Source organism: Chlorocebus sabaeus, chromosome 25, assembly GCF_047675955.1.
Source record: "Chlorocebus sabaeus isolate Y175 chromosome 25, mChlSab1.0.hap1, whole genome shotgun sequence".
Lineage (NCBI taxonomy): Eukaryota > Metazoa > Chordata > Mammalia > Primates > Cercopithecidae > Chlorocebus > Chlorocebus sabaeus.
This window is the reverse complement of record NC_132928.1, coordinates 62663043-62771480: the sequence shown is the minus strand read 5'-3', so window position 1 is coordinate 62771480 and position 108438 is coordinate 62663043. Positions and strand designations below refer to the sequence as shown.

Genomic DNA, 108438 nt, shown 5'->3' with positions numbered 1-108438 from the left:
TTTTAAACTTAAGGATTTGTCTGTAGTATTATGTTGTCTTTATAATAATTTTAATGATAACATATTAAATACCCCCACAGATAGAAAGTACACAATAACTTGTTTCCCAATTGTTAGACTGATTCCATTTTTTTTTTCTGTTAAAAGCAATACTGTAATACTGCTTTCGAAGCATATAGCATAATGAAGCAAAACTTCTTTATGCATAAAACTTTTCCTCCTTTAGGATTATTACCTTAGCATAGAGTCCAACAAATAGAATTACTGGATCAAATGACAGGAATATTTATAAATGCCTTGGTGTATATTGTCAAATTGCCTCCCAAAGATTTTAAAATAATCCTAGATAGCTTTTAAATCTTGTGCGATTTCTACAAAGAAGTCCCCTTAAGTTCATTCATTCAACTTCCTCACTGCCCAACCTAAACCCACAAGCCCTGTCCTGGCTGCAGTGCCAGCAGGGCACCTTCTCTTCACTTGAATTCATACAGTGAGCTCCTATTATGTGTCTGGAACTCTTTGGGTACTGGAGATGTACAGATGAAAGGAGATACAAACATCAGGCAAAGTTTCCTCTCTGTGTGAAAACTCCGGGTAAATTTTGACACATTTTAAAAATATCCACTTAAGTTTTCCATGGCTCCCCACGCTCTGCTGAACAAATTCCAGACTCCAGCATTCAAATGTTCTCACGAACTGAACTCACCCTACCTGTGTACCTCACACACCACTGGCCTTCCCTCTTAACCCCCACACTTGCACTCAGCATTCTAATTAACTTGACTTTAACAAATCACATAGCTCTGTCCCTTTACACGTATCTCCTCTCTGCTGGTTTTGAGACACCATCTTTAAGAACTGTAACACTCACCGCAAGGGTCCGCGGCTTCATTCTTGAAGTCAACGAGACCAAGAACCCGCCGGAAGGAACCAATTCTGGACACAATATTATAAATGAATACCAAGCGGGGGGTGGTGTCACATGCCTGTAGTCCCACCTACTGGGGAGGCTGAAGTGAGAGGATTGCTTGGGCCCAGGAGTTCAAGTCTGCAGTGAGCTATGAGCGCACCACTGCACTCCAGCTTAGGCAACAGAGTGAGACCTGGACTTTAAAAAACAAATTCTTTTGAAAGGAAATGAATATTAAAACCACTTGTCATTTGGAAGGTTACTTTAAAGAAACTAATTCTAAACCTTTGACTTATAGCAATATTTGTACAATGCCTAGTGCAGCGAATAAATAGCTTCAGAGAATGTGTGTCAAAATGCTTTATAAAGAGCCAGGAACTTGACAAGTGTTTAGTCTAGTTTTTTTTTCCCTTCTATTTTTTGGGTGATCCAGCTGGCTACAAGCTGGTTTGAGAGTAACTAGTAGAGTTAACTCAATAGGTTGCTGAGAACAGACATCTGAGGATCCAAACTTACCTAACATCTAAGTATTTATGAATATTTCTCCAAGTATATGGATTATGTGTACAAATATTTACATATGTAGTCTCCACTTACATAAAATAAAGTTTCCTTTATCTTATCCATATCTTTTTTCCATTTCATTAGATAGATAACTGAAGGTTGGTGGTATTATTCATATATACTGCCTGTTTCTCTACAACTTTTTTCCTTCATAAATATAATTGTGTACAAAGGAAAACCCTCTAAACGGTGTATTCTCATAGATAGTTTACTTACATATGTATGAGAGCCTGGCCTGTACCTCCTTAATTTTTCCCATTCTTATTCTGTATTTTATTAAGCACTGGTCTTTTAACAGTAGGATTTCTTTTTTTATTGTGGTGAGAACACATAACACATGATCTTCCCATTTAACCTTTTTTTTTTTTTTTTTTTTTTTTTGAGACAGAATCTTGCTCTGTCGCCCAAGCTGGAGTGCAATGGCGCGATCTCGGCTCATTACAACCTCTGCCTCCTGGGTTCAAGAGATTCTTCTGCCTCAGCCTCCCGAGTAGCTGAGATTACAGGCACGTGTCACCACGCCCAGCTAACTTTTTTTGTATTTTCAGTAGAGACGGGGTTTCACCGTATTAGCTAGGATGGTCTTGATCTGTTGACCTCATGATCTGCCCACCTCGGCCTCCCAAATTGCTGGGATTACAGGCGTGAGCCCCCATGACAAGCCCCCCTTTTAACAAATTTTTAAGTGCACAATACATTATTATTGACTACAGGTACTGTGTTGCACAGCAGATCTCTAGAGTCTATTCATGTTGCTTGACTAAAAGTTTATGATTAGCGACTCCTCATTTCCCCTCTCTACAGTCTCTGGTAACCACCATCCCACTCTTTGAGTCTATAAATTCGACTATTTTAGATACCCCCATAAGTGGAGTCATACAGCAGTATTTGTCTTTCTGTGACTAGCTTATTTCATTTAACATAATGTTCTCAAGGTTCATCCATGTTGTCACATATTGCAGAATTTCCTTCCTTTTTAAGGCTAATAGTATTCCATTGTGTACACACACACCCCCCACATTTTCTTTATCCATTCATCTGTCAATGAACATTTTGGTTATTTCCACATCTTGGCTATTGTGAATAGTGCTGCAATGAACATAGGAATGCTAATATTTCTTTGAGATCCTCATTTTAATTCTTTTTGATAAATGCCTAGAAGTGGGATTGCTAGATCAGATGGTAATTCTATTTTTAATTTTTTGAGGAACCTCTACAGTGTTTTCTATAGTGGCTGCACCATTTCGCATTTCTGCCAACAGTGTACAAGGATTTCAATTTCTCTCCATCGTTGCCAACACTTGTCTTTTGGATTGACATTAGAATTTGATGTTGAAGGAGTTCTGAAATGTTCCAGCTCTGGAGATTATATAGTTATTATTCTGTCTTTATCCAATATATGATATTTAGATTTAGTTTATTTAGCCTTTTAAATAAATCATAGACTCCTTCTTTACATGGCCAGGGCCTAGCATAGCAAAAATATTTGATTGACTTTCTTACTCCACTTACCCATTACCATTGACTCATTAGCCTTCTCTAAGCACTGTCAGCAAATGTATGAGTTATTTCCATTTCAGACATCAGCAGCTCTGCTTTCCTAGAAAGACTCTTACAGTTCAGCTTTAAAATATTATTAATCATATATTCAATTTTCTTGTTGAACTTATAACATTTGCTGTAGTTTGTAATACTTATATGTATGCTATGCTGTGGTACATAAGGTACATGCATATGGTAACTATACATATGGTACCTATACATATGGTTATACTATGGTACATGGTGGCTCAAACTCAACATAAATGTTTGTTGGAATTAAATATTTTAGAAAATTCTATGTAATGTTTTCCTCCTCTATATCTGCATCAGTCTACAGATTTTAATATAGTTAAAGGTTATAAACATGGGATATATTAGGTCCTAGTAAAATTTATGGTAGAAAATAAGTTGAGAGTCATCTTGTCCTGATACCATATCTATTTATTTTATGCCTGATGGAAGGAGGTAAAGAGGTTCTTAATCCTTTTTCTTTCAATGCCATGGGATCTCACTGCCAGTCCGGTGATGCCTTTGGAGTCCTTCTAAGAATAATGTTTTAATGCATAAATAACATAGCATTACATTTAAAACAATTTTATTGAACACAGTTCTATCATGGGCCTTTTTGGGGCCCATGGGCCCCAGCTTAAGACACTCTTAAGTTTTATAGGTACTTGTCTTAATCCATTCAGACATCTACAACAAAATACCACAGTCTAGGTGGCTTAAACAATTGAAACATTATCTCACAGTTGTGGAGGCTGAAAGTTTCATGTTTGGAAAGGTTTGGAAAAGAATCCCTTCAGACTTCTGTAACCACGTAGCCAAATAAAATTTGGAAATTTTGAAGCCTTTGACGACTACTCAGAATGTGGATAAGAGCTTCTCCACAGTGCTAAAAAATATGTTTGTATAGTGATGAAGGTAAAGCATTGGAGAGATCTTTGGCACTCTGGGCAGGTAGAGATTCTAAACTGATGCACTGTCACTGAAGTTGCTACTAACATAGCAAGATTATGCTCGATGAAGACTAGGCTACTGACATCACCCTCTGGAAGGAGGAAAAGCCACAAATGCTGATCCAGAAAGATGAATTGCTGTCTGGTGTTGCCCTGAAAAATCTGATCCCAGGGAAGGAAGTTGATACGTGAATTTCAGAAGATTTGGCCAGGTTTGTTGGTGGAAATGTAGGAGGTGGTTCACTGTCTGGAGTTACAGTCACAATTATACCAAACAGCGTTCTCTATCCTTGAGAGCCAGGACTTTCCCCAAAGTAACGCGTTCAGTCTTGCATCTTTTGTGAGCTTTATGCCTAATTTCTTTTACAAATGTTGTTCTCGTGAAGACATTTTTTTTTTAAAGACAAAGTTTAGCTCTGTCATCCAGGTTGGAATGCAGTAACGCAGTCTCAGCTCACTGCAACCTCCTTCTCCCAGGCTCGAGTGATCCTCCCACTTCAGCCTCCATCCAGCATAGCTGGGACTACAGGTGTGCACCAACGTGCTTAGCCAATTTTTAAATTATTTTGTTGAGATGAGGTTTCCCTATACTGCCCAGGATAGTCTTGAACTCCTGGGCTCAAACGATCCTCCCACCTCGGACTCCCTAAGTGGTGGGATTACAGGCATAAGCCACAATGCCCAGCTTCCTATTATGCTGTCTAATTTGGTTTGTTGGGACTTCGGAATGCAATGGAGGCAAAATAGCATACTGTTAAAGTGCAAACTACAGAGCTAGTTTGCCTGAGGTTTGAATCCTGGCTTCTTCTAATTTAGCTGTGTGACTCTGAGCCAGTTACTTAATCACTCTGCCTCAGTTTCCACATCTGCAGTGTAGGAACAGTAATGCTACTTACTTCAGGGTTCTTATAAAAATTAAATTATTGTAACATGTAAGAGTACATGAAAGCCTTGGCACAGTGCCAGATGTATAATAACAGTCAATATTTCATAGCTATTATTATGCCTATCTTGTGTATACTGACATTGCTAAACTCCTTTATTATTTCTAATAGTTTACCTGCAGATTTTTTTTTAGATATTCTATGTGGATAATCATATTGTCTACAGATTAGGAAAACCTTGCTTTTTTCTTTCCAACCCTTAGGTCTCTTTTTTCGTTTTTTGGTTTTTCTGTTGGCTAGACCAGCTTTGTCCAATAGAACTTTCTACAATGATAGAAATGTCATAGAGCTGGGTTCTCCAATACGGCAGCCATGTATGGCTATTTAGCACTTGAGATACAGTTAGTGAGACTCAGGAAGTGAATTTTTAATTACATTTAAATTTAAATAACCACCTGTGGCTAGTGGCAACAGTATTAAACAGCTCAAGACTAGAATTTCCATTGCAGTGCAGAGCACTGGTACTCACGGTGGGCCTCTTCGTGGAGCACCTGGCTTTCATGGCACTCCTTCTCACATTTCACCAGGAAGTATGATATTTGTTGTACATTTGGAAAGACACCCTTTATTCCCAGTTTGCCAAGAAACAGAACCAATAGAAAAAAATGTATGTGTGTGTGTGTTTATTATCGCTCATGTGATTATGGAAGCGAAGAAGTCCCACCATCTGCCATCTGCAAGCTAGAGAACCAGGAAAGCTGGTGGTATAATTCAGTCCTAGTCCAAAGGCCCAAGGAATGGAGGAGATTGCGCGGAGGTGAAGACACCGATGTAAGTTCTGCACTCCTAAGGCTAAGGAGCACGAAGCCCCAAACCATGGGCAGTGGGCAGAAGCAGACGATGTCTCAGCTCAAGAGAGAGAATTGGCCTTTCCTCTTTCTTTTTGTTCTATTCAAGCCCTCAACAGATTGGATAATGCCCACTCACACTGGACAGGAAGGACATCGCGCACTTTCAGGCCGGCTGGTTCGGTCGTGGCCTCGTTGACTTAAGCTGACTCTCAATTGAGGGCCATCACCCAGGCACCTGCCCAGGTGCGTCCTAGGCTCTCTCAAGTTCAAGAACTCACCTGCTCTGGCGGCGCTTGTCCCTCAGGAAGGACTTTACCTGCAGTCACCCAACTCTAGGCGCTCACGGCCTCTCAGCTTGAAAACCCTGCCTCCTGCAGAAAGCGGGTGTAAGAGGGTTAGTTGGCTTTACACTTACTCTAGTGTAAGTGCCCCTGTTCAAGCGGGCGGCACGGTGCTGCACTGAGCACTAAAGCGGCTGTTGGCCGAGAAACGAAGCGAGAATGCAGAGCTGGCCCCCCCGGCGCGAGCGAAACGTCCCTGCAACAGCACCGCTTGCCTTCGCTGGAGGAAAAAGAGACAACCCGGCGCGCAGCACCACCTCGGCCGTTGGAGTCTGCCCGGCTGCCACCAGGGGGTGATGCGCCCTCACCTTTCCTTCAGGATGCCGGGGATGCCAAGGAGGGCAGTGGGTCTCCACGTCCCAGCCTGGAGCCTCGGCCCGGGATGATACCCTTGGCCACCAGCAGCAGGTCTCTGGTGGCCACCTGACGCTTGCGCATTCCTTCCCTGGGAAAGTCCTGCCCCCTTGGACTCATAAAACATCTTGGTTGTCCAAAGGTGCGACTTTCAGACCCTCCAATAATGGCAGGGATGGACTCAAAATCATTGCCATATTACAGGCAGGGTTGTTACCTACAGGAAGAAATTGACGAATTGTCACATTTGGGGACAGCCTGGGAGCTGCAGACCAAAGGGGCCTGAGAGTAGTTGAGTGTAAAGGCAGGACTTACAGAGGCCACCTGTAGAGTTTACCCTCTCTCCCGCCCCACCCCCGACCTCGGGTCCTGAATGAGGAAGAGAGTAGAGTGTAACCCATTGTGAGCTCTTTCTGATCAGACTCTAGGAAATAACAACAGCTGAAATGTACGAACTACCTGCTAGGAAGTGGGTCTACTACATTACCTCCTTTAGCCCAAACCATAGTCCAATGAGGTTTGAATTGCTGCTATCCCCAGGCCATAAGTGAGGGAGCTGAGACTCTGGAAAGTTCAGTTGCCCTAGGTTACACAGGAAGTGGCAGAGTTAAGACTGGAACCTAGATCTCACTGACACCAGAGTCCATTTTGCCACAATAATCACAAAAATATGTTAACTCCAGTGAGCACTTACTGTCTGCCAAGCATTGTACTGAATATGTTTTCTGGCAGTGCTTTAAAATCCTCGCCACACCCCTCACAAGGTAAGTACTATTATTGTTATTCCCATTTTACAGGGAGATAAACTAAGTCAGAGAGAGTTAAGAAACTTGCTCACAGGTTACACATCTAGTAAACTTGCCCACAGTTACACATCTAGTAACATCTAGTAGAATTGGATATAAGCCCAGAAAGCCCCATTCCAGAACTCATATGGTAGCCACCATGTTCTACTGCTTAAGTGCCCCTGTCCATTTCTTCCCAGAGATTTCATCTGAGACAAGCTGGAATGGACTGAAAACTCCTTGATGCCCTCCAACCAATGTAGCTGATGCCATCCTGTCAACCATCCACATTGTACTACACCTCCCTGTAGCTCCATGATTTCTGCACACTGTGGGGATGGGGTTCATGCATGCCCTGCACCCACATTTTGAGAGACCCTCCCCTCTACAGGCTGCACTGTCCTCATGAGATGCACATCAGATAGATAAGAGATTTAGGCAGAATAATCTTTTTTGTTTTCTTTCTCTTCCTCCCTCTCCTTCCCCTCCTCCTCCTCTCCTTGCTCTGTCACCTGGTTAATTTTATTTTTTATAGAGATGATTTTTTTTTTGGGAGACAGGGTCTTGCTCTGTTGCCCAGGCTGGAGTACAATAGAACAATCATGGCTCACTGCATCCGTCTACCTCCCAGACTCAAGTGATCCTCTCACCTCAGCCTCCCAAGCAGCTGAGACTACAGGTGTGTACCACCATGCCCAGTTCTTTTTTTTTTTTTTTTTTTTTAAGAGATGAGGGGACTTTCTATGTTGCCTAGGATAGTCTTGAACTCCTAGGCTCAAGCAATTGGCCAACCTCAGCCTCCCAAAGCGCTGGGATTATGGGTGTAAGCCACTGTGCCCAGCCCTTTCTTTTTAAATTAAAAATATATGACATCTGAGTTTATTGCTTTCCCCAAGTTACCAATTGTTTTGTAGAGTACAAACCTAGAAAATAGTATCTGAATGGTTGACCCCAGTTCAGGAAGATGAGGCAGGTCTCACCCAGGCTTCTTTCACATGAAACTAGGACTACTGCAATTTCCATATGTTATTTAAAATGGACTTTGTGGAACTGTACCTTTATGGTAGATCCTAACCCAGATGGCTTTGTTCTGTTTCCTAGTAGGACTTCAGGGCTTGCAACTTCAAACAAAAAATTCCAGAAGTGTGCCCTTTGCTACTTCTGCATTATTACAATCTGTTGGAAGCCTGTGATGTTCCATTTGCCTGCGAAGAGGGTGATGGCTGGTGTAAACCAGGATCTTGAAATTGGCTGCTTCCATGGCAGTGATTTCAACCTGAGGGATGCCTAGCCAATACAAAACAGTAAATGATGGTCACTGCTAGATATAATGGACTGCTGGGTAGCCTCAAACCTCAAAGTAGTTGTATTACTTTAGGCCTGCATGACAGGTTTTTGCAGAATGCCGATAATAGGAGCCTCAACATTTCCCACTACGTGCAGAAAAGAGGACACTGGAAAGAAGGAACTGTCTGTGTATGTTCTAATGCCCAGCAGAGCCAGCTTCTGACCAGATAATAATGTTAGGAAACATTTATGAAATACTTAACATGTCCACATAAATTAATGTCTAGTCTATTCCAACAATTTCCATGTCATGTAGGGGATAGCGTGGAACCAACCAGGCCAGGACAATGGAATCCATTCCATCTGGTTGCTATGGAAAGCCCAAGGGGGACTACAGAAAACATGCAGTGTCACCCATAATTTCTGGAGCCTGATATAACCAAAGGAGATTACTGGACTTTGCTTGCTTGAACAGATTATTTCTATTTAATTCACCCTACAATAGCTTTCATGAGAGCAGTGGTTCTCGACTTTGGTGTTAGAATCACTTGGGAGAATTTTTAGAAACTCCATACCCTGGCTATTCCCCAGAAAGATTAAATTAGAATGTCTGGGGGAATGGAATCCAGGTGTCAGTATTTTTCAAAGCCCTCCAGAGATTCCAATGTGCAACCATTCCTCATAGTTTTCCCCCTAAACCCTATTTAATAAGGGATAGGGCACCTATGTGATAGGCTTATAGGTGCAGGGCACCTACCACATCAGCCAGGGCAGAGGACCCCTGTGGGCTGGGAACCCCAAACATTCCTGGAGAGCCCAAATGTTAAGTATGCTGAATTAAAGGAGGCAAATTCCAAGATGTTTGCTATGGCTCAAAGCAAGAAACCAATTTTACAGAATCATTTTATAAAAAGTTATAGATTCTTGTTGAGGGCATTCCAGGATGGAGGTAAACTGGCCTCAGTCACATGGAGGTGGTTGAGCCTGGGCCTTGTTCCCCAAAGCAGTCTCATCTGGTAACCAGCTATAAGTTTCCCTTTGGCTATCCTGAAGCTTTAAGAAAATTCACACCTGGCTGGGCGCGGTGGCTCACACCTGTAATCCCAGCACTTTGGGAGGCTGAGTTGGGTGGATCACAAGCTCAAGTGTTTGAGACCAACTTGACCAGCATGTCAAAATCCCATCTCTACTAAAAAAAAAAAAGAGAAATACAAAAATTAGCTGGGCGTGGTGGCGCACACCTGTAATCACAGCTACTCAGGAGGCTGAGTCAGGTGAATTGCTTGAACCAGGGAGGCAGAGGTTGCAGTGAGCCGAGATCGCGCCACTGCACTCTAGCCTGGGTGACAGAGTGAGACTCCGTCTCAAAAAAAAAAAAAAAGGAAAAACAAAAAGAAAATTCACACCTAATGTGACAGTCTACTTTGAGCTGTGCGTGGGGGATTAGGGAAGAGTCTAAAGGTGAACAGATAAAAGAGAAGCAGTCACCTTGTTTAGGCCTAGGCCTACATGGTGGCTGGACACTGCAGGACGGGGTTGGCAGTGGCGTGAGCAGTGACCAGAGCCAGGCAGTGGCAGAAACACAGTGCTGTTACAGACTGACTTAAAGCCTGTGTGAACCCCTTCAGCTGCCAGGACCGCCGAAGTTCCCAGTGCCCCTGAAAGTGAGGCTGGAAGTTCTGTGTGCAGAGGGAGGGGCGAAGAGACATTATTATTTGGACATAATGATGAATGTGACCTTAGCTGTACTCATAAGCAAGTCACGTTTGCCACATATTGTCAGTAATCAAATAATTCAATCCCTAATCAAATTTGCCATTAAAACCAAGTCTCACTCCCAAATACATGTGTTTCTCTTGAGCCGTGTTGGACAGAGGTCTTCATGGTTGGTGCAGGGAAGAAATGTATGAGTAGTCTCTCCAAACAACCAAGCAGCCTGGGGATCAGAGGTCCAGGACACTGGGCCATATATGTAATGTGTGTTATATAGGATGCTAACGTCTTTCAGTGAAAGGCTGTTCCCTGTCTGGTGCAGTCATGAGCAGAAATGACCAAATAAAGCTTGTGCTTGTCTTAATCTATGTTATTTATGAATTATTTTGTCTCCAGTCTCCCCAAACAGAACAGTGGGAAAAGGCAAGACACTAACCTCGATTTGGCAAGTAATAGTGTCATTTTGAAACATCTGTAACATACCTGTTTACCTTTTTCAAAATTTTCACTGACAAAATCACACTATCCCTCTAGTCATAATCTGAAGCACTGCGTCTCCATAGTGATGATTCAGGCTCCTGTTGCCATGGTGATCATCTATGGGCTAAAACACTTCCATCAGTTCTTCCCCTCATTCTCATTACCATTGTCAGTTTCTCAATCCAGGCCTTTATTATGTCTTTGGGATCTAGCACTGGGCCTGACAAATAATAGGTGGTCAATGTATTGAATGAATAGCCCAACCAAGATAATTAAAATACGTCCTACCTCGTCTTTCTGTCTCTAGGCTTCGTCCTGTGGGTTATTATGCCTTATCTTTTCATTTCATTTCATTCATCTGTTTTCATTTACTGGCACTTTTACAGAAGGAACACTTGCTCATTCTAGAAAATTCAAACAATTTTAGATACCTACAAAGTTAAAAGTAAACATTCCTCTCCACCAAAATAAATTCCAGCTGGATCAATGATTTAAACATAAAAAAAAAAATGATAAAAGTTCCAAAAGAATGTATAATCTGTGGTGAGAAAGGCTGCTCTAAATAAGAACAAAATCCGGAAGCCAAAAAGAAACAAAATTAACATGTTCAACCATATAAACATTTCAAAACGCTGTATGAGAAAAAAATGCCATAAACAGTCAAAAGATTAATAACAAACTGGAAAATGTGTTTGCCGAACAAATGGTAAAAAGTTAAACTTCCTCAATTACCAAAGAACTTTTACAAGTCAGTATGAAAAAGATGACCAACCCAGGAGGAAAATGGTCAAAGGTTACTAATGTTTGCAGAAAAAGGAATACAACCGGTCAGAAAACAAATAACAAATTCATGTCTCACAATTAAATAAATACAAATAAACAACAATGAATAAATAAGATTTTTTTTCACCTCTCTGGCAAATATAGATGTTTAATGACACCTAGTGCTGCAAACCTAAAGGGAAAATGAACACTTTCCTAAGTCATTGGTGGAAATGTGCATTGGTGCGTTCTTTCTGGAGGACAATTTGACAATATCAGAATTTAAAATGCACATCTCCTTTCACTGGTAATCCCTCTGCCAGAAATTTACACAACAGATATAGTTGCAAATGTTTAGCAAAATATATGTACAAGAATATTTATTGCTAATTGTTTTGCAACAGCAAAAGACTGGAAACACCCAGTATTCATAAGTGGGGGCAAGTTAACTAAATAGCAGTAAACCTGTATGATGGAATAAGGATGCTTCTGTGAAAAGACTGAGGTAGTTCTGTGACCTCAAGAGTCAAAGGAATAAGTTGTAGTACAACATGCAACATTTTTATAAGAACAGACAGATGCATATATGGTGTGAACATATGCATTAAGAGTTTTTAGAATAAATTACAGAATTAGATATCTGTGGTATGGAGACTGGTATGAAGATAAGGAAAAAACCTTTTACCTTCATTTTGTATCTTTTGCTCATTAAATTTTTCATCTTACAGGGAGCCAAGTTATGAGGATGCAAACGCACAAGAATGATACAATGGACTTTGGGGACTTGGGGTTGGGAAGAGGGGAGGTGGGTGAGGGATAAAAGATCACACTTTGGGTACAGTGTATACTGTTAGGGTGATGGGTGCAGCAAAATCTCAGAAAATCTCACTAAAGAACTTATTCATGTAACCAAACACCACCTGTTCCCCAAAAACCTATTGAAATAAAAAATTTATTTTTCATCTGATACATGTTTCATGTATGACATTTAAAAGAGCTGTCACCAGGGGTCTCCTTTACTTCCCTCAACTGCAATGCCCAAAGATATATTTTACATTCAGTTTTTTCTATATGTATATAAGAAAGATGCAAATATGTATCTTTGAATATGCATAATTATCATCTTTGTTGTTAAAAAATGGGGATTATATATAGTTCTGAAATTTGCTTTTCCAAATTTTTGTATTATTCACATCTTTCCATTTAAGGATATACTGCATAAAATTCTACAGTAAGAATATGCTGTAACTTATTTACCCATTCTTATATTATAATGTTATTTCTTTTTTTTGTGACCTTTACAATTAATTCTGCAATGACCATAATTTTACATAATTAATTTTTGTATGCATGTATTTTTGTAGAACTGATTCCCTAAAGTGGAATTCTAAGTAAAAACAGAGATGACTGAAGCACAGGAGGTCACAAGAAACCTCCTGCATGCAGGTCATTTAAAATCTCTGCTATTATCATGTCTCTTAACCTTCCATTGGACAACACGAGTCACGTAGGTGGTGAATTACGCTCTGCCCACAATGTAGCAACAGCAAGGACAGAGACAGAAGGAAGATTTGGGGATATATAATAAAGTTTGCCATATTGCCAGGATGTGTGTATTTTTGGTTTTGTCTTTTTCTTTAATGACATTAATTTCTTGAGCAGATGCTGCCAATGTCCCACTTATATCCCCCTCACATTCACCTCTGCAAGCCAATGCTGTCACGATGAATATCCAAAAGTTCTGCCTGAGGACTTTTCTTCAGCCTGGCAAAAACGATAAGCCAGAAGTTCTGGAGAGTCATGCCCTCAGAAGCAGTTCTCAACCGAAGATGGGCAAGGAGTTGAGGAATAACTAGTCCAGACTCCTCACTTCTCAACTCAGGCGAAGGAGGCGTTCCTATATAGCCTCCCATATTCACCCATCTGGATTGAGCTCCAGTTGCAGGAAATGATAACTGCCTTAACGATGTATTCTTTTTTGTGTGTGTGTGACGGAGTCTCGCTCTGTCTCCCAGGCTGGAGTGCAGTGGCCGGATCTCGGCTCACTGCAAGCTCTGCCTCCCGGGTTCACGCCATTCTCCTGCCTCAGCCTCCCGAGTAGCTGGGACTACAGGCGCCCGCCACCGCGCCCGGCTAGTTTTTTGTATTTTTTAGTAGAGACGGGATTTCACCGTGTTAGCCAGGATGGTCTCTATCTCCTGACCTCGTGATCCGCCCATCTCGGCCTCCCAACGTGCTGGGATTACAGGCTTGAGCCACCGCGCCCGGCCAACGATGTATTCTTTATTGACGTCCTTTCTTTCCCTGTCTCACTTTCCCAGGACCAGCCCTCTCCAATAAACTACTTTCCTCAAATCCTTATTTCAGGGTATGCCTTTTGGGGACCCCAAACCAAGACTGTCTTACTCCAAATATTCATAAATTAATCCTTTTGTGTGTTAAGAGTTTGGTGTAAAGATATGTAGAACATATCTATGGATTCTAATTTAGTATATCAACATGAAAGCACAAAATCAATAGCTTTTTTAAAAATCCTAGATAATTCTTACATATATGACCTAGATTTTTTTTTGATATGACATTAAATTCAGAGTCTTTACCTCACAATGACTGTTACTTCTTATTTTCCCACTAAATTCTAACAAGTGAACTCTGAGAAATGCTCAGAAAAAGTGAATCAATTATAAGATGATGATTCTTCAAAGAAAAATACAAAAATCACTCTATCTTCCTGCCTAGCTTGCATCTTTATGAACTCCATATCCAGGCTCACTTTCACTTCTTCTCAGTCATTTTCCAGGAACACAAATTTATTCTTATGCTATTATTGTTATTATTATCATTTCTGAGATGGAGTCTCGCTCTGTCACCCAGGCTGGAGTGCAATGGCGCGATCTCGGCTCACCGCAACCTCTGCCTCCCAGGTTCGAGTGATTCTCCTGCCTCAGGCTCCTGAGTAGCTGGGATTACAGGCATGCACCACCATGCCTAGCTAATTTTTGTATTTTTAGTAGAGATGGGGTTTCACCATGTTGGTCAGGCTGATCTCAAACTCCTGACCTCAGGTGATTCACCGCCTTGGCCTCCCAAATTGCTGGGATTACAGGCATGAGCCACTGCACCCAGCCTATTATTTTTGACTACAAGCATACTTAATAATTTCATCTCTTGTCACATGGTCTCTGTGACACTCAGAGTCTAGCTAATAAAGGGAAACTATTCCTATTCCTAGGGCAAAAAGGACAAAGAGAGGAGTGTTACTCATGAGAATTGAATTATGGAAGAGATACCACTCCTCTAGATGTCTCTGCTTTTATCAGAGATATGACATCAGGACAGATGTAGTGGGTTAAATTGTGGCCCCCAAAAGATATGTCCAAGTCCTTACCCTTGGTACCTGTAAATTTGACCTTATTTGGAAATAGGGTCTTTGCAAATGTATTTAAGCATCTCAAGATGAGATCATCCTGGATTTAGAATGGGCTTAACGGGTCATCCTGCATTTAAGGTGGACACCAACTACTGGTGTCCTTATAAGAGAAAGGAGGAGATTTGAGACACAGAAACATATAAGGTAAAAAGTCATGTGAACATAAAGGCAGAGATTGGGGTGATGTGCCTACAAACTAAGGAATGCCAAGGATCGCCAGCAGTCATGAGAAGCTAGAGGAGAGGCGTGGAAGGGATGGTCTCTAAGAGCCTTCAAGAGGAGCCAGCCCTGTTGGCACCTTGATTTTGGACTTCTGGTCTTCAAAACTGTGTGAGACAATAAATTTCAGTTACTTTAAGCTACCCAGTTTGTGGCAATTTGTTATGACAGCCCTAGGAAACTAGTACAGCAGGGAAGGTAGGAGAAGAAATACCCTGGCCTCTTTCTCCCCCTGCCCACTGATCTCCTTCCAGCGCTTTCCACTGGCCAAACTGAAATGGAAAGGGAGCACAAAAGAGGCAGTCTGCAGAGCACAGCATGCAGTAGATCTAGAGAGGAGCAACTGAGAATCCCAGCACCATAACGAAATAAAAATTATTGTAAACAATAACTATTTTAAACAAGGTAATAAATGAAAGTATATGAGAAACAACTGCTGAATTGCTTCACCTAGACAACCAAGGCTAAAAATAATTTGTTTGCTAAGGGGCTTTGTTAAATAACAAAAGTAAAAGAGAGCATTGAGATCATCCAACCCAAGTCCTTGTCATTCTGTTCATCAAAAACAGGCTTGCAGAAATTGGTGACTTGTGTACCTTCACTCAGTCGGTAAGGAAAGGAGTTGGGCCTGAAACAAGATCTGCCCAAATCTCCATTGGTTTCCCCTTGGCTGATATGTTATTTTCCTCATCTAGAGAGATTTCTTTCCATCAAGAACTCCATCCTAGCATTTTTACTTTCTCCATTTTTATGCTATTTACAGAAACAGAAACTGTCCTTTTCAGATGGGCTTTCAAGCAGAGTCCAACATACTACAGGAAGAAATTGTCCCATCTTCCCTGGAGAAAATGCCAATTGCAGCACCAGGCACCACTGATTTCCTGCAGAACTGTACTGTGAGGTGTCCAGAGGTATGGATGGAGTCAGCATGCTTTAGGACAGCTAACTAGCTTTTCACACCCTGATTCGCTGTTTGAGCACATGTGCATTAATAGGTGCCAGGCCTTGCACCAGACAATGAAGGTGCAGCACTGAAACCAAACACAGTCCTTGCCCTCAAGGGGCTCACAGTCTAGCAGAGAAGATGAATGAACAAATGTGTGAACTGGGGGTTGGCAGGTGCAGGGAGTACCTACCTCACCCATCTTGGGATTCAGGGAGGCTTCTGAGCCACGGAGAGTGTAGGAAACTACTTTTTCCTCAAGCACCACAGAAGCTCATGAACAGGTGTTTCCTCATTCGATGGTGTTGATTTTTTAAATACAATTTATTTTTAGAACAATTTGGGGTTCACAGCAAAATTGGGCAGAAAGTATAGCGATTTCACACTTATCCCCTTCCCCCTTGATAAGCTCCCTATCAACATCCCCTGTCAGAGTGGTTCGTTGTTACAGTGAACGTACGCTGATGTATCATTATCACCCAAAGTTCACAGTTTACATTAGGCTTCCCTCTTGATGTTCGTTCTATGAGTTTTGACAAATGTATAATGACATGTATTCACCATTAAAGTATAATACAGGATACTTTCACTGCCCTAAACATCCTCTGTGTTCCACCTATCACCCCTTCCTCCCCACTAACCCCTGGCAACCACTGGTCTTTTTCCTGTCTCCATAGTTTTACCTTTTCCAGAATGTCAAATAGTTGGGAACCTACAGTATATAGCCCTTTTCAGATTGGCTTCTTTCACTTAGTAATATGCATTTAAATTTCCTGCACATCTTTCCATGACTTGATAACTAATTTGTTTTTAGCATTGAGTAATATTCCATTGTCTGGATATCCCACAATTTATCCATTTACCTACTGAAGGGACTTTTTTACTTCAAAATTTTGGCAATAAGGTTTCTATAAACATTCATGTGCAGATTTTTGTGTGGACACGTTTTCAATTCATTTGGGTAAATGCCAAAGAATGTGATTGCTAGATCATATGGTAAGAGTATGCTTAGTCTTGTAGGAAACCGCCAAACTGCCTCCAAAGTAGCTTACTATGGTCTCTTTCCGAAATGACTTAATCTTGTACCCAACAGTACCTGGGTATACACGAGGTATGCTTTCAGCAACTCCAACAAAAAACCTCCCTGCTGGCCAGGTTCTTCCTTCTAGTTGTAAGATGCCTCTCCCTCTGTCCTTTATATGTCCTTCTTAGTCTAAGTCAGAATGTAAACCCCTATACAACTGGTAACAGTTTTTATTGTCATCGATTATGTATACCTTGAATAGGAACAAACATTCTAGGAATGTTTTAATAAAGCAAAATGCAGTGAAGGTTAAGGGAAAGAAGAAGCAGCGTACACAGTTGATCTATGAACTTCCTGTCCCAGGAGTATTTGCTGTATGCAGGGGGAGAGATTTGTCCTGTTTAATCTAATAAGTGGGGAAGGAGCTAACAGCCACCAGGCATTGAACTAGAACTGGGGATACAGAGGCGAGAAACTGTGTCCTTGAGAGGCTTGCCACTCAGGCATGTACAAACACAATTTCAATATCATATGATAAGTACTATAATTGCAAAAACCATTTTTCCTTTATTTTCAATAGTCTACCTAGTTGTCAGTAGAGGTGTCAAATCATGTGTTGCAATCTTTGATGCAGAAAATATAGTTTACTCCAAAAGAGGTATTAAAGCACCACAGAAGTGCAGAGGCTTAGAGGAACCTCAGTCTGGAGTGCCTGAGATATCTTCACTGAGGAGGCAAAATCAGGGCTTAACACTGTAGGGGATGAAAGAATATATTTTCTTCCCATCTTAGGTTTATGGCCAAGGCCCCTATAATGAAAGACAGGTTTACAAGAGAAAAGCATATACATTTATTTAATATATTTAGGGACATGGGAAGCTTTGGAAATGAAGACCCAAAGAAACAGGTAGACTTGTGTATTATTATGTTTAGGTTTGATAAATCATGGACAGTCATAGAAAAATACAATGGCAGGACAAAAGAGTATAATATAATGCCAATAAACTGCAGGGAACTTAGCAAGCCCTGTTTGTTCAGATTCTTCTCTGTGTTCCCATGTCTTCAGAGATAAGAATGTTCCTTTATCTTCAGAAATAAGGAAGGGCACCTCTCGAATGAGGGTCTTATGTCCTGCTTCAGGGCAGAAGAGTGATGGGGAGGTGAGGGTAGCTTCTGCTTCTGCTGTTTTCTGAAATGCCAAGATGCCATATTTTCAGGTAGCATGTCCTGAACTCCATCAGTGTTCAACAATGTATGTCACTTTTTCTGCCTCTGTTACTGAGAGAAAGAACTTTTAAGGCAGACAAGTCAGCATGGACAAAGGTGTAGAAGTGGGAAATAGAATAGTCTGTTTTGAGGAAGAGCAGATGGTTTGGTGTGGCCAGAGAAGAAGGTGCTGGTGCTGCTGCTCTTGGCAGGAGGGATGGGATGGCAGGAGATGGGACACAGGTGGACAGGAGTCAGCATGTGAAGGAGTTGGATGCCACAAGCTGGAAATTTTCTTTGTACTGTAGGCTTGTGCTGTTGAACAAGACAGTCAGTGGCTCTCAAGTAGGTAAAATGTGGCTTCTACAACTAAGCGGAAGAATTTTAATTTTATTTAATTCTATTCATGTAAAGTTAAAAATGGAAATATATATATATCATGTTGAAATATTTTAGAAATTTTGGATCAAATAAATTATATTACTAAAATTAACTTCGTCTACTTTTTTTTTTTTTTTTTTTTTGAGATGGAGTCTCACTCTTGTTGCTCAGGCTGGAGTGCAATGGCACGATCTCAGCTCACTGCAACCTCTGCCTTCTGGGTTCAAGTGGTTCTCCTGTCTCAGCCTCCTGAGTAGCTGGGATTACAGGCACATGCCACCACGCCCAGCTAACTTTTTATTTTTAATAGAGATGGGGTTTCACTATGTTGGCCAGGCTGGTCTCGAACTCCTGACCTCAGGCTGTCCACCCGCCTCAGTCTCCCAAAGTGCTGGGATTACAGGCATGAGCCACCATGCCCAGCCTACTTTTTTCACTTTAAAAAATTTAGGCTCCCAGAAACTTTGAAATTACATATGCAGCTTACATTATGTTTCTATTGGACATTGCTGCTATAGGCAATTGGGAACCATTGAGAGTTTTTGTGCAGGACAAGAATATGATCATGTTGGGGCTTTAGAATAACAACTCTGATAGCAGAGTAAAGGATGACTTGGTGGGAAGGTACAACTAGCAGTAAGGTGACCAGTTAAGAGGCTATTGCTGTAGTCCACATTAGAGCTAATATAGACCTACACAGTGGCAGTAGGGATAGAACAGAGGAGCTGTATTTAAAAGATATTTAGGAGGGAAATTGGCATGGTTTGGTAATGGGTTGGCTGTGGGTGTGTGTTGTATATTAAAGAATTTGGCTGGTCTTTATCTCTGGTTCCTGGGAGGTAACCTCTAAACTTTGGGATTTCTTGAGTAACAGGAGTGTCTTTATTATTTATTCTGGGCTTCCTGGACCACCCCTAATTTATGCTAATAAGGTGATTCATGGTGTGCCACTAGATGATTTCAGGATGGGGGCTGGCCATGCCAGAAAGATTAACTATGTGATTGAAAGGTTGGAGTTTTGAGCCAAGTAAAACCGACTGGACCTCCCAACCTTAGGGAGGGGAGGAGTGGGGACTTGGAGATCAAGTTCAATCACATGGACAATGGTTCAATCAATCATGCCTATTTAATGACACCCCAATAAAAACTCTGGAAAACAGTGCTCAGGTGAGCCTCCTCATTGGTAATATACATCAATGTCCTGAGAGAGTGACACATTCTGAGGACAGAGAAACTTCACATTTGGGACCTCCTCAGACTTTGTCCTATGCATCTTTCTTTTGGCTAGCCCTGATTTGTACCTTGATAATAAAATTGTAATTGGAAGCATAATGTTTTCCTGAGTTCCGTAAGTTGTTCTAGTAAAGTATCAAACCTGAAGTCATCATGGGAAACTCCAAAATTTGTAGCCAGTTGGTCAAAAGTGCAGGTGGCCTGGGAACCCTTGAGCTTGCAGCTGGCATCTGAGGTAAGGGCAGTCTTGTGGTGGAATGTGCCCTTAACCTGTGACATTTGAACTCATTCTGGGTAGCTAGCATCAGGGTTGCAGTGCACAATGAAAGAAAACAAGTTAACAATGACTCCATAGTTTCTAGATTAAACAGTGTAAGACACCCATAGGACATGAAGTCTAGTTGGGGCATGAATTTGGTGTTATGCCTGTTGATTTTGAAGAGTCTATTGTCTTCAGGATTGAGATGTCTAGAAAGCAGTGCAGGTGGAATTCAGGAGAGAGTCCAGGCTGGAGACAAAGATTTAGAAGTGTTCCATATACAGGATGTTGAAATAGAAATATTTCTGCCTCAGGGTTCCCTAAAGCCCCTTGTTCCCCACATCCACTTTCCTCCGACTCTGCAGATCATTCTGTGTCTTTGTCTTTTCTACCAAAACTCCACCCCAAAGCTATTCTTTTCTCTTCGTGGTCTTTCTACCCTGGCCCAAAGTAGCTCCCAGAACTCTTCCCATCTGTGTCCAGCCAAAGGTCCAGAATGGCTGGATAACCAGGTGACTCAAAGCACACCCTCCCTACCTGGTGTGTAATGTATCTTCTGCTCTCACCAGTTTTTCATCTGACAATCTTTCCACCTCTTCTGGATAAGGAGGACACACTCTGAAACTTTGCATGCTATTTCTCTTATCACGTGTACATGATATAACATAATGAGATCATTTACTTTTCTTAATGCCAAAGACATTCATTTTTTTTTTCCTAACAAATATTTGGGTCTCTAGTATGTACTTAGTGTTAAGGATACAAAGACAAAAAGGAGGCCAGATGCAGTAGCTGACACTTGTAATCTCAGCACTTTGGGAGGCCAAGGCAGGTAGATTGCTTGAAGCCAGGAGCTCAAAGACTAGTCTGTACAACATAGGGAGATCCCATTAAAAAAAAAAAAATTAGCCAGACATGGGGGCACATACCTGTAGTCCCAACAACTTGGGAGGCTGAGGTGGTAGAATCCCTTGAGCCTGGGAGGTCAAGTCTGCAGTGAGCCATGATTGCCCCACTGCATTTCAGCCTGGGTGACAGAGCAAGACCCTGTCTCAAAAAACCAATAATTATGATAATAACAAAAAGATAAAAAAGACATGATTGGCTGGGTGCAATGGCTCACACCTGTAATCCCAGCACTTTGGGAGGCCGAGGCAGGCAGATCACCTGAGGTCTAGGAGTTCGAGACCAGTCTGACCAATATGGTGAAACCCCATCTCTACTAAAAATACAAAAATTGGCCAGGTATGGTGGCGGGCACCTGTAGTCCCAGCTACTCAGAAGGCTGAGACAGGAGAATTGCTTGAACCTGGGAGGCAGAGGTTTCAGTGAGCCAAGATCATGCCACTGCACTCCAGCCTGGGTGACAGAATGAGACTCTGTCTCAAAAAAAAAAAAAAAAAAAAAAAAAAAAGAAAGAAAGAAAGAAAGAAAAAAGAAAAGAAAAAGAAAAAGACATGATTGCTATCCTCAAGGAGTTACAATCTGGGGGAATTTGAGCATGCACATGCTAACCACATTCTTTTGATTATGTGATTGTGTAAGTTGTAATTGAGGAGCTAACCTATTTCACTTTACAAGCTGACAGGAGTTAGCAGATTCAAGATGAGCCATGGACCTTTTTGCTGTCCTCTCAAGAACTTGTTCATAGAAAAAGCTGGATTTCAGAAAATCAAATATTTCTTCATGTTTTACGGCTAAGTTGACATCAAACATTCAAGCATTTAGATCTGCTTTTAAAATCACTTCAAAATATGTATATATTAGCTTTTTTCAATACAACCCCTCTTCTACTTGCTCTGGTACTTATGTGAATATCCACAAGAGGGTAGGGGAAGAGGAAGAATTATTCTGGGACAAGCTCCATGAGAGCAGAATGCAAACAGATCTGTGAGAGTTCCAAAGATGGCTACATAGGTCAAAGGACAATGCAAGGATTGGCTCTACTCTCTTGATGCTTTGAATCATTTAAAATCCAGTACAATTGACATCATTTGGGAGGCTGTTAGAAATGCAGAATCTCAGGCCCCTCCCAAATTGTGCTGAATCCTAATTTGCATTTTCAATAAGACACCCAGGTCATTCGAATGTCAGTATACATCTCTCTCCAAAGTTCCACACTCAGGTCAGCCTCCCAGTCTCTCCTCTTTCTATTGCTACCCTTTCATGCTCCCCATGGCAGCCTCCTTCTCTCTATTGCTCTCCTTTCATGCACTCCACGGCAGCCTCCTTCTCTCTATTGCTACCCTTTCATGCCCACTATGGCAGCCTCCTTCTCTCTATTGCCATCTTTCATGCCCTTCACCCCAGGGCTGCCTTACCCATAATGCTCTTCAAAAACTCTGAGTTGTTAATGTCTGCCCCTTTTCCATTTCCCACTATTCTTTTGCTCTCTGATTTCTTTTCTCCAAGCATCCTGCCCCCACAAATAAAACCTTTCATCTCATTGCACACACTTTGAGATTGCCATAGATAACAAATACAACAGATACTGAAAAGGTAAAATCAACAGGACTCAGTAAGTGCTTGGATAATTATAATATTCTCTAATATTTGTTTCTTTTTATGAAGCAGATAGGGTTGTTATCCATATTCAAAGATGGGTAAACTACAGCTCAGAAAGGTTACATAACTTGTTTAATTCATAGACCCGGAAAGTGGCAAAGATGGGATTTGAATTCAGGCGGTCTGACCCTGGGACCGGGACATTTGACTCCTGTACTGGGGTGAGAAAGTAAGAGAAGTCTGTGATGATTCCTAGGACTTGTATTAATTAACTGCAGTTGATGAGGCCACCAACAGAAGTAGAAAAAAATAGATGAAAGGGTGGACCTTTTGTTTTGTGGGGTGGTATGGGTAGTTCTAAGTTACTGTTACTTTTAGGTTAAAACTCCAGTTTATTTCTAAGGTTAAATGAAAAATTGCTTGCTTTGGATTTTCCCACCTTCTTCATTCTACCTTTGTAACTATTTACTGTGATGTTTGAAATCCCTAGACCAAGCTCTTCCTGAAGGAATACGAGATGATTGGTGGAGCACACCAAATGCACACTCAAAAGCAGCAGCAGAGCCCCAATAGCTTTATAGCCTTGTCTGGTCTCTTTGGTCACCTTCCATTTTTAGCAATCAGTTGGTGGCCTGGAAGTACAGTCCGGGGCTACAAGGGGCTCACACTCTGTATATCTAACGCAAACTAATTGAGCAGTGCCCCAAATGCTCCACATTCCCCGAGTTTCTCAGGTTCTTGGCAGCAACGCCGATGATTGAAAATAAACTCTGCTCCCTTCCTCTTGGGGGAAAACAGATGGCCGGATCCACATCAACCTTCAAATCACTGGGTGCCTCAGGGTTATTACAAACGTTAACTAAGAACTTCTACAGCTCGTCTCCATGGCCAACTATGAACAGCTTTTGAACAAGTTTCTTATGCATAGAATGACAACCAAGAAAGTCCCCCAACCAGAGAATCTGTCTGCCTGGAGAGCAGGTGAGGCTTTGACACCAAGGCATTATTCTTGCTGGTCCTCTCCTCTTCCCTCCCTCATCCCGAACCAAGGCTCCTTTTGCCCTCAATGGCACTGTCCCAATTTGTTTTTTTAGATTCAAGGCCTGATTTTTCAAATGGTATAGACGTGACTTATAAAAGGGAGACAGTTTTAGAATCCTCTGTGATCACTCTGTCACAGGCCAAAAGACTGGATTTCTAAAACACAAAAACCAGGGCCAGCAGGGTTTTATTTTGCTGCCTTCTTCCCCAGTTCCCCACAGGGCTGCTTAGACTCATTGGTTGTAGACAGTTATCTGTGTTAACAAAATACAGCCACTGACATTCACATTACCTCATCCATGCAGCCGTTTTGTCATATGGATCCCTTTGATATTAGGAGTGATCTTCCTCCTTGGTGCCAGAGAGATTTTAGCGGGAGTGCAGTGGCGTGATCTCAGCTCACTACAACCTCCGCCTCCCAGGTTCAGGGGATTCTCTCGTCTCAGCCTCCCAAGTAGCAGGGATTACAGGCATGTGCCACCACACCCAGCCAATTTTTTATTTTTAGTAGATATGAGGTTTCTCCATGTTGGTTAGGCCGGTCTCAAACTCTCGACCTCAGGTGATTCACCTGCCTTGGCCTCCCAAAATGCTGGGATTACAGGCATGAGCCACCAGGCCCAGCCAGTTTCTTTCTTTTGACAGATGCAAAAATCCCTCTTTTTCTGTGAGATCCTGGACCTCCTCTGTCTGCCAAGGCTGCACATATCTCTCTCCCCACTTTACAGATTAGGAAGAAGAAACAAAGAACTAAAGTGCATAACATAAACTCTGAATCAATCCTTCTTCCAGTCCTTCCCAACAGAACCTGAATTTGCCTGGGTGTCGTATACTGTCCGCTATGCATCAGCTATGACTCAGAGTGCAGTAACTCCAAGCCTACTCCTTATTCATCTAAGCCAATCAGAGGGCAGTAACTCCAAGTCTATTCCCTATTCATCTAAGCCAATCAGAACATGACAAGCTAAGTGAGAAAGTTCAGGCTACAAAGACTTGTATTATATAATTAGAGAAATGACTTCTCTCTTCCTTGTTGGAGGTGAGTGAGAAAACACGTTGTCTCAGTCACCGACCACAAGAGGAACCAGCTTTAGAATGAAGCTTAAACTTGGATGGCAAAGAGTAGAGTTAAAAAGAAGACGTTGGTAACATATTTAAATTTTCGAACAACCAATTATTGTAGCCTGTTCTACATTTTGTAGGCTAATAAATGTCCTTATTGTTTTTGCCAGTTTATGTCAAGTTTTCTGAGGTTTGTTTGTTTTGTAGTCAAAGCATCCTATCCTACCCTGCACTTCAGTTTTGTCCACCTCAAGAAATTCCACTGCTGTTTCATTAGTTATTCAAGTCAGAGACCTAGGAATCATGTTTTTTTTTTTTCCTTTTCCTTCACTGTCTCCAAAATTGAATAAATCAACCATTCTATTTGCTCTACCTCCAAAATACATTCATAATCTATCCTGTATATCCTTCTCCACTGCTATCGTCTTATTCCACTGTCCCTCACATAAAATCTGCATTCGCCCTCCAACAGTTCTCATTTCTTTCACTCTCGTCTTCCTGTAATCTGTTCTCCACACAGAAGTCAGAATGATCTTTTTCGAACGTAGGTCACGTCATTCATCTGTTTGAAACTTTCTAATGGTTTCCAACTTAGAAAAAAGTCCACATTTCTCATTGATTTAATTACAGTAAAGACTATATCACTATAATAAAGACCTCAAAATAGAGTGGCTTAAATAAGAGAGAAGTATATTTCTCTTTCACTTAGTCCAGCCAGGCAGGCCAGTTCTCCACGAGCTCATCTGGGAGCCAGGTTCCTCCCATCTTGTTGCTCCACCATGCCTAAGGCCAGTACTTTGTCCTTATTTGCATGGTTGGTCACTCAAGGGAAGGAAGTTAAAGGCAAGTAATTTCCCCACAGTCAAGTAAGGTGGGTGTTGCACATATCTCTTCTGTTCACATTCCTTTGGCAATAACTCTAGTCACATGGCCACAATTCACAATACGGAAGGCAGGGAAATTTAGTCTCTGGTTAGCTATCCAGATAAGAGTCTTTTTCCAAGGATGAAAAAGAGAAGAGATTTGGGGAGGATGCCTAGCAGTCTGGCATCTTTATAATGGCCTTCTCAGCCTAAATGATCTAGATGATGTTGGGGGCTCCTGTAGCCTCTCACACAACAGCTCCTACGTCCTTCCTTGTTCACTGATTTTGAACCACGACGGCTTCCCTTCTGTTCCTCAGACATTCTGAAATCATGCCTCTCTCAAGCAATGTTCACTTGTTCTCCCTTTTCTTGGAACTCTGCCCGATGGTCCTCTCAATCTCGGTTTTTTTCTTATCCTTCAAGTAACAGTTTGAAAATGTCCCATCCTTTGAGACGCCTTCTCTGACCACCCTTCTAATAGTTTCCTCCTCTTAACAGCCAATGTCCATGATCCTGAGTTATTTTCAACACTGATCATTTTATGAAATCATTTGATTATTTGTGTATTGCCTGTCTCCCTCGCTGGAGTTTGAGCTCCATAAGGGTAGGCGGTCTTACTTGTCTTAATCTTATTCACTGCTGTAAGCTCAATGCCAAACCATTGTATAGACATGATTAGCACCCAACAAATACTTTTAAAAATAAGTTGAATAAAAGGATAAGAGTGTCCTAAGCAATGTCTCCCCATCTTGTCCTTGTGCAATTATCTTTCAGATCAAAATGTGAGATTTTGCATTTATCCCTTCTCATTTCATCTTGTTAGATCTGGCCCATTGCCCTGGTCTACAGATCTCTCTTGGGTGTGACTCTGAACCTGCCCTCTGCCAGTGGATCTGCAGGCCCTTCTCACCACTACATGTTAGTAAGCAGGCAGCCACATTGCTTGCACTGTATCAATTGACACTCAGAGTCCCACACTTCTTTAATCCATACTTCCTGTTCATTGCACCCCCTTTTCATATGAGCTTCTACAATCTCCATAGTTGTTTACAAAGCAAGAACTGAGTGCCATGGGGAATAATGAACAAGGATTCAGAAGATCTGGATGCTAGCTCCAATTCCACTGCTGTTTGTTGTTGTTTTCTAAACCACCTGAGAAGTCATTCTCCTCTTTGTGGTCTTGACTATTCCCTTTGTAAAACAGAGAAAATCATGCCTGTTTTGCTTTACTCAGAGGATCAGATAACAATGTATATAAATATGCTGTGGAACAATTTAAAATTCTGTTGGAGTAGAGGGTAGTATTCCAGGACAGCCAGGGCCAGATCACAAGAGTCAGAGAGAGTCTGTGCAACATGGGGAGATTGTGGGGGTCCAGAGGCCGTTCTCTGGAGCACATCTTCCAAAACCCCACTTCATTGTACACAGCAGGGCATCTTGTATTTTCTTCCCCTGGTTTTAATGCCAAGCATGGAGACACCTCCTCAAAAAAAACTGCAAAAGAAAAAAATCCCTTTGTGCTAGGTAACAAGATAAAGGCCTTACTCAGAAGGGAGACTTTTAAATATTGTTATAACCACTTTAACCTATGACCCTATATTGCACATACTAAAGTCTCTCAAAAATCCCAAAGGGGATTGTATTTGTAATAAAAATTTAAAAACTTTAAAAGCTTCTTTTTATCTCTCTCTCAAAATCTCATATAAATACTGGCTATACCCAAAATCTACTTTTTTTCCTCTCCAAACTCTCCTAGCCCATCCTGGCCATGATCTCTTTTATCCTGTTCTCTCCCATGGTCAGCTGGTTCCATGTAAATCAATTGAGCTGAGCCAGGTTCCACTGGATTCTTTCCTTGTGAACCCATTATATCATTTAATACCACAAAATTGCAGAAGCTGAACCAGCTGTTCAGCATTTGATGTGCACTGAAGGAGGAAGAGTTTGAGGAGTGCCCATAATATTTACATTTTCTACCTATCACATTGATTTGTTACCTTTTAAACTAAATGAAACTGAGGCTCTGATATGGTGGAGAGGGAGCAGACCCAGGGTCTACCCGAGATTAAGTAGCTTTCTCTAGTAGTTCAGTGACTTACCCTCCTCTCTACCTCGACAGGATGTTTTCCAGGCCCCCCTGAGTTGTCCAACCCTGATGTCTCTAACTTACACACATAGCTTATACTTTTTTGTGGTTCTCTAGAGCTTGGGAATAGTAATTGTGTGTGCTGATAAAAACACACACAAACAGCTTTTGAACTGGTTGCCTCCTTCATGTCCCAGCCACAGCATCATTTAGAACCTCTAGAGCTACAAATAAATCATCAGTTGGAGTGAGCAGCCAAGGCTGGAAACTGATAGAGGGCCTCTGGTGTTTGTACTTCCAAAATCTGTGGCCGTACTATCTCAGAATCTCTTTTGCCCATGGCTTACAAGTGAAAACCATCCTCATCGCCTGCCTTCCTCACTCCTCTAGGTTTTTACTTGAAAGAAATCAGTTTTTTGGCAAGTCCCTTTGAAAAGTTTTCAAACCTCTGTTCTAGGGGATGGCTAAGCTGAAAGCCTTAAAGTGACTGAGATCATTTGTACTGGCCAAGATGTGACCTGGATGTAAAAGTGTTTGCGCTATTCAACCTGCACGGGAGTGCCTGCTCTGTAGCCTTCCTGAGGTCAGAGCTCTCAGGATATCATTAAATGATCTCATTTTGGTTTAGTTAAGCTCACACTACAAGACCTACTGCGTGCCACATACCACAGTAGTATGAAGGATACCAAAAAAAAAAAAAAAAAAAAAAAAAAACTTTCAAAGAACTTGCATTCCAGTGGGTAACCAGACACAAAAACAGATCATTTTGTGTCGTGCATTGAACATGGTGACAGGGCGAACACTGCAGAGGAAGCATGGACCTGGGGCTCTTAGCTCAGCCTGGTGGGAGTGGGGCTTCCTAAAAGATGCAACATCCAAGCTGAATCTTAAAATGTATGTAAGAAAGCGCTCAGAGAGGGAGAGGAAGGTATTCTGGAATAAAGGAACAGAGGCACAGAACAACACAGTGTAGTCAAGCTCTACAAATGTTTCTGCACATTACAGCACAGCAAAGAAGTAGAAAAGAAGAGAAGTAGAGGCAGAGACTGGCAATGAAGCTGTGATGGCAGAAAGGGGTGGGATCATAAAGAGCTTTGTGTGTTCTAAGGCACCTGACACTATGTGAAAAAGACTATGGAGAGCCAGAAGGGTTTTAAGCAGAAAGTGGCAAAGTCAGTCTTGCCAGGTATCTTAATTTCAACGGAACCACTTGCTATTTGAGTTTTCTGCTTAGGAAACATTTGGAGGTCTGGAATTTCGTGACTGAGAGTCCTTATCAAGATATGACGCGCTATATGTGAGAGTTCAGGTGTATCCTCAGGCTCACCCTCACGAATGAACTGTGTGATGCGCTAGTGTTTTGCCTGGACCTAGGGGGCCCAGCCACCCATCAGTTCAGGGCCTCCATGGTATGCAGCCCAGTGCCCATTTCTCCTGTCCTCTGTGCAGGTCAGCACTGCCCACTGCCAGACTGCCCTCTACCAAAAACCAGGGTTAGGTAGCTCCCTTTCACCACTTACAATTCTTACAGCGCAAGTCTTTAGGTCAATTTTTTCTTTCTGATACTGTGAGGATAATTTGGCAGCATTATCAAAGCTGCTGGTCTCCTTAAGTCAAGAATTTAAATCATTCCAGTTAGTTCTGAACTTCCTTGAGAGAAAGAGAGAGAAAAAAAAAATGTGTTGATGAGTTCCTTAGAATGAGAAATATATTTGCTGTGATGAACAGCTGTTTGCCAGTTCTTGAAGACGTTTCTCTCTGAAGCACTGAAAATGTACACAAGAGCCCTCAAGTGTCTGGAGAAGAGGTTTCCTTTAGAAAATTCCCCACGGCCTACTGTGAGTAACCTGAGTTTGGATTACTGTGAAAATCCACCTCCATGTGATAGAGTTATTTATATCTCAAGAATCACCATGGAACAATGAGCACTCTCCAAGTTCTCTTCATGGAAGCCTGTTGTTCATTTCTTTTGAGGGAACATCTCTTAATAAATGGAGTCTCCCCACTCCAGAATCTGTTGCTCTAAATTTGCTAAAACATTTTCAATATTTTGTCGAATTCCTGTATTAAATTCTGGAATGGAAAGAAAGTTTAATATCATGGGTAATCAGTAATCAGAGGAATGTGAGATATTGGTTGTTTGGAAGCAATTAGTAAGTGTTTTCAAGAAAATGTATTTAAAAGTCATATAATCTAATGTAAAAATTATATATATTTCGAGTGACACAGTCCTATTTTTCCATGACCAATGCTGTACATACATAAAGGCTACGAGTTAAATGGGAGCTCACCAAAGAACAACCAACTCCCAAAATGCAGGGTTTCTGATAACCATGTTAGAGAAGGCTGCTTTGGTCTGAAGCTGAGATGCAAAGAAAGGACTCTGCCCAAGTCACATGTTCTCCTTCACATGAGAGAAGGAAACACAAACATCCTGGCCATCCCTGAGAACAGGAAGTGAAAGGTGTAGGACCAGAAAAGAGAATGTGGGGTGCGTAAACACTTACTTTACACTGTGAAATGTGGCATGATGAACTTCAGACACTCAAGGAATCCAGGTATTCTCCTTTCCTGCTTATACAGAAAAGAAGGAAGAGGTGGACAGTTGTCTTAGTCACTTTAGGCTGCTGTAACAAAAATACCATAGACTAGGTGGCTTAAACATCAGAAATTTATTTCTCACAGTTCTAGAATCTGGGAAGTCCAAGCTCAATGCACCAATACATTCAGTTCGTGGTGAAGGTCTTTTTCCTGGTTTGCAGACAGATGTCTTGCTGTATCCTCACATGGCAGAGAAAGAGAGGAAGTATTCTCTCTCCTGTCTCTTCTTATAAGGACACTAATTCCATCGTAAGAGCTCCACCCTCCTGACTTAATCACCTCCCAAAGGCCTCATACCCAAATACCATCACATTTGGGATTAGGGTTTTGACATAAAAATTTGGGGAAGACACAAACACTCAGTCCATAGCAACAGAGAAGCAAAATGTCCCGTTCTATGGAACTTACAGAGGAAGGCAGAAGCACCTTGCCCAGCATCAAGTATTTTTCTTGAAACTGTCTAGAACCTCTAACAAAAAAAGTAGAAGGTGAATAATTAGGAGACAACAGGAAGTAGGAGAGAAGAAATGAGGGTACCAGAAGAATACAGGGAGATGACAGATTCTAATGAAGGCAATGACACAGAGATGGCTTTCTAAATTCAGAATGAGACAAGTATAACCAAGGATATTCACTGATGTGTGGAAGGCTCTGGTAGGATTTGTCACTGAACTGTGGTGAAAACAGCCTCCCTGAAGCCTTGAGTAGGAATAATATGTGTGAGGGAATTGGCAACAAAAGGAAGCCAGAAAGGCTGGTTGTTCAGGGCTCTGTGGCTGCAGATAAAGAATCTTTCTGGATGCAGTAGCAGATAGCTGTTGGTGTTGTGTATGTGTTTTGTCTACCCAGCATTGCTATTCCCACTTCTTCTGTTAATAACACCTCTCTTCTCTGTTTGGAGAAATCTTCCTATCTCACTATCCAGTCCATCGCAGTCTCACCTTCCTGGTCATAAACAGACTTGCCACATCTCTGGCCACATGATTAGCTCAGATATGGGCACATGACTCAATATGAGTTGACCATAGTCTTTCTCCAGGATTGTTCTCATGAGTAAAGTCTTTTGCCTGCTTGGTCAAATGAGCTGGAAAGTTGTGACTCTCAGACTGCTAGTGGCTATATTCCTGCCTTTTGGAGTAAGTCTATCCTCACTGAGAAAATGTATTGATGTAAAAATACCAGTAGGTGTGGATGATGGACAGGGAATCTTACTACATTGAGACCCAGGTTTGTTCTCAGTTCCTACAGCTCTTCTTCCAGCCTGTGAGCTACTCCAGGATCTCCCTAATAGATGAGCTCCATTTCTCCTTTTCTTGTTCTTAAGCTAGTCTGAGTCATCTTCCTATCATTTGCAACCAAACATTTTAGGTGCCTAAGTCATACCAGCAACACGAAGAGGCTGGGAGGGTGGTGTTGGGTATTAATGTCCATTATAATTTAACTACATTCAGTTGAACAAAGGGTTTTTCTAAAAACAATGTTAATAGAAAGTGACATATATATGTGTGTGTATACATATATATGTGTGTGTGTGTGTGTGTGTGTATCCCTCTAGCTTTGCTCTACTGGACATTAACATCTCAGGGAAAGAAAAAGAACCAGAAAAAGACCACTGTGGCTATGCTTCTACACAAAATTTGTAACAAAACATGAGAAAATATCTCCAGAGAGCAAGGATTGTTTTTTTAAAAAAAGTAAAGTGTTTTCACATAAGACTCTGGAATTTTCTCCTCTGCTTGTTTTTTAGAGACAGTGAGAGAACAAGAGACAGAGAGATTGATTCATCTCTGTACAGCTGAAGACTAGGGAATGGACTATTTAGGTCCTTTGGTTGTACAGTTTGATGACATAGTTTTTGCTTGTTAAACAGAAACTGACTTCACCATAATTCTGCAGAATCAGCGTCTTGACCTGACTTCAGAAAGCAATTGTAATTCAATGGTGTTAAAAGCACACTTTAAAATAGCTTTAAATTACAAAAGGCATGTACCTGAATCTCACTTGATCCCAAGCAAAAACCTCATAGTTTCCCCCACATTATACCCACAGAAGCCTGCCTCAAAAACATAATATGGCAAGTTCTAAACTTGCAAAGTGTAAGAAAAACATATCACTTTTAAAGAAAGAACTCCTAATTCACTTAATTTGTTTTTCAAAAAACAAATTCATATATAAAAATTCCTATATAGCATTAAAATAAGCTATATAAATTCATATGTAGCTTTTCAAAAACACATCCCTTAACTAATGTCAGGCACACCTCCACCCAATACTGGAAGGTTAGCAATAGTCATTCTCTTGGACGTGTGCCACTAGATGGCGTGTCAGACTAACTCACTCACCTCTGAGCAACTTCCTAGCTACTTCTACACCTCATGCCGTTTTTGGTGAGTCATCTTAGGCCACCTGATAAGCATTCAGGAAATGCTTATAACCAATTCAGCAGAAAATATAATTTTCACCTAAGTGGTATGATGAGTATGATTAGGATGTCTCTGCCAAGATTTTCTAAGAGAACCTGAAATTAGCCTACTTCTTATTTCTTGAAATTAAAACGTATAAAAATTGGATTAGAATTAGATAATCATAGGGAAAAATGAATTATTTGTTTTGCCTAATTTTAATCCATCCTATGAGTCTAGTCCTTCCTTGCTTTTTTATTTTGCCTTTTTAAATTTTTACCTTTGTGTGGAGGATGGGGTCTTGCTATACTGCCCAGGCAGGTCTTGAACTCCTGACTCAAGCTATCCTCCCACCTTTGTCTCCCTAACTGTTGGGATTTCAGGTGTGAGCCACAGTGCCCAGCGTTCCTTGCCTCTTGAATGAAATCTGTATCTATAATTTATTTGGCCACTCTTAACAATTAAGAGCCTTCTGTTCACTTTTAAACCCTAAAATAGTCTATGTCTATAATTAAGACAGCTATTCTCTTATATTATCAAACTCTAAAGAATATGTAAAGTTAAAGCCTCTTGCCCTCCCCATCTTAAGTTTTTGTTTGCAGTCTAGAGGTTGCATTAGAAAGAAATGCATGTATGTGTGCCTTTTTCATTTTTTCCCATTTAGCACACTTAATTCTCCTTTACTCAATCATTCATTTTTCCTGGGTCCCCCAGGGTTGTTGTGTATCTATAGAGTCATCATGGAGAAACGGAAGGCAGATAAGGAGCAAGAAAGGTTTTTCTTGACGGCACAATGTGATATGGCATTGCACCACACATGAGCTTACAATAAAAAACTATAAAACCCATAAAGAAACAAAAAACTGTGAATTAAAGTTAGCAGAAGTAACAAACTCTTAAATTAGACCCATAAAGACTGTAGATATTGGAATTACTGGATGTAAAATTTTAAGTTAGTATCTTTAAGATATTCAAATAAGGGGCATTGTAAAAAAAAAAAAAAAAAAAAAAAAAAAAAGAGTAAGCCACAGACACTATCAGCAGGGACTATGCAGATTTGAAAAAGAACTAAACTCCTAGAAATGAAATATATATTAATTAAAATTAAAACTCAAAGAAAGGAGATTAGAGGTAGCTGAAAAGAAAATTAGTGAGCTGGAAGATAAACCTGAAGAAATTTACCTGAATAGGGAACAGAAGACACAAAGAAAGGAAATACAAAATATAGATTAAACAATATGGGGAATAGAATGAAAAAAAATCTAACAATTAGAATTCTCAAGAGAGAGTTTAAAAAGAAGGGGAAATATTTGAGGTGTTAATAGCTGAGAGTTCTCCATATTTAATGGGAAGTCCAATCCACGGATTTAGGAAACACCACAAATCCTAATCTGGATAAATAAAAAGAAATCCACACCTGGTCACATGTTAATTAAACCAAAGAACACTAGAGACAAAAAAAAAAATTTAAAACAGCCAGAGAGATAAGACAGATTAGGAAGGATAATTAAACTGGTAATTAATTGACTTCTCAAAAGCAAAACTAAAAGTCAGAAGGGAGTGTAATAATAACTTCAATATCCTGAAAGAAAATAACTATCAATCTAGAATCATAACCAGTGAAATTATCTTTCAATAACAAGAATGAAATAAAGACTTTTAAATCAACAAAGACTGATAAGTATCCTACCAACAAATCATTACTGAAGTAAACTTCCTTCAGAAAGAAAATATTTCAAAAGGAAGATCTGAAATATAGGGGGAAAAAATGTGCAGAAAAAACATGTGGGTGATTCTAAACAAATACTTTATAAATAAAAACAAAAATATTTTATAAAGCTGAAAAACCAAGATGGAATTAAAACATTAGACAAAATAATACAAAATCCAGAGGAGGTAATCAGACTTAAACTGTTTCAGAGTCTGTCTGTAAGTTAAATCTACATGTTAACATTTTTAAGTTAACTACTTAAAGAAAAAAATTGAGCCCAGATGCTTCAAGCAAAAACAGATTTTCTGCTTGACAAGGCCCCTAAAATCTGGAATTCCCTTGACAGGGCTTAGCCATCCAAAACAGGATTAGTAGTTCTCTGAGATATTTATCAATTATTTTGCTAACAAAGGTTTTTAATTACCTCCTCTTAATTATGGTGCTGTGGAATTTCTCAAATCTTTACAGAACTTAAAATGTCCTCCCATGAATAGCTTCCTTCCTGCCTTCCCCAAGTGTAATTTCTAGCAGGCACATGCTTGTGCCCATCTTGGAAATGAGCTAGGTACCATCACCTTGGTTATCCAACCACCTTTCCTACTCCTCATCTCCTTCTGAATGTTACACAGTCTGTGGAGAGCAGTGACAACAGAATTTATCTAGCTTATTATAATCTATAAAAACATACCTTTTGCTCTGTCAGTACCAGCCCCCTCTGTAACCTCACAATATGTATTCCTCTTTACCGTACTTACAACAGAGGACATGTATCATATGATTCTTTCTCTTGCTGAGGCCATTGAATGTCAGATCATGATTAACTATAGTTGTGTTAATTATGAGTTCTTGGTAACAAATGTAGGTAAGAATTCTTTATTTAGTTTAAAACATTACAACCAAATTCAATTTGTATGTCTGACACACACAAAAAAAGGTCATGGACAACAGTAATACAAAATTTCAGTTTTGATGTCACAAGGCACAAAAACAACTGACAGGTGGCCCTCACGAAGCTAATTACTCACCCTTCTCTTTCCCACCCTTCTATTCCCTTGTTCTTTATTCTCACAAAGCAAATTTCTTATGCAGTGGTGTCTAATACTTTCATTAATAAAATGGCTTTTCCTTAAAGCCAAGGTAAAAGAGAAGCTATTTGTGTCTCTTTTAGCCTTCCCAGAAGAAATGAGTCAGACTAGTTACTACATGTCCAGCCCTACCAAGAAACTCTAAGAAAAATTTAGCTAAACTACTATATCTTTTTCCTTCTCACATTCCTTATCTCTCTATATCTGATCCCTCTTAGTTCTACCTAAAATCTTAAAATGTAGTGAAGATGCCAGATTTTTGTTGTTAAGCAGCTTCTGCCCGGAATTCTGAATCCAGATGAATCTGTGGTTTCACTTAGAAACTTCTCTGCAAGGATTCCCCAGAAAACCTAAAGCACATATTACCCCTCATAGCACAGCTAATGAAAATGAGGCTCTCAGCTTGGTTCAGTGGCTCATGTCTGCAATACCAGCACTTTAGGCAGCCAAGGTGGGAGGATCACTTGAGGCCAGGAGTTTGAGACAAGCCTGGGAAACATAGCTAGACCCCATCTCTACAAACAAAAAAATTAGCTGGACATGGTGGCACATACCTGTAGTCCTACCTACTTGGGAGGCTGAGGGAGGAGGATTGCTTGAGCCCAGGAGTTTGAGACTGCAGTGAGCTGATACCACCACTGCACTGCACTGTAGCATGGGCCACAGAGCAAGACCCTGTCTCAAAAAAAAAAAAAAAGAAAGAAAGAAAAGAAAAAGAAAATGAAACTCTCCTTGAGTGAAGCCACAACTCCCTCTCAGATTAGCATTTGAGGAATGTATGGTGCTTAGCTGGATGAAGCAGCAACAGTGTCTGTCTTCATACAGCTTCACCACATCCATGACATATGAACAAGCATCAAGTCTACGACTCTTCTCACCGGATGTCTGGCTGTGAAGAGAAACTGGAATCTGGAATATCCAGATTCCAGTCCCATGGGTATTTAAGGAATTGCAAAGATCCCTAGACAAGACAGTCAGAAAGCCTGGCTTTATAATTTTAAAAACCATTTGACTACGGACAAGTCACTTAGTATTTTTCAACCTCAGTTTTACATTCTGTGTAATGAGACCACAACATCTGCCCTGCCTCTATCACAGAAGTTGATGCTGGGATGAAATGAAAGTGTTCTGTAAACAGTAATATACCATAAAAATAACACAAATATTATTAGTATTAACCTTCTCCCCTTCAAATAGTGCTAAAGCTCAGGCTGCTGCTTAAAGCAGCGCAACATTGCCCTTGTGCCACTCTGATGTTAAAAGCCCCTTCTTCAAGCTTCACAGATCAGTTTACCAGATGACTAGGAGGTAGGATACTGGCAGCAAAAAGCCAGGCACTTTTTCCTTCTAGGACTTTAAGTAACTGCCCCCTATTTTAGTGAATTTGAATTTCTACATCCTATCAATCAATTTCAGACTTCCATTAACATGCTGGAGGCATTTAAATCTGATTTTGGAAGGATATATAATGAGGACTTTTATTATTCTTGTCCACCCAACTTTGGGTAAGACCAAAGTGGAAGTGCTATTGGCCAGTCATCCTTATACTTTGTATGCTTTATAAAATGATTGAGTTTTTCCATTTCCCTAATGGCATCTTTTCTTTCTATTCATGATTTAAGTTTTGCTAAAAATATATCAAGGGAATGAGAAAATTACCTGTAATTCTTGTTGTCTGTTCTGAGACTGTCAAAATAGATCACTATTCTGGGAATGGAAATATCTACAACAGGCTCCCTGGGAGTGCTCCTGACACTCCTTTCTCTCTGCCTGTTTTCCCACTACCACCACCATACTCTGGTGAGCCCATCCACGTCACAGCCAGACTTCTGAGAGACTCACCACAGCCAGCCCCAAAGGAGTGAGAGGGACCTCACCAGGACATTTGAAGGAAAAAAATTTAAGGCCCAAGGAAGCCTCAGGACTAGCTGTTTGGAGTACACCAGAGGTATGACTTAGTGCAACAATTTCCAAATGCATCTGATCTCAGGAGTCTCCTGGAATGCATATTAAAAATATGAAGTCTGGCTCTAGACCCACCCAGTCAATCTCCAAGGCAGGGTCCAACAATACTTTTTTAACAGCAGCAATCAAGTTAATTCTTATGGTTAGGCAATTTTGGGAAACATTGATCAGCAGAAAAGATCCAGAGGTTGGGAGTCTAAAGACCTAATAGGTTTGTGACTTCATTAATGGCAGTGATGGTTTCTTCACCTATTAAAAAAAAATTGGGTGGGGGGGGGGTAGTAAATTACAACAATATCTGTGACTTCAGCTTCCCTCAGAGGCAAGATCTAATCAGATTACCTATGGAGAAATTTTGTGGACTATTCACAAATATTTACAGATGTGGTCAGGTGCCTTGGGTTTGGGTGGCAGCCTTTTCCCATCTTCAGTATGCCTAATCCTATGTCAAGTGCACAGTGAGGATAATGAGAAGGGGGATGAGAGACCTAGCATCTCTGTGAGACCTGCCCTGTGTTGGCAAAGATGGAACCTGAGCCCCAGGAGCAGCTGACGCTGAGCTCCCCTGTGAGCATGCTCGGATGGAATAGCTGACATGCGCCAAGTCCATGGCCATTGTCTCCAACTTCCTAATGAATCCATGCATGGCCTAGAGAAGCAGCTCATCTACCAGGGGACACCTCCTTGCCACCTGCATCCACACTCCCTCCTCCAGCATGTTCCTGACTCAGTAGTGACTCATAGGCAAGTACAGCAGCTTATGCATCATCCCTCTGGGACCCCTGCTGCTCACCCTTTCCTGATCCTAATTCACCTCTTTTCAGTTCAGACTTTTGAATATTGGCTTTTCAGATCACCGAGCATATATTTAAATAGGATGATGGACAAACACATACAACACTTTAATATCAAGGTATTCCCATTTAAGTTTTTTAAAAAACTAAATCTCTGGGTTTATTATAATTTATCCATAGCACTATTTCATACTCTATGTATAAAATCTCCTTTCTTGAGCATGTCTTATTTCCCCTATTAAATTACAGGGTCCTAGTGGACAGAGATTACGTCTTACACAAGATTTACTTTGTACCCCAATAAAACCTAGGAAAGAAGCTAACAAATATAACTATTTCCTATGCAGGACACACTATTCAAGGGAGAAGAAACAAAAGGACACATAGAGGAACGTCAGGGGTGCTGAGGACAGCAAGCTTTGATTTGTCAACTCAGCCTTAACTCCTGTCCATATACCCAGAAACAACTGCCTTTTTCTCCTACTGAAGGCCTGGAAGTCTGAATGATTTATGCAGTTCTACAAAGGACAACCTGGTCCCAACTCCCAAGGTTAATTCAGTAGCCTGCTATTTTCTTTGTATTTTTCCGTCTATCCATAGTTTTGTTGTCTTTGGAATTGCAGGTTTCCAATTTTAATAATTCTTTAATTCTTTCCCATTGTTACCCTTAACCTTCACCAAAATCATACGTCTTTAGTTTTTTAAAAAAACATTATTTTTGGTCTCTGCAGCTGGTGCTATGAGGCTCTTTGGTGGTGACAAGCCTGACACAGTGCTCAGTATAAAGCAATAATAGCTACCACAGCTACCCAATATTCTCCAAAATTGCCTGAGCAAGTTGAAATCCAAAGCTGGTGACTAAGAAATGTTTTTTATCATCTTTTCCATCCGAACTGGGGTCCAAACACACAGGCTAGACCTAGGCTTTCAGAGGCCAGGGACACCAGCAAGTCTAAAACTCAGCACCAGGGTTATGGCTTGTGTCTTCCAGCCCTTGGAAGTACCAGCACTGGGTTCAACTGTTTTCCTGATTTCTCTGGGACTGGCCAAAGCAACAGGGAAATTCTTTCGTAGGTCAATTCTCCAAGCAATGACACATACCAGCTCATCCCTCCGACCCTCACCCAGCCACTTTTTTATTTCATTGCAAACAAAGGATGTTTTTTGGAAATGTCATGAAGTACAAATGGATACTAGAGGAATAGTACTCTGAGAATAGGGTCTAGCTCCAGTAAGGTGGCTCTGGAGAAGACCAAAAAGATGTTAAAGAAGAGACCTTCTTCAGAGGTTGTCCACAGATCCATAGACAGGGAAGAAACCACTGCTGGATTAAGGGATAGCAAAGTCAAGCATTATCCTCCACGGATTTGACCCAAACATGTACCCCACAAGAGTGCAAGGTGAAAAGTTTTGATAAAAATCTGTCAACAAAAGCGGAGGCTATGAGAAACACAAGTTTGGATGGAGTAAGGGGTTAATGGATAAACATTCAGACAAGAATGAGTCAGGTTTGTTCTTGAAGAGAAATTAACATAAAGAATGCATCAACTTCTCATGCCTTGAGTAGGAATCAGAAATTTGGGCTGGGTTCAGCTAGGCAGTTCTTCTGTTGGTATTAGCTGGACTCACTCATATATCTGCAATCAGCTGAAAATTGATGGGCTGTCAGATAGGGTGACAGGGTAACTGGGCCCTTTTCTTTTGTCATGCAGCAGGATAGTCCAGGCTTGTTCACCTGGTGGTAGTTGCAAGGTTCCCAAGGGCAGCAAAAGAGGACAAGCCCCATGCACAAGAACTTTTCAAGTCTCTGTTTGTGTCACATTTGTTGGGCTACTGGCTAAATCAAATCACACAGCCAACTCCAGATTCAAGGGGTAGGAAAAAAAGACGGCACCTCTTGATGAGAAGGAAGTTGTGGCCATTTTTGCTATCTACACAAATGACAAAATCCAGAAATCTAGCTTTGGAATTTAGGCAAACTCTATCATTTAGGCAAGGGTGGGAATAGGAAGTACTCCTTCCTGAGAAAGCAGTATCTCTAATCTCTTGAAAGTGGCCATAGTGGCAGTCTAGTCAGGCCAAATGCTGTATGTTCCACATCCCCTATGTCCTAGAATGGCAGAACTGGGATGGCAGAAACAATTAATCGTATGTGAAGCACAAAACCAGAAAAGATTGAGTGAAGTTTGTGAGTGAAATGGTCCACATTCAAAATATGAGACGATGTTATTTCCCTCTTAAATTCCTTCTCATTCTTTTCTATATGCATTCTGCTTTCTCCTCTTTTCTCACTCTTCTGTTTCATGCGTATATTTTAAGCATTTATCACAAGGCACCCGATGACAATCTAATCCGAGTGCAGAGGGAGGCAGGGCTCTGTGTGTGGCACCAACCTGTGGAAGGTCCAGGAGAGGGGAGGAAGAGAAGAGCCCTTAATGTCTAAGACTCAGATGTTGACATGTGCAGCAGAAAAGGAAAAAGCAGTTTACATTCTCAGAATGGAAAAGGAAATACCACTTAGACAGCTTTTCAAAAAGGTATACTCGCTTTTGCTTTGTCCTAGCCACTTAAGAATTGTCATTCAGAACAGCAAATTGAAGTCATTTCTGTGATTGTACCAGAGGTCACTGTCACTGAGCTCACCAAAGGCCTTTTGATTTTAGTGTAACAACAGTCATTGACTAGTGACTGGAAAGTGATGGGGATAAAAGGTATATTTTGACTTGAAGCTGTCTTTCCTTGTCAGCAGAAGGTCTTCTTCTAATAGTAGTAATAAATTCTTCTGTCTCTAAGTATAGCACAGGAGGTATAGAAAAGCATACTGTAGGCATAGGCAATTTCTGGAGATTAGCAGTCCAGAGCAAACTCTCTTTCAGAATTGTAAATGGAGTCCTGGTTCTGTTAAGGGAGGAGGTTGGGCAGGATAAACGCTATAGTTGAGAAACTCTGTATGTAGGAATGTTCTCGCACATTCTTGCTTTCTTGGTAAGTTTCTCAAACTAGTTAGATGGGCACAGAGGTTTGAAATCAGCCTCCCTTAAAGGCTGCCTCCCATCCCTTGCCAAAGCAGAGATCAGCAAATCTTCCAAGGTGATGGCCAGAGAAGGTCCCAGGTCTGCTGGCTCTTGGATTTGTGTCTTGTCTCCATAGTCCATGTCTGATTTCTCGTCATCCAGAGAAATGTTGACAACATCAGACCACAAGGGACATCCTGGTTGGAAAGTCATTCTAGGAAAGAGCAGAAAGAGCCCAACATTAAGCCACACGCTAGTTAAAGAAAACAATCCATAACAGATGGCTCTCTGGGCAGAGTCCACAACCTGTTCAGTGCCAGGTACCCCTGACTCTCAGAACCTTTCATTAGACCTGTGATGGTTGATCCCAAGCCTCACAGAGGCAAAAGCCAGCATACATCTGATAGGCTTAGTTCCATGGTCACAGAATAACTTCTCACCCCCTTTAGGATAACTACTATGTTTAGAGCTCCACAACAGCAAGTGTGGTTGGTATTCCATAAACCTGAAATCGCCTGAAAGTTTCTTCCCTACTCATAGTACTTTGGTTATTGCATTTTTTTTATTTAAAGAAAAATAAAATACACCGAATTCCTTTGGAAGGGTTAATTGTATCAAAACCTTTTTCTGTTCATATTCCTTCTCCCCCTACTAAATACTAAAGAAAACGTCCAGCTTGGATTCATATAAAACAGAAGGAGGCGGGGTAATTGCAAAGGGGGAGAAGCAGTTGTGTTGGAGAGTGATCTCCAAAGCATGGGGGTCAGAGGCACTTGATACCCCACAACGGACATTTGTGACTGTCCCCCAACGTTTCTCTGAGGTCGAGGGCTCCCATTTTGGGGCTGTGGGAAGGAATAGGCAGCTCTTGGCATTTTGAAAATAATGAAGTCTATATAAGACCACTTACAAAAGAGACAATGAACTGGGTAGGGACCAAAGGATTTCCTTCGCATATACGGGCACAATACAGTTTACACTCCATAAAACATGAAAGGAGGAGACATGAGTTGTCCTTTGAGTTGTCCTTTGCAAACAGCAACTCAAACAGCAACTCAGTGGCTCCTAACCTTCTCTGGGATGTGGATTCTTGAAAATCTGATGCAAGTTACAAACCCTCGCCCCAAGCAGGGCTGGGGAGGAATGCACATAGAAGCATGCGTTGAAGATTCTGCACACAGACCTCAGAAGCCCACTAAAGGCCAGTGGTGGTGATGGCTCCTGGAATCCCTGATACTAAACCCTTCCGAGTTGGTTAAATACCTAACGCTCCCTGTAAAACCATCTACATGCCTTCAACTTTCTTCTTGTTTTCCAACTCTCCCAGCCCTTGCTTCCTTCCTTCATCTGACCCTGGACAGAGTGAAGTTGAAAAAGCCCCCAGCCTACCATCCGCGGATGAACTCGCCCAGGCAGGCCCCTGTGGCCTCTCCAGGCAGGGCCCTCCCGCCTCGCCACCTCCCCGGCCCCGGGACAGCGACACTGCCCGCCCTGCCTGGCGGCTCCCGCTCAGCCCCCTCGGAGGAGGGGAGGCAGATGCAGCCTCACGGTTTTCTTGGCGGGCTCCTTTTTCCTCCTCTTCTCCGAGTTGCTGTGGTAGGGCAGGTCGCGGCCACGGTAGGATGGGCCGCGGGTCAACTCCAGCTCGCTGTAGGGCGGCAGCGCGTCGTCGGACGCGTCCTCCTGGTCGTCCTGCGACGAGCCGGCCTTGTAGGTGCCGGGCGGCGACCACGCATAGTAGGAGGCGCTGCGCGGGCCGAGCTGCGCACTCCGTTTGGACGGCGTCTCCAGGCTGCCGCCTCGGCTGGCGCCCTCGGGCCGCGGCTGCCGCTCCCGTGCACCGCCCAGGTACGAGTGGTCGTATTTGGGCGCAGTGCCCGGCGTGCGGCTCACAAGCCGCGGCAGGTGCGCGTCCTCGGTGGGTCTGCGGCGCGCGGGGCTGAAGGCCCAGCCGCGGTCGGTGTCGGTCAGGGGCTCGCGGCTGCGGCTGCGCTGGCCGTAGTACTCCTCCAGGGAGTCGTCCTGGTAGAAGCCGCCGTGCGCCCGGGACTCCGAGCGCTCGAAGCGGCTCCCGCCCCGCGCCTCGTGGCTGTTGCCGTCGGCCCGGCGGGGCCGCTGGCCGTAGGAATCAGCGAAGGCTGCCAGCTCGTCCATGGAAACGGCCGGCACCCCCGTGGCGAAGTTCTTCCGTGACAGCATCTCGGATTTGGAGCGTGGCTGGCTGCGGGTAGAGGAGGAGTGGGTCAGACGGTCATTCCCTCCCTCGAGCTCGAGGCAGAGCTCCAACATCACCAATCGTGTCCCGGGGCTGCGCTCAGGAGACCTCGGCCTGAGCCTCAGCTCTGCTCCAGGCTGGATGAAGCATTCCAGGCTCCTCTCTCACCCCAGAACGTCAAGTGGGGGCAACCGAGTCTATCCCACTCGTGTGCCACGCATCAAAATGGAGTCGTGTAGACAGAACATATTCTGTGTCCTATGGAATACCAACACACCGTGGGGCTGCCTTCTGGTCATTATGTTGTGACCTCTCGTTGACAGCCACACGTCTCCAACCTCAAAGCCAGCGCAGGACACACGTCAGTACACACAGTTGTGGTCCCAGGAATCCCTGTAATGTGTGGTGACACACAGAGAGGCCTTTTCTTCCCTCAGAGCCGAGGGCCAATTTACCTACTAGGGCAGGAGGGGAGAGGGACCCTTGCAATTTGTAAGGGAAAGGCAATGTCGACTGTCTTTTAAGGTAAAGGACAGATGAGTGGTGAAGGTGCTATTTAGGGGGAATAGCAAATCTTAGCCACCCACAATTGTGGGAGGCCACATCACCTGGGTAAGTGCCTAAGGACCTGGAAGTTTCCATTTTCCCAGCTTAAAATTGGGGACATTAATAGTAGCTGCCCTTTAGAGTTATGAGAATTAAATGCAAGAGAAGTGTTTGGCATTTTATCTTTCATATACCAAATGATCAAAAATGAGGGAGATGGCCAGGCATGATGGCTCACGCCTGTAATCCCAGCACTTTGGGAGGCCAAGGTGGGTGGATCGCTTGAGTTCAGGAGTTCAAGACCAGTCTGGACAACATGGCAAAAACCTGTCTCTACCGAGAAAAAAAAAAAAAAGATGTGAGATGATGGGTGGGATTCTTTAGAGGTTATAGGATAAAAATATGAGAAGGGCAGAGATATATTAATGTTCATTAAAGGGTCTAGGGGACCCATTTCAAAGGTCTTGAATAATTACTTTTACACATGTTATCACAAGTGTTCCCTGTCTTGACAAATGTGAGATGTTCAATACCCTGTAGAAAGAAAGATGTGTCAGGATAACCTGGAATGGGAGACAGAGATACTACTGGATGGCATCTTCCTTGCCTCCGATCTACCCTGCCTTCCAGCTCCTGCCCCCTCACACCGACCAGACCTGCCCCTCACAGCCATCACCTGTGCCTGAAGCTCTCTCGATCCTCTTTGTTATACTCCATGGCTGAGGGCCCGCGGCTTGCCCCACTGCTGCCTCCCATGACACCTGACCAGTAGTCAGGATTGCTCTCCAAGTCCCCAGACACAGGGAACTGTTTGCTTCTCATCTGACGGAAAGATTGGCGGAAATTGCTGTCCTCCTCATGTAGGGAACTGAGTTCTGAGATGGTGTTGTTATCTGCAGGGACAAAACCAGGCATCACAGAACTTTCTATGTGTTACTCTGTGTTCGACAGGAAGGGAATCCTGTTAAGGGCTGAGAACCTAGGCTGCAGGAAACTCCCGCCTCATTCCTGTCCAGGGTGGGTTGTAAACCTGAACTAGTGGTGTTTGCATTCTTAGCTCAGCAGGAATTGGCTCCAGTTTGAAGCCTACTTGCTTATAGAGAGGGAGGTTCCTACATGCTCTGTTCTTGGAATAGGAGAACAAGTTTGTTCTTGTTGCACCTAAGGCAGGCTTTCCAGAACTCAGGCTCTCTGTTGCTGGCCTCCGCCTAGTAACATCATCGTCCTTGTTCAAATGTTTTCTTCTTCCTTTATAATTCTGTGATGAGCTGTGTTGATCCTAGGCATGTTAAGCCAGAAACAGAAAAAGAAAGACAGAAGCCACAGATCACAGCATCTTCCTTAATGCTGGCTCAGTCCTAAGATGGACCTTCAGAGCCAGTCCTGCCATATGCTGTGGAGGCACCGCATTCTGGCCTCCTTTGGCTGTGCCCCTCCCCAGAGAGCAAGAAGTCCACAGAATAGTTGAATAGTCAAGGGGAAACATGTACCTAGTATCCATATACCCACTGCCTTAGCCCATGCTCATCTAGGAACCTGGAAGATCCTGCTCAAGTAGCACCAAGCCTACTTTCAGCACTTGGGCAGACCTCTTCCCCTCTCCCAAAAACTTTTTCCAGGGGTATATGTCCATGAGAGGCTAGGCCAGCATTTTGGAAATACGGGAAGAAAAGGGGGTTGTGCTGTACTTATACCTGTGGGCCTCTACTTATACTCTGGCCCCAGCCCAAAAATATAAATGGGGTATCTAGTCACAGCTTTCTAATTTCCTAAAGTGGCCTGATTAGCTTTTCGCAAAAGCAGTTGTGAACAAGGACCAGAATCACAGTCTGGAAAGGAAAAAATAAACAAAAACTCAACTATTTATTTATACAACTTTGAAATGTATTGAATTTCATTGTACTTAAAAAATAAATCTAGTGAATCTATTTGCAATGTAACTGAATCCGTTTGTTTTCTAAAATCCTTTAATTAGAACTTCAAAATATTATCAGAAACAACAGTTACCAAATTTCAGGCCTACCTGTTGAGTGAGAGGTGGGCCAAGATAAGATGTGGAAATATGTGTCTCAGATTCCCTCTACTTCCCCCGCTCACTATCCCCAAGAGTCCTTGGAGGAACAGGGGATTTTTGCACAAAGATGAGGGAGGGTCTCCCAACACAGCCTCCTAGTTCTGTTTCACCAGGGACATGGCGTTTACCATGAATGCCATTCAGTTTAATCATGCAATCAGTTGATTTTAAATTATAATTTATTTTTTAACCTTTTCTTCCATGTAAAAAGAAGGGACTATGCCTATTTTAAGAAAAATAACTCAGATACTATTGATTACTAAAATCTAGAACTTTCCCTTTCTCATGATCCCCATGAGAATTTCCAATATCCCAGGGATCACACAGAAGAGGCTTTTAAAATGCACCAAATGAGCCTAATGAAAAATAGCATTGTTGGCTCAGAACTTTCCTTAAACTTCAGGGAATACTTCACTTTTTCATTTATCTAGATAGTGAGGACGATCTATGTTTCACTATTCACAGTGATGGACTGTCTAAGTTGTATGTTGTGCTAAAATTTCTGCCAAGTTGAACACAAACATCAACCTGCCCCCATATCACAGACATCCATAATGTAACTCTAGGATAGGGGTAAGCAAACTTCATTTTGTTAAGGGCCAGAGAGTAAATATTTTAGGTTTTGCAAGCCATATTGGCACAACTATTCAATTCTGCCACTGTAGCATGCAAGCAAGTCATAGATGCAACATAAGTGAATTGGCATGGCTGTATTCCAATAAACCTTTATTTATAAAAATAGGAAGTAGGGCTGGGCATGGTGGCTCATGCCCATAAAATCCCAGCACTTTGTGAGATCAGTGAGGGAGGACTGCTTGAGCCCAGGAGTTTAAGACCAGCCTGGGCAACATGGCAAGATCTTCATCTTTATAAAAAATAAAAAATAAAAAAATAGTTGTGCATGGTGCCATACGCCTGTGGTCCCAGGTACTGGGGAGGCTGAAGTGGAAGGATCCCTTGAGCCCAGGAAGTTGAGGCTGCAGTGAGCTGTGTTTGTGCCACTGCACTCCAGCCTGGGTAACAGAGCGAGACCTTGTCTCAAAAAAAAAAAAAAAAAAAAAAAGGAAGTGAAATATATTTGGCCCAGGAGATATAGTTTGCTGAGCCCTGTACTAGAACTTCCCAGACTAAAAACATCCCCCAAACAACCCCCACATTTAGAAGGGCAAAACAAATGAGGACCATACTGGCTAGCAAATTCATGAGCCTGGACCTCAGACTCAATTCTTAGAGAATCTATTACTCTCCTGCCCCAACCTGAAACCATGAGATACATTTTATAATGAGATTTCAAGATTGCCCACTTCCATGATTCACCCCATGGTTTACTATGTTCTTCAGGAATAGGACTTCTCAAAGTAAACAGTATTCCTATTTTATCTCTATGCAGTTATAATAATATTAACTTGCAGGTTCCAGGAGATCAGGGTTCCAGTTCTGGCACTGGCACTGAGTACTGGCGCCTGTTACTTTCCCTCTCTGCCTTAGTGAAAGGGACGGATTCAACAACCTCAGAATCCCTTCCAGCTCTAGCATTCTAAAGTCCTATTAGCTAGAAGGCTGTGGTCTCTGAATAGAATGGAGCCATGGAGCCATCCACATTACAGCCTTGGAGCCATCCACAGTTTGCTCAAGAGTTTCTTGTGGAAAGAGCACAGGACCGGGAATCAGAAGAGCTGGAATCTTGTCCTAATTGTGTCACCGCATCCCTAGGTTTCTGTTTCCTCATCTGCACACTACAAAGGTTGACCTAGGCCATCTCTAAGACCCCCTTCGTCTGTAAGAGTACCTTATGACCAGTAAGCCCCTAGAGGCCATATTAATCGAGTAGAGAGACAGGAGACATCACCTAAACCAGAATTCTTCCTTTAGTTTTAACCTTAGCTGGTTAACTTTTTCTCTGAGCTGTGAGATTCGCAGATTTCCTGCACAGACTCCTCTGTGGTCCCTGACTCACTCTGTCTCTGGCCCCTTACAGGGATCCATGACAACATTGTTACAACTAGCTTGTCAAGTGCAGTGACATCTGCATTCCTGACATTCCAATCTGGAAATGGTCTTTTTATAGTCGGTGCGGTGGGAGGATACAGCAATGGATACAACGCAGACAGGATGAATTTAGAATTGCAAACTGGGTGGAATATGTTGTCCTTAATCTGAATAAAGCTCCTCTAGTCTGGGACTGTTTCCCCAACAATTCCGTCAAGTCTCTCGTTAGTTCCAAGAAGAGGAGGGTAAAGAGACAGCGTAATGACCTCACTTCCACACCCGCCAGCACCCTCTGATAATGAGCTTGTCCATGTGGGACCTGCCCTGTGTTGCCTCCCATGATACATGATAAGTTGGAATCCACCCCAAGAATCAGCTGTGTCAGCTGCAAAGTATCCAAGGGCTGGAGCTGAGTTAAGGGTTGGGGCCCGGCCACTTCAGACTTAGTATTTAAAAAGTTCTTTTGATAAGAGGAACAGCCTCTTTGCTTTGCCCCGTAATCTCTGTTGTTTGGCATCTTTGAGAAGCGACAACCTCTTTTTTCCAGATTCATGTGCCAGACTTGTTCTTTTACTTTCAGGAGGCCTCCTTGCAGCGAGTTGGTGGTTGTGTGGTCCAAGGTTAGGGCCCTTCACGTTGGAAAAAACTGATACTTAAGCTTCCACATCTTAAGACATTACTTTGAATATATTTTAAAGGGAGTAGAAGGGAAAGACTATTTTAATAAAGCATTCCAAACCCCAGGATAACACAGCCCCAGCAATACTGACTGCCCCATGGAGAGAACCAACACAAACCAAGATGCTACCGAATTGCTCTATTCTTCATACCAGAAGGCCTGTTTTTCCCCTCTGTGTACTGAGAGCTACTTTCTTCAGTAGTGTCATCAGTACCCCTGTTAATTCTTAGCCTGCAAGCTCAGGGCTATCCAAGTTTGGTGACCCCCAAATCCCCTTAACATACTAACTCCTGCATAATGCACAGATCACAGAAAACTAACAGATGCTCACATCTGCCTCTCATCCTTCTGGCTGGATCAAACTGAGCCAGCTCCTTCTCAACATAGTACAGGACCTTCATGGAGTCTCTCTCTTTGTCAGTCTGGATCCGGTAACCTTTGCGAACTGTTGAGAAAAGCACAAGAAGGTGAGCTGAAAAAGGAAAATATCAGGAGAAGGAGGCCTCCATTTATTTTACCAAGTAAAAAATAGGGTTTCCAATTATAACAACTCTTGTTGAAATCACCCAGAAATAACACTCTATATTTATACATATGGGACCATATCTGTGATCCCCTTTATCAGATGGCGCCACTGGAATGGAGGACCTAAAGGTCAACAACAAAATTCCATTACAGTCTATTTTTAGTCATTTGTTAACCTCTGCTTCCTATCTTTTGACCTCCTACAGCTCCACTTAGCGCTCATCTTCTCAATGCTTTTGCGTTCCATTGGAGGAGTGTATTCACACTAAAAAAAGACCACTTTCTAGATTGAGGACATGTGTCCCTTTACTGTCTGAGGATTCCAACTTCACTTTGTGGGAGCACAGGTAACTTACAGATACTCAAACATCAAGGACTTTGACAAAGTTGGCCTGAAAGCTTTGACTTGCCTAGAAGATAGTGCAAAAACTCCTTAAACTGAGTTGTATAGAAGAACTAGTATTACTTTCTAGACCATATACATAGTAGTACAAAACAAAATTCAAACTATGTGGATTTCTAATTATGGTTCCATTTCTTCAGCATTTTCCTTTTAGAAAAAGGAATACTGTATTTTAGACATGATTAATTTGACCTGCTGCGATGTGGTTACAAGCAGCTGTTATTTTCAGGGCTTAATAAAAAACAAAACTAAAGCAGGAGAGAGAACAACATCTCCTACATCCCTATCACTCATATTGTCAGAGACAAAGGCTGTTTAAGCCCCATATCACTTAAGTATCAGTCTAGCCCAATACCAGCCCCAAGAGTGATAGATACCAGTGGGCCTAATGCACAGAATAGAGAAAGAGGGAAAAACCGAAAGAGAGAAGGGAATGATGGGATGGATATTGAAAAACAATGGTAATTAGTCAGTACTTACTGGGCACTGAAAATGTGCTAGGTACTGTGCTAAATGCTTTACATGGACATTTGTTCCTCAGAACCACCTAAAACAGTACTATTATCAGCCACATTTTATGTTTGAGAAAATTTTGGGTCAGAGGGGTTTCATAACTTGCCCAGGAAAAATTTAGCAGTGCCAGGGCTGGAACCATGTAGTCTGATGGAAGCTTAACCATATTTGGGCATCTTGCCTCTCTAGAGTCTAGGAAGAGAGGTAGTAAGAAGCGAAAGGTGAGAAAGACAAGGAAGGAAAGCCCAGAGTAAGAAATGCTTTAGCTATGCCATGGCTTGTATGGTCTGCACAGCATGGTCCTATCTTCCAGCTATTTAGGACTTTTCAATGGGATGTAAGCTAGTGACCTAACTCCAACATTCCCTGTTCCCAAAGTGGGGCAAACACCATAAAGAAACCATATGACTGCATGTAAATCCAGAGAAAACCCTGCTGTCTAGTGTCTGGCCACGTTACCCTGGCTGCGGACAAAACCCTCCCACACAAGCTATTTACATGGAAGATTAAAATATAAAATTCCAAACCACTCTAATTGTAGTCCAAGCACTAAAAACAGAAGTCACCCACACACCCATTTGCAGGTGCACTGATTTTCTATATGAGAATATACTGGGCAGTCCACATTCATCTCAAATTGTGGAATTACTTAGAAAAAAAAATTAATGAATCTCAGTACACACTTTTTAGTGGCACTTTCTCTCAGAGGTTAGATCCATAATCCTTGCGTGGAAGCAATGATTAGCAGAAATACTTTTATTTATCAAGCTAAACATTCTTCCATCTCTACAGAGGCATTTACTGAGTTGTACAGACAGTTCAATTAAAATGCAATTATCCCACGGAACTGCTATGTTTGTTCTGGAGGCAGTTATGTCTGATGGATGAGGCTCTGGTCTGGGAAGTGAGGAACTGGGCATCATGTAGGCATGCTGTGCTATTTATTGAGGGGCCTCAAAGAAATGGTGAACTATCTAGGACTCAGTTTTCATGTCTATAAAATGCAATGAATACTTCCCAACCTTTAAATAATCTCTTAATGATGAGAGGACAACTAAGACTAAATCAGTGGAGCATTTTGGGTTCTCTGTCATTATCAGGAGCTGCTCAAATACTGCCTCAGCCACAGGGCTTTCTTTGATTCTCATAGCTTGAAAAGTTCTCTCTCTCGCTAACTTACAAATTATTCAGTTTGAATTTTATTATGGCCCTTAATATATTCTAGTTTGTTTCAAGTTATCTGTATAAATGTCCAATTTTCTCAAAGATTCTTGAAGGAAAAGAATCCTTATGGTTCTAGATCTCCATGTGCCTAAAACCATGCTTTACACATAGTGGGGAACTTAAAAAATGGTCGTTGCACTGCTGTCAGCCTGGGAATCGGGGCAGGGTTAATGGTTTCTTTGAAAAGTGCATTTTCAGTAGAGTTTTCCTCTCTAGACTGCAAACTTCCTGAGAGCAAGGACTAGGTTCACTTCTGTATCCCTAGCACCTAGCATAGAGCCTGGCACATTGTAGACATTTGAAATATGTGTGTTTGTAATGAATGAAGGAATGAGTGAATGAATGAGGAGAAACTGGGGATAGAAACCATAAGAGATCATAACATATAGCAGATGAGGCCATATGGGTCATTTATTGGAGAATTTTGACCAGGGGTGGAAATGCTTGGATCGTAGAAAAGTTTAGATAAGTATCATGATGATGATGATGATTAATTATTTTTTAAGGAAAAATAGCAAGTCTGTAGGCATTATGAAAAGGGCCTATCCTACCTGCAGCTATGGTTTTATCGAGGTGTTCTAATTTGTGAAGCACTGTTATGGTAAACATTCAGTGATACTGAGCTAGAGGTAATGGGGGAGGGGGCCCATAAAGTTGTTGCTACATGGAACAATGTACCAGCTGTGCCCTGGTGGAGAGAGACGGTCGGTGAGAGATGGCTGCTACCCTGAGAAGCAGCTGGAGGATCCTCAGTTAATTGCCACTTGGACTACAGCATAGTTTTCTATGTCATTATAACAAATTACACTCCTCATTATGATACAGATTTGATTGTGTATGCAGAGGTTATCATGTCCCTGAAAAGTTACAGTAACCATTTATAGCCTCAAATGAAGATGATGGTTTTGCCTTCAGTACTGGCATTATAAGGAAACTCCACTGTACCAGATACTTTCAGCCTTGATTTCTTAGTCACAGCAGCCATGACTTCAGAAATCTAAATTCCTCTAATTTGTCAAAAAAGACGGAGGCAAAGTATTGATCTTTTGACTTTAGGAGTATCATCCATTTGGTTTCAGTAGTTAAAAACCTGGGCAACCCTCCTTTTAAAAGCTATTGGACTTTTTAAAAATGATAAGCTACAAGTTCAAATACACTAAACTATGCTCTGATCCTGGTAGAATCTGGCTCTATGTCACATATATTCTGAGGAGCATATGAAACACCAGAAAACCTTTCCTGGTCCCTCCTCTCCAAGGATGAGATTTTCCTTTCTGAGCTGGCATCATGGATCAATCTTATAATATACTGCCTCGTATTACTTACTCTTTTATTTCCACTTACAAGCCCCAGCAACCACCTGGTAGACTGTAAATTCCTTGTGGGCAGGTAAAATTTGTAGGCATTCATTAAATTTTTCTTGATTTGAAAGCAAATAGCATGGTGTCAAATTGATTTTTATCTGTAATTTGTCTGAAGATCAGAGAACTCTCTGGGACACATGGTGATGTTTTAACAAGAAATGTCCTAGACTATTTAACAAGAAATGTCCTAGACTATTGGCCAAAGTTCAGCATATTTGGAAAATGACTTTTTTCCCCCAGTGATGTTTCAGTTTAAGATCGATGGGTGATTTATCTGTTTTCAAGTTGTCTGGCCCAAGTCCTGTGGTTGCTGTGGCTCTTCATACATACTTCACCTCCTCTAATTTATTAGCCTTGCCAACTTCAATTTTACCGGAGAGGGGATATTGGGATATTCACTTTGATGCCAAACTATAATTTTAAAAATTCTTATTGCTGAAGGATTTTCGCTGATACTTTTGACCCAATTAAGGCTTAGGAAGTTTTCAGCTAATTTCCCCATTACAGCCAAAATCCAACTTGTAAAACTTGCAAAAGAAGTCTCTGAGGCAGATACTCATGGATATAGCCTTGTTCTTCCTGTCCTATCTTAATAAGCTAAGTAAAGCTGTTTATGGATGATGGAACAGCTGCCAGATTCCACCCCCAAGGTGACAGCAGCTCAGCTGTGGGAGAAGTGATTCTTAAAATTTGCATATTCTCTGTGTACATACAGTAGGCATATATATAGATACACATCCTTATTAATTTTGAAAATGACATTTCAAAACCCTACTTGCCTACTCAATTCTTTTGCATGAAGAATGGGTGGAGGACAGGTAGATATGGAAACAAAATGGATGAGAGCAACGCAGAGTAGCTGTGGAAGGACCAGGTGGGAAATAATTGTGTTAGGCAAGGTGGGAGGTAATGGCAGCAAGGACTAGGACAGTTTCAGTAGAGATGGAGGAAAATAAACCAACTCAAGGTTATTTTGAGTTACAATCTAAAGGACTTGGTGATTGATGAGGGATGGAAGTGGGGGAGAAGGAAGCGATAAGGATGAAGTCTCTGCTTCTGGTTTGGGCTAAAAGGTGAACAACAATGCCATCCACTGAGATAAGATATGTAGAAGCTGGTTCAAAGTGAAGCAGCAGCAGATTAATTCAATTTCCTAGGGGCTGAGGTTGAAATGCCTACAAAACACCCAGGTGGAGAGATCCAGAAGTTGGATATATGGTATTGAGGAGCAAAAGAGAGGCTGGAGATAATGATTAGAAGTCATCAGCATATAGATGATGTCTGAAGCCACAGGACTGAATAAGGTTTCCCAGGGAGAGGACCTCAAACAAAACAGGAACATCTGGAGGATGCACAGTGGAAGAACACCCAGCATACACGGAGATAGGTAAGAAAAATTACAAAGTACAGTGCTGAGAAAGGCAAAGAAAGATGAGCGCCTCAGAGTGGCAAATGCTTTTGAGAAGTCAAGGGAAGTAATAATTGAAAAGCATCCATTAAATTTAGCAATCAGACAATCTTAGCAAGAGCTGGTTTCTGGCGTGGTGAAAGCAATAGCAAGATGGAAGGGAGCTGGGGAGTTGGTAACAGCAGAGGGAAAGGAAACATTTAATATTCAAAACTCTTTCAAGGAGTTTGGCTGTGAAGAACAGTAAAGGGACAGGAAAGCAACATCTGAGGACCACAGGATTTTTGTGAATTGTTGTATTTTAATGGGAAAGACTTTAGTATATTTTGAATGCTGACAGGAAGGAGTCACTAAAGAAGAAAAGAATGGAGATGTGAGGTGGGAACAGGGCGGAGTGTGGGTATTCAACAAAGAGAGAGCCTTGACAAAGCTGAAAGGGATGGATCCAGAGCAGCACAGAAGCAGGCAGTCTTCTTGCGTGGTAACAAGGTCTCAAGCAGCTGCCATGAAGAATGTGAGAAGGAACTAGAGTACCTCTTACCTCTTCCATTCGGGAACCAACTGGCTATACTATATATAGTTCATCAAAGATGCCCTTTTCAACCACACAGTGTTCAAAAGACTATTGTGTACAAATGTAATCTGAAAAATTAGTGTTGTGAAATAATTACCCTAAAATTTAAGTAGCATATAAATATAAAATAGGCTAAATTGACATTTTTGTAAATTAACATTTCTTAACATTTGTAATGTTCTTTAAAGAATAATCTACATGGAACACTGGCATAAGCCACCTTGGCTAAAGGAGGACTAGCCAAACACCATCACTAACACTCCCCATGGGACCATGAGTACAGAAGCATGCCTGGTGAGGATCATGAAGAAGTCTGTCCTGGCTCCACCAGCCAGACCATGACAGCATGGGCCAGACTAGCTGCAGTGACACTGATCACCACCCTTCCTCGTTTTCCTTGCTAACAGAACCCTGATTTTGTTCACTTCCAAAGTAAACAGTTGTTTAGGCCTAAGAGGTGAGTCTTGAGTAGTTCAAGCCAATTTTGTTTGTGAATGGGCATGAGCCCAATTCTTGCCGATAAAACTAAAAGGGAAAGTCTGCTGGAAAAGTTTTTCTCGCTCTTGAAAAAAGTGGTACAAGGAAGAGAATACCATTTGCAATCTCTGAATGTGCTTAATTACCCGGAACTATGCAGTCATCAAGAGATCATGAGGTGAGCCAGCTGAGGAGGACAGGGGATGTGCTCAGGATAACAAAACAAACAACAGAAGAAACTAGGTCCTTCAGGGCTGCTACCTGAACTGTTCTATTAACCAATCCTGGAACTACCTTACCTTGACATTTCTTGTTATGTGAAATAATATATTTTCCTATTTTAATGCCACTTCTAATTACAACTGGTTAGTATGGCAGAATGAGACCAAAATGGTTGAACTGCAACGAAGAGAAACTGGGGAAAGATAGAAAACGAGAGAGAGCAAGTATTTGCTATTCTGTGAATATAAGAACAGTTTTGTTAAGATAACTCATTAAATAAAAAATAAGGGGGAAAGGATTCTGGTGGGAAGAAAGATTAGAAAAAGGGCAAATAAAGAGTATAAGTTCCACTAATGTCTCTTTTGCCCACTTCATCTTTCATGGAAATGGACTACATTGTCTTTATTTCTCTAATTCTCTGTGTGTCACTGATCATTAACTTTTACTTCTCAGTCTGTGACTCATTCTGTATCAGATGTCAGAATTCTACTAATAGCTCCTGGGAGAGAAAAATACAAATCCTAATTACTCGCTGAGGATATCCACTCATTTTACAATCAGGCACTGGCAGCTCATTAGGTGGGCTAGATACCCTTCCTCACTTCACAATAGAGGCAGTCCAGATACCTCCAGGGAAGAAATGTCTGTTTTACCAACCCTAGCGGCTCATCTACATCTAGGGATTTAAAAATCACCTTCTAAATGTATAGCACATACAATCCTAACCTTCACTACCCTGTAATCCTGTTCAAATGCCTCCAGAAGAGCTATATTTTAATGCCCCTCCAGCTCTCCACCCTACCCTGCCCCTCCACCTCTACCTCCTACCTACCCCTCCCTATAACCACAAGTTAATAGTGCCTCAAATGGGGGTAACCTTCAACTAAATCAGCTCTCCTTACCACTTATTTCAATTCCGTCTATGATCTATGATCTAGACAACTTGGGGTCATCCTAAAGCCTCCTTTTCCTTCATTCCCCAATATCTCATTATTTCTTTCAAAGTGTCTCTCAGCTTTACCCACACATTTCACTTCCATTGTCTCCATCAAAATCTAGATGCTCACATATCTCAACCACTTCAACCACACCTTAGCTCATGTTCTCTGGCTCTACTGTCTCCCACTTGCCACTCCCTTTGTCATGGTACCACCTCTGCCCTCAGGAGTCTGCCCACAGTGGCTCTCACACCAAGTCCCAGATCTTCTGGAGGGGTTTCAAGGCCCTCCCCAATCTGGCTCCATCATATCCTTCTACCTTCTTCCAGTCAATTTGACAAACTGGACACTGTCACATACTCACACTGTGTTCTCCCAGCTCTGGGATTTCATCACGCTGACCTTCCCACTTGGGGTGCTCAGTATCCCCTGAATGTGCTTCCCTAAATCCTATTCATTCCTCTATGCCCAGCTCAAATTTCACCTCCTCCCTGAAGATTCTGTAACCAGTCTAGCTCTTTCTTCTTTGAACTGATGGTCTTTAGCATACTCTTTAGCATCTGATTGTCCTAATAAAGGTCCATTCTCTCCTTGACCAGGCCATGCTGCTTGTCAGAGAAACCATGTCCTACACTTCTTGCAGGCCCTCACAGTACTAGTGGACTCCTGTAGGTAGGGATGAAACAACTATTTGCTAACCAAATAATCAACATTCAAGGGATACCTTGTCTCTTTACTTATAGTTTTAGTAATTGAGGAGCCTAGGGAGAAGGCAGGGGTCAGCAACGTCCTGTAGCCCTTGGAAAGCATGACATGTACCCCAAAAGATATCTGACATAGCTGGAAGGATCCCATTTCTGGAGTGGAGAAAACTATTTTCCAAAGACACATCACTGAACTGACTGTCTTAACAACAAGGAACCACTATAGGGGCCCGAGACAAGCATGGGGCAGGGCAGTCTGGAACTACATTTACCACTGTGGCTTCCTCCAGTGGAGTCACTTGGTGCCAAGGGAGGTGGATGCGGCTTGTCCATCAGCATGCCAGATGAGGGGGCTCCTCCCAAAGGGACAGAGGGGATGGAGTAAGGGCCAGGGACACCGGAGACAGAGGGAGGGTACCCGGCCTTTGCTGCTTTCCCTGCTTCATACACTGTGGAGGGAGATCAAGAGCAAGAGAGATTATGTTGTCCCACCCTCCACAACCCTCACACCAAAAATCCCTGAGGATGCACTTCAGGGAGCTCCTGGATGTGTGTATGTGCATGTGTGAGTGTTTGTTCTCCTACAACTGAACTGATTAATCAGAATCACTGTCCCCCACTCCCTTGGACTCCTCCAGCTCCACCAAACAGCAACGACATAAGGAATTACCGTGTTTAGTACCTGGCAAGTAAGTAATTAAGTGGTTCTGGGAGCTGTCACAGCAGCATCCCCAGTGACGGCAGCAGCCCACTCTTCCCCACACTGTCTGGAGGCTGCCTCGGCCCCTCTGGAGGCAGTCTAGCACACGGACTGCCCAGGGCTGCTTCAAGGAGGATCCTGAACTTTGTCTTGAGAAGGAAAGCAAGTAATGGGCTTGCACATGGTCCCTGCTCTGTGATTTCAAAAGCAGAGCAAATAACTTGATTCTTCCTAGAAACTGCTTTATTCCTGAAGATACTAAAGATACCTGGTGTACCTCTCTCTTTCAAGACATGTTTGGTTTATGGAGGGGTACCAAACTTAATGTCTATATGGTCTTGGCCAGTAAGGTAAAAATTGTGACTCCTCAAATGAGAACTAGGCCCTACTGTAGCCCATGTCATCATGGGAGTACATAAAATAAATCTGTGGCAGGGTGGGTGCCCAAAGGCCACAGTTTGCACACTCTTTTTATATAAAAAGGAGGTTCTCTGCATGGGAAAGGAATGACCAGAGAAGGTTTCCTCTAGTTTGAATGCCTCAGGGAGAGGGAACAGCTTTACCCCACAACCGCACCATGCCAAACCTGTCCTTCCATTTTATCAATAGTGTCCATGAGAATTCCAAATGCATGGAGTGATAGGTATGGATAAGAATTGTGGACAGGTGTACGTAGGTGAACAGGCAAATGAGAATGGTCATCCCTGAGGCCAGGGGCATCCAGCGGAGAAGAGTCTGGAATGACCAATCTTGGGGGTGGCAGGACAGGAGGTGGAGGAAGAACCCAGCGCACATAGCTGTCAGACACAGGTAGACATTTCTCTCGATTGCTCTGTCTCCCCACCAGTCACTGTACTCACAGGCTTGAGGGCAGCAGCAGGACTCTGGGCAGCATGGACAGCGGACATAGCAGCAGCAGCTGTGAGGGCAGCACTGGCACCAGCAGATCCCCACCAGGACGAAGAAGAGGAAGACGCCCAGGAGCACCAGGCCAACAAACACCCACTCTGGAAGGATGCACAAAGAAATCCACACTCGAGGCAGCCCACCTCCAGGGCAGGTGCACTCTGATTGGCATCTCCCAGTGAAAGGGGGAGAGGAGGAGGGACCTAGGGAAGAAAGCATCACTTCACAGGAGACAGAGACCCAACACTCAAGAGGAACTCTGAGAGTGAGAAGTGCAGACCCTCAGTCCAGGGGAATGGAGAAGAGGGAAGAAGGTTTTCTATGTTACACTGGGCACATGTAATAACCGGCACAAAACAATGTGGGGATTTCAGAGTCCTATACTGGGGAAAGGATTTACACTACTGACTGTAGCATCAGAACCAGGATGGGACCAGAGCTGAAAGAATCCTGGCTGGGGGGAGGGAGAACCTTGTCTGTTGGGCCATGAAGTGGTGGGTTCTGTGAATACTTATTATTTTTTTTTTTTTGTCAAGTTAATCCTCTCTATAAAAGTCTAAGTCCTGAGGAAACGGTCTCTATGTCTAGGGGTCTAGATTTAGTTTATAGTTAGGTGGTTCCAGGCCCCTTATGTAATGTATTCACCTGCTTTCCCTGCTGATTGCCCCCAGAACACCTTTCCTGTACTCAGCACCAGTGCTGAGATCCAAACCTTTTGCTTATACCAGGACAATAATCCATGGCTAGAGAAAACTACAGACATGGCCTTCATAGAGAAGACACTATCCCCATGAACAGATAATGAGTTTGGTTTGATCACACTTAAGCTGTATCCATACTAGGCAGCCAACCTAGCCAAGGGCTCAAGTGGCTCTGAGCTTGGATAAATGGCAAGGCTGACATGTATATCTGGGTATGTTTGTTAACTCTGCCTCTTTCACAGCTCTGCCAGAAGCTGAATGTGAATTCCATTTCATTTGCCCATCCAAAAGATTAAAAGAAAGGAAACAAATTGCAAGTGGCTTAGATAAAAATGACTATGGTCCTCAGGTGACTTGTCTCAGCATCATACTTTAGAGACTTGGCTACAGGACCCAACTTCCCCCTGCAGACCTGGACAGACTAGGGAGAGCCATGCTTTCCTTTAAAAGACAAAAAGACTAAAGCAATTCATTTGGGTTAAAAGCCATCTATCCCAAATCCCTTTGCAAATGAACCTCAAGCACACATTATTTTTCTTAGATTTTGATTACTAAATATTCCTTCAATTAAATGGACATTCAGCTGGGAGCTTGAGAATATGATATTTTAATTAAATAATGGGTTGTATAATAATGGTTAACAAAATGACTTTGTTTAGAGGAAACAAACAACATGTTTCCTGAATGTCCCTCCTCACTAATCTTTCTGAAATACATTCTTAATTTGAATGGGAAGGCCTTGTGCCTGGCTGGAGTGGCCTGGAGAACATTCATGCCAAGGACAATCGATAGCAGAAGATTTGGCCTAAGCCTTAGTAACAACACAATAATGTAATGTAGCCTGAGATAGATATGAGCTCTTAGGTTTAGATGAGCTATATGAAGTGGTGGCTACAACTTGGGTCAAGCAGTCAAGGATAAGATTGGAAAGTTATATGTGAGAAACAAAAGAATATTATCTGTGAAAGGATTCTTGGAATCAAAGGGAGGGAAATTTAGTCCTATATGGCCAGCTAGGAAAAACACAGTAACCCTTTCTGGAGACTGGGAGATGTAACAGCCTGGGAGATGTAACAGCTAGTTTCAAGCACTGCAATGTAACATTGTTTTTGTGATGAACAAATGCTTACAAATGGAGGGAATTCTGGATAAAGGGATTACAAAGAGGCATACATTTGTGTCCTTGGGAGCAACATCAGTAAAAAGAACGTCTGTGTTTGGGTTGGTCACCTAATGGAAAGGGACTAGAATTCATAGAAGAATAATTCATGAAGCTCAATGGTGAAGACTCTGGATGTTTTTAAAAATTTGAATTAAGCTAAAAACCAATACCCAGGGATATTCTGTATCTCTGTTGCTCTTAAAACTCTGGCAGAAACCCTCCAAGACAAGACTAAATCATCCCTTTTCCTACTGTTTGAGTTTAGATATGTTCTTCCCCACAGTTCATTCTTGCTCCTCTCTGTGCCTCCCTCAACTGCAGACCATAAAGGTGCACCAAACTGATGTTGGCTTGTCTAGGCTGGTGGATTCAACTGAAGGTACATAAAAAGACAGAGATGCATATTTGTCCCAGATGTCCTTCACATATGGTCTGTGGACCTGTAGGGACTCAAAGGGACTAGTAAGTCCCTGAAATTGTGTATAAAGTGATGTAGGTCTGCAAATGTGTATTTTTCAAGGGAGGAGGGGTACATAGCTTTCCTAAGGTTTGAAAAAAAGTTTGATGATGTTATAAAAGGCAATTCAGAGTAACATGGTTGTACAATAATGAATCGGTAAACATATAACTTAGGAAATAAGGAAGGCAGATAAATACTGATTCTATTAAAAATACTTTTACGTATATGGGTACAGCTGAAATACTGAAATGGGCATGGAGATTGCCAAAGAGCCTGCATGCCTGACACTGAAGGACTAGGTTGCCATCTCAGCCTATTTTTAATTATCATTATTCTTTTAAGGCCTAGTAACAGAAGAAATGCAATTTAAAAGTCCTTCCAGTGGGTTTAGTTAATCCTGGAAAAGATCAGAGACATACAGACAAATGTGGAAATAAATTAAAGGAGCAATTAGCGACTAATGCAGAAGCAAAACAGATGGAATAACAGCAAATCAAGCAAATAAAGAGTTAAATGACCGAATACCTGGCATAATCTCCACAGCAAAACTGGGCAAGAGATCAGCAAGCAGCCCTGTCCTGCCTAGAAGAAGTGGAAGGAAAAGAAGAAGGAAAGTGGTTATTCCAAAGGAAAACATAGCCTAAAGCCTGGTTCCAGTTGGTACCATCCATACGTGGGGCCATTAGTGCATGCTCTTTGTGGTATGAGAAGCACATCACCAAAGCTAGGCTGAGACAAGACAATGACTTTCTCTCTCAATCTTTGGCAGCCATCTAAGTGAACTCTGCACCTAAACTAAGCGGAAGCAGAAACAGAACTTTCTCTCCAACTATTTATAGGAGGAGGAAATCTCTGCTTGAGCAGACTGACATACACTATCTCCATTCATTTATACATCCGTCTCCATACACTTCATTGGAAAGTCAAGCCCGTCTGTATCCAAATGTTCAATCTACATTTTCATACATCCATACACAGTCCTATGTCCATATAAAAACAAAAGTACATATTTGGTTTTAACTCAGAATTATCTCACTACATGATTCTATTTGTGGCCTAAAGATATTTCAATGATTAAAATTTTCATAGGCAAGGGAAAGATAAAACTAGATCAGTTACACATTCCTCTACACTCCTTCTGGCTTCTGAAATACACTGTACATATGTGGATGGTATGGCTTTTCCATATGGCACCCACAGCTGGCATTATATGGACCCAAGTGCCTTCTGCATAATATGGCAGAGAAACTTAAAAGCTGGAGTTGGAACAGGTGCCCCTCAGGGGCTCTGGGAAGCAAAGAGCTGTGCAGGAAACAAGAGGCTGGAAGACGTAAGGGAGCAGATTAGTCCATTTTAAAACTAGACTGATTTACAGAGAGACATGATGAATGCTTTCATCATGTTCTCATATCAAGGTGAAGTCCTGTTATGAACTTCTTCCCCTGACATTATATCTCTACCACACTGAAGCCTTGCTAATAAACTAGTAGTACTGCAAACAACTAGCAAATTTCCCTCTTTCAGACTTGTGATGATGGTAAAATGTCACTGTAACACCTAAACATGCAACTAAATTCTACTTCATTTAGGTACCTGACATATACCTCTAGAACAGCACCATCCAACAGAAATATAATGCAAGCAATGTGGATAATTTTAGCTTTTCTAGGAAGTACAATAAAAAGTAAAAAGAAACAAAGGAAATTAATGTGATACTATTTTTAGCTTATGTGACTATCACCAAAATATTGCCATTTCAAGGACATAGTAGACACATGTTGCTATTGGACAGCACAGCTCTGGCAATCTGTTTCATGCATATAGATATGGCTCATCTAGAAAACAACTCCTTCATATTAAAGTTTACTGAGGTGCATTAGAGAAAAGGTTACTCATGTGTGTGGTTCATATTTTAAATCTAAAGTCATGGTTGGTCACTTGTCCCTTCCTCTATCAAGCCACCCACAGAAACGAAGCTCTGACAAAGGTCAAAGAAAAAGGGGCTCCTCCAGGACACTAGGGAAGTATTCCGGAGCTGGGGCAAGATTTAGTGAGTGGAGTACAGGGGTCTTTGCTCGCTTTTTTTTGGCTCTCCTCAACTCTACAAGGCCAGTGTGGTAACATGTGTCCTAGTCTATGTGGGTGATGGTCACATGTTTAAAAAAATAATGGAGACCAGAGTATATTCCAAGGTAAGGAACTATGGGATGGGTGACTTAGGCTAACTCTGCTTTTGGCTTTGGCAAATACAGCTTCCTTTTTTCTGTCCTCCATCTCATGCAGGTGACATGGTAAGATGGCTCCGCTGCTTGCAAGGTCTCTTGGAAGGACAAGTAGGAGTCAAGTGGGACATTGGAAAAAGGTGTCTTCTCAGGCTAGTCTTTGACCTAAGCCTTCATAAAAGACTAAGAGGTGCCCCTAAGGCTTACGCAGTTCCCTAGGGTAGGAAACTAGTACCGATTTGGGGCCAAAGTTTGAGAAAGTGATTAAGAGACAGCATGCATTGGTCTCCTCTGAGTGTTCTCTATAAAAATATCTCTTGGAAACTCAACAAGGTAATAAACAGCTAGTCAAAGATTTGGGAATTTGGACTCCTGGAGATTTCTTAAAGACCAGGCAACAATCAATGATCAAGAAGTCAATATATACTGATTTTTAAAAATCCAGTGATCAGATATGTACTTGATGGATTTTTATTGTGTTTTTTTCAATCTGCATAATTAGCACTTGTAAATATGTATCTTGGTGTATCTTGTAAAATCAGAAACTTTGTTAGTGTTTACTCTCCACTTCTCAAGACTACCAATGTTTTAAACATCTCTGGATAGGCTATGGTCCAAATCATTACTTAAATTCATGATAGAAATGTTATTGATGATATAAGCTACCAATTTGTGGGCTCTCATAGCAAACGGACTGTGATAATTAACTATAAAAATCCATACATTCAAGGAGGATGTGGTGCTCATACATATTATATAAAGCATGTTATATTGGAAAAAGCAGTGGACTGGGAGTCAGAGTACTTAGGGCAACTTTATCATTACCTCACTTGGTGATTACTACAGGCAAATTACTTTCCCTTTCAGGGTCTCAGTTTTTTCATTAGTAAAATGAAGGGGTTGAATAGAGTAGTTTATAAACAGAAAGACCATCTATCTTAGTTTGTCTAGGACAGTTGTAGATTATGCCTATGGTCCAGGTGTAATTTTTAATAGCACCCCTTTTTACTCTCAAAGCCTTCTAGTTTGGACAATTAATTATATGGTCATTCTACTTATATAACTTTTAGTTCCCAAATCTGATACTCGGTGATTGAAGTTAAAAACTCAAATGTCTATGGGGACCAGCAGGTAATACAAATGAGTACAGGTGGCCAGATGTAATACAACAGGGAGTAGCTAGAGATGTTATTAGGAGGCTGCTACTAGTCACCCCAGCCACTTGTGCCCCCATAGAAATGTATCTTCAGTGTTTCAGATCATCCTATTTTTCAATATTTTCCAGGCCCCCGATTTTATGTGAAATATCTTGATTTTCAAATGTTGGTAACCAATTATTTTTAAAACACTGGGTGAGCCATACACAATATGTCTGCAGGCTGTATAGAGCCCAGAAATCATGAGTTTGCAACCTCTGAAGGGTATACACACACAGATAAATTTATGGGATGGTAAAACACAAAGCTGCATTTCCCCATAGGCTGTTTAGGTTACCTTGAGGGTGTTCTAACATTACTCCCACACACAGAATGATAGTAAATACAAGATCTAGTCACCTATGTTCAAATTAAAATTGGAAACAACAGTATTACGCACCAAATTGCTAGCCTTTCTTACTTCTAGGGAGCTAGAATGGACATCATGGAAGAACAATGAAGGAACTTGCATTATTTTTTACTTTAGACTTTTTTTACTTTTATAATTGAAAAAATTAAAATAAGGAAAGGGTGTATCAGACATATGGACAGGTGATTCACAAAGCTTGTCACTCCAACAGGAAGACATACATCAAGCTTCTCATTCTCCCTGAAGCAACAGTCAATAGCTGATGCTTCAGAAGGTGAAGGCTTCCCATAATGCACCTGTGTAGTGTTAGCCGCAGGGTAGTGTAGGTGATATGTGCAGTAAAGTGGGCGAAATTAAATATCTTCAGAATTCAAAACATAGTAGGAATTTTGGGAGAGCAGACAATACCAATATATCATGTCAACAGCAGAGACGGTGCAAAGCTCTATAGTTTTACACCATTACTTATATTTTATTGGAGCTAAAGGCATTTTTAAAAGTGGATTTATGCTGGAATCTTATATTTCTGAAAATATTCCACTTCCAGTTTCTTCCCTAACAGTTCTTAAAAAATGCTATTGCTAGTTAGAAATGCTTTGTCTTTTCTTCTATCATAATCAATGAAGGCCTGATCTTAGAGAGTCTAAACAATTGCAGTAAATACATCCCAGATTTCAGCAGCACTTTACCAACACTTGTGAATCACTATCATTCTTCCAGGATTCAGTTTAAGAGTGGCAATTACAAGTCACTTTAATGTCTGAGGAAAGGATGGAAAGCAAGCCCTGCAAATAGAAGGCCACATTTACTCTTTTCAAACCACAGCTCAAACTATCAGTGGAAAATACAGTTTTTATGTAAGCACTCCAACAGTTTTCCCCAAACCTTGCAGAATCCATTACTTTTAAGAAATTTCCACATGAATAGACCAAACAAATCAGGCATACTAATACTTTGTACATGCACACACACACAAGTGCCAGTTTCATATCATACTGTCACAAACTCTAGAGCTAAACACATTCACACGCTTTGGATTAAATGATCAGGATAGAAACATGCATTGTGAATAAAATAACTTACCTATCTTACCTATAAAATTCCCCATTTCAGTTGTTTTCTGCCACTGCCACTGCTGAAGTTATCCTCAACTGAACTCTTTGTACACATTCCTGCAAACCAGCTCACGGTTGGAATGTCCCTCATTTATTCACTCATCATTCATTCATTCAACAAAGAAATTTATATTTAGCTAGGTGGAGACACAGGGGACAAGATGTGTTCCCTTGAGACACTTGAGAGACTCACAGTCTAGCCCAGACAGAACTCAGCTTTAGTTATCTGCTTCTGTGCTGCAAGACCTATTAAATCTTCCCACCAAATTAATTTTCATCAGCCTTCTTTGCATTTTTGACATCAGGTTCTGTCTGGTCATGGGACCTTTCCCTAGAGACCTAGTCCTTGCCTGGTTTCCCACTTCTATTCAGAACATTATCTTTGCACATTTCACAACAAATGATGTCCTAGTGGCATTTCCCCAAGTTTTTTTTATACCTTTTTCTTGGTAGGTTAGCCCCCTCAAAGCAAACTTTACTTACTTTCTTTGCTCAGATAAGCATTTGAACTGCTTTGTTCAATTCCTTACCACATAGAGTACACAAGACTGAGATATGTTCTGACAGAGCCCTGTAAGAATGCTGCACTAAGAAGGTGCTTCCTCATCTATGCTCCCTAGGACGACTGCACATGCCTGCACTAAAGCACTTATCTCGTGGCTGCAGTGTGCCTTTACTTTTACATGTGTCTCCCCTAGCAAGATGGAAACCCCTCCAGAGCAGGGACTATGCTCTATGCTTGGCATCTCCAGAAGCCCAGCGTGAGGAGGCACCTCACCCACCCATCAGGAACTTGAAGTGTTTCCAGTAGCAAATCCCCTTGTTCAGTAAGCAGGGTTTCTAGTTGGACTTCTGATTTGCTGCTCATTATAGTGACTTTATCAACCTCGGGTGGAAGTAGGCTTTTAATGAAAATATGAAAGAACTATTCATTTCTTCATGCAGCATTATTCTATATACTGCAGAACGTTTAGCACTTCTGAACTCAGGGAAGAATGCCAGGAGCATTCTCCAGTCACTGGAATATCCCCAAATGCCATCTTGCTATCTAAGGAGACAGAAGCACCACCCTACCCCACACCAACGAGCTGAGAATCACCAGCCTAGTGTATTTTTGAGGAAGTCATTACAGAGATATAATACACATAAAAATTTCAACCAAAAAGACTGTTTTGGTCTCTACTCTTAAAACTTAAATCCAAGGTCTAATCATTTCTAAGCCTCCAAAGTTGCAATGGAAGGTACAGAAGTTCAGGATTTAGGACAAACTTGTTTTCAGAACCTGCTTACTTAATCACTTGATAACACATTGTTTAATGCATTGGAACTTAGGAAAAGGAAGCATAACATTTCCTTTATCTTTATGACACCACTGCTGATAGCAGAGTTATCTCCATTTCTTTAAACTTACTAAGCTGGAGTCCTCCTAGGGTTTGTCAATACACTATACAGATGAACTTTCTGTTCAGGACAGTGAGGAATGCCTTTCTTCCCCAGCTCCGTGTGGTTCCCCTCTTCTCCCTATGTTTAATGCACATCTCAGCTTCATCCCACTTTCAAGCTTTCCTCAGATGCCCTAGATCCATTTTCAGGGATGTACTGTATCCACCCCCTGTTCTGTCAGCTCCTAACCCTCCAAAATGTTTCACTCCTATGTCTTTGAGGAGAACAGATGCCTTTCTCTGGCCCTTTTAAGTGTAAAGATGTTTCTATGGCTATGCTTTTAAGTGTTAAGTTGTTTCTATGGCTATTTGGAATCCCAAATAGATTGGAAATTTCCCAAGGGCACACACATCCCAGTTTTTATTCTATATTCCCATGGCAACCATGCATTTAATAAATATAGTTTATGACTATCTATCACAAATGTGGATATAGCCTCCCTTTCTTTTATATATATTTATAAACTATGTTCTTAAGCATTTCATATGTTTACTTTTTCTGTGTCCTTTAAATTTTAGTTCACTTTATAGTCTTAAAGGAGAATAATTCTGAAACTGAATTCTATCCATAAAATAACTAGTATTGGACCATCTACAATTAACTGTTAATAAATTCCTTGCTTTGGGGTTGGTTTTTTGTTTTTTGTTTTTGTTTTTGGCAGGTAGTCACAAGCTTAGCCTAAGGAGCTGACTTCTATTCCCACAGAATCCTAGAATCAGATTTTATGACCAGAAAGGATCTTAGAGGTCATCTAGTCCATATTCTACCCTATGTTTCAGGGACCTGAGGCTCTGAAAGGTTAAGAATCTTAGCCCAAGTCACACAATTCACTAATGATCAAGCCAGGAAAACAACCACGTGTACTCACCCCAATTCCAGTGCTTTTCCCAATATCTCACCACCCCAAAACATTCACTTATCCTTCATTTAGAAATGTGCACCAACTGCTTTCCAGTCTCCTAATATTTATAGTCAATGACCCCGAAATTTGTTCATGTTTTTGGCATTACTGCTCTACTTATGTAATTAAAGTATAATTTTTGGATGTAGGAAATGTTGGAGATAACTGAAATTCTCAGCACCTTTTAAAGTTGCAACCGGAAAAAAAATGATCACTGAACACATCATAACACAATATGAGCTAATTAAAAGGCATTCACCATGTTGCTACAAATAAACAACAAAAATGATTGCAAAGTAATCTGACTTCACAAAGTGCTATAGTGATTCAACCTCCACCCCCAGAGAGCGACTGAATACAAAATATTATTAGAAATATAACATGGTCGACTTAGCCTGAGGTGAAATGCAGAAGACTGCTAGACTTTAAAATGCCGTGGAGGAGTGTGGGATGTCATGGAAAGGGGAAAGTGAGTTTCTTGGAGCCCAGCTTAGTGTCTTGAAGTCACTGTGCTCCATCCATCAGACTACCACAGATAAAAAGATAGCAAGAATGGCCACTTTCTTTAACCAAAAAAGGCCCTGCCGGTCTCAGGCAGACACAGAGGGGCACACACTTGGTACGTCTCAAACTGTCAGAGTTCCTGCCCTTTCCTCCGTGGCCAGCCCCCTTAGTGTGAAGGGGTTGGCCATGGGGCCTTTCCCAGATCCTCTCATGGGAAGCCAATTCAGCAAAGTCGGAGGCACAGCCCCCGTGTGAACGCAAACCTGCACGCATGAATAGCGGCAGCTGGCTTTGGAGAAAAATGGGACACTGTCTCCTGCCCGGCTTTCAAGAGCTGCCATTCTTTCTTTCCAGGGGCTGAGCCGATTTCTCGGTGCCACCCACTCTCGCGCCTGCCCCCCGCCCCCGTTTCCTCCCCTGCTCGGGCCCTCGCGGGTCCACCCGACTACAATGCAGCTGACCCAGCTGCTCCGGCTCCTGCCCGGGGTAACCACGGCAACCGCGGGCCGCCAGGAATGCGCGCTAATTGAAGGCCGAGTTTCCTCCCACAGTGATGAGCAACAAGTGAAGCAAAAATAGTGAGGCGGAATAAAGGCGGCGAGGAGGGGGCGGTGGGCACGACCGGGGTGGCTGGGGGCTTAGGGAAGGGGAAATAGCGCCTGCAAGACCGCATTTGTTCTCTTAACACAGGGCAGTGAACGGCCGCGACCGACGTCATTTACGGTTCAAAAATCTTAGGGCAAATTTTTCAGAAAACAACTATTACGTCAACCCCCCATCTCTTTGCTGGGCCCCTTTGCTCGATTCAAGTATGTAGATGAATGGAGATGTATGTGCACATACATAGGTCCCCAGGAACGAAATGCCAGCTGGCAGCAGGGTTCCGCAGGTGGAGGTGAGCCGACACTAATTTCCCCTCCAGCCATATGGATCTTCTGTTCTCTTCAATCTATGGGAGACCCTTCAAGGTGGTCAGCAGCTAAAGATGCGCGACCATCATATCAGTTTGCCTAGACAGTTCCGGTTTATGCCTGTTGTCTTGCCAGAAATTATTAAGTCCACCCTTTTCATTCTCAAGAGTATCCTAGTTTGGATGATAAGTTGTAAAGTCACCCTATCTAAAGTCTTCCCAAGCCCACCCAGATTCTAATCCAAGTTCAGTGTTTTTCAGACCCCTTCAGACTTCATCAAATGGCCTGGGCTGTGTGACCTAATCCTTGTATTTACATTAGGCAGTAAACACCCTGCAATTAACTAAGGGTCATCCACTGAGAAATGGGGGCTTCCAACAGCAACCAAAAGATAGCATGCTGAGACAGAATGCTTTCAAATCCACTCGCAGGAAGATTTCCACTGGGCTGATTAGGGTCACCACTGGCAAAACACAGTACAGATGTCATTGAGAAAATGTGAATCTATTAGCAATAGGATTGCCAATTCACAGATAGCCATTAAATCCTCTGCCCGTGGAATGGGCTAAGGGAAAATCGGCTCTTTAGCAGGAGTCCCCAAATGTAGAATTCCCTAAAGAGGGTTCCCTCAGATTAGGGATGACACGCTGGTGATGTGGTGTGGGGAGTGGTAAGGGGTGGGAGAAGGGAGCTAACATTTACTAAGTTCTTTGTGCATTTAATCTTCACAATAGGTCTTTCGTGTACATTTTATTACCCCTCCCCATTTATTCCGCTAAGGAAACCCATGCTCATAGACATTGACTTGTCCAAGTTCATATTACTGCACTGAGTCCAGGGCTGCCTGTTCCCGAAGCTTCTGCTGTTCACAGTGGACTTTATCCAACATCCAGAGAGACCTTCAGTCAAGATCCTCTTCACAGCCTCAGCACTATTTCTATCTGGAGCCAGATACTTCCTTTGGGGAATGGGAGAGCTGCACTGCATTTTGTAGAATGCTTAGCAGCCTCCCTAGTCTCCACCCACTAGATGCCACAGCATCCCGTAAGTTGTGACAACCAAAAACTGTCTCCAAACATTGTCAAACATCTCCTGGAAAGGCAAAATTGCCCCTTCTTGAGAATCAATGGCCTACATATTTAATATCCAAATACAGCTTTAATGTTTTCTTGTATTGTTCTCTAACTGCTTCAGAAATATACCTTTTATCTTCACCAGAAGACAGTAATTTTTATAGAGACAAGACACTGTCATTTCTTTGTTTTGTATCCTCACTGTGCTAGGGATATAATATGCAAAAAATAATCATTTTTTAAAATCATAATTTAAATACAAATCATAATTGAAGCAAAACTGACTCCACTCTATGGTGCCTATCAAAGAGCAAAGTTGAGATTATGGAGTAGAAAGGTCTGAAGGCCAAAGGAAGCTTCTTGCAAAGAATGAAAGGCATGATCTCACATCTTTGAAGGAACCACAAGCCCTACGCCACTCTTCATTCAATAGAATGAAGGTTATTGGCAGTCATTAACCAGAATCAGATTCTAGTTGACATTTGGCTAACTTTTCTGGCTCTTCCCTCGCCTCCATCCCTTCAATGCATTTTTTTTTTTCTGGTTCTTTTTAAAAACAAGACCAGCAGGGGCATCTAGGTAAGCTCAGGGCAGAGCAGACCAAAGCTAGGAGAGAGTGCTGAGCGAAAAGGCAGTGGGGCTGAGGCCTGAAAAACCGCTACTCACTTGTTTTCTGTCTCTCATGTGAAACTATGGAGTTATTTCAGCTGTTCTGGAAACCTGAAGGCACAGGTGTCTGCTGATGATAGAAAGGATGATTCTGCTTTCTTTGGGGTAATCAACCCTACTGATGCATAATCTGAAGCATATCTGATGCATAATTGAGTTTACAAATGAAAATATAGGCACAGCTCAAGTCAAAAGATGTTCCAAAGAAGTAGCCTCCAAATTTATGGCGAAAGTGTGGCTCTGTAATTAATTCCTTTTCTCCCTTCTGCCAGGAGTAAACTTTTCCTTCCTTCTTCCCCAATTCTTTTTCCCTCTTCCTCTGTTTGTAAATCTTAGAAAGAAACAGCAGCAGCCACTCTCAGAGATCAAAGTTTTAGCAGGCAACAAAGACCTCCAAGGAGGCTGTTGCCATGGGAACTCTGGGAGCTGAGGCCCTTTTAATCTTCAAATCTCCTTGGTTAGCAGCACCAGGCTGGGGCTGGCAAAGAGGACGAGAAGGAGGGAGGGGAAGCTTTGGCAACAAGTAGCCTTTCTGAAGAGACTGAACTAAAGTCAGAGGGGTGGGGGGTGGACAGGATTCAAACTGAGGCAGCAGTAACACAGGGGCGGGTGTGGGGACATTTCTGCATAGCCTTAAGACACACACTCCCATCAAACATCCCTAAAGTCAATCGCGAATTCTGAGACGTCTCCTCGCAAGAATTGACGGATTTTATATTAGGTTATTAATGGCTTTTTAATACTAGTGGACGGAGAAGTTTATTTTAAAGCAGAATAACAATTTCAGGCACAGTATTGTAATTTGATCATATATACATATACATATATATATACACACACACACAGACACACACACACACCTGCCCATTCCTTTACCCCTTATCTACGTAATATAACTGTACTTCTGGTTAAATCACAGGAAGGGATAGAAGGAAAACCAGGAGCGTGACAGGAAAACAAAGGCAATTCTGTGGCCTTACATTTGTGGGGAAGAATCAATCCCAAATGAGCGCCTACTCACAAGGACCTGCTGGGAGCATACCTATTTCTGGCCTCCGGGATTAGCATTGCATTTGGACCACAAAGCAGCACAAATGGATGAATTTCCCAAAATGTTAATGTTTGTTATTTGCCTGCCTGACATTCTTCTCTTCATTTGGAAACAAATTGCCAGAGTTTTCTTTAGGAAGTTACTCTTTTTCCTTTTTCCCTTCAGTTCATAGGGTTCAGTTGGGGTTGGTGGTATAGTACAGTCCTCTCACACAAAGGCCACCCCCAACAACAAGACTTTTACTGAAACTATGGGGAAAGAAGCACTTTATCCTCTTGAGATGGAAGGTGCTAAAGACCATGGAAGGGTGGATCTGCTGGGGGCCGTCATCTCTGCCTCATGCAGAGAGATCCTGCCTGAAAATGATGCCAACACAGACAGTGCAGAACCAGGAGATGGAGATAAGGAGACAGAGATTCTTTAACACATAATCTGAAAACCAGGACTCAGCCATGCTTGAAGCTAGGGATACCCCTGGATTTATCTGTTACCTAAATCAAATTATCTGTTACCAGAGTTCCCCTAAGCCAGTTTGAGCCTCTATCCCTTACAATAAAAGAGTTCTGAAAAATACAACAGTTAGCTTTGGATAGTGAGATCTTTAGGAGATACTTTCTTTTATACTTTTCTGTTTTGTTTGAAATTTTTATAATAAGCATGTATCTTTTTTTCTAAAACAGAAACAATATTGAAACAACACAAAACAGCAGTATTTGAGGTATCACCCTCAATACAGAATTAATTCTGCCATCTGTGGATCTTTTAAATAAAGTCAAAATCATAGAAAGTATTCTGAAAAACCATCTTGTTTATCATAATATCACCAACAAGATAACCTGTTCCATATTAAAAGTTCATCAGACAAGGAGTTTCTTATAATTTCCCTCAACCATCCATAGTTTCCAAAAACTGTTATTTACCATCACGAACGTCTTCCTTAGGGTGAATCTAAACACCCCTTCCGTCATATCCTCTTATTCTATTCTTGGGCCACAGGCAGGGGTGTTCATCCAGTCACATTTCCTCCTAGGCCTTTTTCCCCTTTTTCTAATTAAAGGCCTTTAAAAAACAAGTTACCACATAGGACATCAGAAAGAAGGGGTCAAGCCCTCAGATTGTACATCGAAAGACATAAGAACAAGGCAAGCTGCTTTTAGATTTTAAAATAACTTCCCTGTTTGAGCCTTCCTGAAATGGTGAAGTCCTTTGCCTGCCAGCTGGAGATGCCCCAGGGAACTTTATTCCTATCCAAACAGTGGCATGGTTCCAGATTATAAACAGCCTGTCCTTACCATTGATCCTAGACAAATTTCTAATCTTGGATGGCAGATTTCTGGACACTCCCATCTTCTGTGATTGCTGGTATGGCCCTAGGATCCCAAATGACTGTCTAAATATTTCTAAGGTACCTGTCACTGTCATCTTAAAGCACCAAAACACTATATGCATTTCCAACTTCACAATGACTTTACCTTCTGAATCATTAAAAAGACATTAAAGGGTGTTCAGTATAGTTTTCATGTTTAATGTTGAATCAGTGGTTGTTCTCCCATTTCTGTGAATCACATGTCTTTGGATATTTCTGAAACCACTGAAAGAGCCATCCATAGTGATTTGTGGATGGTTCAGATGTATAGAGAGGAAGGAGGGGTGAGTCATGCTCAGTGGGAAGGAATGCAATCTAGACAATAACAACTATGCCTTTGAAGTCAGAGCTTCGGTCAATGGTTATGGGCAGTTTGACTAAGAAATAAAGTGAAATACTAAAGCAAACCTGGAGCAAGTAACAATCATTACCCATGGCTTCAAGCAGTAACCCTATTTTTTTTAACATAGCTTATTCTATAGCTTCTTCATACAGACAGGTCATGTGGTATTGCAGAAGGAGATAAGGTTAGGAATCAAAACACTTCAGTTTGATCGATGACACTTTTTTAACTGGGATATTAGTCATAAAACATAGACATCAATTTTTTCATTTGGAAAATAATACCCGCCCTCCTACCTTACAAGATTATTACAGAACAATTTTATAAACTACAACTTATTTTCAGTGTACATTAGCATTAGTGCTAGATGTAGTAATGGCATCCTCCGGTAGACACACATTGTTGTTTTGGCATGCCACATCTATTCTTCTTTTACATAACAGTGTCTTAATTTACTTAGGTGAATTAATTCTTCTCTGTTTCTTGATAAAGTAACCACGAAGAGCCCCAGCCTCAAAAGGCTAAGCAGGGGACAACTGACCAAACTGGGTCAACAGAAACTTCACCTACCCTGCTTGCTAATAAATGTTCTGACCCTAAGATCTAATCTGATTCCTCTGTTAAGATTTCTTCACTGGTTCCCCTAAGTCTTCAGAATCTAGTCCAAACTTCTTAGTCTTGCATATAAGATACTTCACAATCTTGCTCCGTCAACTTTTTCATCCTCATGTTTCTGAGTATAATGAAGAAACCAAATTCTTCTTAACTTTGCCTCTAATTTATATCTTTAACCCGTCTTTCTTTACTAATTAATCTTCTGTAATTCCAACCTATTTTCTGCTCCCCATTTTGTGATCATCTCCAAGAAAAGCTACAGCAGTTGACTCTTTCAAGCCAACATCAATAGTTTCTTTCTTCACTCTTGAGGGATTAGTCCTCTTAGCCCTGACCTACTGCAAAAGACCACAGTTTATTCCTCCGGGTTCCTTGTGAATGAACATCAATCACCCTGTATGTTCTTATAACCAACCTGTTTCTCCATTTATCTCTGTCATGAGGATTGATTTCCTGGGAGATCATTTTCTTATTCATCAAGGGAGTCACATCAATCATGTTCATCTGCTTTTTAAACCAAGAACTTTAGAATAGAAATAAAGCTCAAAAGTAACTTAACTGAATACCTTTTCCTGTGCATAAGTACCTCCAGAGACATAGAACTCACTTCTGAGAACACTTATTCCATCTTTAGATGTCTCCAGTTGTTAATGTTAGAAGTCTCCAGCTCTTCTTTTACACTGAGATAGACTCCTTTCCTTTGTAACTTCCACTCCTGATTCCATTTTATCTAGCCAGACAGAGTATGTTTCCATTCTGTCTTCTATATAATTTCACTTCAGATATTTGGAGACACTTCTCATGCCCACTGTTCCAAGTCCACTTTTGCTAGACCAAATCCTCCAATCATCCCTCATATAAAATTCAATGACTGAACCAGTGGTTCATGAACATTATAATTAGCAAACTGTGGGTCCCAGTTATCTTCCCACAGAGGTCTTCATCTCCTTAGGAATGAACTCAGAAATCAGCTTGCTCTTCTGGTCTCACATAAAAAGAATACTTAGGCCAGTAGGATGAAATAATCCCAAAATAAGAGATTTTACAACTGTGACAGCATTTTGAAATATTGTATAAAGAGGTGTGAAGACAAAAAAGACTCAGAATTTTGTATTTGGAAAGTAAATACAGTGCTTTATGGACTCAAAAATTTTTTGTAGATTTCAAACTAACCCGTTTAAATAAGTACACAGCTAGTGTTGCCCTAAAAAGTTTCCATGACAAATTTATCATGCTTTGAACATGTCTAATGTTGAACAAAACAGAATGATGTGTTTCTTCCCCACCAAGAGCCCCAGCATGCCTCTATTTCATGGACAGGCTGCTTCTACTGCAACGAGTTTGGATTTGCAGCCTCGGTAAGTTTTCCTTTATGATTCCTTTAGAGTTAATACTGATATTTTTTCTTCATCTTTCCTCCCATAATTGGCGACCACTGTCATCTGAACTTCTGTTTTACTCACTTCTCCGCTGCTGGCTCTTTTTTTCCTTGAGAATAGCATTTTTGCCCAAGTTGCTTTGCATGTTTTGATCCAGAGGACTGCCCTTCATACACTTTAACACATCCTCAGATGACAAAGCTTTCACTCTATTCATTTCCCCATGTTTGCAGAACAACTGGGACCAAATTATTTTAAGTGGTTTTTACCTGGCCTCCTCTTCCTGCACAGGCAATTACTTCTCTGCAAATGGCTGCCCTGGCCAAATAACTATGTTCGCAATTAGCTAATTGTGGGCTCAGTGAGCCACTTGTTCCTTCAAACTTGGCTATTAGAGTTGTGATTAAGCAAAAATGTGTCTTTTTATTCCTTTCTGATTTACAGAGTCACAGCAGATCCCAGATCTGATCTCCCTATGTTCTATTACAATGTCAATATAAGCCTTTTACTTTTTCATTTCCTGCTGAATATCAGTCATATTTCCATTCTTTTACAAGTCACAAGTTACACTTTATATATTGGACCCGAAGACTTTGTTTGAATTAAGTCAACCTTCTAATAAGGCAGACCATTATTACCTTAATCCAATTTACAAAATATAATGAGGCTGGGTGGGCGAGGTGGCTCACACCTATAATCCCAGCACTTTTGGGAGGCCAGGGTGGGCAGATCACTTGAGGACAGGAGTTTGAGACCAGCCTGGCCAACATAGCAAAACCCTGTCTCTACTAAAAACTACAAAAATTAGCAGGGCGTGGTGGTACACGCCTATAGTCCCAGCTACTCAGAGGCATGAGAATCACTTGAACCTGAGAGGCAGAGGTTGCAATGAGCTGAGATTGAGCCACTGCACTTCAGCCTGGGCAACAGAGTGAGACTCTGTCTCAAAAATAAAATCAAATAAAATAATTTTGTAAAGTAAAACAATAAAAAATACAATGTTAAGGCATCAGAATAGTTATTTTGCCAAAGTCACACAATCATGATAAAGACTAAAACTAAAAATCCTTTCTCCCTAGGGAGTGAGTTTCTCTACAATTTTTGCATAGGGTACCAATCAACCTTCAACCTCATTTACTTTTAATAGGAGGCACCCTTACGAATTCCTCCAAATTGCTATCACCTGGTTTCTTGGAAGCTACAAAAATGTAATTTCTTTTGAAAAATGGTTTTAAGTGTATCTCCTGAACTACCTTTTTCCCTATAACTATGCAGTTTCCTTTCTTATTTCTGTATGTTCTAATTTTCTTGTTCAAACGACATTAATAGAGCACAAAATATGTGCTCAATTTTCAGTTTCATACAAAGAGGTCAGCTCCCACTGACATTCCTCCAATCCACAAAAAAGGAAAGTAGCCAAAAGTAATGAGTTTTCATTTATGAGGAGATTAATATTAATAAGGATTAGATGTATTTGCTTTGAGAATAACTTGGACACTTTTAGGTTTCAAGATATCTGGCTTCCAATTAAACACTAGTACATCTCCCAAGCAGCTCTTTTTATTGGGTATCTTTTATTACTGAACTCTCTAGTTTACAGCTATCTTTTCTTATGATTGTTTTAAGTGGAGATAACCCAGTGGGAAAAGATTCCTGATGTCTCCAGAGGTTCTGACACATCAGAATTCTTATCTCTGTGTAATCTCTACCTTGCTTCAAAGGCCTCTAGCATTTTCTTCAAAATTAGCATATAACATGACAAAGAGAGAAATCAAGGTTAAAGGTGAAAGTGGAAAGGGAAAAAAAAAAGGAAGAAAGCAGAAGAAATATTCGGGACAATGATAAAAGGTGGGGGCGGGTGGCTGGTCATAGCTTTCAAGAAGTAAGACATAATAAGTACAGCTACTGCTCATAAACAGCATATTCTAAAAGGGAGTGTGCATGAAAGATAAAACTGTGTATGCAACCTGCTAATGCACACAGGGGTAGAAGTGAGAAGAGGAATAGGATACAATGCAAGTGCAAGCGGTCTAAGATGAAAATGTCACCTGTGGTTTTCACTTACCCAACACCAGCAGTTCCACTGAGTCCTCATTTTTCCCCTCCAGGTCATCTGGGGTGGTGATAATACAGTAATAGAGTCCGCTGTCTCCCCACATAAGCTTTCCAATTTGAAGATCTGCATCTGTTATCACAAAAAGAAGGACTCAGTCCTAAAACTCTGTCCTCTGAAAGAAAAACATTGAACAATGGGGGTTGGGAGGGGAGAACCCTTCTAGGGTATCTGCAGTATTTTCTTTCTTTATCTGGATGGTGGTTGAAAGATGTGTGCTTTGCTTAAAACAAACAAACAAGACCAACAGAACCATAACAAAAACTAGCATCTCTAAGGAAGGACAATTAGAGCCTGCCAGAAACTGGTCTAGTTCTAGTCCAGTTTCAGGAGTAGGAGATGGCTTTGAACCAGGCCTGCAGAGGCCCCTAAGAGCCAGGAAAATGCCAGAATTATTTTGAACTCCTGGAGATAAGCTAAAATCACAGGAGTTCTTCAAAATTCAAATAATCAAATAGATCATATCAGACTCTTGGGACCTTTTGATGTCCAGAGCTTTAGAGAGCAAGAGAAAGGGTGGAATTGATGCAAAGCCACCTGGGGCTTGGGTCAAGCATCTACCTGGCTCTGTTATTTGTATGCATACATCCCTTCTCCCTGCGAAGAGTCTGCTTTCCACATTTGGGAAAGGACCCTAAAGGCTGATGTCAAGGTATAGGTTGTTTGACTGAAGAAGTTTTTCCCCTAAAACATGTTTCAATTCAGCTCTAAAAACAAGCTCCTGAGGCTTGATGCTGGGCTCTGGAAAGACTCTTTCCAAAGTTCATCTGTATGTCTTCGAGAGATTTTACACGATTCACCCTTTTCCCCCTCACCATCCCGCTGAAGCAATGATAGGTCTCTTGATGCTCCCATTTCCAACAAAATAAAAGTCTCGAGGGTCTGAAAGGGTGAGAGGCTAGGATATCACCTTACTGACATAAGGGAAGGGAAGAATGAAACTAACCTCCCTCCCATTCCTAGATTCAAAATAGGGGCATTATTACCATGAACAATCGTGATCTCTCTGCCCCTGTAGAAATCTCCCAGGGTGACAGTCGAGCCCTGTTTTGAAGCTACTACTCGAACAGTCCTCCTGCTGTCTAAACAATCCAAGTAGGGGTCCCATTCCAGGTTTCTCTTGCTGAGAGATTGGGCCCGGGTAGAGGACATGCCCAAGGATTCTCCCATGCGATCCTGGCAGTAGGACTTGAACTTCCACTGCACGACTGCAGGCTGATGGGAGGATGTTGAGAAGTGGCAGCGAAGCACAGTGGGCTGGAAGAGCATGGCCACTTTCTTCTTGTCAGGCACCGTGACCTGAAGGCCTTCGACCATGGCTGCAAAACAGAATAAACATGTCCAAACAGTGTCCATATCCTGGACCTCACCTTCCACCACATGGTCACACCTTTCCACTTCACTTCCCTAACTTGTGTCCCCTCAACCTCATTTTCACAATTACAATTAATGGCATTAATATCCATCTGGTTGCCTTATGCAGAAATACACCCTCTAATATAGTTTGGATTTGTGTCCCTGCCCAAATCTCATGTCAAATTGGAAGAAGGGGCCTGGTGGGAGGTGACTAGATTATGGGGGGCAGGTTTCCCCTGTGCTGTTCTCATGATAGTGAGTTCTCATGAGATCTGATGGTTTAAAAGTGTGTGGCACTTCCACCTTCACTCTCTTTCTCTCCTGCTGCCATGTGAAGAAGGTGCTTGTTTCCCCTTTGCCTTCCACCATGATTGTAAGTTTCCTGAGTCTTCTCAGTCATGCCTCCTGTTAAACCTGTGGAACTGTGAGTCAATTAAACATCCTTTCTTCACAAATTACCCAGCCTCAGACAGTTCTTTATAGCAGTGTGAGAGTGGACCAATACAACCTCATTCCCTATATCCAGTCAGGCATTAAGACATATCAACTTACTCTCTTAACATCTTTAATATTTCATCCCTCCTCTTTAACCCCATTACTATTGCCTTTGCTTAGACTCTCTTCATTTCCTCCTTATAATATTATGATAATCTTTTGGTCTTCCTGCCTTCCATCTGTCAACATCCAGTACACTCTTCTTGCTACAGTTCAGATGATCTTTCTAAACTGATTGTTATGGCTCTCTTTCTTAAGACCTTTCACTCATCCTCCATAGCCCTCAGGATAAAACCCAAAGTCCTTGGCAAGGTACTCCATCATCTAGTTCCTCTTACCTCCTCAGCCTTATCTCTTGCCTCTTGAAACACCTCTCTTTGAGCACCAAGCTCCAAGAGTATCAAACAACTAACAGCTTCCCCAGTGGGATATCCTGTTTCATGCCTCCAGGTCTTTGCACATGATGTCTCCTGTTTCTGGGATGCTTTTCCCTCACAAAGTTGCTTGGGCAACTTTTTTGCATCTTTTAAAACCCAGTTCAAGGGCTTCTTGTATAGCCTTCTCTGACCAATAAGTTTATCACTTCCTCCTTTGTGCTATCAGTACACCCAGCATTTTCTTCTAGACATTTACTCTCACAGTCTTCCAGGTATTTCTTTTCATGCCTGTCAGGCCTGTCAGACTTATCAGGCATGAAAGGTATCTTACCTTGCTGCCCTGGCTTGTGAAGTCCATAGGTACTCAACAAATATTTGATAAATAATGACAATGAAGCCAGGAAGTATCACTTCAGGAGGAAGTGACTTCCCTTCTAGCTGGTGACCCAGCAAAGGGGACACAGATGAAGAGGAAAATAAGTCTTTGAAAGAAATGGAGGATTTCAGATCAAATGCAGTAGACTAAGTTCAAAAGCTTTGAAGGGTAATCAAAAGAAGGAAAAAGGGGGGGGGGGTGTGCTAAAAAGCAGATGAGAAGTTTAAGTGGTAAAAAGATCCAACCTGAGGCTTGGTGACCAAGAAAGAATGAGAAATTTCAGTGAATGAGAGACCAGGGGAGTGTGTGAGAAGCAAAGGTCCCACATGAACTCAATGATAAGATCTAGAAATTCCAAGCAAAGGGAACATAACTTTCTCAGTTGAATCGGAGAGTCAAGAGTTTCTAGCTTGATGTGAGGTTAGAAGCAGAAACAGAATTATGATGAGAGGCAGAAAAAACAAATATGAAGATATGATAAAGAAGTTCCAAACTGAATCCAGGAGACTGCTAAGTCAGCTTCAAGTAGCTTGGGGCAGAGACATGCAATAAAGGACTACTTTCCATGGGGTCCTGCCCTTTATTAGTGCCAGTGTTCACAATGACATCCTGCAAAGCCAACTCACTCCCACAGCTAAAGCATAAACTTATTTATGAATATGCCTCTTTACTGAAGGACTCTTGACAAGGGAAAGATACACATTTGTACTAATATCTTCTGACATCCAGACCTATGTCTCTATTCAGTGAAAGGAACAATGAAAAAGTAGGTCCTGATTCCTGTTGGAGAAAAGGGTTTCTGCATTCTGTAACATCTGGAAGTGAATACAACAGAGTATTTGAGATTCATCAAATCGCAAAGCATTTTGGAACTACCCTGTGCTCAATAGCTACCTACAGAATAAATGAAGAAATGTATGAGCAAGTGAATGGCTATTAATAGGGGAATTTCTAGGACTTTGCAGAGGAAATTAGTTAAATGAGTCAGAAGTATAGTAAAATAGTGTTGGCATCAAATAGGAATGGCTTTGAATCTCATCTGATCATATACTAGTGATGGTTTCTTAAGCAATCGGAGACTCATTTTCCTCACCTATAGAATGAGCATCATAATACTTACTCTCAGAGTTGTTAACAAACGTTCTTTCATTGGGCACCTTCAGAGAGTAGACTCAGTAGAAGAGCACTGTGACCGGTAAAGAGTAGGTCTCAAATGCTAATTCTCCCTCACCTTGCCAACCTTTCCCCTCACCTCCCATCCTGAATCTTGATAACCATCCATCACCACCAGGCTTGATTACATCCAGATTATGCAGATCAGCCCCATCAAAAGGCAAACAATTCCATCTGGAAGCCCACTGAAGAATCCTAGTTCCCATGCTTCCCTTCACCACCACTAAATGTTGATGTGGCTAATTCCTTTCTCCCTCACTTACGTAGCTAGATTAGGAAAATCAATTTCTTTACAGTTTCTCCTTAAATTCTAGCGCGTTTTTTAACCTTGTAATTATTCTTCAAATCCTTAGTTACACCCCAATTTTTCAGGTAACAAAAATGGGAACAAGTGAGGTGAAATGACTTCAATTAACAGTGGTTGAGGCTGGATAACCACTCACAGGCACCATTCCCATACAAGGCTGTGTGCTTGACCACACTTCTCTTCTGCTCCACTGCTATTCTGGCACTGCTTGGGAAATCACATTTCCTAGCCTTTTGTTTTTTCTCCTTTCTGACTTATGTTTTAGGTTCAAGGAGTACATGTGCAGGTCCACTACATGGGTAAATTGTGTGTTGCAGGGGTTTGGTGTACAGACCATTTCGTCACCCAGGTGGGTGCTGTACAAAAGTGTGGTGAGATTTATTTATTTTTTTAGAGAGAAAGTTTGGGGTTTTGTTCATTAGATAATTACTAAGAATAACCTTCCAAGCTCTGTTCTCTGTTAACGAGATTAGCCATTTGAGCAAGCCACTGGCCTCTCTTAATCAATTATTAATAGAGGTTGGTCAATTCTCAGCTTCTATTACATAAACATAAACTCATGCTCCAAAAAAATAAAAATAAAAAATACATTCTCAGAAACATCTGCCTTTTTACAGCATGATACTTAAAGGCATGGATTTTGTAGTCAGTCCTAAGTAAGAATCCAGGCTCTACATGACCTCAAGCAAATTACTCAACTCTGATGAGTTTCAGTTTCCTTGCTGGCAAAACCAGAATAATAGTAACTACCTTACGGAGTTGTTTGAGGGTTAAGTGAGATTGTATCCTAAGTATTTAGAATAATACCTGGTATATAGTGAGCATTCAATAAATGTAGCTGCTAATGTTGCTGAAGCTATCAAGAGCAGTCTGCTGACTTCTGTGAAGTTACAAACCTAGAGCTACGCAAGCAGAGAGATCAAGGTGTGAGATGCCGAGTGTATATAGGGCAAAACCTGCACAAGAATGTGCAGTTCAACAGCGACAGTGCCTGGGTATGCTCCTCACTGCACATCACTTATGCACCTCCTGGAACTCAGAAGTAGAGAGTAACCCTGTGTGTGTGTGCACACATGCATACACACGTGTGTATGTACAGGCACAATGGGACTCTAAGCTAAAGGTAGATCTGGAGAAGACAGGACTAGAAATCCAAGTAAATGTCAGTTTATTGGATCTTTGAGAACCACAGAGTGACGTGTTGGAGATAAAAGTAAAAATGCCAATCCCTCCTTCCGCACCACAGGTTTCAAACTGTAAGATGAATGCCATCCAGTCCCCAAACTGCCCTGACCAAGTTTATCAGGACCCCCATTCCCACTGGAGGGTAGGGTCTAGAAATGCTCTTCTGGCCCTAACCCTGGATCCCTGGTGAGTGCCTAGGTTTCCTATAACCACTGGGCAGCATCTCTTTCTCTCAACTTGTGTTTACCTTATTTGGAGACTGTTTCTCCACCTTGGTATCCTGATTTGCAATCCAGTTGCTCCACTGGGTCTGAACCCTTGCCCTGAACTCTGGCCTGCCTGCCTGGGACCCTAATACCAGCCCCTTCTCCTGAGGGTCCAGTATTGTCTGCTATACTCTTCATGCATGGCTGATCCAAATCTGAACCTGTGATGCTGCTCTCCATCTAACTTCAAAAAATACCTCTCATGGGACCCCCACAGATCAGGCCTCTCAGAGCTGGTAGCTAATTTGGGTGGGGACTAGGATTGCCAGTCCCCTGTGGACACTGAAGTTTGACCTGGAGATACCCTCTCTCTGGCTCCCATTCCCAAGAGTAGGGGAGTATCCTGAGCTGGGGTTCTCTCTCTTAGAGTTTTTGTTTTTCAATTTTCCTACTTGTCAGATGCCAAAAACCAGGTACCAAGAACAAGTACTTCTTATGCTGTAGTCTATACAGGCTAATAAGAATAAGTAACTGTAAGTTTGAATTCCAGCTAAATTAAACATTTTCAGCCTCTTTGTAGTGATAAGCTGTGCATTTGATCTAGGAAATCTCATTTGCTCCCAAGGTTCCAACTACCAGTTATGTCTCACACCCCCAACTCCCTTAAGCCTCATCTGCATATTTAACAAACACTTTAAATTAAACATGTCTAAACCTCATTCATCATCTCCTCTTTTCCCACCCTAGCTCTTTTTTATACTCATCCTTTCTCTATCCCTCGCTCTTTTGCCAAAATACCACTTAACCTATTGCCCTAGATAGAAATCTTAGTTTTGATAATTTCCTCTCTGTCCTGACCACATTCAGTTGGTCGCTAAGTCTAAATATCTCTCCAATTTGATCCTTTTCTCTTCCCACTATCACTCCCTTAAATCAAGTTTCTATTTCTGCTGCTAGATAATAGTTGTAAAATGTTTACTGTGTGTCAGGGATTGTGCTAAGCACTTTTCACATAGTATCCTAATGAATTCTCTCAAAATCCTATAAAGTAGGCATTGTTATTACACCTGTTTTATAGATGAAGAGACTGATTCTCAGAGAATGCTTGTATGTATGTCTCTTGCCTAACATCTCAAGGTTAGCAGGTGACAGCAGTTTGGGTTTGAACCTAGACTGACTGGCTCCAAAGATCTTCACCACCCTTTTACACAGGTCCTCGCCACCACCTGGGTTTGACAATAGCCAACTAAATGGTCTTCCTACTTTCAACCCAATCCACTCTCCATATTTTTCTAGAATACTGTTTTTAAAACACACATCAATCATGTCAGTTCCTGCTTTAAGGCCTCTATCGATTCCCCATTCCCTCCAGGACAAAATTGAAATACCCTTACATGGCATATAAGGTTTTCTCCTTGACATGGTCCCCAGTATGCTCCAGCCATACTGAAATATTTCCCAACCTTTGACCATAAGTATGTTATCCCCTCCTCCTGGGCAAATATCAGGCCATGTAACTGAAGGAGTTCCTGGGAGGCAGACACAGAGAGGCACTGAAAAAGGGTCTTGCCCACACACAAACAAGCACATGCTGGCACAATGGGAAGGCTGGGCCTCCAAGTCCAGGCACTGGTAACACCACATGGGACTTGAGTTTCAAACTCCTATAAAGAAATTTACAGAGGTGCAGAAAGAACCTGTGCTTCATCCTATAGACTAAAGCAGGTATTCTGGAAAACTAGAATAAAAAATGAATAAAAAACCTGAGAGAGGCACCTCAGGGGAGAGAGTAAAAGAGAGGAAAAGAAGTGAAGCAAGGCAAAGAATTATACTGTAGAGAGTACATCTATAAAAATTAGACATTCTAAATCTAAAAAAAAAAAAAATTAAGAAATTAAGAATTCCTCACTGAAAGAAGTACTAGAATTGAAGACCATAGGTGGTTTTCTGCTTTGCAGAGGAGGGAGTCATCATTTTTAGACCACTAGACTATTCTTTTAACTGTTTGGTGCCTTGACCTCCAGGAAAACCACCCTAGACTATCTAATTTTAATTCAACCAAAAACATATTTTGAAACACTACTCTAAGTTCTGGTAAAACAGATTTAAAAGACCAATCCCTCATCTTGAGAAATTCAATGTAAAGTTCATTTCTAACTATAAGGTCCCTGAGGGCAGGGGCCAGGATTTGGTTGACTTTGTATCCCTAGCATACAGCAAAGGCAAAGAATATAGGTGAAGCTAAAAAATGTGGAATGCATCAATGAATGAATGAAAACCGAACCTGTGAGTCTGAGGGGCCTTTCTTAGCAGGTGGTCCCCAGCTCAGAGAATGGATTCTGGCCAATAACTAGGAAAGTTGCCTAAAGGTAGAATGAAGAGTGACAGCTCAGAGCAGCAGCCCCCATCTCAGCTAATCTCCAGGTATAGGTGTCTTGTCACCAGGCTAGGGAAGATCAGCTTCAAGTGCAGACAGTGTCTCGCTGCATGTGCAAAAAAAGGCCCTGCCCCAATTCTCACGTAAAGAAAAAGATTCTATATATGATGAACTGTGTTCTTGCAAGAATAACAAACACAGACTCTAAGGCAATGCTATTCTTATTTTTAGCACTTTCAGTTTTTTCAAAGCAAGTTCCTTTCCCCCACTAGTTGTAAGCTATTCCTGCCAGCATCTTTGGGAGGCAGCCCTATAAGCACAGCCCCATTTTAGAGAAACAAAGATTGCTGCTAAAGGTCATGGAAAAATATCATCATTAGAGACAGGCATCTTTAGAAATACTGTATAATGCTCACCACCCCTTAACTCTTTTGAGTACCAAAAGCAGGATTTGACCTCAGAAGTGCCCATTCCTCGGCGTATCTTGGCCTTCAGATTCTTTCTTCATTCAGTATGACAATATAGTTTGAGTATCCCTTATCTGAAATGCTTGGGACCAGTAGTGTTTCAGATTTCAGGTTTTTTTTGGATTTTGCAATATTTGCATATACATGAAGAGACATGTTTCATATGTAGTTTATACACACAACCTGAGGGTAATTTTATATAATATTTTAAATAATTTTGTATATGAAACAAAGTTTGTGTACACTGAACAACCAAAAAACCAATGTATCAGGTATAGAATTTTCCACTTTTGGCATTACATAGGCACTCATAAAGTTTCAGATTTTGGAGCATTTTGGATTTCAAATTTTCAGATTAGCAATGTCCAACCTGTACAAATCTTTCTTTGCCTGCCTTCAAGTTAGGTATTCTTTTTTTTTTTTTTTTTTTGACAGGGTCTCTCTCTGTCACCCGGGTTGGAGTGCAGTGGCACCATTGTGGCTCATTGCAACCTCCGTCTCCTGGTTTCAAGCAATTCTCCTGCCTCAGCCTCCTGAGTGGCTGGGATTACAGGCATGTGCCACCATGCCCAGATAATTTTTTTGTTTTTTTGGTTTTTTTAGTAGAGGCGGGGTTTCACCATGCTGGCCAAGCTGGTCAAGTTAGGTATTCTTTAAGAAATTTCTCTTTTGTTTTTACAGTTTTAACACGTCCCAATTTCCTAAAATACTTTTTAGGAACAACTAATGGGCAGGTTTTTTAAGTGTAGGAGATGAATAGGGGGGATGAGTAAACACCTCCTCTGGGTTTGGTCATAATTCAGACAAGGAAAGAAAGCTTGTTCAGCCCTTAGTAGTACTGTCAGGATGAGAATAAAACATTTTGGGAAATATTTAAAGACAAGGCTAAAAGTATAAAGACAAAGAAAATGCAGCTTGAATCTTTTTTTCTTCTTGAAATAGGAACTATTCATCGCCTTGATAAACTTGTGTTAAAAAAAAACCTAAAAAACTAAAATAAAAAGGCTTTACCAAGAATAGTAGACACTGCCTTGGAATCTGCCTATTTTCTGAGTCTCATTCTCCAGCTTTCCCATTGATTCTGTGAGTTAATCAACTTCTTTCCAATAAAGTCCTTTCCTGCTTAATTTGGCCAGAATCAGTTTCTCGTTTGTTACCATGATATACCTGATTGCTCAATCCACTTTAGGAGTAGGGTAACCAGATGTACCATCTTGAAATTTTTAAAAACATGATAGTGTTGTCATATGTTTTCCCCCAAAGAGTCTCAAAAGCAGCAATGTGTCACTCTTTTCCAAAGGGCCATGGTAAATACCAGTGCTGCCACTGCCCAGGTGGATTTTTGCTCACGGCATAGTTATTATTTGCTGCCAATAACTCTGGTGTCTGTTTACACAAATCTTGCTATTCATCAAGCATATTTTCTCCAAATGTGCCATCCTTTCTTGTTCTCTGCCACCACTGTGTAGGTAAAAGCTAGAAACATTTTCTTTCTGTCTCATTTGCCTCATCTTCCACAGATCTGAAATGAATTCATGGGTGATGTCTACTGGCTTACATGCTGTTCCAATGGGACAAAGCAGTGCTAAAAGAGGTCAGGCTTTACCCTGCAATGTGGAGGTACTTTGAAAACTGTCTTGGTTTCCAAGTGGGTCAGACTTCTGGGGTGGAACAGCCATTTAGACAGGAAAAAACTCCTCTAACAAAGCTCTTATCAGCCTTTACCAACTTGTTATCCGTATCTCCTGTGTAGATCTCTTTCCTAAGCTCCAGAATCAAATATACAACTTCACTGTCCATCAAGATGTTACGCAAGCACCTCAAACTCATCCATCTGTAGATAGAGACACCAACTATCTCCTTCTTCCTTTCAGTAATAGAAATTTCCAGGTTTAATTTGGCCAGCCAAGTAGTATATATTTCCTAGCCTCTCTTTTAGCTAAGTGTGGCCACGTGACTAGGTTCAAGACAAAGGTATGTTAGAAGTGATGTGTGTAACGTCTGGGCCACCTCTCTCAAAACAAGTGGCTTGCCCTGGAACTCTGCTTTTCCTGCCCCTTCCTGCTGAGGAATGGCTATGAGCAGTCTCGGAAGCTGCATGTTGGAAATGGTAGACTTATCCCCACAGATTTGGACTCTTACAGGAGGGAGAAATACACTCTTTTGTGTGGGTTACAATATTTTAGGATCTCTTAGTTATAACAGCTTAGGCTATACTTCAAATGGGAAGGAAGGAAGGTAGGAAGGTAGAAAGGGAGGGGGAAGGGAGGTTCACTTCTTCCTTCCTTAACATATTTCTCCTGGCTGGATGCTGTGGCTCACGCCTAAAATCCCAGCACTTAAGGAGGCCGAGGTAGGCAGATTATTTCAGGACAGGAGTTCAATACCAGCCTGGCCAACATGGCGAAACCCTGTCTCTACTAAAAATACAAAAATTAGCCGGGCATGGTGATGTGTGCCTATAGTCCCAGCTTCTTGGGAGGACGAGGTACAAGAACTGCTTGACCTGGGAGGCAGAGGCTGCAGTGAGCTGAGATGGTGCCACTGCACTCCAGCCTGGGCAATAGAGTGGGACTCTGTCTCAAAACAAAACAAAACAAATTTCTCCTCTTGTGTTAGTTCATGTTGATGAATGGCATCTCCAGTAGTCCCCAGCCAGAAACTTGGAGGCACTTTGACACTCTCTCCCCTTCAACCACCACATCCATCCAAGCCAGTCCTATGTCCTCCACCTCTGGTCACTCTGTCCACTTCTCTCATCCTTCTCTCATGAGAGTTGAGGATCTCATCGTGTCTTGCCATGCTTTCTGCAAGTGTCCCCTAGTTGATTTCTGCTACAAGCCTTGTCCACATCTAATCTACTCTCCATACTGAGGTCCACGTGATATTTCTAAAACGCACATCTGATTGTGCCACTCTCTTACTCTGACTCTTAAAAGATTCCCTCTAGCCTTCAGGAGCACAAAAACTCCTCTGAGATGGGGCCACTACCTTCCATTCTTCCTACAGTACTAAATACTCTAACCATACTAAAGCATTTGAGTTTTCAGAAAACACCATGCCCTCCCTTCTTGGCCTTTGCACAGGCTATTCCCTTTGCAGATTCCCCTTCCCCCATGCCACTCTTCTCTGGCCAACTCCTACTCATCCTTCAAGACTTGCTCAGCTATCACTGCCTCTAGAAGCTTCTTCCTGTTCTTAGAGCAGTCACAGTACCCCAAAGAATCACATCACTTTCCCTGAGAATTTCTTATTTAGCCATCTATCCCCCCAACTAATAACAAGCTCCCTCTGCAGACTTCTAAAGACTGATACATGGTGAGTACTCCATACATGTGTTGAATAATTTAACCCAGTAGACAGATTATAGTATTTATTCCCAGTGATTTGTTTCTTCCCCATCCTTGCGTTGGTCCCTGTGGGCAGAGTATACTTACCACCCCGTAGACTATAAGCTTGGCCACATGACTTGTTGGGTCAATGGGTTGTGAGCAGATGTGCCATAGATATGGCCAAGCAGAAGCTTTAAAGGGATCTGTATGGTTTGGCTCTGCCCTTGCCCTGACCCCCTTGAGCATTTGCCCTCCACTGTGAGAACAAAATGCTCAGATAGTGGTTGCTCCTTCATCCTGGGTCTTGGAGTAAGAAGAGAATTGGAATTGAGCTAAGTCCACCAAACCTAGCCAATCCATAACTACCCACAGCTGACTGCAGGTCTCATATAATATGAGCAAGAACTAAGTGTATATTGTGAGCTATTGAGATTTGGGTGCTGCTTGTTTCTGCATCAAAATACTGACAAATACATCCACTTTGGGTTCATAATAAGTATTGAGGGCCTGCTGTGTGCCAAATATTGTGCTAGAAGTTTTATATAACTTCATTTTAATTATCACAACAATCCTATAAGGTAGGTTAGCTTTCCATTTTAAAGCCAAAAAATAAAAATAAAAAAATAAAAAATAAAATCCTAAGCTGGCATTCAAATCCAGGTCAGTTTGAGCCTTACTACCCCCCCTACACACTGCCTCCTGGTGAGCCAAGGGCATGGAAGGAGTGAGGATGCAGGGCCTCAGCTGAATGCAAGGGCCCTACTCCTAATTCAGCGCCACTTTCTGTAGGGTTCCACATGCTGAAGGAGAACAGAGGAAGCAGCATGTTCTTCTGAGTTCTTCCTTGTTCCTTGGCCTGTAAATAACTCTAGTCACCCAAAACACCTTATTTCATTTTCAGAGAGCCAAAAACTATCTTGAAGACTGAGACTTTAAGTATGCATATGCTATAGCTACATCCTGTGTGGCTCCTGAGAGCACAGCAGCAGCCCCTAGTCCCAGATGGGCTCTGATGTGCCATCAGTTTCTGCTCTGTCACTGGGGCACATCCTCTGCTCTCATGTGCCTTGCTGGAGTCCTCTTCATTTGCTCCTTTCCCACTAGATCTCAGGATTTCATTATGAAAAACTAACTGCCATTGTTTCTCACTTTTCTTGCACTACTTCCCTGAGTTCTATGAACTCTGTGCCTCAATATCCAATGCCCCATAATAGACACCACGTATGTTCTCCTAAATCAGGAGTTATAGTTTGACCTACCTTAACCAGAAAAGAATGTTTCCCTGAATTCAGGCACTTCAAATAACCAAGTCATATTAAGGCAGTGACATTATTTCTTATTCTTTTAACCAATAAGGTATCATGGATTTGGACAAGTCATCTATTTCCTCTGAGCCTTGGTCTTCTTAAGTATCGGTAGGCAACACCAGCCTTACTTACTTAGCAAGATCAAATGGGATAATGTCTATAAAAGCCATTTAACACATAGAAAAGCATCATAGCATGTAAATAAGTGAGAACAACATTGGGAAAAAGAAGGCATAAGAGTTAAAATAGTTGGAAGGGCTGAACAGGTGAGTCCTAGAACAAAAATTTGGCACTAGAAGGGACATTCTAGGACCAGGTTGGCTGGAGTAAGATTCATCCCATCTGGTCCAAAGTACTTGCCTCACTTTACCAGTTCCCAATACGACCACATTTAATTGCTCAGAGTAGAACCTGTCCTGTCTAGCAAGAGCTCCATTTGTTCTTCTGAAAATTCGAGCAAGAGCTCTTCCTTTCTACCTGGTGTTTTTCATTCCAATCATTAATGGTCTGGGAAAGTCTGAAAAGAAAAAAAAGAAAACTGGGTTTCCCTTGATGGCTCTTCCTGGGTAAATTATAAAGGGAATTATGTACCTGTTACTCTTTAGCTTTCATTTATAACTCATCAAATTTTAATGGGGAAAATTTCAGAACTCTAGAATCTTAGAGCTGAAGTTAACTTTAAAAATCAACTTGCTCAATATTTAAGACCAAGATCCAAACCCATGGTTATACAGTGATTTATGGAGGAGGTGGGACTAGAACCTAATCCTCAGCTCCCAGGTCAGGGCTCTTTCCACTAACCGTGTCCTGATACTAATACTACTAACACTGAACTAAGCACTAGGTACTTGCACTGTGGTGCGAGTAGTGCAAGACTACTCACACTGATACTCAAGTTTATATAAACTAGCCACCCAGAATATTCCTATGTCTAAAATGTAAAGAGTGATGAGGATATTGAAACAACTTCCCTCTCCTAGTCCAGAGAGAAGCATCCAGGCTGGGGGATGATGCCGAGTTGGCAGAGCTGTGCTAAAGTGAAGAAAGAAGATGAATGAGGTAAGTTCCATGGAGAAAAGTAGAACAGAGGAGGAAGAGAAATTGGAAGGTATACAGGACAGGAAAAGAGATAATGGAAGTTGAGGTGTCAGCAGTCTCTAAAAGTGATTCTTCTTTCTCCAGGGCTAATAACAACATTTTAACTCTCTACACCCAAGCCTATCCTTCGGTCACCAGGTGTCTACCTGAACATGAAACCAGACCAAGTAATGATCATTCCCTGATACCTCCCTTCCCACTGCAGGCTGGGTCGGGGGTCCCTTCAAGGCACTCCAGAGTGCAGATCTTTACCATTGCTTTCACATAATGCTACTCCATAACTGGTGTCTCCATCACCAGACTGAGTACCTTAAAGGCAAAGGCTATGACTTATTCATCTTATTAACCCCAGCATAATTTCTGGGACATAGGAGTAACTCACTCACTGACTATTCATGAACAAATATCTTAACACAGCTATCACGTTTCCTGGAAATTTGTTTCAGAGCTGCTGCACCACTCCTGGTTTGGGTTGAGTGTGCTTCCTCCATGCTCTCACAGCAGGGGTATGGCTCTCATCAAAGGACCTTTAACGACCATAACAAAATGACTGGAAAACTTGGTTTTTGGTTTTTGTTTTGAGACAAGGTCTCACTCTGTTACCCAGGCTGGAGTACAGCGGCACAATCTCAGCTCACTGCGGCCTCTACTTCACAGGCTCAAGCAATCCTCCCACTCAGCCCCCTGGGTAGCTGGGACTACAGGTGCAAGCCTGTAATTGGCTATTTTTTTTTTTTTGTATTTTTTGTAGAGATGAGGTTTCACCATGTTGTCCAGGCTGGTCTCAAACTCCTGGGCTCAAAGAGACCCGCCTGCCTCAGCTTCCCAAAGTGCTAGGATTATAGGCATGAACAACTGCACCTGGATGAAATCCTATTCGAATCACTGACTAGACTGACAACTCTTTGAGGGCAAGGACTAAGTCTTTTAGTGCCTCATTTTCAGTACTTATTATAATCCTTAGAAATCACACGAATTTAATATGTGCTTGTATAATAGACAAACAAATGAAACCAAAATAAATGCTAAGCCAGGGCCAGGCATGGGGCTCACATCTGTAATCCCAGCACTTTGGAAGGGCAAGGCAGGCATACTACCTGGGGTGGGGAGTTTGAGACCCACGTGGCCAACATGGTGAAACTCTGTCTCTACTAAAAATACAAAAATTAGCCAGATGTGGTGGCACGTGCCTGTAATCCCAGCAACTTGGGAGGCTGAGGCTCGAGAATTGCTTAAACACAGGAGATGGAGGTTGCAGTGAGCCGAGATGGTGCCAAAGCACTATGGCCTGGGTGACAGAGTGAGACTCTGAGTCTCAAAAAAAAAAAAAAAAAAAAGAAAAGAAAAGAAAAGGAAAAGAAATGCTAATCCATCAAGCAATCTCTATTACAGAGATAGCCAAAGAAGCCTCCAGGAAAACACACCGCTTGCTCCAGGAGTGTGTTCCCAGAGTGTCGACACAGCTCCAGCGTTTCTCACAGCCTCTGCTGCCAGGAAAGGATGAAACGCCACCCATATTCAGGAACAAAGACAGAGTGAACCCTCCTTCAAGTCTTATTGCTAGATGGCACCTGTTGCTAAAATAGCAGCTGGTAAGCATTTTGTTTTGTTCAAAATAACAACAACAGCAGCAGCAATAGCAAAACCAATATATTTCAGGAAGCAACATCACAATGACAATAAGGAATCATGAGGCTAAATATATAACAGGAAGAAACACAGAATTTTAGCAATGAAAGACAAGGAAGGAGCTGCTAGAGCCTGGAGGAAAAAACTGAAGTGTTGATTAGAAATTGCTCAGCTTGCATTAAAAAAGAGAAACAGGAGAGGGGAGCGGAGGAGAAATAGAGAGGGAGTGGGAGAGAGATGATGGGGAGAGAAAGGGAGGGAGAAGAAGAATGAATGTGTTTTTTTTTCCTGGCTCTCTGTCTCATTTTTAATCTGTCCTTCCCTGTCTCCCTTCCTTTCTACCACCCCCTCAAAAGAGAATTCATTGATTGGGCTGGACTAAAATTTCTCACCTTTCCTCTCATGGTTCTCTGCGAAGAAGGAGTCTGAATTCATCTCCTCCTTGTCTGCTTCTGTCTCCTCCCTCCCCTCCCCAGCCGCCATTGTTTGCTCCTTTACTTTGCTGAGGCTGAGAAGCAGCTTGTCTGTCCACACCTCTGACAGCAGTGATGGGATGAGGGGAAAGCAGGAGCAGGGAGCAGAGGATGATCAATGGGATCCCAGGAGTCAGCCTCACTTTCACAGCAAAGAATACCCAGCCATCTGACAGCTGAGCTGGTCCTGATAACTAACCTGTTGCCTGATTCCAAGCAGAACAGCCTCTCCAGGTGCAGGTGGCAGAAGGCACAGACAAAGCATCACCTCCCTCAAAACAAAAATAAAACAAAAAGCCCTCCAGCAAAAAGCCTGGACAGGCAGCTTAGGAAAGGGCAAATGAGACTGGTCTGGGGTTCGGGAGAACTGGGATCTAGTCCCTAATCAATCATGAACGTGCTATGTGCATACTGCCTCTATAGGACTCCATCTGTATAAACTGAGAGGGCTGAACTACAGTTCCTGTAGTCCCCTCCAGTGATATGATTCCATTTCATAAAAAGCTGTGAGCCATCTAAAGAGAGCTCTATGTTTCCCTTCTTCTGTCACTCCCTGCAAACCCCCAGAGTACTTCTTTTAGGCAGATCCCAGTGTGTCTGTAAGAGCACCTCTGACTCAGGGACCCCTCCCCAGATGCCTGGCTGACTTCAGGGCTGTTGTGATACAGGCTCAAGGACTAAGTGCCCTGAGAATATTGACAACTGAGAGTAGAGGCAGATTAAGGATGTGAAGAATCAGTGAGGGTGGCAGTGGAAGGCACCGGGAGGCCAGGGGAGCAGGGAGGCATGGATCAGCCAAACCCTGAAATTAGAGATGATTCATATTTGAATAACGTGGGAGGGATGAACTCAAAGCAGCCAAAAGAAGAGGCTAACTCTGCTAAGGGTGCCTCCCCCAGCCTAAACCCAGCAGTGGGGCAAGGGCAATGTTAGGGGCATTTCATTTGAAATGGGAAAAATATTTAGGCAACGAAGAATCTTATTGGGAAGCTAAGGGAAATGCGGTATTTGCCTTTTCTTGCTAAACGTATTTTACCCTCTTTCCATGACTTGTTTTAGCTATTTTAAGATTGTTCCCCTTTGCCTAGTGCCTTGATTTTGGTGGTGATCCTAGAGGGGACAAAACTTCTCATGTGGTGCTATTTTCCCTTTTCTCTCCTGCCTTCCATCCCCATCCTGTCCTCACCTTTCTGACCCCTTGTTCTGTTTCTTCCATCATTATGCCTCCACCTTGATTTGAATGGTTGCCTCTGACCCAGTCCAAACTATCCAGACCTTCCTCACCTCCATCCCACTCCCTTCAGCAGGGCTGCTTTGTGAATCTCTCAGGGATGGCCACCCCCAAGGTTCTGTATCCCTAAGGGAATTGGAATCCTCATGTGGGGAAATGGGTTAAGAATAAGAGCATCTCCTGACCCCAAGAGAATGGGGAGAAAGTTCATCAAAAAGAAGGGGAGGACACAGAGGACCCAGCTAGACCAGTGATTCTGGTGCTGGGGAGAAGCCCAATGTCTCTAAATCTCTCTGCAAATTATCTTTTAGGGAGTGGGAAGTGCACCTATTAGAAAGGCTCTTCTGCTTTCTAATTATCATTTGGGACCACTCCCCAAATGATACCAAGTGAGAGAGAGCCAGGCCCTAACCTCTACAACCAGTGAAGGTTCCATCCCCATCTCCTTCCCAACCTCCAGTTCCTTGCACCCTCCAGAGAGCCATAGAGAGAATGCCCTGGGTCCCCCTCCTTCTCTAGGGAAAAAATTAAGGAGGCAGTCCTCCAGCCCCCACCTCCAGAAAACCAGTTCATTTAATTAATCAGTTCCCTCTGAGCTTCCTTGATTCCAGCCAGGCTTTTCTCAGGACTCACAGCATTACAAACTCAGGATAAGACCGAAGGAGAACCGTTTTATGGAGGGGAAATGCACATTCGAAAGAACAACCTCAGCGCCAATGAGTCAAACACCTGCATCTAGATGCGTCTCACTTGTCATTGGGTTTCTCCCCCGCCGCCCCCATCATTCTCTCTCTCTTTCACACAAACACACACACACACACACACACACACACACACACACGCTGCCCCCTCCCCCACTTTCCATCAGACCGCTAAGCAGCTTTAAACATGGTCAGTAAGGAGGAAAACGGGGGGTGGGGGCGCGGTGAGAACAGAAACACTACAGGAATATACAAAGTTATTCGCTTCTGCAGAAAAGGACTCTTACCTGTTAGCCAGAAGAGAGAAATCCACCTCAGCAAGACCCTGTCCATCTTCCCCAACTTCCCATCCGAATTACGGAGTGAGGAAAGTGGGAAACGGCTGGAACAGAAGGATTGCTGTCACCCCGCGGCAGCGGGCGGCGGCGGAGCGGCGGACACCAGGCGTCTCCGGGCGCAGCGCCCGCCGGGCCGGCCGCGCAGGCGGGGCCGGGGGCTGTATCGCGCCGCCGGCGGAGCGCGCGCTGCCGCAGGCTTCCGGGGTCCGCGCGGCGCTCGGCGGCGCATCCGCACGCCCAGGCAGCGCGGCGCGGGGCTAGCGTCTCCCCGCCGCAGAGCCCGCCGCGCGGGGGAGCTCGGCCGCCGCACCGCCTCCCGCGCCTCCGCCCCGCCGCCCGCTGCCCCGACTGCCAAAGTTTCTCTGTCACGTGCTGGCCCCCGGCGGCCCAGAGGTCAGCGTGGAGTGATTGAGGCCACGCAGGGAGAAGGGGCCGCTGGGCTGCAGGCAGCGAGAGGCGCGGGGGAGGCCGCCCCGCGGGCCGCGCCGAGCGGGGAGCGACCATCGCGGCTTCTCCCAGGGACGCCCGCGCTCGGGAACCCGGGCGAGAACGCGGGCTGGGGACTCGAGCAGTGGCTGCAGGCTGCCACAGCCAAACTGAACGGAGAGAGAGCGACAGCGGCGAGGGTGGGGGACGACGGGGACTTGGCGTAACTTCTTACGGGACTTAACTAGCAAGTCCTCTAGGCTAGAATGTTCGTTTCTGCGGTACCGCCGCCCCTCCGTCTGGTTTCCTTTTTGACAGTGCAAGGAACCAGGCAGGAGGTTCCGCAGAATTGAAAAAGGTAGGCGGGAATCTCGCGTCATTACTTTTTCCTGTTAAAATATGAGGTAGAATAAGGGCATCCGGCCCTTTAACAGAAAATATGTAAAACCAGAATGAGATAAATGATTATAACGGCTTAAATCTATCCAACACTTTATAGATTCCAGCACGCATTCACATGGATTATTCGTATTTGTCAGACAGATTTGTCTTGTGTCTCAAAATGTTATGTGTTGAGAGAGAACTGAGAAATGTATGATTTTCTTAAGAAATATATATATGAAGCTTCTACTAGGTGCTAAGAACTAAGGTTACAAAGTGGAATGAGATAGACTTCCTGCCCTTAGGAGCCTCATCTTGGGTCCAGGAAAGGGAGGAAGGTCAGATCATTAAAGACATGATACTTATTCGTAGTAAAACGGGGCAAGTGCAATAATGGAGACAGAGAGAAAGTGCCTTGGGAACATAGAGGAAGGAGTAAGTCGTGGGTAGGGTGGGGGCACCACGATAAAGGAGAGGTAATATCTGAGTTGGCATTTGCAGAAAGCACAAGATTTGAGCCATTCAAGGATCCCTGGGGGAAAGGGGGCAGGTGAGGGCATTCTGAGTAGAGGAAAGAGACATAGCAGAAAAGTCTCAGGTAGCATCTGAAAACAGAGTGGTACCAGGCTGGAGGGGAGTTCCTGGAGCAGGCAGACTCCACACCTGAGAGTGAATGTGTATGCATACAGGGAGGATATGTATGTGAACATGTGAGAAATGGTAAGAGTAGACCCTGGACAGCTGTCTTTTATGGCTTGCCTGACATCTCAATTCCTTCTTATTCTGAGGAATTCCAACTGCAGAAGCTAGAAGGTCTAGAGCCACCTTCCTGACCATCCCAGCTGGAGTGCAGGCCGGGGCCCCTGGCATAGCCAGGCTGACCTCTCCCTCAGAGCTTTTTGATTCTGGAGCAAGTGGTGGATATAAGGAACAAGGACAGTGGAGAATTGATTTTTCTCACTGAGGCAGCAGCAGCAGCATCCAGTGTACATGATCAGCTGTGGCAGAGGTCAAGCCACCAGGATGCTCCAAGGTGTGATTTTTGGCTGTGGTCTTGCAGGCTCTCTGGGGTCTAGCCTCTCTTCTACACTTGGCTCTTCACTTCCCCGGCAATTCTTTGAGCCACCCAATATCTTTTCATAAATTCTTTCTTTGCTTATTTTGGCCAGGATGATTTTTCATGCTATGTACTGCATGAGAGAAATTTGAGGACTATTTCCTTTCATAGACAGAAAAATAAAAATATAGGAGGTACCTAACATTTGTGAGTTTCCTATTAGGTTCTAGGCAGAGTTATACATGTTTTACAAGCCTTCTCATTTAACCCTAAACAGGAAACTTAGGCCCAGAGCATTTAACTAACTTCTGTAAGATCAGGTTACTAGTAAGTGGCAGAGCTAAGATTTGAATCTGACTCTAAAGCATATACTGTTTGCACCATAAAAAGAACATCTACACCAGAAAATTGAGGTGTATTTATACCTCATAATAATACCTTATAATGTTTGTATTATGCTCTGCCATTTACTGCATGTATGTGTGTGTGCCACACAGTGCACAAAAGAGCTTGAATAGTGTTTATTATCTAAGTGCACATAACAGTGGCATTTTGGCCAGGTGCAGTGGCTCACACCTGTAATCTCAGCACTTGGGGAAGCTGAGGTGGGCAGCTCACTTGAGCTCAGGAGTTTGACCAGCCTGAGTAACATGGTGAAACCCCATCTCTACAAAAAATACAAAAATTAGCCAGGCATGGTTGTGCATACCTGTAGTCCCAGCTACTCTGGAGGCTGAGGTGGGAGGACCACTTGAACCTGCAAGGGTGAGGCTGCAGTGAGCTGTGACCACGCTACTGGACTCCAGCCTGGGTGAAAGAGTGAGACCCTGTCTCAAAAAATAATGGCATTTTATGCAAAACTTGGACATATGAGCAAGTTTATACATGTGAAAAATGGGAGATGGACTGAGTGAAGGGAGCCTGGATATGTATATGAAGTGGAACGTGAATGCCCACAGAAATGAACTCATGTCTGCTCAGAGGAGGTATCTATGTGTAGTTGAACAAGAAATCAGGAGACTTGAAGAAACACTTGTGCCACAATGAATCATAGAATGCAGTTGCCTTGTCCATCATCCCAGAAACGTGTTTTCCATGTAGTGCCCTGCATGTCTACTTTATAGCCAGAGTTACACATGGTATATCCTGAATCTTCCTGAGTGAGTGGGGCCCAGGCCATCCTGAAGGGGATGCTAAACTGGAGTGAATCACAGTGTGTGCCCCTCCATCACCTTGCACATGTTATTACCAAGGTGATGAAGGGTTAATATAAATGTTGTAGTATATGTAATAATTCAAAACATGTAGCCTAAGGGATGGAGGTGAAAAGAGGATGGGAAAATGGTGTTATTTTTCCATATTGGTGGTGGTTGATGGGATATGGCACCCAGAGTCCCAATGTGGTTTCTAAACTTCCAGTATCAGGATCATATTACTGTGTTTGTTTAAACACAGATTCCCAGGCTCTACTAAAAATAATGAGATCAGAAACTCCAGGTGGAGCCCATAAATCTGCGGTTTAACCACTTTCCCCAGGTGCTTCCAATGCACATTAATGTTTAAGAAGTAATACCTATCTTTTTGTTCTCCTGGGAAGCTGTTGAGCTGATGTTTTCTAATGCACCTTGGATCTAGTTAAGCTCCAGTTGTCCATTCATTCTGAACTAATAGGACAGGACCCCAAATAGAGAGATGGATTCATCACAGCCAAGGAAGGGGTCTGGATCTGCAATACTTCAAACTTTCTACTGCAATGAGACAAACATGGCAGAACAAGGACCTGTATGGGACCAGAATAAGATTCCCAGGAAGCCACAGCTGGGATCGTATGTGGTGGGGGGACTAACAGGCTGCTTCAGCAAAGCTCTACACTATAGAACAGAATTAGGACACAGAGAAAAGAGAAGTGAACCACCGCAAGGAGACATGCTGGTAGCTGGTAGCTGGTAGCAACCACATAGTTATAAATATAATGTAGCTGAATCCTCTTTAAAACATGATTTCATTGCAGACACACAGGCATGCATGCACATGAATACTGCTTAACGTGAGTCTGTTTAAAGCACACAGATAAAATCCTACTTCTACTTCTCCTCTCTGATCCTGCATTCCAAGAGGGATATATGAAGTATGACTCTGAAACAGGTACCATTTTTCTCATGTAAGTTTGGTCCATCTTTTTTTTCTCCTGCTACCTTTTGGGTTTGTTATCTTTCCCATCCTCCATACCTTCAAAACCACCCTCAATGAATTATAAGTTAAAAAAACTAAACCAAGGAACTAAAAAAACTGGAACTAAAAAAACCAAGGAACTAAAAAAACTGGAGACTCTAGGCACCCTATACTGAAAACCAAAAACATTTTCAATCTTGAAGTCCTTTCATGTTGAGGAATAAATTGTTTCATTAAGAAAATGCTTTAAAGAAAGGAAATGCAAATATACAAATGCATTATGCCAAAAAAAAAAAAGAAAAAAATCTGAACTGGCAAGAACAGTGAACAGTAGACACTATGCTTTCTAGAAATTTAAAAAGGTAAAAGGTTGGGAGAATGTGTTGAAAATTCCATGTACTTCCAGCAGATTTAATCCAAGAACCTGCAATCTCAGGCTTCAAATCCAACTGCAGTGGTGCTGGGTGCTGAATTAGGTGATGCTTTGTGTGCCTCATCCAAAGGCTAGATCCTGCTCAACAGTGGGGGCAGCCCTTGCCTGAATTAGCTCTCTACCAATGCGTTCCCTAAAAAGGTCCATCTAAGGATAATGTGCAGGAAAAAAAAAAACATAAAAGTATATTTAGAGCTTGCTATCAAATATGAAAACATACATTTAAAAGGGACAAAGGAAACAAATGAGTAACAATGGTTACCTCTGGGAAGATCATCATTCATTTATATTTTTTCTTTATAATTTTCTTTCTTTTAGAGACAGGGTCTGACTCTGTGTCACCCAGACTGGACTGCAATGGTGCTATCATAGCTCACTGCAACCTTAAACTACCAGGCTCAATGCTGTCCTCCGGCCTCAGCTTCCCAAGTAGCTGAGACTGCAAGTGCACACCACCATGCCCAGCTAATTTTTAATATATATACATTTTTTTAGAGACTGCATCTTGCTATGTTGCCCAGTCTGGTCTCAAACTCCTGGGCTCAAGCAATCCTCCCACCTCAGCCTCCCAAATTGCTGGGATTACAAATTTGAGCCACTATGCCCAGCCTATAACTTTCTATACCCTCTAATATTTCTATAATATAGGAAAAGGTGCTGGACAAAAGCTGTGCCCATGCCAACATTTACTCATTGTAAATTTGTCCTCCAGTCTCTAGGACATCCCTGCAGAAAGGAGAGAAGAAGGAGTGACAGGTGTTTTTGTCAGGCCTGTATCTTCAGCCAGATACAAAGCCCCTAGATGTACACCTGTTCTCATTATGTCTCAGTCGTGAGCAGTTAATCAAGTTAATTATCAGCAGTTGAGCCCTAGGAGCTTTTACTGACAGTGCAACCTATAATTTCTTTGTGAGTTACAGAGCCAGAGATGAAGGTTACTGCTCTTTTAGGAGCCCTGTCTCCAGTGTTTGCTTTTGTTTCTGTTTTTATTTCATTGTTAGCATCCTTTGGAGACCAGAACAGCATTGACAGCCCCCTAGATGAGCAGCAGAGCAATTCTTATACTAGTGGTCAAGCAGCTTCCTACAGCCCAAAGGTTATAGGAAGAAAGGGTAACTGACTGCCTATAGTTTACAAGATGAAGCTGCCTTTGGCTCTGGGTCTTGGTGATTTAGCCAGAAGACTGTTTCTCGGAGCCCAGCCCTATGCATTCTTCTAAAGGCCTTCTTCCTGGCACAGGTCAAAGACAGAACCTGAGAGAGGGAAATGAGCCAGAACAAATATGTCATCCAATGACCTCACCCCCAGAAAATGGGCAGGGAAGAGAGCTAGAATGAGAAGGCCAGAACATCGAGCACCATGAAAAGAAACTGCTCAAGCAAGAGAAGTGGCATGTGGGCTTTAAAGACCAGGGTTAGAAAACAGCAGGCTTGACCTTCGTGTTGAAGTAGCGGGGTGAGGATCTCTCATAGAAGTGTTAATTCTGTACTCCTTCCCCAATTCTGAGTAGGTGCCTTTTACATAGAGATGATCAATGTGTACTTGTCTAATTAATTACAAACTGCCCCAGTGTATTCATCTTCCCTTTTCCTCATCTCTCCTTTTCTCTTCCCTGAATTCATTCATTTATTCCACACACATTTATTGAATACTTACTATATTCTAGACACTATGCTATCTAGAAATTAAAAACTAATACAAATTCAAAGATGAATGAATCGCAGCCCCTTATGTCAAAGAGCTTACATTTGAGTTGTCTCCATGTGTGTAGAGAGGGAGGGAGGGAGGCAAATATGTGGTCTTTAAGTATGATGGTGTGACAGGGCCTGTATTAGGACATGTACCAAATATGGTAGGAAAATTAAGTGGGGGAGGGTCAATTATTTATCAGTAGTCCTGGTCAGAGACATCTTCATGAAAAGGTGACCCCTGAGCTAAGCTTTAATCATCTGGACAGAATTTCTAGGGGCAGAAAGGGAGCAGGAGGTAGTACAGATGCACAAGCAACAGGCAGAAGTGAGAACAGGAACTGCTGCCCAGAGCATGGGTTTACAAAGGGCAGAGTCAGCAATAAGGCTGGAAAGGTAGGCTGAGGTTGAACCAAGGGAAACCAAGCTACCAGATCTGGATGTAATTCCACAGGCAATGTACCATCCATGAGAATTTCTAAGTAGAACAAGATCAGACCTGTTTCTCAGCAAAGTTATTCTGGCCACAGGGGGTAGAATGAATGGATGGGAGACAGAGACAACAGATTGAGGTCTCTTCCATGGGAGAGATTACAAGAGCTCAAGAAGTAACAAGCACCTAAAAAGGGGCAGCACAAAGAGAATGCTAACACCAATTGAGAAAGACATTGCAAGGAGTCACAAGAGGTAGAATTCACATGTATATTGCAAGCAGGAGGAATCAACCGGACATCACGTTGAGTTACTAAAGAATCTGAGAGCACATTCAAACAATGTCTACATGGTACTCAAAAATTTCTCTCTTAACTTTGGCAAAGCATCAGGTAGTAAACAACTTTGAATATCTAAGATAAACAGATTGGAATGAGTGTTAAGCTGGGATCTCAGAGATGTCAAAGTCACTCAAAGGCTGTGTGGCATGCGGAAGTCACCTTACCACTCTAAGTCTCAATTTCCTTTTCTGCAATATGGGGATAATCATGGAATCTATTTCACAGGGTTGTTGTGAAGGGGAGATAAGATAACCCTTGTGGAGTGTTTAGCAGAAAGCCGGATGTAGCTTACAATGAATGTCACCAATTATTACTACTATTATTATTATTAGCACAGGAGGGAAGATGCACACTGAATAATGTTGGGCCTTCACTTAAACTACCATCAGGAAAAAACTCAGCCACATTTTCCAAGAACACTTGTGGTGCTCTTCAGTGGTTTGCATAACACGTACTTGGTTGAAAATCACACCTCATACTTAATTTAAAAAAAAAGTAATAGTCATCCAAATCTCCAATGGTTTCCCCCAATTTAGATAAAATCTAAAGTCCTTATGGTGGCCCTATAAATCCTATATGATATGGCCCTAGTTCCCTCGCTAATATTCTCTCTACTTTCCCCCTCACTCACTTTACTCCAGCCATGTGACTTACTTTGCTGTTCCTCAAACTTACCTGATGTGCTCCCACCTCAGAGCCTTTGCACTTGCTATTCTTTCTACCTGGAATGCTCTTCTCCAGATATCTTCATGGTTTACTTGCTCTCTTCCTTCTAGTCTTTGCTCAAATTTCATTTCTTCATATAGGGCCTTTACTAACCACCCTAAAATTGTACCCTCTATCTGTTGCTATTCCCGTATCTTACATTATTTTTCTTCATTGGACTTATTGTCCAAAAAGATGTTCTGACATCTTGTTATATAGGTAATAGTTTATTTCTTTATTACCTGTTTTTTTCCACTATAAGCTTTGTTCTATTCAACCTATTTTTGTGCTTAAAATAGAGGCTGGTATTCAGTGGATTCTGAATAAATATCTATTGAATAAATGAACCACTTGCTACTGAAATCACTCCCCTCTCTTGGTTTTCCTGCCTTTCTTCCTACTTTTTCACATATTCTTCTCAGTTATCTTTACTGGGTCTTCCTTCTCTGGCTTCTAAATGCTAGTTTTCCTCAGGACTCCATCCTGGATCCTTTTTTCTCTCTCTTCACTCTCTCTTTAGATGATCTCATCTAGTTCATGAATTTAAATACCATCTTTATGTGGCTTACTTCTGAATTCTTTCTCAAGCCCAGAACTCCAGACTTACAAGGTCAATTGCCTATTTGACATCTCCACTTGAATATATAGTAGGCATCTCAAAATGAACATGTCCATAATAGAACTCTTGATCCACCCCCTCCACATATTTCAACCCAAACCTGCCACCCTTTAGAATTTCTGAACAGAAAAAAATCAATCTGGTTGGAAAGTGGGGAAAGCTGTTCTGTTTATGTAGTACTTATGTAAAATAGAAAAAAATAAATGTTATCAAAGAAGGAGAGGAGCAGTGGCTCACACCTGTAATCCCAGCACTTTGGGAGGCTGAGGCAGGCAGATCACTTGAACCCAGAAGTTTGAGGACAGTCTGGGCAACATGGCAAAACCCCATCTCTACACAAAATACAAAAATTATCTGGGCATGGTGGCACACACCTGTAGTCCCAGCTACTCAGGAGGCTGAGGTGGGAGGATCACTTGAGCCCATGGGACTTAGGCTGCAGTTAGCTGTGATTGCGCCACTGCACTGGAACCTGGTTGACAGAATGAGATCCTGTCTCAAAAAAAAAAAAAAAGGACCTGTGAGGAGAGGAGCAGATAATAAAAATTATTAGGAGCTTTGGACCTTGGACCCTTCTTGGCATTAGCACCATCTCCCTCTGCCCCAAAGTCTTCTCTATCTTAGTAAAAGCACTAAGTGCCAGTGGGATACTCAAGCCAAAATCCTAGGACTCCTCCTTTTTTCTTACTCCTACAACCAATCCATTAGCTAGTTCTAAATTTCCCAAAATACAATTTGAGCCCAGCCTTTCTTTTCTGTTGAGGTTGCCATCATCGCTCACATGGACTCCTGAAGGAGCCTCCTAACTGGTCTCACCATGCCCATTCTTAACACTTTGAACCCTTTCTCCAAATAGAAAACATGACATGTTTTTTAAAAACCCTTAGAGTAGATCTCAAGTGTTCTCACCACAAAAAAGTATAAGTATGTGAAGTATTGCATATGTTAATTCATTCAATTTAGCCATTCCACAACATACACATATTTCAAAATATGTTGTACATAATATATACTATTTGTATCTGTCAATTAAAAATAAATAAATAAATATAAAATAGCCCCCCTAAATGAACACCAATTGTACTTAGAGCAATATTTGAACCCCTTACAATGGTCATGGTCAAGCCCAGATCCCTGTTGATCACTCCAACCTCAGCAGGCACCATTCTTCACCTGACTAGATACAGTACAGCAACACTAACTAGTCTTCCATCTGTTCTGAAGACACACCCAATTCTTTATCACCTGAGGCTTTTACACATACTGTTCCCTCTGTCTAGAACTGTCTTCTTTCAATTCTTCACATGACTAGCTCTATTCCTTCCATCCTTTCTCATAAAAGTCACCTGCTCCTCATAGAGGTTTGCCCTGATCACCCATCTAAAAATTGGGTAGTTAAATCTAAATATGGTTTGAAAAATGTTAAAATATGAAAAAGCCATCTTGCCCAAGGTGGAGTAACAAGAAATGAATGTATCCAGTAGCTTGAAACAAAACTGCAATTACTTTTGCACCAACCTAATAAAAAAACTTCAAAATATATGAAACAATGTTTCCAGACACTAGACATTGGGGAGTAGTGATGAGTAACCCCTGAAAGAACAGCAGCAAACAAGGTGAGCTCTGTGATTGTCACAGGTAGCTGCCTGGAGAGAGTATCGGAATGCAGTATCAAAATGGGTTACCTAGGCAGAGCCCAGTAGAGTCTCCTTGAGTTGAGGAGATGGAGTTGGGTATCCAGGTGCGCCATAGTGGGTAGAGTTTGCAGGGCAGACTACCAGAAACAAGGGAACAGCAAAATGACCAAAAAAAAAAAAAAAAAAAAAGGCTCTGGAGATGTGGTAAGGATCTCACTTGAAGCCTGAGCTGAATACTGATCAGTGCATGTGTGGGAAGAAACTACACAAAGCCAAAGAAAGAACAACCTGAAAGGATTACAAGTAACCATCCTTGGAATTCACATAGGACTAGAAATAGTTTGTATTCCCATCAGCCAAAGTGGAATTTCGCTCCAAATTTTATAGAATATCAAGTACAGTACTCAGAAAGATGTTATATCAGTAGAGGAGAAAATTAGCCTTAAAGATTGCTCTAATCTCAAATAACAAAGCAGAAAAGCAAGCCTAAAAAGAGTGAAAAACAGCCTCAAACTGTTTCCAAGTAACAGAACTGTGTCCCACAACAAAGCCCAATAATATTTATAAGAATATAGAAATATGCAGCATTAAACAGGGTAAAATTTACAATGACCAGCATCCAATCAAATATTACCAAGCATACAAAAGAAGCAGGACAACATAACCCATAAGAAGAAAAATGAATCAGTAGAAACAGACCCAGAGATGAAACAGATAATACAATGAGTAGATGAGAATTAATGGTTATTATGATTATATTACATGTTGCAACTGTATTCCATGTTAAACAACGTAGAGGAAGGATAGACTACATTAAGTAGAGATATGCTTAAAGGTTTTCAGATTTTTAAAAAGACCCAATCAACTTCTAGAGATGAAAATAAATAATCTGATATGAAAAATACACTGGATGGGATTAATGCAGATTATATATTACAGAAGAAAGTATTAGTAAACACAAAGACACCAGTGGACACTGCAAAATGAAACAGAAAAAAGACTGAAGGAAAAAATGAACAGAACATGAGTAAACCGTGGGCAACTTCAAGCAGCGTAAAGGAGTAGTGAGGAAACTTTAGGAGATAGATATGTTCATTATCTTGATGGCAGTGATGGTTTCACAGGTGTACACATAAGTTTAAACTCAATAAATTGTACACTTTAGATATATTGTGTTTATTATACTTCAATCATATCTAAATGTTGTTATAAAAAAAAGCAACATGAAATTAAAATCCCAGATGATACCAAGGTGGGAAACAGAATTGGGATGGTGGTGCATGGAGTGGGAAGAAGTAATTATTTTCTACGCTTTTTGTCTATTTGGGAAGAGGGAATGTGAATACCTATTAGCTGTAAAAGTTGTGATAAAAATGTAAGTTTTAAAACAAGTGCACTAAAATTTATGGGTAACAACAGAATGAAGAAAGAAAGAATGTATAACTTTAAAACCAGTGGAAGAGAAAGTACAGCAAAGAATACTTATCAATCCAGCTAACGCAGAGAAGGGAAAAATTAGAAATACAATAAACAGGCAAGAAAATGAATTGAACAAAGCTTTTTATTCAAGAAACTAAAAAAAGAAACATAAAACAGCCTGAAGTAGAAAGAAGGAATTAATAAACTTAAGGCAGAAATGTGTGAAAAGGGAAAGAAAAACTGTAAAGTGAATCAATAAAACCAAAAGTGTTTTTTAAAAGATCAACAAAATAAACAAAATTTGATAAGTACTAAGGGAAAAAACCCAAAAGGCATAAATAATATTAGGAATGAAAAGGAAGGGGATGTGTGTGTGTGTGTGTGTG

At 42.0% G+C, this 108438-nt stretch overlaps 1 protein-coding gene across 4 annotated transcripts; it reads right to left on the bottom strand.

Annotated features, from left to right (window-relative positions):
• Nucleotides 1-35258: 35258 nt before the first annotated feature.
• Nucleotides 35259-96897, bottom strand: ILDR2 (immunoglobulin like domain containing receptor 2). 4 transcript variants are annotated; one of them, XM_007989675.3, is made up of 10 exons: nucleotides 96692-96897; nucleotides 79301-79633; nucleotides 78267-78386; nucleotides 61569-61625; nucleotides 58675-58821; nucleotides 57387-57563; nucleotides 49094-49207; nucleotides 44697-44913; nucleotides 42808-43480; nucleotides 35259-41473 (listed from the first exon to the last, which is right to left on the bottom strand). In XM_007989675.3, exons 1-10 carry the CDS (start codon nucleotides 96735-96737, stop codon nucleotides 41438-41440), a joined length of 1920 nt encoding a protein of 639 aa, XP_007987866.1. In that variant the 5' UTR covers nucleotides 96738-96897; the 3' UTR covers nucleotides 35259-41437. The 4 variants fall into 4 exon arrangements, with proteins under 4 accessions (XP_007987866.1, XP_072867924.1, XP_072867923.1 ...); XM_073011823.1 differs by lacking the exon at nucleotides 57387-57563; XM_073011822.1 differs by lacking the exon at nucleotides 61569-61625.
• Nucleotides 96898-108438: the final 11541 nt, after the last annotated feature.

Excerpts from the sequence above, each read along its gene's own strand:
- ILDR2 (XM_007989675.3), bottom strand. The coding sequence starts at position 96,737 with ATGGACAGGGTCTTGCTGAGGTGGATTTCTCTCTTCTGGCTAACAG. Across the intron at positions 78,387-79,300 it reads AGAGATCACGATTGTTCATG|ATGCAGATCTTCAAATTGGA; the intron begins GTAATAATGCCC and ends TTGTGATAACAG. Across the intron at positions 57,564-58,674 it reads CTGCTGCTGCCCTCAAGCCT|TGTATGAAGCAGGGAAAGCA; the intron begins GTGAGTACAGTG and ends CTCCCTCCACAG.